The sequence below is a fragment of the Thunnus maccoyii genome, chromosome 4, assembly GCF_910596095.1.
Source record: "Thunnus maccoyii chromosome 4, fThuMac1.1, whole genome shotgun sequence".
Classification (NCBI taxonomy): domain Eukaryota; kingdom Metazoa; phylum Chordata; class Actinopteri; order Scombriformes; family Scombridae; genus Thunnus; species Thunnus maccoyii.
The window spans coordinates 20,829,445-20,973,623 of record NC_056536.1 but is presented as its reverse complement, the minus strand read 5'-3'; the positions used below and the strand labels follow the sequence as shown (position 1 = coordinate 20,973,623).

At 40.6% G+C, this 144,179-nt stretch overlaps 7 protein-coding genes across 16 annotated transcripts; 3 read left to right on the top strand and 4 right to left on the bottom strand.

Moving 5' to 3' along the window:
• The first annotated feature begins 36,339 nt into the window (after nt 1–36,339).
• Nucleotides 36,340–38,582, top strand: LOC121896297 (amphoterin-induced protein 3). Its single transcript, XM_042410094.1, has 2 exons — nt 36,340–36,401; nt 36,765–38,582. Exon 2 carries the CDS (start codon nt 36,813–36,815, stop codon nt 38,193–38,195), a length of 1,383 nt encoding a protein of 460 aa, XP_042266028.1. The 5' UTR covers nt 36,340–36,401; nt 36,765–36,812; the 3' UTR covers nt 38,196–38,582.
• A 9,240-nt stretch (nt 38,583–47,822) lies between these two features.
• Nucleotides 47,823–67,485, bottom strand: tasorb (transcription activation suppressor b). Of its 3 annotated transcripts, none has more exons than XM_042409064.1 (23): nt 67,379–67,485; nt 59,689–59,834; nt 59,294–59,386; nt 59,101–59,173; nt 58,588–58,679; nt 58,363–58,497; nt 58,122–58,246; nt 57,963–57,994; nt 57,451–57,556; nt 57,102–57,205; nt 56,755–56,864; nt 56,149–56,221; nt 55,953–56,027; nt 54,813–55,667; nt 53,279–53,589; nt 53,082–53,184; nt 52,116–52,975; nt 51,030–51,152; nt 50,613–50,772; nt 50,411–50,519; nt 50,146–50,324; nt 49,875–50,009; nt 47,823–49,617 (listed from the first exon to the last, which is right to left on the bottom strand). In XM_042409064.1, the coding sequence occupies exons 1-23, from the start codon at nt 67,395–67,397 to the stop codon at nt 48,359–48,361; spliced, it is 5,277 nt and encodes a 1,758-aa protein (XP_042264998.1). In that variant the 5' UTR covers nt 67,398–67,485; the 3' UTR covers nt 47,823–48,358. The 3 variants fall into 3 exon arrangements, with proteins under 3 accessions (XP_042264998.1, XP_042264996.1, XP_042264997.1); XM_042409062.1 differs by lacking the exon at nt 67,379–67,485 and adding an exon at nt 61,450–61,908; XM_042409063.1 differs by lacking the exon at nt 67,379–67,485 and adding an exon at nt 61,450–61,907 and having other exon boundaries at nt 47,823–49,614.
• A 537-nt stretch (nt 67,486–68,022) lies between these two features.
• Nucleotides 68,023–73,003, bottom strand: asb14b (ankyrin repeat and SOCS box containing 14b). 6 transcript variants are annotated; one of them, XM_042408549.1, is made up of 10 exons: nt 71,985–73,003; nt 71,242–71,404; nt 71,090–71,142; nt 70,870–71,001; nt 70,609–70,767; nt 70,258–70,503; nt 69,822–69,990; nt 69,191–69,725; nt 68,922–69,075; nt 68,023–68,818 (listed from the first exon to the last, which is right to left on the bottom strand). In XM_042408549.1, the coding sequence occupies exons 2-10, from the start codon at nt 71,364–71,366 to the stop codon at nt 68,640–68,642; spliced, it is 1,752 nt and encodes a 583-aa protein (XP_042264483.1). In that variant the 5' UTR covers nt 71,367–71,404; nt 71,985–73,003; the 3' UTR covers nt 68,023–68,639. The 6 variants fall into 6 exon arrangements, 5 of the variants coding, with proteins under 5 accessions (XP_042264483.1, XP_042264482.1, XP_042264484.1 ...); XM_042408548.1 differs by having other exon boundaries at nt 71,242–73,003; XM_042408550.1 differs by having other exon boundaries at nt 68,922–69,027; nt 71,242–73,003.
• Nucleotides 73,004–73,105: 102 nt separating this feature from the next.
• dnah12 (dynein, axonemal, heavy chain 12) lies at nt 73,106–96,710 on the bottom strand. Its single transcript, XM_042408547.1, has 74 exons — nt 96,594–96,710; nt 96,204–96,428; nt 95,492–95,579; nt 95,333–95,359; nt 95,043–95,232; nt 94,880–94,949; nt 94,619–94,777; nt 94,298–94,493; nt 93,884–94,072; nt 93,389–93,542; nt 93,210–93,301; nt 92,921–93,099; nt 92,692–92,827; nt 92,455–92,580; nt 92,233–92,367; nt 91,155–91,348; nt 90,833–91,076; nt 90,543–90,728; nt 90,236–90,436; nt 89,934–90,128; nt 89,678–89,799; nt 89,448–89,583; nt 89,219–89,365; nt 88,980–89,099; nt 88,618–88,774; nt 88,358–88,530; nt 88,122–88,274; nt 87,785–88,024; nt 87,272–87,517; nt 87,018–87,137; nt 86,798–86,907; nt 86,485–86,668; nt 86,221–86,361; nt 86,036–86,119; nt 85,630–85,818; nt 85,376–85,495; nt 85,096–85,284; nt 84,867–85,018; nt 84,582–84,720; nt 84,263–84,429; nt 83,862–84,117; nt 83,431–83,727; nt 82,997–83,175; nt 82,565–82,757; nt 82,236–82,397; nt 81,930–82,124; nt 81,403–81,536; nt 81,156–81,318; nt 80,970–81,050; nt 80,699–80,875; nt 80,462–80,593; nt 80,266–80,355; nt 80,037–80,177; nt 79,689–79,930; nt 79,458–79,605; nt 79,205–79,350; nt 78,829–79,043; nt 78,542–78,734; nt 78,258–78,450; nt 77,997–78,169; nt 77,124–77,264; nt 76,824–76,982; nt 76,450–76,745; nt 76,107–76,360; nt 75,854–75,994; nt 75,595–75,732; nt 75,276–75,509; nt 74,994–75,182; nt 74,551–74,654; nt 74,253–74,457; nt 74,006–74,143; nt 73,822–73,913; nt 73,646–73,713; nt 73,106–73,435 (listed from the first exon to the last, which is right to left on the bottom strand). Exons 2-74 carry the CDS (start codon nt 96,410–96,412, stop codon nt 73,242–73,244), a joined length of 11,922 nt encoding a protein of 3,973 aa, XP_042264481.1. The 5' UTR covers nt 96,413–96,428; nt 96,594–96,710; the 3' UTR covers nt 73,106–73,241.
• Nucleotides 96,711–97,715: 1,005 nt separating this feature from the next.
• On the top strand, nt 97,716–100,361 carry LOC121895824 (glucose-induced degradation protein 8-B homolog). The gene is made up of 5 exons (XM_042409300.1): nt 97,716–97,822; nt 98,195–98,324; nt 98,419–98,615; nt 98,750–98,947; nt 99,220–100,361. The coding sequence occupies exons 2-5, from the start codon at nt 98,207–98,209 to the stop codon at nt 99,391–99,393; spliced, it is 687 nt and encodes a 228-aa protein (XP_042265234.1). The 5' UTR covers nt 97,716–97,822; nt 98,195–98,206; the 3' UTR covers nt 99,394–100,361.
• Nucleotides 100,362–101,874: 1,513 nt separating this feature from the next.
• On the top strand, nt 101,875–113,321 carry slc17a9b (solute carrier family 17 member 9b). Of its 3 annotated transcripts, none has more exons than XM_042410391.1 (14): nt 101,875–102,534; nt 102,672–102,868; nt 103,781–103,978; nt 104,577–104,716; nt 105,920–106,019; nt 106,141–106,271; nt 106,391–106,487; nt 107,346–107,442; nt 108,327–108,414; nt 108,553–108,587; nt 108,711–108,826; nt 109,956–110,011; nt 110,161–110,190; nt 110,604–113,321. In XM_042410391.1, the coding sequence occupies exons 2-14, from the start codon at nt 102,735–102,737 to the stop codon at nt 110,780–110,782; spliced, it is 1,401 nt and encodes a 466-aa protein (XP_042266325.1). In that variant the 5' UTR covers nt 101,875–102,534; nt 102,672–102,734; the 3' UTR covers nt 110,783–113,321. The 3 variants fall into 3 exon arrangements, with proteins under 3 accessions (XP_042266325.1, XP_042266324.1, XP_042266323.1); XM_042410390.1 differs by having other exon boundaries at nt 101,875–102,552; XM_042410389.1 differs by having other exon boundaries at nt 101,876–102,868.
• A 28,099-nt stretch (nt 113,322–141,420) lies between these two features.
• On the bottom strand, nt 141,421–143,179 carry bhlhe23 (basic helix-loop-helix family, member e23). Its single transcript, XM_042409727.1, has one exon. The coding sequence runs from the start codon at nt 142,760–142,762 to the stop codon at nt 142,079–142,081; it is 684 nt and encodes a 227-aa protein (XP_042265661.1). The 5' UTR covers nt 142,763–143,179; the 3' UTR covers nt 141,421–142,078.
• Between the last annotated feature and the right edge of the window lie 1,000 nt (nt 143,180–144,179).

Genomic DNA, 144,179 nt, shown 5'->3' with positions numbered 1-144,179 from the left:
CAGTCTAAACAGAGCCTCGTGCCACCAGCCTCAAGGGACGCCAAGACAGCCATGTGAGCAGTGCACCTCCTGTCCCTTTTAAGTTGGTAGCACACTACAGAAAGTTTCTTGTATTTTCAGTGTATCATTGCATTAGTCTTTTTTGCATACATGGCTATTCCTTAACCGTGGGAACCTGATTTTTGATGGGGAACAAAATGTGTGTATCCATGTGCATAACTTGAATATGATGGCAATGTCGGTCGATTTACCCCTTCAGTCCAGACTGAAATATCTCCAAAACTATTGGATGGATTGCCATGAAAGTTTGATAACACATTTATGGTCCCTGGAGGATGAATTCTCTTGACTTTGGTGTTTTTAGTGACACGTCTTAACAAATATTGGATGGATTGCCATGAAATTTGGTAAATATGTTAATGTTCCTCTCAGGATGAATTTGTTAATCCCTAAACATTTAATCTAGTACCATCATCAGGTCAAAATTTGTCAGGTACTTTAGTTTATGTCAAAATAGCTGCACATTGTGTTTAGTGCTAATTAGCAAATGTCATCATGCTAACATGCTAAACTAAGATGGTGAACATAGTCAGCATTATACCATCTTAACATCAGCATGTTAGCCTTGTGAGCATGTTAGCATGCTGACATTAGCATTTAGCCAAAGCACCACTGTGTCTAAATACAGCCTCAAAGAGCTGCTAGCTTGCCTTTAGTTTTACTTCCTCTCTCCTTAAAATGCAACATCTTTTATGTGTTGAGAAGGGATTCTCCCTGACAAGTAGATCCACAGGATTAGTCTTAAGTACAATATAATTTCTAAGGTGCCATGTGATTTCAGAGCTGGTTGGGGAGAGGGATGAGAAAGAGATAAAACAGAGAACAAAGCACAGAACCCAGGTCTAAAAGGAACCACAACACATGCCTCCTTTTGAAGCAGCAGACACTCTCACAGGCAACACTAAAAGCAGCCAGTGAAGACAATGGAGTAATAGCACTGCTGGGTCTTTGTGGTGGTCACATATAGATGCTCTTTGGATACTTCAGGTGTACTGTGCTTACATCAGGGACAATGATGAGGACCTCTGTGGGTCAGAACATGGTAATTTGAAATACATATTGCCATGTGAAATTTTAATTTTTATACAAACCCTTCAGTGTTCCTTGGATCGTTTTTGAAAGAGACATTTAAAATTTTTGATTTAGACCATATTCCACCCATGCAATGAGCCCTTCACAAGATGGAATAAATTAAAAGCAGCCATTTAAAAAAATCATTTAACTCATTTGCTAAGATTTGAGGAACTGTGAGAAGAGTGCCTGTTAAAAACAGATAATATTTAAAAGGCTCATTGATCACAGACATTGTGTGCCAATATGAGGTTTTCTACAGCAAAAACAGACTAAGATATTACTTAGTCATACAGCACAGAAGTCTACTATGGTTGAGTTACTTTGTAATTCAGGCTCCGTCCAGAATGTTGCACGGATCACAGATCACTGCGTTGAAACAAACTACAATGAGCCCTGTGATAATGCCTTTCAGCCCACACTGGATCGTTTTCTGCTGAAGCAATGGGGACTTTTTTTTTTCTTTTGGAAGGATGAGTGAGAGGCATACCAGCAGCCAGCAGAGACCTCCTCATGCCTCTCCACTCATCCCCGTAAGAGGATCGGACATAATGGGGTTTCCTCTTCTCTGGCTCCTTCTGCTCACCAGATAAACTACAGAAAACTTCCAGCAAAGTCTTAAGAGTGCTATTCTTGTCACATTTTACAGTCATACGGACAATACGTTTTGAAGGAACACCGGTATGACCTCAATGTGAGCAGAGCTAAGCTTTTAAGCAGGTGCCTTCTCCCCCCTCCGCTGCCCTAATGCAGTGGGAAAAAACCGAAGGTAATAACCCGACTGGGAACGTCAAGCTGCTGCAGTCATCAAGCAAAGAACCCGAATAAATGAGGGATGGCACCTCATTAGTGATATGGACCAATGTTCAGCTATAAGTGGAGTCATAACACAGAAACAAAATAGAATATGTGTGAAAATAAATGAAGTTTGAACTAAGAATGCTCTGGCTGTGTTTTCATTGAGAAACATTTATTCATATGGCAAGCTATTATGTCGCTGAATAATAAAGTGCACCATCCCCCCAGGCCTGTGAAATAGCCGAGACCTTAATATCAGGCGTGCTTGGTTTCTCATATTCTCCCCGTAGCAGGCAGCTGACCTAATGACCTCATGTCAGCAGCAATGACAACTTGTCTGACACAGGGATATTTTATTCATTTTATTAATATTGCATCAGTTGCTCACACTGCATCATGTTTGTGTGTGTGAATATATATACACCTGCTTCACTGAACATGAGCACCACCGCACTCCTTCACAACAGTGATTCCACGAAAAGGCTTTCAGGCAGGCTTGGTTTGGTTATCAGTTTAATTATTGCCTTTGCAGGTCTAAAACCAGTTTTTTCTCAAACTATTTAACTATTTTTTTTCCTGGAGTACAGTTCATGCTCTGAAAACAGTTGGCAGTCATAGACTCACCCCAACTTAAATGCAAAAATAATGGCTTTTTTCATTGTTTTCCATCCAATTCTGACATTAATTCTATACTTGCTTATCAAGATCAGGGTTGCATTATTATCTGTCCAATCAGATAATTTAAGGTAAATTTATTCACATGCATCCCAGATCTAACACTGTGTTCACACCAAAATTTCCTTCCCATCATTTCAGTTGCAGAAGTGAGATGCATTCACCTCTTGTCATGAATTGATCTTGCCTTGTTCACTTCTCACAGTCTTCAGTCTAATTGAACTCTGACCTACAAAATGGCGAGACTCAAGTCCGGCCAATTTGAAAGAGCGGGTTGGACTGACCTCTTCTTAAGTAAGTATTGATTGTTTGTATCCTTGTTTGTATAGCTGAAAGCTTAAAGAATACAAGCAGCAGAACTGGGTTTACACTGTGTCGCTAGCAATGAATGCAAGGACAGGGACACAGGGAAAAAGACTATAAAGTATTTGATAATAAACCTGTTAGCCATGCTAGCACTAGCAACTTATTCTTGTAACCCTGCCCACATTATACCCTGCTCCACCTGCTTTGTGCCCCAGTGTGAATACGTTTCACCTTGCCAGTTCTGGTCAGATCGAGCCATAAGTCAGCCTCTGATTAAATAGCTTGAATGAAAACCAGCCAGGCTCTTGGTCCCAAGGACCCCGATTGAGAGTCACTGGACTAGATAATGTACTCAGTATATCCACACAGGAATAATAAAAGTACAACATATTCATTTAAAGTTCCATAATCCTCTCTACTTAAGTTTATTCCATTATTATTTATCTTACAGTCATTTTTCATTCCAACTCTGGAAGCAGTGAAACATTTAATAGTGCTATAAAACTTTAAAAGAGGGATGCCCCGTGGGGTAGGGGTTAAGACGCTGACCATGAACCGCAACATCCCTGGTTTGAGTCTGATTGGGGACCTTGTTGCATCTGTCTCTCCCCTGTCATCTCTCCACTGTCTGTAATAAAGGCACAAAAATACACTTTGACAATAAAATGTTTCAGTGTTTCTTCATACTTCAATTTCACATGAAATACTGTAGTTTTTTGGGTTTTTGGTCATTATTTTTGACTTTTTATGTTTGTATGTGTGTCTTGCAAAAGGTAAACATTTTGATGAACATGTTAGTCAGGGTGAACAGGGTTTTATTAGACTGTGAAATTAAAAAGTAATTCAATTTGTTACCTAGTTTGAGAGTGAATCTTTGGAGAGTTTTGTGTTTAATGTTCAAGAGACAGTTAATAAATAACCACACTAACATATTTCCTAATTTGCTTTTTTTCGACATGGATTTGTGTGAATGGATGTGGTAATTGAATCATTGGGCATTTTGACGTCACACGTAAATCATTAATTACCAAATTTACAATTGATGTGTGACGTGTCATCACAGCTGTAAAAATAAAGATATGCTCACACTCTCATTTTAACTTGAGAAAGACCACTTGCGATTGAAATGTTGTCATGTCCACGCAGAAAAAGAAGAATAGGGAACAAGAAAGCAGTGTGCAGGTATTTTTTTTAGACTTTTTATGCAGATAATTGCTGCTCAGGACCAGCAAAGATTTTTGGGTTGTGCCTGTGCCTGCATGAAAACAAGAATGAAATTGTACGGTTTGTTTTCCATTTGAGTATAAGAGCAAAATCAAACCTAAATCCAAACCCCTTGGAAAGACAGACAGGCAGAACATTTTGACTTATATTTAAATATTCAGTAACTCTCTTGTTCTACTCCACATCAAAGAACGGTGGAGATCTGATCGCTGACTTTGACGATGAATTAACATAGTCTGTATCCCGTCTAGTTTTCAATTTCCACCCATCCTGTTCCCACTGACATTTTTTTCAAAAGAGAACATTTGGAAATATCCAACAAGTCCTTCACTGGTCTTGTATGCTACTGTATATTTGTCCCATTTTTAGCATGGCTGACTTTCTTCTTAGCTACATGCATTAGTCACATTTATTTTACTACCTGCACATGTGCAGGTAGTATTAATAAACACAAGTTTCAAAATATTAGTATTAATAAGTATTAATAAACACAAGTTTCAAAATATGAACATTACATCCAAAATCAAAATAAATAATTCCCACTAGTAAGATACTGAACCTTAGTTGAGAGAAATGTGTCAATTTCATTATGAAAATGAAATGATACTTTCTTTGTTATCCATATTTCAGATTTCATTATAAAGTACAAAGCAGAGAGTGGGCTCCTTGTGTCATTATCAGAATAAAGGCTAAAGCTAGCAAGTGATGGAGAGAAAATACAAGAGCTAGAACCACTGGTGGGGATCATGAAAAATCCATGAGACGATTGTGTTTTCATTCCTTCAGCCGTAGTAATGGAGCTCTTTGTGTGCGTATCCGCGTGTGTATCTACTCGTACGCCACACTGACATGCCAACCGTGTCTCTTACAGTAGGGCAAAACACAGCAGTAGAGATGTGACTAATTGACCCGTGCCGCTGCATGCATCAATGTACAAATGGCAACCTTGTTTATAAAAACAGACATATTTAACCCCTGACATTTGGTGTCCATTTCAGAGCTTGTTACATAACCCACGCAGCCTTCATATTCCTTTGGTGTCAGTCTTTACCACTGTCAGCTGAATAGATCACACTGCAAGGCTTCAATCTCCTTCAAATCAATCACGGTGATGATTCTGTGAAAAAGGAGAGATAAAAAGCCGACCGGAGCCTGTCAGGGGTATGAGAGCAGAGGACGTCAATGCCTCACTTAGACAGCTAGTCTTAAGGGGCCGCTTCCCCAGACAGGAGGACAAGACGGAGTTCACCTGTATTCAATACAAAGTTTTGCCTCAGTCTCTGGGAGAAGAGATTCGACAAAGAAGAGCGAGCTGCACTCCCTGATGTAAATGTCACCTGGATAAAAATCAATTTCATGTTTCATTCAAGAGACCAGGACTTGCAAATGGACAAAGTTGCATAATCTTTTCAACTACAGTGCCATCTTCCCTGAAAATGCACATGAGAAGAGTGTAAGGATGGGATGATTTTTTCAAAAGTGCCCAACATCATAGCTCTTTGTAACGATTTGAAAATTTGGCTGATTGATTTTTTTTTTCCCACTTGTGGCATTGTTGCTTCTCATTTCCAACACAGCATGAAAGGCAGTGAAATAAAAACATCTTAGCAGCAAATCGGCCTCACCATGGAAACAGTATTGATCAACCCTCCTGGGTCCTCAGAAAAATCTATCCCTCATGTCAATTTCCCAGCATTAACAGTTCAGCAGCTACTCATGTCCTGAATAGACAACCATGATATTTAGCGTCTGGCAATAACATCTACAATCACTATTTAGCTTCCTTGATGATTCATTTATCACAGGGGTGAGACATAAAATGACCTGATGACATTCACTGAGAACAAAACTGGAAGTAGGCTAGGAGGACAGCTCAGGGAACTGTCATTGTCCGCAGGCTCAAACTGCAAAGAAAGAGACTTAACTTCAAAGTCAAATAGACTGCTTAGTTAGGGGTTTATCCAATAATCAAATATAATTTAAATCAACTAAGGCAGAAATTGAATGCCTTGTGAAGAGCCCATTTGATGTCTCCGCTTTGCTTCTTTAATTATATCTGAACAGGTGTCCTCTCAAGCTTTTGACTGGAATGATTTGATTCTTGATGGATTAGTGTTGAAAACATTCTCAGAAGCTTGTAATCGCTAAAAGATGATAATCAAACACTGTAAGATTAATGAGGGTACATTGGCTGGGAGCTCTCACTTCTGGTATTGATTATACAGTATCATGTAGCCTCACATTTAATTTATCATCATTATTATCAATAATATCATCACCACTGGTACCAGAGAAAAATAGGTTTGCTTAAGGGCGAACAAGGTTCAGAGGATGACTGAATTTATCGTCTCTCAGGTTTGCAGATTGAACTGCGGTGATTAAATCCACCTCTCTGGCAACACTTTGGGGAAATGAGACGAAATGCAGAGTGACTGGCTGTGCAAATGCAAGACTGAGCTGCATGACGACTGCTGTCAATCCACAAATTCCCCGAGCTTCATTACAACGTCTGAGCTCCAGCGCAACATCACACATGGGCTACACCTACACTCCCACAGCTTGACACCCACAGACACCTGGGGCGAGGAGTAAGGAATAGAGGGAATTAAGAAATCATCTCTCTTTCCTTACACCCTCTAAGTTTCACAAACGCATACATGTTATTGTTGCACAGCTTACCTGAAGAAAAAAAAAGAGGAAAGTCTTATTAACCTCACCTTCTGCAACAAATAATGAATGTAGTGAGGATGCTTCAAAGCATAACTGGAGGGTTTTACCAACTTGGAATAACAAAATTTTGTTAACTCAGCCGACAAATAATGAATAGGAACCAAAGCCAGGCTGAAGTTTGCGGTGGAGACCATGAGTCTAATTGTCTGGCCAGTGGAGCCACAAAACCCCAGAGGATGACTGCTGTAAAAAAAAAAAAAAAATCAGTTTGAATGATGAATGAGTGTTGCATGTGTAAGTGTGTGTGTGTGTGTGTGTGTGTGCGCGTGAAAACTAAAGAGGCGGGGGCTGAAAGCATGTTTGATGGTCAGTTGCAGTTAAAGAGCTACTTACAGCCAAGCCCATGGTTTATCTAATTGAACTCAAACAAAACAGGAGATGACAAAACTGTGAGTTACAATCTGCAACCACAGATCATTAGCACCAACACTGCATGATCCACCCTGGTTGTAACACTACTCTCCTCACACGAGAAAAATCGTAAAGAGGTCTGCACATTTTGCAGAAACATCCACATGGTATAAAGTAATTAGATATTTTGCTATGGAGATGTGTTTTAAATAATTAATCTGCTGTATTGGTGCCCTGCTGCGTTTCTCATTCCACTGCAGCACCAGCAGTGGGCCAACACCATCAGTTGACACTCAGCCAACAGGAATAGATAGAGATGTGCTCCCATAAAGCCAAGCTAACTCATTTTGGAAATTAGTGGTGCAAATTCATCTCATTTACTTGCCAACATCGAGCTCAATTAGGGTGCAAACAGTTTAAAGCAAGGTAATTTCCAAGAGGGGCCCCCTGTAGATAAAAAAGAAGCCAACTTAACCTTAAACCGAGGCTTACAGGTTCAAAACCATTCATAAAAAAAAAACGCCTGCAGTCTTTCCCGTACGAGAGGCTCATATAATCATGTGCAATCACATGAAGCGAGCCTGTTATTCTCAGGAGGGGGTTGTTGAGTTTGGGTGTGATTGTGTCAGGCTGTCAGTGCCCACTCATCCAGACTCCGAAGTGAAACTGGAACAGACGGGAGCTGTTCTTTCAGCACCACCGGGGACAAGCAACAGCACAGCTGTCTCATCCACACAGTGTAGTGGAGGGAAAACGCACCCAAACTCACTTCACCATCTTTTTATTACAAAGAAAGAGAAAAGTCTACATAACATACATCAAATTATAAAGAGAGAAAAAGCTGATCATCTTTTTTTTTCCTTATCAGATCCGGGTTTTTTGTTGTTAACCACTTACAGCATCCCTTTCTCATCTACTGGGTGAGTAGCAATGAGGAGGCGCATCACTGTCACGCTCCCCTAAAGAGCGTATAACCAGAAGCTTGTACATTAGTGCAAACACTATTTTAAAACCTACAAAACTATTGCACTCGCTCAAAGACTTGCCTGAAAGAGGCGTAGGATGTTGGCAACCATAATCGATACTGAACTCGCCGAGGCTCCGATGACTCCCACCACTTTTTCAGGCTTGACAAACACCGGTGGCTCCCCATTAGTGCACCTCACGTCGGAGGTGTCCTTCGTGATCAGGGCTTGAACGAATGTTAAAGATTGCTCCAGCGCGTAGGTATCCCTCGAACAAGTGTCCAGCACCCGGGCGCCTAAGGTGATGTTGGGTAAGAGTTGTTCGTCCTGGTTAATTTGGTCCAAAGCGTACATCATGGCCTCAAGCCGCTGGATGCCGTTCTCCTTTTTCAGGTCCCCGCACGGCGTGCCGTCGGCCCCTCTGGCGTGCACCGGGAAGAGTCCGCCGAGGGTCAAATGCCCTTCAGTCCGTATTGAATGGGGCGCATAAGTCTCCTGAGGCAGCGCGAAATCCACCACAGTCCTCATGAGCCAAACCACTCTCCATATAGAGCTCAGCTTCACGCACACACCGGGACGAGCCATAATCAACTTTTAGAGAGGATGGAGTCTGCAATCCGCCGATGATAGAACCAGAAAGGCAAAGAAGTTTGTTAATACGAACCCATCCTTGTCACCAGGGAGGAGATTCAACAAGCTGGACTGAAGAACCAAGACGCAGGAGATGGCTCAGACAAACTGCGCCCATCGCTTTACTGCCAGGAGTGAGCGGTACAGCTTGTTGAATGGTGAAGCCTCTAACGCTAATTCAGTTCCCTCGGAAAGGGAGGCTACATCCATTAGACAGAAAAATATCAGTACAAGAAGATGAGCACCCGCCGCACATGAACTGGCCTAATTTTGTCCATTTATGCTAAATCCAGAGCGCGAATGGAAACACAATGAAGCCGCTGCTGAGATATGACATGTCTTCACAATTTAAAGAGGAAATTCTACCAAATAGCAAGTAGTGAATATCTAAAATGATCTCTTAAAATCAACACTTGTTAAATGTTATCACCAGCAGAAGTGGGTGACATTCTTCTTGCTCAGACCAACTCCACGGGAGCGCAGGGACGGCTCTGTCGGCTGTGTTGTCTGTCTCCCAGGGGTGCATATCATCTCCAGAGTCTCCAAAAAAAGAAAGAAAGAAAAGAAGCGACTAGTATGCGCTGAAATGTGCGTTGACTGAGCAGAGGAATAAGAAAATCCAGCTAATTAGAGCCCCGGCTCTTCCTCTGTCTCCGCAACCGGTCGCATTTATAGCTACAAAATGAATGAGTCACAGCGAGGGATTCACTGTGTGAGCCGAGTTTTCAGCCCCCTTTCCTCGCGAAACGTCATTCAGCTGGCTGAAAAAAAAAAAAAAAAAAAGACAGTAGCATCACTTCGTGGCAAGGTTTTCAGGAAGTTGGCGCTCAGTGTCTTCAGACATCAGTTCAACAAGAAGGTAAACAAGACGAACAAATGCACTTAAAGACTTGAATAGTGAGACAGTTGTTCCTCTGAGTGCCTCTCAGCGCTGCATCTCCGCATTCATAATCTCTCTCTCTCTCTCTCTTTTTACTTCCCCTCCCATTTTTATCCCCCTCACACACATACACACACACACACACACACACACACACACACACACACACACACACACACACACACACACACACAGCACACACATAAAAAGTCTCAGAGTCTTTTCTTTTTGATGTTGACGGTGGCGGGCATAAAAACAGAGATCTGTGGCATTATGAAAAGCAGCAGAGCTGCAGGTATGAAGAGTTTCACTCGTCGACTGAAAAAGTGCCTTTCCTGAAATAGTTTTGGATTCATTACTGATGCACCTTTAAAACAGAGGACAGATAGATAGAGAGAGACAGAGAGAGAGAGAGAGAGAGAGAGAGAGAGAGAGAGAAACAGACACGTTTAGAGGGGCCCAGGCTGGTCTCCCAGGCAACACTCCTGATTCATCCTGTGCACCATACACACAAACACACACAATCACACATACACACAAACACACACAAACACACACACACATACATACACACACACACACACACACACACACACACACACACACACACACACACACACACACACACACCATGCTGGCATGCACACTGGCACACAGACAGAGAATTAACCACACCTATATAGGAAGATGTGAGGGCTCCTTTTGCTCCTCGTCAACAATATCATCATCAAACTATTTAATTGCACAGATGGTGCTTTTACAAACAAGCAGATTATAATAATTTGCTTTTGTGGGCCAGTATTAGTCAGGGACTTACTTGGCAATTTGTGGCATTAATTAAAAAAGGTAGTTTTTGTGTGTGATTCAAAGTAAATCTCATATTCAATGAATTCATTGTTAGGCTCAACTAATGACTACTGTATTATTACAGTGTTGGAAAAGGTGCCCACTGAGCACTCTGTAGATATATATAATTCATGTATAAGCCTTCATTTTCAAGTAACCTTAGAAACTGACTACCTCTAAACCAGCCGCTACACATCCAACAATAGCATCCACATGACGGCTGTTGTTGAAAAATTACAGCAGCACTCTGGGAACCAGTAAGGAAACAGTAAACGGATTACAGGATAAGTCAGTTGAGTTGCTTGATCAGTGAGTAATAAACAGCTTGTGAGAGTTGCTTTATCATGAAAATGATTTTGTAGCATAGAATCCCATTTTATGAACATGTTGGTTCCATTCGTTTCTCAATTAAAAGATTAGAAAAGGCGATGTAGCTCTAATTGAAACATGTCCTATTGACATTACAGGCTTGGGTGGACAAATTTCTAATTAATTAAGTTGAATAGAGATTAATTCAAGTCTAATCCTGCCATGTAGTGTATTTATCTCTATTAGCTGCACTGATTACATGAATATCTTTCAACAGGCAGATCGTGCATGTCCAACTCCAAGCATGTTAATGTGGTTTTGGGTGAACACTCTGCACGCTGGGGCCAAGATTCATGAAATTCACCAAGAACACATTGAAAGAAACTGTGAGGGAATGAGGGATGTGAGAGGGGAGGGAGGCAGATGGCCTTCTCTGCTGTGAGCACACTGAGACAGGCAGGCAGGCCTGGAAAAAATGCAGCAACAGCCTCTACAAATGACACCCTGAGAGACTGGTGTCGCAAAGCACGACACTAATTTCACTGCTCGGACTCTGCGGTGAGAGCCTGACTCCCACTTACACTGTCAACGGAAAGGTTACTTTTGAAAAATGGGGCCCTCACCGTGATTTAATTCACTGACTAACCCCTGGAAGAGGGGCCTCTCCCCCGGGGAGGCTGTGTGATTTAGACTGAGATTACACTTCAGTTTGGATCTTCTCTCCTTCTCCTTCCTCACATTCACACAGACACACAGTCACGTGCGAACGCACTCCGACAAATTCCATTTCAATTTCATCATGGAATGAAGTACCAAGGATTGAGAATGTGTCCTGGAAGAGGTTTATGTTCAGTACACACCTGACCAAACAAACAAACACAGCCTTGGTTTCCATATGCCAGAGGTGCACCACGTTTCAGTGCATCCCACTGGATAAATTATGGGTTCCTATGAGAGATCAGAGCTTTTGTTTCAAGCATTCAATAACATGTCTGTTCGATACAGTCTTCTTCAAGTCAATTACAGGGCTGGCACTGTGTGGTCCTTTAAAGAACGACGAATCAAAGAACAATAAAAAGTCAACCTTGAGGACAAGAGGCAATAAGGTTTCCTTTTGGGCTGACACTAGGCACAATGGGGTCTGTCTGTCAAATTAATTAACCTGGAAACCTGTTTAATTCCCAGCCTCAAATGAAAGGGCCATCGTATCCACAGGAAAGAAATAACTCTAGAGCAGGAGGTAATTGCATGTCGAGGTGATTTGTTCGAAAGCACGTGGACCACCAGCCTGTAAGGAGTCATGCATATTCTGTGAGGGGTGAGGTGTTAATGTTAGATCAATGTAGGGGCAATGTTAGATTAGCAACATGAAGGTCACTGAGCTGCTGGGCCCCCATGTCTCATTTTTGTACCATCTGCTTTAGAATAATAAAATCAGGCTATCTACACTTTTCTTTATCACTGTAAGCAGAATCAGCGCCGGTGAGGAGAGGAGAGGTAGGAGGGGGAAAAAAGCGTATTGTAATTCTACAGGCACGCTGTATGAGAAGACAAATTCTTACCTCTTCAGCTGTTTATGCCAAAGACAAAGCAGGTGCACTGCAGCTAGGACGATAGACTCTCCATGCTCTCAATTATGATTGTAATCCATCTGTCATACCTGCTCCCTTCTAATTATGTCTCTGTAAAGCTGCTGCTGTGAGCTCAGTACCCATTCACACACTGAAATGTGAAAGATAGACAGATAATGCACAAGTGACCACTGGAATACATAAACTGCAGAGGTTTTACTCCCTAGGCTATCTTTGTGACTGCTCAAACCTCTTGGGTTATATGACAACGAGTCTGCTTGGATGCTTTAACAGAGATGTGGCCTTTGAGACAAGCAAAAAGTAAGAGAAAAGAAAGCCAAAACATTATTAAGCCACATCCGCTGGTGTTTTTCTCTCTTACAGATGTGACAAGTTTGATTGGGAGTTTGCCTGGTAGCGATAATGATCAGAGGTATTATATGTGGTGGTAATGGGCCCAAAGGTGCTGACCTCCTACCCACACAGCCCCGGAGTCTTCCAGAGGCCCTATTAGTGGGTGACTGGGACTTTGTTTTGATGGCTAACCTCATGGTCCACTGGACTTACATGATAAGTGGGTGCAGCTGTGTTAGTTAGCCAGGAGGACTTTAGCCACAAATTTAATTGTGATAGTAAATGCCTCTCGCCTTGTGTCTGTTAATTAGCCGGCCTTCTGAGCAGCAGTAGACCTCTGTGAATTATTTTATCACGATGATTTTCATGGTATCATTGTGACGGTGGAGATTTCATCTACAGTCTTTGTGAATGACTCATAACAATCCCTCTTCATCTGTGTGTGTGTGTTTGTGTGTGGGTGTGGTTGCTGGTGTATGTGCATGTACATTAAGTGACAAGAGAGACAGATACAGATGACCAGATTGTCTTTGATGACTATTTCTCGACCAAAAAAAGGAAACAAATAAAAAATAGTGTATTTACTCTGATAAATAAATATTTCGAATGCAAATCATTCATAAAGAAATAATTACTGTACTTCTGAGGTGATTTCAAGATACCATGTTGAAGGATTGGTGCAACATTTTGGGAAGTACGCATATTCGCTTTCTTGATGATATTTTGGTGAGAAGAGAAATGCCACTCTCATGTTTGCTAAATATTAAGCTTGGGCCATCAGCTGGTTAGCTTAGCTTAGCACAAACACTGGAAACAAGGAGAAACAGTTAGCCTGGTTTTGCCCAAAGACTAAAAAAATCTGTCTACCAGCACCTTTAAAGTGCACAAATTAAAATGTTCTAACTTGTGTCTTCAAAGTTTCATAGAGGGTTGTATGCTGGAGAATATTTTGCAGTTATTTCCTGAAGTCTTTTCATCACCGTGAGGTTGCCAGGCAACCAGCAAAGCCTCCAGTACGCTCACTGAGAGTAGTATGAATATTTTCATCTAGGACACGGCGTAACTCTCAGCAAGAAAGCTGAGTGACAACTAATAACTACTCATTATTGTAATTACTTTAGGTAAGAGTTCCTATTTTTTTGCATCCTCAAGTAAAGTGGTGAACTATATTGTGTAGTTACACGTTTCTCTACGTCATGATAACATTGCCATTACTTAAGTGTTCCCTCAAGTAAAGTGAAGCATCATCCTACCAAACTAACAAGTATCTGAGTTGTTCCTTCGCAACAAACCAGAGACCGAATTCTCCAAAAGATAAAAACCTCCACTGTGATAAACATCAGGACATTTCCTTCGTACAATGTGTGCAGCTGAACTGTTTTGATCTATGGTTGCCATTTATATTCAACAATGTTCTTATGTTGAATTGATTTATGTTCCCATGGTAAGTATTGCCCAGCAATATAAGCATTTTGTAAAGTACAGACTGTGGTTCTAAATATATTGTAGCTCTGCACCCTTGTTGCCACACGAAAGAGAGCTGCATTTCCAACCACAAACAACTACAAACCTTTTCTCTCCTCTTCTGTCAGCGGAGACTTTTCTGAACAAGTGCCAAATGTCAGTGTGTTTAAATGGAGCAATTCGGACAGATTAAAACAATCTTCATATTAATGAAGATGTTAACACTGAGACACTGCACTTACTGCAGATGGACATCATAACCTCATCATCCCTCTCACTTTGGCAGGCAAGCCTCCTAGTTTGTTATTCACTTCAATTTATGTTCTGGCAGCTGGTCACGTACCACCACAGTGAGTGAGTGTGTGAAGTATTTGCATTTCACAAGCCTTATTTCAAACTATTTTATTTTTCCAATGCGCTCATTGTATTATTGCAACACAAATGAGCTCATTCTCCCATTTTTTCAGATGAACTTTACACTTAGAGAAATGTTGTTGTCGTTGAAACCGCATGAGTGGATTATGCTCATGCTTTTTGAATTAACTGCAGTGCTGTATGTGTTGCAAATAACATATTTTCTTCATCTTACACAGCTCATTACCATATGGAGCTGCTAGCGAGGACTGCGGTGGAGGGCAGGCCTACTTATTTCAGATAAGTGCCCCTGCAGTCTTTACCAGAGTTTGAAAAGCACACACCAAAGGTACACACATACACATACACATGCAAACACACACATTTTGAGCAAGAATTTGCTTAGCTTGACTGCTTTCCGCTGCGCAATTCATCATGCACATCAATCTCTCTCACTCATTAGGTGGAAATTAACTCTGTTACAAATTACTGCACATAGCTATCGCATAAGGTGGAACAATAAATCACTACCTTTATGTATAAAAGCCATCCACTTGAAGTGACATTTATGGTCTCATACACTACATCACCTCCTTTAGCTTGAGGCTGTACACAATTAAGAGACCCAAGTTAAATCACTTCCCATTTTGACCGTGTGTGTGCAGTCTAACAGTAATCTCCTGGGTTTATCTGTTCAGTGAGCTCAGTGCTTCAGCCGTCCCAGTATCCCTCCTGTCTCTCAGCCTCAGTCTGTCTGTCTGGACTCCCAGTGGGTCCAGTGGTCCCACAGGAGCACTGTGGGAACTATGGGTCACAAAAGCTGCCTTTTCCCCAGGGCAGCTCCACTGTCGGCACATCGGGTGCCTTTTGGAGCCATCCCAGCTGATCTCTTGCATATAGAAGGAGAGTCAGTGTGAGTAAAATGCATTTATTCATACAAAGCTATCTACTGTGTTTCATGGCTTGTTTTGGATGCACTATGAAGACGAGGGGAGTCACAGTCAAGTCAGGTTGCCTGTCCCCATGTGACATCTCCTGCCGAAGAATCGTGGCTCAAAGTGAAAGAGAGTAACAGGGTGCACACTGTGTTTACAGAGTTTGGAGGGAGGAATGATTGTGTATTGTAGAATTTAATGGGTGCCCGACAGTGTCGAGTGAAAGTGAGTCCTGTCGACACAGGGCACAGCACAATACAGTCAGAGCAGACTGAGACTTCTTATGGTTGCTCAGGGATTGAATAAAGCCCAGTTCATTTGCTACATATCACGTTTTGTTACATGGTTTTCGACAATTCCTCATATTTCATCCGCTGAGCTGGCAATGGGCGTTTTATATCCTTCCTATTTCCTCCACCTTTCAGCTCGCTTTAAGCCCCTCCATGTCACGATGGTGTTTTTCCCCTTTTGGAATTTCTCCCTTCTTGGTTTCAAGCTGAAAATCAAATCTATAAATCAAAGGCAATGGGAGAAAGACACGGGGACTGAAGGGCATTTAAATCCTTTCAGAGTTCCCAAAGCTTCAGAGAGCGAAATAAACAGGAAATTAAAATGGAACTGGAAATGGTAGCAATCCTTCTTTTCAGGGGATTGAAACCAGGTGCATTTCTAAATGCTTCCTCCTGCTTTATATTCTATTCTGTTGGGAATTGATCCTCTTCTCCCTTATTAATTTCCTTGAAAAAGGAAAGGAATTATAGTCTTTGAGAAATACTAGAAATGCCAAAAATTCATAACCGATTCTTCTCGTCAAATTGTTTTTGTGATATTTTGTATCCTGAGACACCAATAGAAGTTGAAATACTTAATATGCATAAAACCCTCCAGTGCCAGGGTACACTGTATTCCTGTAAGTGTCTCAGTCTCTGTCGACAGGTTGAACAACTGTGTATGTTTACCTGCCTGTGTGTTTTCCTAAAATATTGCCGTTGAACAAAGTTGTTGGCTGACCTTCAGGCTGAACTTGATTTGCATGAAAGCATATGATTAGACAAGGTGCCGCCACCACTAAGAAAACAAATTTGCACACACTTAAGAAGCACTGACCACATCCATAAGTGAGTGAGAGACCACAATTTATCACTGACAGCCCAAGCCTGCGGTAACAAGAGTCTACACATCAACACTAGCAGCCCTTTGGAGGATTGTTTTGAGTTAAATTATGGCTGCAATTAACAGGTATTTTCATTAGTGATTAATCTGTTGATTATTTGCTTGATTAATCTATTAGTCGTTTGGTCTATAATATGTCAGAAAATGGTGAGAAATGTCACTGACCATTTCCCAAAGCCCAAAATGCAACCTCAAATGTCTTGTTTTGTCCTGACCAACAGTCCACAACCCAAATATATTCAATTGAGTTACTATCATAGAGGACTAAAGAAGAGAAGCTGGTACCATAGAATTAGGGTATTTTTCTTAAAAATGACAAAATAAATGCTAACATCAGTGTACTAACAATCTTAAAGTTCAGCATGTTTGCATGCTAACTCATACAAAGTACAGCTGGGGATGAAGGGAATGTCATTCGTTTTGCAGGTATTTGATAAACCAAAGTATTGGAAATAATGAAAAGTCAGTGGATCACCAGAGTCATTTGGATACTTCCTCTGGGCACAGTGGAGATCTGGACTAACATTTCATTGCAATCCATCCAATAGTTGTTGAGACATCTTGCTAAAAAACCTAAATGTCAACCTCATGGTGCCACTAGAGGAAAAGTCAAGGGGTCACCAAAATAAGTAGTCTTCCACCTCTGGGGAAGGTGGCTGTCTGTATGAAATTTAATGGCAATCCATCCAATAGTTGTTGAGATATATTACAGTGTAGACCAAAGCAGTGGACTGACTGACCGACCAACACTGCCATCCATACAGCCACTAAAAGAGGAACATCCCTTCAAGCACATAAACAGTGAAGAAATATGGAGCCCAATCAAAGAGAAGAAAACCGTGAGAGTAGTTGCCTTTAAACTTTGTACTTCTATCCTAGGATCTGGATCCTATAAGTCTTCGTAGACACCTCAGAAAAAAAGGCAAATTACATTTTTCCTCTCAGAATGGCCTTAAAACAGAAAACACAGAGACATTTAGTAGAAAGCTGCCAAGAGAAGCAGGGGCTATCACAGGCAAACATTATGAGTCATGCAGCCTCTTTGCAGAATTTTAATTAAAGCTAAGCCTAATGCCCACACATGCATCACACCCTCTATGATCACCAAAGTAATACTATTGATTAACATCCTATAGATCTTTTCACATAATGTCAAAACTGGTGTTGATATTGAACATTAATTTCAGGCAACATTTCTTAATCAAAGCGGGGCCAAGGGCTCAGCGCTGTACAAACACAAATAGATTTACTGTGAGTGGTGCATAGATCAATATTTTTTTCTTTCATTGTCTTGAGATGATGTGTGAATGAGAAATCTGAAACCCAAACATAATCACATCAAAATGACTTTTGTATGAAAAATGATATGTCTGCTTCTTTTCTTCAAAGGAGTCCTACACAATAAATTGTGCACCATCAAACTGAAGTTATAAATCATAGCACTCTAAAGCAAAGGCAGGAATGAGAGGCATGCTTTCCTTTTAAGTGGAGGCTTACAATTGAACCTCAGGCACTAGAGTCCATAAATCGCAGCATCAATTATTAACCCAAATCTTTTTTAATGTGCCAAAAGAAACCCCAACGGACAAGCTAATGCAACTAGCAGGAAACGAGGAGAACAGATAAAATGACCAGTGTGGCCAGAGTCGGCCCCTTTTTATGTCAGTGCTCTAGAGTGCAGGAAAGCATCAAACAGTAGCCCATCCTGTCAGACTTTAGGGACCATCTGGAGCCATATTAGCAGCTAAATAATAGAAAATTTCCATTCATTTGAGAGTGGAAATATGCTAGTAGATTGAGCCTTGAGGACATAATTGATGAATGCCTTAGAGACATGGCAGTGCACAAGGGAGAGACTGGGTCCAGTAAAGCAACAACATCTCCTGTTCACTGCCAGGATGCTTTTAGAAAGCATGTGTGTCAAAGTTCACAAGGTGATATAAGTGATTTAAAAGTGCACTGAAAGCAAACAGCAAACCATTAGGAGACGGCCTCAGCAATCACGCCGTACGTAGAAGTAGCTGCAGGGATGTGGGTATATCATGATCACAGGCTGAGACCAAAAGCAAACAGAAATTCATTCCCTTCAGGGTCAGTAATTTTCTGCACAGTTCATTTTGCAGTAAATGTTTTTCAGCATTTTATTAACCAGTTTGAGAAGTACACATACGTATTAGAGTGAATGCAAACATCTTAAGGACACTCTTGGCATGAAGGCAGTTGGTGAGGAGAATCCAGGTAAACACCATTATCTCTTATCGATTTCTCCTATAAAATCCAATCACAAACAGGGGAGACGTAGATAAAAAGAAACAGGTTAGTGAGGGATGTTTAAGCTCTGAAAAGAACTAATTGTACAAGCTCAACACTGTAAGATATTTTTCTCCCTTTTAACTTCAGGGAAAATATATAAATCAAGTTGAGGCACTGATGACATTTTCCTTGCTTCCATGATTTATTATTTAATTATGCATCATGTTTTCTGTAGAAAAAAAAAAAAGCATGCTGATACAGGAGCAAGTCCTAATTTTGAAAAGCGGGTGCTTGCCAGCATACAGCAGTAACCCAATTGCCTCTACTCTCTGTACATGATGCAAAACCTGTAACTGTTTTTGATTTTCACACATTAAAACACTGCTTGGAGCAAAATACACCGTTGCAACATATATCATTAGTCAGCCGGTCATGGTTGTTCTTACTTATTTAAGCAATCGGCTTTATTTCCACCCAGTGATCACTGGGGAGGCTCTTCCCAGTGCTCAGATCTCTTCCTTCATCTGACAGAGGAGAGGAGGGTAGTGTGAGAGATGAACACTGAAGCTGTCTTATTAGTGCTTAACTCTCCTGCTTAGGCTTCCAGATTGACAGAAAAAAAAAGAAAAAGTGCTCATGCAGGCTGCGCCATAAACAGTGGCAGTGATAAATATCTCCTGTCACTTTCAACATGACTCACTTGTCTGAGTCTCAGCTTTACTGCACACAAAGGAGGCTGGAGCAGAGCAACCATACACTGCTGCAAAATCTTTATCAGATTACAGATAATAGATGCACTCTATAAAATAGCTTATATTACCAGAGAGTGAGTTGAAGCGGAACACGGTTCAGGATCAAATAGTGAATAATGAGCATAATTTTATAAAAGCATACACAAGCACTGAAACAGGTAAAAGGCCATACAAGCCCTCATTACTCATAGAATGGATGGCCCATTCATGTTGTTTTATGTAGGCTTCAGTTGCTTACCCCTGTCCTTGTCTTGAAAGTGGTCACCACGGATCTAAGTGTGAGTCAGATTTTAAAAAGTTTGTCTTGACCTTGGTTTTCAGAGGAGGAGGTGGAGGGTGATTAGTAGAGGATAAAAGTATTAGAGTATGGGGCCTGAAATTAATCGACAGAAACCCATATTCACACAGACATTGTATTTTCTGTGAGGCAACTGCCACGGCTTTCAAAACCACTGAGCCAAGATAAGATCAATTGAAATTTTGCAGGCTATTAGGTTAATAGTCTAAAAGGATCATTTTTGTTTGATAAGCATTCATAGCAGTCAACATAATTGGTTTATAATTTCAAAAAGGTGTTTTTAAATATGTGCATCTGTGACTTTAAATGAGGTTTCCACCTGTTGCTGGTGATATCTGTTTCAGTTTTAAATGTACATTTGTCCTGAGCATGCCCATGAAGCTTTCCTCCCACAGTCTAAACACATGCAAATCAGGGGGATTAATGATTCTAAATTACCCATAGGTGTTAGTGCGACTTATTATGTGTATCTGTGATCATTGATAAACTAGCAGTCTGTCCAGGTTGTTTTCCTGCCTTTATCCCAGGGTATGTTTTGAAAGACTCTTCAGGCTCCTGAATAAAAATGAGAAGTTGAAGACAATAAATGATTTTTTGCCATTAGCTTACTATTAATGCAAATAAATTACTGCCAGGCTAAGATCAGTACAATAAGTACAAAGTCTTTGAGCATTTGTATTACATTAGATTCATTTGGCAGATAGTTTTGTCCTAAGCGACTTAAAAGATGTACACTCAAACTCAAGGAACAAGAGCTAGATATTATTGGAATGATCCTGCACTTTTAAAAGAATTTGGACAAACTGAACTACTAGTGATAAATACTGGTACTTTCTAATAAGGCATAATTTATGAGGGGGTGACGAGTTAAGACTAATGGCTTTATTAATAATGTATTAACCCGTTTAATCCCAAATTTTTCCTTGCAATTTGAGTACACATATTTTACTCCTTAGACCTAACTAGCGCACAACCTTTATTCCCTTTTTGATTTTATAAAAGTGAACCATGCTTTTCTTTGAATCCATCTGTTGGATAAGTCATAGCTTATAAAATATCAGAACATTACATAACAGATAGAGTCACTGAATTGTCAATAGGTTGACATTTAACTATGTCTTCCTTTTAAAATAAAAAGTGCCGAGTCATTTACAAAAACATCAACTGGGAGAAGTAACTGAGTTAGATTGACATAACTGTGACTAACATCATTGCCAGAAGCTGAGTCAGCTATATCATCCAGCAAGTTTGGGCAAAAAAACATTACAAAACACATTTTCATTTCAAAATGATACAGCGTCAGAGCAGGCAGACTTAAACTGTGCCTTAAAATATAGTGCAAAACGTACTAGGGCAATGTACTTATTTCACAGTCTCATAAAACAGTTTCAACAAATTTGAGTAAACAGCTTATCGGTTAGACTTCACTCTCCATGAAAACGCTTGCAGCACTCAATGTGGAGAGGTGCATCACACATCTCACATGCATAAACAGTGTGCTTCTTACCCCATCTGCATCTGCGGAAACGGTTCCCTGGGTTCACAGGCCAGTGAGATTTTTCATCACCTTTTGCAGAATCCTGAGTGACAGTTGTTGCAATTGAAGATCTTCTGCCATGGCCGAGAGGTAGTTTTCCATATCTTTTAAGGAGACCCAGGGATACAGATTGCTGAAAGGCCAGGAGGTCATATTCACTGCCAACACCATCTTGACACCTGAAGATCATGCAGATCCACACCCCCCATTTTTTAGTTGTATGGGAGGATACATATGGGCTTTGGAATTTTGTCATGACCTTTTTCTATTTGTTCCACCTGTTTACAGGCACGTCAGAATACTTCTCAGCAGCATTAGTTGCCATGGTTACAATACTGTTATCCTTCCACCATACCAGTACCGTTTCCCCCGAAGGACTTCAGAGCTTCCGCGAGGCGTTTTTTTTTAAATTCTTCACATCTGTGAAAGGGAAGTCATGCAGGAGTCACTGTCTCAGAGTGCCATGACACTCATAACCTTGTTTTGTCATTCCATCAAGGAGGCTAAGTGAGGTGAAAAGGTTGTCATATACAAAGTTACACCCTGGGGGAACTACCGCTTGTTCGGCTAGAACAACAGGACTCCATACGATACATGTACCTTGTAGGTGATGCAATCCAACCCAAACTGTGTGCCCCTGATGAATTGCTTGCAACCATGCCTGCCATAACAGGACTCATTCAGTGCACTGAAGATGGACCGTACTTTGGAGAAAGGGTCATTTGTGGCCTTTTAGTTATCCACCAGATGGATTGAGGCCATTATCTCATCAAAGGGATTCCTTCTTATTGCATTTGGGATGGCTTCATTGTAGACATCAGAGTCATATTACCAAAACATGTGCCGCCGCAGCACAGAACCGTATCCAGATGTGAGAAGAACCCCATAGAAAGTCAGCAACTCATCCATGTTCAGATCAAGTATCTTCCCTTTGGTTTGCATTGAATAGGTGTTTGACATCTCAACAGTGAACACCCTCAGAGTAGGAGGGTACATCAACAGGAACAAATGAACTGGATGAGGTTTAGTTTGCTTTATGAACTCTGCCGCAGTTGGGCCATAGCTCACGAAATCTGGAATCTTGGACATGGCTGGTTGTTTTGATCTTTTAAAACCCTGTCCCTATTTTGCATATTTTGAAGAGATGTTTTCTGTTTTTTGTGGTATCGTGGGGTCTTGTTTTTCCTCAGGGCATCTCCTTTTTTTGGCTGAGAGACTCGCCAAGATATGGCATTGGTGGTGAGTTTGCTTCAACACCAACTGCTGCAAGAGTGGGAGGTGTGTGTGTGTTTGGGAGGGGGGGGGCACACCAATTGGTTCTCATGAACATCTGCCTCATCCTCTAGATAGTTCACCTGTGCATCACCATTCAACCTGGCAAATGGCCCGTTTCACCCTGGTGCTCCCTATCCGAGCCATCACTATCACAGTCACTTTCAATTGCCTCTTTTTCAAGAGCCGTAATGACGTTGATGCTGCACACAGCACTTGGGAGGTAACATACGTCTAGGAGGTCCAACACATCTGATAGTTTTAAACTATGTACAAAAAACAAATGATAACTAGGATTAGCAGCCAAAACCTGTTATCAATTGAAACATTGCGTTATACTGTCAGTCACAATTGTGACTGTTAACAAATTTACACCTCTTATGAGCAAAATATATATGAAGGAGTATAATTCCCAAAATATATCAGTAGTAGATCCTTTAAAGATTGTATGTACAAAATATGATAGTCCCGTTAATCTGTTAATCCATGTGTTAATTAAGGTGTTTTACTTCTTCCAGAGGTGCAAACAGGAAGTAAACTAATCTGGTCATGTGACCTGATCAAAACAATCTACTTTTTTATTTTAAAGGTGAATTTCTTTCTCAAAGCCAACAACGCTTTTAGAGCTACCAGAAAAAGAAAAAAAAAAAAAAAACACGGTCATAATTGTGACTGATGGGATTAAAAAAGCCTTATAGATTAGTAATAAGACATTTGTAAAAACACCTTTTAAGTTACTAGGCTGTAAAGAAAAAAAAACCTTTGCCTACTCACTTTTTAATTTTTTAAAAATCAAGGACCCTTTCAATGGACCATTCGACCACTTACCTTCTAGAAAAGAGCCGCATGGTTCAAGATCCAGTTATTATATACCAATTTACTAACATTTACAACTTCAGATGTGATAGCTAATAGTAGTGGACATTTATAAATGCAGACATCAGATGACTAATAAAGAGAGAAACACATGACCAAGTACAATGTTAGTGACTCATTCCCTTTCCCAGAAGCCATCAAGCCTGCAGAAATATGGATTCATACAAGAAAAGATGATTAGAGATAAAAACAAAACAAAAACAAAACTGCCGAGAGTCCAGTCATGAATATTTTTCTTGGAAACTCGGCTGTATTGAGGATTAGATGGTGCTCTTTGGCAATGTAGGAAATAATCACTGTAACTCAATGAAATCTTGTTTACTCAGAGCTATGAGCATGATTAATTTAAATTTAGTTTCAAAGAAGATGAAGTATGTCTTCTTTTCCACGGGATATGCCTGCTAAAGTTTACCTCCGAGTAATTTAGATTGACTACCTCTCATAAATGCCAGACACACTGGGATTAAAGTGGGATTGGCAGCCCTTTAGAATTCCTCCATTTTTATTTCTCCGTACGGCGACAACATGCAGAGCACATATGCTGCCAAACAGCCTTTGCAACAACAAAAAAATCCAAAGAATCCACCACATCTGCATTCTTCAAACACTTCCTCTGTTTGAATGCATCAAGCAGCAGTAGAAGCAGCATAATAGTCCTATAATCTAACAGCTTTAAAAAGCTAATGTGAGCATGCTCTCCCGAATGCAATAAGTCACTTTGTTTGTTGAAAACTCGCCAAGTGGCAAAAAAGCAGCTGCTATCTCTGCAGTCTCAAGGGGCTAGTTAATTTTAGAAAGATAATCTCCTACAATATGCTGAGGGATTAAGACGTTAAAAGTCCCCGCATGGGAAGACGATAAGGCTGTATAGTCATGGATTGCAAGACGAATCCAGTGCATTTCAGGAATAGAGATCCGTGTTACTTATCATGCTAATCAGCATGCAGATCAGGAAAAACAAACATCAGTTGTTCAATGACATGTCTAAGCAATTTGCCACTACCCCTCTTTCTGTGAGCCACAAATGATGATCGTGATGACAGCAGTTCATCTTTGGCTATTAGCATTGTCTCCCAGGGCTGTATTGCAGTACTCTCTCAAGAGATTACCTGCAGGAGAGGAATGCCACACTGAAGCAGGGGTAGTACTGTCTATTGCTTAATCAATGTCATTTGCATATGAAGGATAAAACTAATCCTCATCAGAGGGAGGTTCTCCACCTGAGGCCCTTTCTTGTCCTTTCCAAGCAATCCTTCTCTTATTAAATGATCCCTTGACGATTTTCACCTTGCCAGAAAGAACAAAGCATGCTATCATACTGTGTGCAGAGGGAGGGAAATCTTGTGGGATGTTTTCATTCCCTGTGAAAGTGTGATGTGATGCAGAGAATAAAGACCTGGTCTAGGCTGAGCATAATGTTGGAGAGTGTGCAGAGCAGGCCCGTTATAATGCTGTTTGGGTCTGGAAGTCAACCAAAAAGCAAGTTCCAGGTGAATAACAATGTGTGGATTTGGAGGAATCAGGTTCAAAGTCTGCAGGAGCACAGTGAGCTTGGCCTGGCCACCCGCTTGCTTCTTGGGCTGCGGCCAAGGTTTTCAAACACCCAGCCAGGAGAAACAGCCGGGGTTCCCCTACTGTTTCTCAGCTACGCTTGAACGCAACACATAACATAAGGCAGAAAAATACAACTAATGTACCTCAAGCAAACCTGAGGATGGTGAAGCCATTTCTCCGTCAGAGGGATTTGTGTCACATTAGAGCTGAGCAGAAAAGAACTGGGTTTCAAAAGATCCCTTAAGGCCCTGTATTGTGGAGACAACCTCTTCCCTCTCACAGGCTCCTTTCTGTATAAGATAAGTAAATTTACACTGGCAGACAAACGTGACATTTTCCTGGTGCCGGAGCAGCTTAAGAAGAGGCTTCATAGGTGGGCAAGGCTGATAAGACGACAGCTGGGATTGGGGGTACTGGAAACCCAGCGTGAAAAGAAGATGACAGAAATCAGCAAGAGTGGGATTTCTACCTCCCTTTCCTTTTCAAATATATATGATGCAAAGATCCACCAACAGTGTGGGTTCAAGTTGTGGTGACCCGCCTGTACTAGACTAGTGCTCCTCTTCATGCTTATTCTTTTATGGGAATGTCTACCCCAGGGTGTTGTTTGGCTGCCTTTCCTGGCCGAGGCTCATAGGAGTCTCACCCTGTTTATAGGCTATCAAATGGATTACAGACTCATTATCAACAGTGCTGTGTGGCCAGAGCCCTGTCGTTTACCCCACATTTCTACTGTGTCAGCCACAACACCAAATTCCACGGCAGGAGAGTGTGTGTTTGTGTGTGTATGCGAGTGTGTGCAAAACACAGTGTAGAGAGAAAGTGGCTGCACTAAAAGCATGGCTGATCCGGTTTTACACGGTGTCTCATTTCTGAAGTTGGAGCGAAGTGATTGGTCATTGAGTTTACCAACAGACTTAAACTTCATGACCAAGGCAGAGAATTACCCTCAAATACATAGCAGCAATATATTCAGCAGTAAACAGAAATAAAAAGCTATTACTACTATATTTTTCTGCTCTATTTTTCTCTTTACTGCCCTGACTGCAGTATTGCACTAAACCATAGTGTCCATGGCGGCTGCAGAGTGCCACGGTGTGGCATATCGGTGTGATGTAATGCGATGTGAAGCTCTCTGAAGGTCTGGGCTCAGCGACGCCATACATGAGACAGTTTAACATCACTAGCCATTATGAATTTACCTGCGAAAGGTGACAGGAGAAGAAACTTGTGTTATTCTGCTTGGAAATGACAGCATTGGCCAGAGTCTCTCTAAATCAGATTGATGATCCATTTTCCTTGCCCTGGGGGGCCACAGTAATGTAAGGGCCTGGGATTCACCGAGGCTGCAGAGACAGATGGGACCTTGTCTGTTTTGACCTTGCTGAGCTAATATTTCTCCCAGGCCTTGTCTGTTGCCTCATCATTAAAGGTGCCATGGCTATTAACATTGGGGGAATACTTCAAAGACACTGTTTACTTGGACAGGACACAATCCGGACGAAGAAAAATCACAGCACTGGAGTAACAAGGCAAAGAGAGATTATTTGGTAAATGGTGAGACTGTCATGTGTGTGCAGTGTGTTTTAGAGACGCCTGTACAATTTTTGAAAGTCATGCAGTACTATGCACATGCAATATAATGTACAATGTATAATGTACCAAACAAACTGCTTGCTGAAAAAAACAAAGCTAGGAGGTTTAATTTTTATTTCCAGTGACACCATGTAGAACTCATACATGTTATAATTAATAGTAGAGCTGAAATACAAATTAATACTTGATCAAATTAAACTATTCTGATAATTGATTAATGGTCTGATAACAACAAGCAATATGAATATGTTATCATGGTAATTAAAATGAACATTTTTCACAATTTTTTGAGGACAAAAAAGTTATCTGCAGATTAATTGAAAATGAAAATAATTGTTAGCTGCAGCCACAATTGATAGGTTTCGAATGATCGTCATGGCATTATTTTTTGTTTGCAGAAAAAATAAGTTCTCTGTCATAGTGTCTTTTTTGATATCGCCACTGAAAGGCGCCAGAGTCAGAAATTTCTAAGTGACATTTGTTTTTAACCTTTCTATCAAAAGGCACTCCATGAGAGAAACAAATGTTTTTGTGCTTTTAATTATTTCCATTTCAGTTTTGGTAGTTGAGTTCCTCTTTGGTTTACAAGTAATTAAAGACTGGATATTTGATGTTTTGCCTCCCATTAAGCTTTACACCCATTGACACTCAGCCCTCTCATAGCTGCATGTTAGTTGTTCAACATGGCAGTTTATTTGATGTCATTTTCTTTATTGTGAAATCATTCTTTTGCTGCTTTGTGGGATTTTAAGCCTAAGAATAAATCTAGTGACATAAGGAATGGATAGCGATGCCAGAGTCAGAGCAGGAAATATGGTCTAGGAAGCAATCCAGCGGGTCACTGTTACTCACCACCAGCCAGTAAGAGAGAGATAAGGAAATAATCAAAACAGAGAGACGAAGGCCAACTTCAACCAGACTGCACTGACAGATGGGTTCCCACTTTTCTTCTTTGGTACCTATCTTCTCTTATTTTATACAATCCAAGCAATGCTCTCTCTGTTGGTATGTTTTGACTTATGGAGAATATTTAGTCTTGTATATCCTCCCTGCTACTTTAGCGCTTAGTATACAATGAAGAAAAAGAAAACCCCGCAAGCCCAAACTCCTTTATCTCCCCTTCCTTATCTCTCATTAGCTGTGGTCTGTGATGAGTGTTGGGGCTTTGCAGGGGGGAAATAATCTATTGAAATATGGTTTCATTTTGGATAGACTTTATCAGCAAAGCTATTTAAATTTTGATAATGAAGAACACTGTAAATCCCCCAAGTGCCCTTGTACTGCAGCATCCACACAGCATAACAGTACACAGCGGGTGGTAATCATTGTGTGATCACTCAAACCACAGTGCACATTCAAGCCCCCGATCCTCCAGCCGCTCCCCAGGCAGCCCAGCCCCTGTTATTTGCTGGGCTTATGATTTGTTCTGGGATCTAAGCAATAAGTAAAGCCTCCTCGTGGCCTTGTCACCAGATTGGATTGCAAAAACATGTTGCACCTGGTGCAGCTTGAGCGGGAAGTGGAAGCAGCAACACTGTCTGCATTCACTATCTGATGGCTCCAACCTTATTGAAAATCTGATAATGATATTTGGTGAGCTTAATGGTTGCCCTCTGCAGACTCTCTTTTTCATCTTCTGCCTCACTTTCACAGCGTGCAGCTGACAGAGAGGCATGATGTACGGCTGCTTTGTTCAGATTTATAACTCGAGGCACCACACAATTTTCCTTTGCATTTAGTTTTCAAATAGAATTAGTGTCTCCATAGTGTCTACGTTAGTGAATAATCAATGAGAATCACTGTAGGTGATCAACATGAGCCTGTACACTTGTTGTGTTTATTTTATGGCTGCATGGTCTTCAGATTCAGCTGGGGGTGTAGGGTTCAGTGTCTTGCTCAAGGACACTTTAGTAGAAATGATGCAGCTATGACTGAGGCTTGAACCTGAACGTTATCATTAAAGGAAAGTCTTCTTCCTCATTACACTCCCCTGATCCTTTATAGTAAATGTAGGATACAAAAACATGTTTTATGCTCAGAGAATCTCTCTGACATGAAGGTGTAATGACCCAATTTGTCCAAAGGGAACATTAAAATTTCATCTAATGTGTTCTAATGGAGTCATACAGTCTTCACTGAAAGACAGTATACTACATCTAAAGCCACATCTACCTGCTATTGTGGATTACTTTAACAGAAGACATTTTATTAGGAGTTCCTCCAGAAGCAAGAACAATACATCACTTCCTCTGAAATACCTAGAGGCTTTCAAGCCACATTGGCATTTTCATTGTAACACATTTGCAATAATTAACAGAGCTAACTTTTTATTGTGATTAATAATGGAGTAGAAGATAGCATTATTGAGCCACACATTAAATTGCATTCATTAAATTGACTTTGCTGAATGCACCAACTCAGACTACTAAGCAGGATCGTGGAAAGGTCAATGTGATCGTTATATAATTTAGCTGGAGAGCAATTATGAAATGCTTTAATAAGAGTGATTTCTAATGAGCAGCTCGAGAGTGACACCTTCTCTCTCTGAGTTAATCGATCTAATTGTCAAAATGTGAAGATCCATTTCAGAGCTTTTAATGCAATCCAACCTGTTTTTGGTTCCAAAAATTTTAGGCTGCTGAAGGCTTAAAGTAAAACTGTCAGACTAGAGTCACATAAGGCGCTCTTCTTTTAGACATCCATTCATTTCCATGTGTGGAGTACAAAGTAAAATTGAGGAATATATTTTGAAAGATTTGGCACCTCATTGGTTTCTCTACACATTCAGTCCAAATACACTATTCTCCCTCCTGCGCAAGAAAATGCCTTTGAAGCAGGGGGCAAAGTTGGGAATGGTTCCAGAAGACCAACTCTCCATTTTGCTAGCTTCAGCACTCAATAGCTCCATGATTAAAGCCAGTCTATTTTATTGATTGAAAAGGAAGGAGAGAAAACCCAGCACCTTGCTCTTCAGTCTCCGCTTCTCCATCTGTAAAAGTGGTGGAAAAGCCTCCCTTGACCATGTCCAGGCAATTTGGGAGGAGCGGGCCTCTCCTGTTGCACTCAGTGACTCTGGCCATGCTCTGTTACCTCATCTCATCAGCTGGGAAAGTATTTGTGCTTGTAGCTTCAGAGAAGGCGGCCACGAGTTAAATTGAGTTACCTGTTCAGAGATGGTTTCATTTTCCACGGATGGCCCCGGAGATCCTTGATGGAACTGCTAACTGCTCATCACCCTTCATGTCCCCCAGTGTCTGTCTGAGCAGAGAGCAGCCGACACAACAGCGGCGGCGTGGCTCAGGTGGCGCAGACAGCTGGCTGCAGGATCCATCACACTATCTCAACTGTGGAGTGCGGTCAGATAAACCTGCTCAGTATTTGGCATGGCTGTTTCTATCTTTCACTTATGTGAAACACAAGATTCTTGCTTTTTTTCCCCTTTTTTTTTTACACGTATAGATCATAAACTATTCACTGTTTTTCTCAACTTCACTCTTCAGAACAGCACCACAGAGATAAAAGCCAATTATCTGCATTCATGCCCATGCTCAAGGACACTTACACACATGCAATAAGACATTGTAGGTGATATATGGGCAATATATTCCCTGAGTAATAAGATAATGATTAATCGTAAGGATGTGATTCATATAAAATACCTTTATTATGTACGTTAATCCTTATTGATTAGGACATAATGGATTTTCTAAGATATGTCAATCTACCATAAGTGATATGGCAGGGGAAGAGGCTAGATTGTTGGATCATGTCCTGTCTGTCTCTGTTGATAACCACAGGGTGGGAGATGAAAGACGGAGAGGAGTGGTGTAAAGAAAGGATGCAGGGAGATAAGAGTTGAGAGGATAAACGAAAGGAGAGGAATAGAGGATGAGAGGACCAAGAAGAAGAGGAAAGGAGCAAGAGGAAGGTTTAGTGGATGAGCCAAGGGGAGAAGAGAGAAGATATGAGAGAAGAGGAGAGAAACAAGAGATGACAAAAATGGGAAAAGGAAGAGGAAGGAGATGAGAGGATAACAGATAAAAGAGTAGAGGAAGAGCAGACAGCCTGCCACCCCACAGTCACATCACACAATTTACTATGTTCTGGCCCATAATGTTTTATAGCACAATCACTGATAGCACAGTAGTCAGTAGTGATCTCATTTCACAACCCATATCCTTCAGTAATGTGAACACAAAGGGAGAAGCAGAGCCATTAGCAGCGTCCAGTGCTCATCTACTGCTACTCATGCATAATTGGCTTCCATGGAAGGAAGCAAGAAAGGGTAAACAACAGCAAGCAATCATATTAACTCCTGTGAGTCCTAATTGAAATCCGTTAACAATCAGCGCAGATGATAGAGGCTGAGGAAACGTGGGGCTGTTCATACCCTGAGCCTTCTTTCCTGCACGCTGCTCTCCGTGTATTGACATGCATGAAGACGTGGGCTTGCATTATAATCAAGAGTTATGCTTGATTTCTGTGCTCATGGGTAGGGTAAGAAAAGCAGCCAAACATCTGCACATGTGAGCATATGGGTGAGATTTTACCTCAGTCAGAGGTTTTCTTTCAAATAAAATCAGTTCTGGTTTCTGCTCACCTTCAAGATTGTAAATTAGGCGGATTTGAAATGGAAAAATTGTCCAGAACCGTCAATGTTATCACAAACGCAATCAAAGAACTTATCTTAAAGTAATAGTGGAACATTTTAGGAAATATTCTTATTCGCCGAGATTAGATGAGAAAATTGATACCACTCTTATATCTGTCCCTTAAATAAGAACGTACAGCCAGCAGCAGTTTAGCTTAGCTTAGCTTAAAGACTGGAAATGGGGAAACAGCTAGCCTGGCTCTGTGTAAAGGTTAAAAAAATCTGCTTACTAGCTCTAAAGCTCACTAATTAATACATTATGTCACCTTTGTTTGTTTGGTTAAAAAAGATCAAGTGCAAAATTATCACTTGTGGTGAGATCACTGCTTCTGGCCAAGAAATAATTCAACACACAGCTCCCCGGCAATAACACAACTTGTCATTTTTACATTTTGGTTTTTGTACAGATCAAACAAATGAGACACAAATTTAAATTTGTAAGCTTTAGTGGTACTTACCTTAAGCAAGAGTCAGGCTAACTGTTTTTTCCTTTATCCTTAGACAAGCTAATCGGCTCCTGGCTGTAACTTCATATTTACGTACAGACATGAGAGTGGCATCAACCTCCTCATCCAACTCTTGGCAAGAAAGTAAATAAGCCTATTTTCCAAAATGTCAAACTATTCCATCAAGAGTGTGTAGTGAGAAGAGGGTTCACTTCTGTCTATGTAATGATTAAAGTACTGTGTCTCTACTGTTTTTTTTTTTATTCAATTTATCTACTTGTTGTAGTACTGTGTTTGTCTTTTGTTTATTTGCATGCTAATTATTTTTATTCCTTTGTGTGGCACAGTGATAGTGATAATGGGGAAGTGTAGTGCATTGGATGCTTCACCATTTTAGTTGAGTATTAAACCACTAGATGGTGTGCTTGTCTCTTCACTCTTTACATCCACCAGATGGGTTGAGTAGAGAAAAGCTCTAGCTGAAGAGGATAGAGTCATATTGTCTTTGAGCATATTGTGTGTGTCACTCGCATAATGCAACATATAAAACCACTATCTCACCAGGTTTTGGGGTTTTGGGTAAGACATTCTCAAATAATGCACAGTGATCACTATGAATAAAGAGCGTATGGAGCAGCTGAGCTGCTCCTTGTGACAAGCAAACAATCTTTCAATGTCTGAAACTTCTTTTCAACAGAGAGCTCATCCAGACTGCAGATTCACCCAGGGAGAGAAAAGAAATAAAACTCAATCCTCTGAATCTTTATCTAGGCACTGAGTCATTCATATCTGAAAGTCTGGCTGCCAGCCATGCTAACAAAAAGCTGTTGAAATGCAGAATAAATACTGAACAAGGGTGCGTATGTTCAGATTCAAAGGTTCATAAATGGCAGACAGAGGCTATAGAAACCCTTCAGCTGCAGGGTTTACTTTGTTGCTCTGAGTAATGTTGGATGTTTAGCGTGGCAGTCAGGGCAACTCGTATGCCTCATCTTGCCCTGTCACTTTGTCAAATATCTATTCAATAATTAAGATAGAGATTGGCATTTTTTTTCTCTCTGTCTTCAATTTCAATTTATCTTCCAAATCAAATTACCAAGCTATTATGGATATTGTCAACACAATTTCAACACTTCTTCATGAGTCTAAAATGATTTTTTAGGTATAGAGGAGGAATAATAATAGATGAAGTCTTTAATACATTTATGCATTCCTACTGTCCAGTGCTTTAATGTTCAACTAAAATATTCTTTTTGCATCTGAGAATAATAAAGCTTTATATTATCGACTCTTAGTGAGCTTCACTGCTTCTCAAGGGCAAGATAAGAGCAGACATTTCCCTGTGCTGCTGTGTGTTTCTTTTTTCCTTTTTTTTTTCTCCGCGTCTGCAGCAGATGGTAAAGAGAAAATCACTTTCTGCTGGGGGCAGGATGCATCAGGGTCAGGGTTTAAGCTTTGAGGTCCACTCTGAACCTGACTGATTTGACAGGACTGTTTTGCATACACTGAGTCTAATCAAATATATGCAGAAGAAGAGGGCAGGATTTGCAAAGCAGCTTGATACAAAGATACTGATTAGTTTAGGGATTTTGCAGAACAGCAGGTTGAAGCAACATGGTCCAGTCAGACAACAGTCATACAGGAACCTGGAAAAACAACGAAAGACTCACAAAAAGATTAGCAGACCACATTGAGGGGAGCAAGGGAGGCTGAGATTGAGAGGGTGTTAATATTGATATTCCAGACTACAGACTATTACTGAATAATTAGAGGCAATCAGCAGAATAAAGCAAAAATAATCATCTTACAATTTAAGTGAATAGGTTTGTGCAGAAACTCGACTATTGCTTTGTGTTGTTTACCTGTTCATGCTTTGATTGAATTGATCTCCAAGGACAATGACAAATGATTGCACTCGAAAATGACGGAGTCAATACTGAAAATAATGAGGCACTGAAATGTTCAAGTTGTGTCAACAGCAGCAAAACAATATGTGCCTGAGAAAGGGAACATGTTCCCAACTCAATTAAGATTGTAGCTAAAAACAAATGCAGCCGCTGACATTATACTGACATGATGATACACCTTATTTAAAAGCCTCACATGCTCATATTCTTCTGGGGGCATCAAACTTTGAATCTTCCCCAGTTTATGCAGATGAACATACTGGTTTATAGGTCTTATGTGATCTATTTACAATTATGGACTTAGAAATACACCACATTACATGGTTGCAGCAGTCCATTTAACAAATGGGAATGTTACATAATACCTTAAAACAATCAATGAAACATGAATATTTAAAAAGCTGTATGGATAAAGGTTCTCTGTACAGTAGGACAAAGTTCAATTTACAGGGAAACAGACAAATTACTTCGAGGCCATTTCAGTCATGATATAAAAACCCACACAAACATAACACCTACAAGGAGGGCCTGTTTAGAATCCCTTTTGAACATATCTCAAATGTACACGTGTGGGCGTATATATTTCTTACATGCTCTAGCCAAGCCGATGACTAGCCTTGGGACAAGATTGTGTGAAATGCCACAATGCCAAAGATGATAGCTTGTTCATTTCAACAATAAATACATCCAAATGAACACTGAAGAAAGGATATTCTAAACTGATCTCAGACTTATAACACCATCACTTCACATTCCCCTTAAGTTCCTTGAATCCACCTTCCTGTGGACTCCGCATCTGCTCTCCATCAGCCCACCTTTTAAGAAGTGTACCCCATTCTGTGAGCCTGAATCCACGGGGAACTGGCTATGTGCCTCTGCAGAGTGAGTGAGTGGGAGTCAGTCAAAGCCCCAAGCACTTATAGGGAGGGGGTGGAGGGATGGGGGTAGCAATGAGGAGGTGGCTGCTGGGAGGCAAAGCTAATTCACTGTGACAGAAATCAGAGCTGTCAGGACCACCATGACCAAGCATCATGGACAGCATATATCCAGTCAAACCCACAGCTGAGGGGAAGGAGGGATGTCGGGGGCTCAGAAAGAAAGGAAGGGATGTACTGCATAAGACACTTAGAGAGAAAGGGAAAGAGCAAGTGTGTGTGTGTGTGTTTGTGTGTGTGTGTGTGTGTGTGTAGTCCAGGTATTCCTCATGTTGTGGGGACGCAAATCTGTTTACACAGTCATGTTATGGGGACTCGCCTCCTTTAAAGGGACAAAAAGCAAGTCCCCTTAGTGTAAATCATTAATTTTAGGGTGAAATTGTTCATTTTAGAATTATGTTGAGGTTAGGGTAAGGGTTAGGGTTAGGCAAGTAGTAGTTGTGGTTAAGGTTAGGATAAGTCTCCAGGAAATGAATGTAAGTCAATGTAATGTCCTCTGAAGTAATGGAAACATGTCTGTGTGTGTGTGAGTGTGTATGTGTGCGTGTGCATGTGCGTGTGCGTGTGTGTGCAGGGCAGGTGGCAGGTAAAATCTAGCCACTCAAAACCACTAAAATAGAAACGACAAGGTACGTAGGTAAGAAGAGACCTTCAGAGTCAGAAAGACTTTCAACACAGCAGCTGACAAAATACACAGAGAGATCAAGAGGGATGGACAGGATTTGCAAAATTCGAGAACTCACAGAAACAGGTGTATTTACAACGATAAGTAAACCAACATCCAGACAGAGTCACAAAAAAAGAAAAAAAAGTCCACCAGGCATAGCTAAATTTCAGTCCTCTGGGATTATTCGCAAAAGGTTACCGGATAACACATGTAATATTCATGAGGAAATCTCCAAGGGTCTGCTAATCTGTTAGTACGCAAAATGCTGAAAGTTTAATGAAATGGAATATTAATAGAATATTGTGAGAAAACTGATATTGTTGAGATAGAGAGAGGAAGAAAGAGAGATAGTGAGAGGGAAGGGCAGCCACCAGCATCAATACTTAATGATGAGAGAGGGAGACACAAGGCTGGTCTCTAAATGACACAGAGGAGGAGGAGGAGGGGATTGTTGGAGATTAAGAGAGCTCTGTGCTGTTTGTTATACACTGCAAAGCACTGCAGGATGTTTGTAGAGAGGCAGTCTCATTTGGGACGAAGAGAGAGCCAGTGGGGGGACCTTTAACTTGGCTGAGGAGAAAGGCGAGAACAGTGCATTGTTCCTCAAGCGCATTGGGACGAGGATCTGAGAGGCAGATAGGGATTAGAGAGCAATGTTTTGGGTATTCATTGATTGGATACAACTTCGAAAGAGAGAAAAAGCAAAGTAAAGTTGGAGTCTCATGTCGCTAAGCAGTTTACTTTGGATTTGTGGTTCGAGAGTGGTTTTTAATTTTTTCGGAGGGGGGGAATGGGATTAACTGAGTGAGCAAAAATTGCTCACTTGTCTGGAAGTGGTATGAACTTTTCCCCTTTGTTGCCTTTAAATTCATACAGCAGCAGGAAAACTGTTTGAACTGATCTTCGATAATGTTCGACTTTAAGTCATCTGATACCAACTGAGAAGAAACTTCTTTTTAAGGTAAAGTATTGCTCTCTGTGCATATGACTTTTAGATTGTTGCATCACCCTAGATTATCACAATGTGTTTAAAAATTCTCTACTGAGTGGACAATGATTACTTCTTAGAAATGTTCCAAGATAGTCTGAGGAGTCTTTGTAATACAGAAGCTGAATTATAAGGTTTTTCTAGGGCAAAATAAATTTGTAGCTACTCCATTTGAACCATTTTTTATCTTCTGCCATTGATACTAAGGGCTACTGTATAATATTAACCTTGTAGTAGTCAAATTATACTTTTGAACAGCAAAGCAGCAGATGGGTCAGAAAAGAATAGCTTTTTTTAATGTATCGTGCTGTTTCTCATTTGACTTTCTCTATCCAGGGAGTGCCGGAGGGATTAGAAACCTTGAAGGATCCGACTTCCAGAAACATGACTAGTGGATTGTATCCAGGCCCTCTCCTGGCACTGCTCTGTCTCCTCCACAGCTCTGAGGAGTCCTGCCCGTCCATGTGCCTCTGTACATCTGACACAGTGAGCTGTAGCTCCAGTGGTCTGTCCAAGATACCTCTATCACTGCCCTCCTTCTCTGCCACCCTCGACCTCAGTCACAACCATCTGTCCTGGCTGGGTCCCGGCAGCTTCAACACGATGCCCAGACTGGAAAACCTCCAGATGTCCCACAATCAGCTCAACGCCTTGGGCCAGGGGGTGTTTCACAATGCCTCTGGGCTCAGGTACCTTGACCTGTCTTCCAACAAGCTGCAAGTGGTGGAGCAGCACTATTTCCACGGGCTGTGGAGGCTGGAGGAACTCCTCCTTTTCAACAATAAGATCACACAGGTGGAGGCCGGAACGCTGGGCGGTCTGAGCAGCTTAAAAAAGGCATATTTCAGCCTCAACCAGATCACACACTTCCCGTTCTTCTCCATCCAAGACCACAGTCATCCTTTTCTGACCATGCTGGACCTCTCATCCAATCGTATGAGTCGTTTGCCCTGGGAGGATGTGAAAGCCTTGCCTGGGTTGGTGCAGCGGGGGCTTTATCTCCATAACAACTCTCTGATCTGCGACTGCTCCATGTACAGTGTATTCTGGCACTGGGATCTAAGGGGTTATGACTCACTGAAGGATTTCACGGATGAGCACACTTGCAGCCTCTATGGGGACCCACGAGCCTCAATCCGGTTCCTGCGACACACCCGCTTTTTCCAAAACTGCACTGTGGAGAAAGCCGTCTCGCTGCCCGTGACCGTGCTCCTCTCCAGGGTGTTAGTTTCAGAGGGAGAGACAGTGCGTCTAGACTGCCAAACATCCCTGAGCAGCACAGACCTCTCATTTACATGGCTCTCCCCTAGCAAGGGATACATCACACAGGCCAGCATAAATGACACTCTAATTAGTCTGTTTCCTAATGGTACCTTGGAGATCCAAGAAGTTAAGGTCAATGACTCAGGTCTGTACGTGTGCACAGCTGTGGATTTTAAACAGGGGTTGAATGCAACCAGAGAAGTGAACGTGACAGTCCTGCAGCCTGTAGCAGAGTCTTTCAACACGGGCTACACAACATTGCTCGGATGTGTGGTGACCATGGTCCTCATCCTCATGTACCTCTACCTGACTCCATGTCGCTGCAGCTGCTGTAAACAGCCCAAACCTCCAGTCATCCCCATTGCAACTTATGACCCCAACACCCTATCCTCTGTTTTTTCCCCCTCCTTAAGAGACCATCCCAAAATCCAAACTAATAGGCATGTAGCATTCATGGAGCCGATGGTAGGTGAAGTAGGAACAGAATGGACACCTGAGAGTTGATGCTAAACAGAGATTTTTCTTTTTTCTTTTTTTGGGGGGTGCGCAAACAGGAGACCGCTGGACTAACCAAAAACTGCTTTCTCAGGAATTAGCAGTGAGATGCCGTGAAGGAAAAAAAGAACATCATTTCTCTTTCCTGACTGCCGGCTGTAGTTAAAAGGCCTTGTGAACTAAAAAAGCAATATCTTCTGCTCCAGTTCTGCTCTTCTCTGTCATCTGACCCAATAGTCCAAATGAAAGTTTCAACTTTGGTTTATTACCCTTGGTGTACTGACATTGCTAAATCACAGTAGGGCCATTATCAGCCCTAAAAATCAGCTAATAACGTCTGTGTGTACTCAGGTAGAGCACTAGGGGTGAAAATGTCTTGCAGGATCAAAGAATGAATCTGGCTCACTTTTCACAGAAAGTGTTTAACAAGGATTAAAAACCCTGGAAAAACCCTGAGTTTATGACTGTAATGGAGTGCAGGAAGTAAGTCAGCCTTGGTATCTTGGTTGAGTTGAGGTGCTCCATAATTAGTGTGGTAAAAATAGGTACTAGCTGAAGGTAATTTCAAGTATATAGACTATATCTCTTAATATGTAACTTGTTCATGAGGAACCTAAAACTCTATCCAGCTCCTGAAAACTTCTGTTCCCCATGTTCCTAATAAATGATGCAGCCCCTCTAGATCAGTTGCCTTCCCTGCTGATAGAACTGTAAACAAATCCATTGCTATATTAAAAAAAGATGAATTAAGGTACAGTGAGAAAAGCAATGAATGTTTATGTGGAGAAGCCATCGCTTTCAGCAAGCATTTAAAAATCTTATCTCACAGAGAACAGTGGTGCATGCTGCAGTGATCTATCATACATATACATATCTCATATAAACCTGTTGCATTAATCTGGCTGCAGAAAACAATGACTCTCCATCTGCGCTCTGGTTATCAGGCAAATAGTGAAGTACAGAAATCAGGAGTGTCAGCAAACCAAAAACAAACAGCAATTGGACTGTTCTTCAAAGAAAGCACCTCTTTGATCAAACACAGCAGAGCACTTTGAACGCTGCTGAAGAAACACAACCCCAAAATTTGAACTGAAGTGACAAATACTTCAAGCAGCTCAGATGCAAAACCCCGAGGGGGGCATTACTTTGTGTAGCTTTGTGTTTTTTTTTAATTCAGTGGAACACGCTTCAAATGACAGAATTACACACTGCAACAACAGAGATGAATGATGTTGTAGAAGGACGTGAATGCACTGCTGTGAAAGAAAATAAGTGTGTGATGAGAACATTAAGTCGATGACATGAAAGACCAAAGAGAGCACATGGGTGGTTTGGGAGGAAAGGAACAAACAGCAGTGTCAAAAGAAACAAATCAGTTTCTTTAAGTCCGAGCATCCACAATATTTTTAGATTGTAGTTTAATCTTAAAGCAAATACTGGGTGGAACGAAGGATTGCATCGAGATTGAATAGGATTAGATGTAATCCTTCATATAATGTGAAAGAGAAGTTGTCAGTAACCGCATATCTCACAAAGGAGAGCATGTCTTTAGGGGAGGGGAGTTTGATTATTTCCAAATCCTTAATTAAAACTTGACTCCTCGCAAGTCTGAGGAGACTAATATTGTTGTGAATGTGGATCCACAGATAGAAAAGGTGGAAATCTGAAATCAAATGGGCAACCGTGCAGGAAACTGGGACAGAACGCTGAGTTTCATCACTGTTAATACACTCAGGGATTAAGCAAAAATCCGTAAGACTAAAAGAGCACTGTATTGTAATGCATTACTCCATTTAATCACACTACAATGGACTAGTTATATTTAGGTAGGCTTAAATTTAAAATGTTTTCATGATGGTAAGAAACATTTAAATTCCTGAGCATTATGTAACAAGCGGCTATGTGCCCGTGTGATGTAACAGCTCGTATCCGAGTCTGTCATGACCCGTTGTTTTTCAGAGAAGTACGAGAGACATTACATGGTGTGATGAGTTAGGGTTAGGTTTTAGGAGATTACCACAAGGATAAAAACCAGGTGCTTTGTCAATTTCAGTAGTTTTAAATCCCTCTAATCTGGTCCTGCTCTCTGACACAGCATACACACAGCTGAGTTGGGATTTATTGTTTCTGATATTATTAGCAGACGGGTTAAACATAGGCCTAGAGGACATGATGTGAGCATTTCATGGCTTTATCACAGAGAGTCCGTAGCTGACTGGTTATGTAAGCGAGCTGCTGATTTAGGAATCAACCTCAGTGTAGGCAACGTGTCAGTGTAAGGATGAGTCTATCCCGCTATTTATTTTAACCTCGTGACAGCAAGTACTTAACTGACAATGAAAGGCCTCATTTAAAAAAAAAAATAGAGATATGAAAAGCACATCACCATAAACAATAATTTAAATTGTTATTGTGCTCAGTTGATACACTAAGAGCTACAGACAGATTTAGTTTTCTGAAATCAGGATAATATACCCTTTCATTTTTAATATACCGTTTCATTTAACATTTACAAATTAATACATAGTCCTGATGATAAAAACTGATTTTATCAATAAGCGTTTTTCTATCAGCAATGAGATCCTACATGAACATGAAATTTTCTGCCAAAGTTAGAACAGTTTTGATTATTTTGCATGAGAATTTTTTTTGCATTTGTGTTTTTGTCTGTGCTCTTCTCACTGGTTTTAGGTTTTATTAGCTTATTGCAGATATACTGGTATCTATGTATATGACGGCTAATAAGTAACATAATAATGTAAAATATTTCAGCTGTAAAATGTCTTGCTAAATATGTAATCTTGGTCACAGTTCTTAAAAAAAATCTAGGTGATCAAGATTTTTTGTTAGTGTTATGTGTTTATATAAACAAAAATTACCTAATTATTACCCAGTATACAATTATCTGATTTTCTTAACTCCCATATATCTCTATCAGTATCAGCCTTTAAAAATCCACTATCAGTATTGATTGTTACCTTATGTCCCCATGAAGCAAATAAGCAGTACTCAATTAGTTTAGACTATGGAATTTCTAAAAATAATAGTGAAAAAATGGCATTCATAATTTCTCGGAGGCCACTATGATGTCTTCAAATTGCTTGTTTCGTCTGACTAACAGTCCAAAATGTTTTCAATTTACTGTGTGGGGGGAAAAAAACAGCAAATCTTCACATTTAATAAATTGGAACCAAATATTTGACCTTTTTTGCTTGAAAAATGACAAATGATTAATAGATTATCAAACTAGTTAGTATTTACTATCATTAGATTTTTTATTATTAATCATGAATGTTCAAGGTTATAGAGAAATACCTATAATCTGAAACCAAGTTTTCAAGGGCTTTAAGATTACAGTAGAATTTCTAATCAACACTGAAAGGTATAAGTCTGTATGGCTCAGTCTGTCTGCTCTCTATAAATTATCCTGAACAGCTCTAACAAATGACCCAGATGTAAAGGAAAGATGCTTGAAAAGATGCCCTCCTCCAAAGCAAAACACTCCATCAGGCTTCAATTAAAGCATGCACTTCCCTTTCCAGATTAATTGTTTTCTCTAGTTCGCCTAGGCTCCAAGGGATTTGAAATCATCTTATTCAAGAATCTAATTACTTTGGAAGGGGAGTTTTTTTCTGAATAGTACAAGTTGAATTGCCTTCACTCGTGGAGCGCTGTATTGACTGTCTACGGGGGCTATTACTGAACCGTCAAAACAGTCATCAGGCAGAAGTGGAGGCATCCAGCTGTGGCAGATACATGCGCATCTCTTAGACACTGCGACACCCACATACACAGGCGCAGCGGAGGCCAAATATCAACAAGCCGAATACAACTCTTATTTCATTCTAATTGGACACTTTACTTGGAGTATGCGCTCAAGAAACACACACAGCATTCGTTCCAACTGGCTGTACTGTACATCTTTTTTAGGAGGTAGGTGGTTGTTTCCCAAAAAAGACTAAAATAAATGTGGACTGCTGCATTTTAGACAACAGACTGTTTATCATACCTCTGCACTGAATATGAGTGTTTGCCCTGTTCTGGGTTTAAACAGCAGCTCTGTGTTTGCAAAGCAGTAAAAAGCAGCTGGATGTCCAACATGTCACACAGGATTCTGGTCTCAGTCAGAGCACTGCAGGGATATTGAATGCCTCATTAATCAAATATATGGATCTATCACATTTCACTGCAAACAGGCAAATTGTACACTGTGGTCTAAACCATTCAGCCGGTTGGCTCACAGTCTCTTTGGTTTCATTCTGTGCTTCAGTGACTAGAATGTAGTTGGATATTATAAGATTTGACAAGCACAATGACTCAAAGTATTTTAGGTTTTATATTGTTGCTCATAACCGTTTTTCTACAACATCCTCTTGTCTTTTTATCTTCCTCAGTGTTCACTTTGTGTCGTTTCTTCCACTGGCTTTATTGTATCATGTGATAATAGTGTTTCCCTTGTTATTTTCTGTCACACTTGTCCACTAAAAGACAATAGTGAACTTTGATGAAATATAGATTTATTATTTCTATTAAAAAAATACCTTTGCTGTCACAGACGGTATGGGTTCCCAATCTGCAATGTCTTACAGTGTCTACAATACTCAGTAGTGTACTTTATGGTACTACTTTTATGAAGTTACTTGTATTTCTAATATTCATAGTGATAAAGGTGGCTGACTACGCCTCATAAAACATTATTGGACTTGGTTCTTTTCCTGTAGGAATACCAGCACTTTCACTGTTTGTGTGTCTAAACACACCACAAAGTTTTGCCCCTATAGGGTCTTTAAGCGAGCTATCTTTAAGCTAGATTACATTTTACTGGTTTGGCCCCATTCAGAGGCAATTTTGCTCATTGGCTGCAAACTAAAAATAAGAAAAACAACAGTGGAAACTGAAGGGTTTCCATAATCTGAGGTGCTGAGGCTCGAAACAAGAGAAGTGGTACTCAATTACACTCGTTCAAGAGCAAAGCTACTTTTCATTCTGGCCGAAAGCCCTAATTCCTGCATAGACACCTCTGCAGGTAACACCCATTTGACCAACTCTAGATATGTCCACAAAGGGAATATGTTTTTTTACTTTTACTTCCTGTATGCCCTAACCCAACCCAATGAATTTGATTAGATTTTTTAGAGAAGGGAAACAAATGTGAAAGAGGCTGCTCATAATCAGTGATGGATGAAATTCTCAGATTCTTTACTTAAGTAAAGGTATCAATATAACAAAGTAGTAGTAGTAGAGTACTGGTTCTGCAGAAAAATAACCCGTATGAATGATGTATTAATTATGACATTATTAGATTGTTAATACAGATGCATGAATGAATAAGCAGCATTTTGCTGTTGTAGCTGGCTGAGGTGTGTCCAGTTTTAACTATTTTATACAGTTCAGTACTTTAGTCTGGGGTGTGGTGAGATGATTAATTGGGCAGAAAGAAGTAAAAACTGTGAAGTATTTGAAAATTTTACCTTTTGAGGCTTATTTAAACAGTTATTTAAATGAAACCATCGAAGACATTTAGAAAGGGAAATGTCTCTTTGATGGAAATAACAACTCATAGATGGAGCTGCAATAATTAGTTTTTCAACAGACAATTAACCAGAAACTATATTTATATTTTATTTACTTGTTGCAGCTTCTCAGATGTGAGGATTTAAAGCTTCTGTGTGTCATATATGGTAGTAAAGTGAATATGTTTGTATTTTGGACAGTAGATGAGACAAAACAAGACATCTGAGAAATTATAACAAGCATTTTTCTTTATTTTCTGACATTTCAAAGACAGATTGATTTATTGAGAAAATAATAAGCAGACTAATCAAACATGAAAATTATTGTTATTTGCAGCCCTAGTCATAGACATCTAAAACATGACAAAGGGCCCCAACCAGACACTGTTCTTTAAGTAGTGTATTTTATAAGCTTATCATATAATTTTTTCATGTAAAATATACCACTGTCAAATAAATATATCAGAGTAAAAATACAATATGAAATGTTGTGGAGTTGAAGTATAAAGCAGCATTAAATGGTAATGCTAACATTAAGTATGTTATAAATCAAGAACTTCAACATTGTACCTGAGTACAATACTATAGTAAATGTACTTGGTTTCCATTTTATCACCCTACCCTACCACCCACCAGCTTCTTTCAAGTAATTGTTTTGGTTTTATGGCTTGAAACTTTACCATTTGGTTTACTCCTACTGTTCTTATCAACCTCAATTCCAGTTTTCAGGTAAAATATCAGTTAATTCAGGTTTAATTCAAGCTATGACTTTAAGCAATAAATTATACAGTATATTCATTTTCTTGATGGAAAGGCCCTAGATGTTTATTCCTTGATTGCATTTTTACACAATATAGAAATAAAATACACTATATGCACTGATACATATGATAATTAGACTACTTCCTTATCATTATAGACATTTTTGTCCCCATATGTTATGTATATTCAGTTAATTAGTATTTTTGGATATTTTTCATGGTATTTGTTATTTTGATATTTTGAGTTCTGTCAGTTATATACAGTAATTAAATAAATTGTACTTTCCCCTCCATTATTAACATCTCTGAGGTGCCCTAAACTCCTCCAGTAACCAAGTTAAGGTGTAAATGTAACTGTGTGGGGTTTGATGGGTCTTGGCTGCAAAATGATTTAATTGGAGTGGGGGGATACTTCCAAACTTACCATGGTGTGTTTATTATTGCACAACTGGAATATGGGGCTCTAGGGATGAAGTGTAAACCTATTTTCCACATTAAAAGGAAACAGCGCCCTCTGGTGTTTTTCTTCACCAGATACTCCACTGAGTTGATGAAACAACATAGTAAACCCACACAGCGAGGACATCAACCCTCCTAATGATCGCTTCACTGGTGAGGGTTAAAAGGCCACAGGCACTGCATGGAGTCTCAAAGGATTTCAAGTGCTGCTTTTCCTCCAAACTGCTTTCTACACTGCTGGAGAGTATAGATTTAACTGATCACTGTCATGCTCAGAAAACCAAGGGTGTCATAATAGGGGGGGAGTGGGACTGTCTACCCAGGGTCCCCCATGAAGGGAGGGCCCTTGAAAAGCCTGGAATGAAAAGTTTGCAATTAGTGTCATAACTAACTTGAAACTGGCTGAACAAATCAGTCTAGAGATTGAACTTTGTATCAAAAAAAATTATATATATATAGTGGAGGCTCTCTGAGGGCCCTCTCACTCTTTACAAAAGGCACAAAGTGGTTTAGTCCACTCCTGCTCCTCTATAAATCATGGATGTATTATAAGAGCTCTTATAATACATGCATGCTATAAAAGCAGCTAATCCTGCTGATACTGGAGCACCGAACTGCATTGTGATTGTCATGTCTTTCCCCAAGACATGACAAGTGTACCAAAAAAGAAAAGTAAGAAAGGAAAGAGAAAGAAGGTAAACTGAGGGAAAACAACTGCTGACTAACACAGTTTAAGAATGATTTAAGCTAATATCAGCAGCTGTTTAGATTGAAGGCAGTCAGCCATGATTCTAGCTTGGAGCATATTTGCATTGTATAACATAAATTAATCTGTATCATAAATTAATCAGCAGCATCATAGCTTCAATTTCATATGACATTAGCATTTATCAACATAACCTAGCAGAGCTTAACATCATAAAACAGTTTCAGAAACAGCCACCGAGAGTGGAGCAGCAGCAGCAGGTCCCTCATCTGTTACCGAGGACGTGAGACAAGGTGAGCTCATCAAGTGGCTACTAAAAGTTATTACAAGCAATCATTTGACATTGAGAAGACAGTTCAGCTTTGGAACGATATTAAGCCCCTTTCCTAGTAAGCTAGCACGACATGTGACATGAGCCTGCAACGGCCTTCAAAAGACAGTAATGTTAATTCCAGATGATGCACCATCATTCTCAGAGCATTGAAAGTAGGCCAAGCAAACCAAGAACTGAGGAGGAGACTAATTCCAATTTTAAGATAATGGTGATTAATCAGACAGAGTCGAATTAAAACATAACCTATGGTTCTATTTTTCACTTTTAGATGGTTAAATTATGGTAGAAATAGCCCTATCAGTATGCTACAGTTATTAAAACTAAAGTTTTAATAATTTTTCTTACAGGCCTACATGCTTTTGAACTACTACACTGTGGGCTTGGATTCTAAAATAGATTAAATGTACGGATATTGTACAGACTGCAGCGTACAGGCTAGCATTTATTGGAAAACTGATTCTTTTTGTTTCTGCAAATAAAACATGACTGGGGAATAAACTCCAACATCATGTGTGTCAGCATCAGTACCCAGTGGTCCTTGAGGGGGCTCCAGCAGAAAGGGGAATAATTCATTTTCACTATAATTTGTAACCCAAAAGAAAAGTAACACAATGACAGAATGTATGACTGTTTTGGTCACAGGTTTGATACACTTTCTGTAATAAAACATCTAATGGCAAAAATCTAGGGGTCCTTGACATAAATAAGTTTGAGAACCACTGCCCTAAGATACATCAAAGTTTGAAGTGAGACTAACTTTACATTTTTTCAATCACTGTAAGACTGATATTATCCTAAGCATACCTGACTAGTTAATTTTTTCTCAGCTTTCCAAGGTTTTAATTATCATGCCTTTAGGCCTACATGCCTTTGAACCACTATTCTGTGGACTTGGGTACCATGATAGATTAAATGAATGAATTAATACTGAAATTATACATACTGCGATGTATAGGCTGACTGATTAAACTGATAAACTGATTTTTTTTTTGTCCTCCTTTTCTGCGAATAAAACAACTCTAGTGAAGTCTTGTTCAGTTGTATTTTATTATGCAGTATACTAAGCATTTGCTTAATGGAGGGGTTAGAAAACTAAGTTGGTATTTATTTGCTTTGTCTTATACCTTGGTAATAATAAATACTTAAATAAAAATGAAGAAAATGATTACAGCTTGGTGCAAAAAACGATTTTGGTCTCTATCAGTGATTTCCTGTTCATGACAACTGTACAAGGTTGAATTTTATATAACTCACCTGTGTACATTCTTATTAAGGTTCAAAGTTTGCATAATTAAGGGTGTGACCACTTTGATTGACAGGTGGGTGCTGTCACAGGCAGGTCACTACTACTAACCAACGTTGGTTAGTCAACATAACTATGGCATAACCCCAGATTCAGAGTATAGGTGTAGCTGTAGCTGTCACTATTTCAGTGTGTTTTTGGCTCAATTATTTGTAAAACATTGTCAAAAGATGCAGAGACATGGATCAATAGAGGAAGGGGGCCCACAGAGACCACTTATGTATAGAGGCCAGAATTTTGTCCTACACCCCTGCTGAAAACCATCTTTTCCACAGTATTAAAAGGCTTGTTTTTATTTAAAAGGAGGATAGTTTTTACATCAAGCACCAACTACACCTGGACATTCTCATTGAAATATGACCTTTCATACTTATACAGGGATATTTTGCCAGTCGTGTTTATATCAATTTTTACCAAAAACTTGTTATTGCACATTTTTGCACTATTTTGGTCGACAGCTACTTGAAGTTTTAAAAAATTATCCATCTTCATATCACACATACAAATTGTAGATACCTGAAAAAAATGTGGTGTTTGAGTGAAAAGGACAGTAAGACAACTGTGATTTATATTTTTAATGGTTTGCTTGACACTGTCATCAAACCCATCACACAAACAAGATTTGAAATGTTTTATTTTAATAGAATTTAGGACAACCAAATATGTAAAATAAAAAAGAAAACCAACAGCAAAAGTGAAATTTCATTCACTCGTTTTTTTTTTTTTGTTGTTTTTTTTCCTTAAAAAAATATCAGCCTTTCCCCTTGTTCACAAACAGGTTTCAAAACCGGGACAAACAGAAATTACATGATAAATTCCGAGAAGCTGGAAGGCCATTTACATTTGTTGGCAAATATAAATATAGTGGTTTGAACAGGGTCTCAAACAGCTCACATGGAAAGAGTGTACATACAGTTTACACGACAGTAGGACACTCGGCACTGCCTGTATCAATTTTTATTAATGTAGAAAATCAGGATCTTTATTTACTGATTTAAATCAATGTGTTTATGACATGGAAATATATACATTCAGCCAGCTCTAATAGTCTCTGGAGTATGGCGTTCGTGTTGCCCCTTCGATCAAGTTTGATTGTCTATTCAGGGGCATAATTGTGAGTGTATGTGTAGTCCGAGTAGTAATCCTGTGACCCACCCCTGCCTGCTGGGTAACCCCAAGAGCAGGGTCCACCTCCAGTCCTGTCCCCCCGTTCATGTCCTCGTCCTGGCCGAGGCCAAAGTCCTACTGGTGGGACTCCTCTCCCTCGGTAACTCCCTGAAGAACCAGGACCCATAGCACCCCGCATAGGCCCATGATCCATCTGTCCAGGTATGCCACCTATACTGCCATAACCCATACCACACATTGGATGTGGAGGCAGCTTAGGTCTGACTACCGAGCCCCCCCTGGTGGCCACTGTGGGAATACCCACAGAAGCTCCGAGGTTGTCAGCGCAGTTCACCTGAGTCCTGCCCCCCTGACTACCGGGGGTGCTGCCTCTTAGGGTTTCCCCACTCTTAGGGAGCCCACTGGGGTCTAATGAGCCAGAGGGGACCATACCCTGGCTGTTGGCAGTCTTACAAGTGCTGGTCCCTGTTGACCCCCACACACCCTCCCCAGGTCCACTGAGTGTTCTATCAGTATGTTGCGTGGGGGTCCCGCTAGCATTTTTAGGAATGCCAGCCATGTAACCTGGCTGGACTGTGTCACTGTGGTCTGTGTAGGGGAGGGGGGTGGTGAGCGGAGACGTCCCAGCAGCCCCAGCTCCTCCAGTATCTGAACCGTATGTGTGACCCAGCATCATGAGGTGAGGTGGAGGGGGAGGTTTGACCTCCAAAGGGAGGGAAGCCAAGTTGGCTAGAGGTCCTGCTGTGGCCTTGAGAGGGGGCGTAGGGACTGTGGCAGAAGCTGTGGCTGCGGGGCGATACTCCTGCTCCTGAGTGCTGCTGCAGGGCGAGGCGGGATAGGCCGGGGAGGCCGCATAGCTAGAAGAACCGGTGTAGGATGACCACGAGGCTGAAGGACACAGGAAGCTCTGGTGGGGATTCACAGGAAAACCTCCTGGTGACAAGCTGCCAATGTCTGAAGGGCCCATCCCTATCTGGTTGGAGGCTTTGAACTGAGAGATGGCCGTTTTAAGAGCACTATAGTCAGACAGCGTTGGAGTTCTCTCAGGGGTGGCCTGCTGGTCTGGGAGCGGAGGACGAAACTCCTCCATCTCCGGCGGGGGCGGCTGTGGAGGCTTTTCCTTCTCAACATCCGGATTCTGTTCTGAGGTATCTGATATGGTGGGTGGCTCACCATCATCAGAGTCTAATGACATGTCCTCCTCTCCCACACACTCATCATTCACTACTGGGAGAGCAGGAGAGGGCACAGAGAGAGAAATGGAAAAGTAGAGAGGAAGATATTATCAACAAATGTGTTACACATGCATTCACAAAATCAAATGTGTGGAAAGCGACTCTGCTGAGTAGTACAGCCATCTTTAACTGGCAAGATAACAGCATGGAACTCAAGAAGGCAATTTAGCAAAGCAATTTTACTGCAGCAAAATGAAATGAAATCCCCGGCGTGTCTGGATGTTAAGTGCTGCTGATGACACTACCCACCAGTAGAGGGCGGCGTTGGAAGCTCATTTTGATTGATGGAGCCAATCAGGCTGTGAAAACCGCTCATAATGTCATCAATGCTCGCTATCACTATTCCATTTCTGGAGTATTGTAGGAACATCTCAAACGGCCTCTCTGTAAAAAACAAACACCATAAAACATTCAGTTTAACTTTTTAAATAAGTCAAATACAAGGATATTATTTATCTAAATAGAAGTCATTAACTGACAAAAATGTCATGTTAGTTAACAGTGATGAGAATGAAGATACCTGTGAGGAAGATAAGGTGCCGCTGCTGCGTGTGCTGAGCTTGGAGCTTGATCAGGCAGTCCAGATCTGGAGCCTGACGTGACTGGGTGTCACACTCGTGATAAGGGAGGAACTCTACGAGGTGCTTCTTCTGATAGGCTGTGAGAAGGTTTAGCAGGCCCATGGCGTTGGTGTTTAACCTGTGACAAAACAGCAATAATTAACCTATACAACCATACTACCCCTGAAATATGATTGCTACTATTCTGGGTACTGAGATACTGACCTCCCCAGTTCTTTAAGCTTCTTCTGGGACTTGCAGTGCACCTTCCACTGCCAGGGGTGTTCAGGGGTGCTCTGCTCCTCCAAGAACTTCAGCAACCCCTGCAAACGATCTGAAGAAAACAAGCAGTACAAGCTCTCATCAGCATCGTCAGACTGATATTTCTGAAACTCACATAGCTACCACAAAGAACAGAGAAACTTACCCTGTGTGATAAGGTCAGGGTTAAGGACAAACTCATCAGACACCATGAAGCCTCCGGACACAAACAGCTCATTATAAGTGTGGTTCTTGACATCGTCCAGAGTGTCGACTCCAGCGAAGCTCACTGAAGGCAGTTTCTTCAAAGACACCAGTGCCGGGATCTGCCGGGTGAGGAGATTTTTACAAATAGAGTTCTTCAATCACTTTTTGTTTTAAAACTCAGATCACATCAGAAAAAAAGAACCCTGTCTGTAAAAATAATTCAAATCATTCAACTTCAATACTCTGCAGCAGATGTAAAAATTCCATGCGGATGCCATTATTCATTGCCTGAATCAGTTGGTTCTGAATCATCTGAACTACATATTGGAAGGTGAGACAGCGACAGTGATAAGGAGGAGACAGGTGGTGATTGTACCTTGTGCACGTGCGCAGCGATGTCCTCGTTCTGAATGATGATGAGGAGCTTATCTAAACTCCCACTGTTTTCTAGAAATGTCTGTGGGCTGCACTCGCTGTTGCCAAGACTCTTCAAGTACTCCTTTGTGACAGACGGGAGAGACATAATTGTAAGAGATAGATAGATGAATGTGTGCTTCTCTCTTACACACTAACACAAGTACTGACTGACACAAAGAGCCGAGCACTGACACATGGAACACATAGTGAAAAAACAGGAGATAGTGTAGCCTGTCACATTCCCACCGTCGATGTCTGTTTTCATTTGTGTTTGTCTCTGCATATATATTTTCCTACTGCAGAAAGTTTCTCCAATAAAAAGGTGACCCAGAACAAGCATGACTATGTAACATGGGCAGTAACATTAACACTTTGTAGAAGTACTGAAACAAAGTTGATTAAATGATATAGTAATTTTGACAATACAGTAAATTTGTCATTTAGAGCTGCAACAATTAGTCGATTAGTCAATCTACAGATAACAAAAAAAATCAGCAACTATTTTGATAATCTTTTGTTCACCATTATTTAAGCAAAAATGCTGAACATTTGCTGGTTCCAGCTCCTTAAATGCAAAGATTTGTTGCTTTTCTGCATTTTTATAAACATGAAAACTTTTGGTTGGAACTGTTGGTTGGACAAAACAAGATATGAAGAAGTCAATTTAGGCTGTGTAAAATTACAATTATTTTTCACTTTTTGACACGTTATAGGCTGAACGCTTAATCGAAACAATATGCAGATTAATTGATCATGAAAATAATGATTAGTTGCAGCCTTTATGTCGTTTATCAATTTTAAATACAGTGGAAGAGCCGATTTCAGATTCCTGAATGTAATGTCAAAATAATATTGTAAATAAATATCTTTGGGTTTTTGGGCAGTTGACTGGGTAAAGCAAACAATGTGAATAGGTAATCTTAGCTTCTGAAAACTTGTGAGGCACATTTTCTGACATTTTATAGGCTGAACGATTCATTTAAAAAAAAAAAAAAGTCTGCAGAAGCTTAAATTTCATGACCACGCTGCAAACTTCGTATTGTACCTTAATCTCTTTGCAGACAGTGCTCTCTTCCCCCTCGTCCGCAGAGTAGATGTAGAATTTCACCGTATTCTTTGTGACGTCCTTAAAGATCTCCACAAGGCTGCTGAAAACCTCAGGCTTCAGCTGACCAATGAGGCTGCCAGCCAGCAATCCAGTCCCAGTGCCAGAAGCAGTGCCTGGGTTTTGGGAGTTGTTCTCTGGAGAGTCTGCTGTGACTTGAGAGGGAGAATACATCTCTCCACTCAACTCTGCTGACGCGGCTTCTGTTTTAGTCTTAGTGGATGCCGCTTCTTTGACAGTGCCTAGTTTGCCACTCTGAGAGGAGTTGCTGCTCTTTGACAGGGAGGGCTCGACTTTAGTTTTTGGATTCTGGATGGGGGTGGGGGATGGTGTTGTAAGATTAGATGTTGTCACTGGGGGAGGTGGAGAAGTGACCTTGGAGGGAGCAGGTGGGGCTGGGATCAACTTGTCCATCTTCTCACACAGTGCTTTAACATCCGCTTGAACGGGGACAGGGGACACGTAGGGTACAACAAAGTCTGAGAAGCAACTGTTGGGCAGCCAGCAGTGGCGGGGGGGCAACCGCGGGGGTAGCTGCGAGGTATAGCAGATGCGGTTTGTCTGCATGATGTTTTTAATGTCAGATGTGAGGCTGTGAATTTCCTGGTTGAGTATGGTGTCCAGGCTGATGGAGGGCCTGAAAGGAACCTCCTCCACCACTGGTAACGTAGGTGGTGCAGTCGCCTTTTTAACTTCCACGATTGTAGGCGTCTTCGGCTCTGGGTGGCTGTCTGCCGCTGTCACAGCCTCTGGCTCTGGCTCAGGCTGGGGCTTCTGCTCAGGAAGAGGCTGTGCTTTGTCTGGAGGAAAGCAGACAGGAAACTTGTCACAGTGATGCCTTGTGAACTAGATCTAAATATGCCTATAAAAGGGAGAGGCATGCGTGTACTAACTGCTTTGAGTTACCTTCATTGGTGGGGATAACCCAGGTCGGGTTGTCTGAGGTGTGAGCTTGGTCTGGTGGGGATCCTGCGCTGAATGGACTTCCAGGGCTACAGTCCATGTCCTCCTAAACAGAGCATCAGTAGTTATTTTTAGGTCTATGAACTCAGTTAATGCATGGTAAATTATTCCAGAATAAACCTAAAATCAGCTGTTCTCACCTCCATGTAGTTTGTTTGTGATGCTGGCTCATTTTGTTTCCTAAGATCTGGGTCAGAGAAAGCAGGTTCCCCTGCCCCTGGACCCGTCGAGGGTTCACCGTGGTTTGACTGCGCAGGCATTGAACCCTGAGCTACGGCTTTGTTTAGAGTGGCCAACAGGATCTTGAGAAGGCGCTGGGTCTCGTTGACTGCTGAGGAATGGGTGTTGCCACAGGCCCTCAGGTCAGTGTCATAGATGCCCATGCTTTCCATCACTGCTGTCAGATTGTCGCTCTGTCCGCCCTCATCTCCAATCTCATCTGCTTGTGCTCCTAGTGGGATACACACAATTAGAGGCAAATGCTAAACTGGGTATATTAGTCTTCTAGAATAGCTTGAGCTCTCAAACAGCTAAAGCTAGGTTTCATGAGTACAATACAGGAAATATTAAGGATGTGTATTATTGCAAAAATTTTAAACTTTTACAAGTTAAAATATTATTTAGACAAACGTAATGCTGTCACCATAACAAAAAAAATTCTGTTCTGTTTTCTGTTTCTCGATATAAGAAAGAATTGTAATGAAAAGGTTTTCATGTTATAATGAGAGAGTTTACTTGTTATAACAAGATTCTTCTTTACTTTAACGAGGAAAACTCAAAACAGACAAAATGCTTATTCACATTAAAACAAGTACATTTTATTTTTATGTGAGATTTAATGTCAGTATAACGAGAAAGGTGTTGTATCAGGTGACTGTATCTGTATCTCATAAAAATAGCAATGTTGCTGCTGCTGAAATTAATGCACAGGGACGTTTGAATGACCTGATGAAGTCTTATTTCCTTTTAGAGCAAACACATAATGAAATTCTCCTCTAACTAAGCAGCCTAGACAGAGTTGTTATCAGCATGCAGACTCTTGGAAGGATATTGTGCACTCTGCGTCTCTATCTGAGAAAGAACCAAAGTGACATCCTGGATGGGTTTCTGAAAGCCAATGGGATATTTGTCACGATAAAAGTACCTACTATTCCCAGTTTACCTTAAAATTATTAAGAGAAGAGAAAGGTATTTATAACAAGAACATTTTCTCGTTAAAAGATATTTTCTTACTATAATGATAAAATGTGAGGAATATTTTTTACTATGGGTGGCTGTTATTTAAGTTACAGATTCAAACAACATTAACTGCAGAGGCAGGGTTTTTTCTGGTTACAGTACACACAGGAATATGAACAGCTACCTGGAGTAGTAAAAAAAAAAGGCATGCATCTTGATATAAATATGTATGCAATGTAAACAATCAGATTTATTTTATTTTGGTGTACACTGAGACACCAGCTGCTTGTTAATAAAGTGCCCAATAGGCAGAAATGTTTTTATTCGCAAAGCAGTTACTGAGAACTAATCAGACTGTGTTGTGAAACTAATATAATAATCATTATTTCAGAAGAATTAACTTTGAAGGTAGGTGGTGGAAATCCGTCCTCAAAAAACTTAAATTTTATTACATGATTTAAATCAATTTACACACACAGCTGCAGCTCTCCTCACCTCTACTGGGCTCCCCGTTGCTCAGCGGATCTGTGCGTTGGTGTTTGTTCACGCCTCCCCTCTCATCTCCCTCAAATTTCCTCTTCAGACTGTTGGAGTCCCACGCCCCGTCCTCGCCCCTTTCCTTCCCAGGATCCTTCACTAGTGCTTTTTTATGGAGTTGAATCAGCTTGAGCAACTGTTTCATCTTGTCTTTATCGTACTCATTCTGGGAAAGCCGCAACCTCTGGGGCTGAGGCTGGGGCTCAATGTGTGGTTTGTGCTGTATCTGGGCCCCGTTTGAATGGGCCAACCCCGGCCTCCGTCTGCTGCTGTCTGAAGGCGGCTTCTCCTGGGCTGGCCTTTCTGAAGGTGGCCTCTCCTGGGGTAGCCTTTCTTGGGGTTTCTCTGACCTGTCTGAGCCCCTGTCTGAGCCGCCCCAGTCAGAAACAGGGCTGTATTCCACTGGGGCCGGGGCAGGTGTGGGGATGGGAACGGGGATGGGTACGGGGTTCCGTATTCTTTCAATGATGTCCTTCGCCTTGTTCAAAGGTAAAATATAGTTGGCAGGGTTGTGAACATAAGAACGTAGCACAGCATCCATGTTAAATTTGGGTCTGGGCACCGGGAGCGGGTTGGTCCGATCGTCCACATTATATTTGTAGTCAGGCAGGATGAATGGTCGAACCGTTCCTGAATCCATGCGAGTTAAGTAATCGGTGGCCTGTCGCTCCACCCCAGAGCTCAAGTCCTTGCCTGGGTTGGGGCGCAACTTGAAAAGGGCGTAGTGCAGAGCAGGGATGAAGGGCTCCATGGAAGACAGGGTAGCAGGCTGTGGCTCCGCCGTCAACGGCTCAGGCTCGAATAGTCTGGATGCTGAGATGGAGGACACAAATGTCAGTGTTACAGTGTCACATGAATGCACATCTGCTCTATGGAAGTTTTCAGAGACAGGTGCCTAATAAAAGCCACATATTTTACTCAACTCTATTACGCTGTTGCTGCTTATTCATCAAATATGGCCTTTTTTTTTTAAAGAGCAGGAGCTATTTTTTCAATAGGTAGAAGTGGGGAAGATCTTTGTTATATGTAAACATTTGCTTACTAATTAAATGGTCTAGTTGTCAGACAAGGTATGGATAGATAGTGAGTAATACTTACAATACTTGACAACCACCCTTGACTCCTGAAAGATGAATAATGCTTGCAGGTTCTTCTCAGTCCGCCCCCGCCGCTCTATAAAACAAACAGAAACTTTTTTTTAGAAGCTGAATCTTCACCGGAGGCAACAAGTAGGTGTTCAACCGACACAAGAGGGAAATATGAGAAGAAAGTAAAAGAACAAGCTTTTTGGCACCTTTGGACTCAACCATCTGAGCCGAGGACAGCAGGAAGAGAAAACCCCTGTCAAACAAGGACTTCACCAGCACCTAAATAAGCAGAGCAGACACTGCAGTCAGAAACACCAGGATGCATCTCCATCAGACCATGTGAGCAATCGTGTTACACATGTGTGTTGCTGGACACTTTTTCACCTCTCCCTTGTATACACCTGTACAACAGCAGTTATTACTGACAAGTTTATTGTATTTGACTATAGTTACTGAGGAAAACCCCAAAAGCATGACACATTTTCTCTTCACCATTTTCTTGTTAAAGAGGCATACAAACAGTTAATGCTACAAAATTACACAAGCTGATGATGCATAAATGAATATTGTGTAAGAAAAGCTATTTTTATTCTTGTTCTTCTCTATGTGCTTTCTCAGAATTTGAACAAAGAGGGATCCGAAGGAAAAGCTGTTCGAATGATTCTGGACATCCTGAATCTTTCGATTAAATTCAGCAATCATTTTGTTGACAAACTATGATTCAGTGCAATGATTCTGTGCCTTTTGGGGAATTTCGTGTATGAGAACCTCTTGCATGATTCCTGGTGGGTAAAAGCTACAGGGTGACTCACCATCCTGTCCCTCTCCAGTTTGTTGATCAGTGCTGCCAAGCTGCCGCTGGTCGGTTTGCCTTTTCCATCCACCACCTCAAACAGGCTGCAGGACATCCCACACTTCATTACTGCGGACGAAGAGAAGCAAGTTGGAATACAAAGCAGGCAAATAACTTATCTAGGTCGCCATTTATTTTTCTGTATGCTCAGTTTTATCTGATATAATGCAAAACTTCTGTTTATAACTGAGACAGTTGTGCAGCATATGCATTCATAATAGTTTTAGAAACTGAACTTGCCCTGGGCATTTTTTTTTTTTTTTACCAGTCCATTATAAGATATTCAAATGTGTGGTGCTGACTGACCTTCCCGTGATGCGCTGTAGGTGTCCCAACAAAAGAGCACAGAGGGAATCTTTCGCTTCACCTGGTCGAGCTGCATACCCCGATCCACCTCCAGCTTCTCAGGCCTGTTTCATCAGAAGGCAAATCATGACCAATTCCAGAAAAAAACGAACCATGATGTCCGCATATTGCCAAATGAAATCTAACTTCCTCTTGATAGCTACAAGTTATATGCAATGTTATAGTTCAGCTCATAAAATTCTCATAGTAGCAGAACACTTTTAATGATTAACAGAGGAAATTCCAGTAGCACTGAAGATGTGTTCCTAGAGATAAAAAGAAGAACGTGCAAGACTAAAGGTTTACTCACAGTTTGAAAGGTAGATATGGGCGCGAGGAGGATCGTAAACTGATTGGGAATAACTCCTGGCCCTTGTTCACCAGTGGACCACTCCACACGGTGTAGCAGCTTTTCCCTGCAATGGCATCAACAGCAGCACAGGGCAAAGGTCAGACATGATACAGCCAGAGAGAAGAGCTCATAACTTTTTTTCTCCTTTAGAAATTTTAGCTCTGATTGTTTTATATAATTTGGGTCATTTTATGGTGTGTAACTGATGACTAAGAGTGAGAATGCCAATCAAAATGCTGAAGTTAGATAGTAGGAAGTTAGTTAAAGACGTAATACTGTGATACTGACTAACAAAGTGACTCTGTTGCAGACTGGCCGCAGAGTGCTTTCCGCTCCTGGTGTGAAGTGGCCTTTACAAAAATCCCCATTTACACAGACATGACACTAATTCAAGACAACAGATAGAGCCTTAGTTGTTCCATTATATATTCATCAAAAGTAATCAGCGAAGATTAAAAAAATGTTTTTACCTCTACTTCCTTCAGGGGAAATAGTGTTAAACCTGTTAAGGAGAGAAACAAACAAACAAACAAACAAAAAGCGGGGGAGATGTTAAATGTTTCATGCAAACTTCCTCAACTGCCTGAAAATACTTGCTAAGTTTCACCATTTCCTGCAGGAATACGTACCTGTGTGCAGTCATTGGAGTCGCTGCAGCCTCCTTGCCTTTGTACTGAAAGGAAACCACAGCGTAGGGGCACACATGCCTGGGCCGTGCCTTGATCTCATCGAATGCAAACTCGAAAAAATATTGCTGAAAGATGAAAAGAAAGTCAAATTAAAACACAGACATACTCACCAAGAACTTAAAGCATTACTTTGCTAAAATAAACACGATATAAGTGAATGAAAAAAAACAAACATGTTTACCTGCGTGAGCTCAAAAGCCCTGTAAGACAGCAAAGACGTAACCCTATTGGCACTTTTCGACAAATGACAGTCAAACTTGGGTGTAGGTTCTATAGCGTTCTTAGGCGTGTTCTCGTGGATGTGCTTTATTCGGCCCTGAGAGACAAAATACATTAGTTGGCTTGAAGTCCCACAAGAATTAGAAATCTGTCAACATTACAAAATGAAACAGAATGGTAGGCATACCCTCATAACTTTAAAAACGATCATGTCTCCAAATGAGCCCACTTCAAATGGATTGATTTGTAACAAATCGGAATATTTCGAGAGATAAACACCTACAATGACAAAAGAACTAAATTAGTAAAAAGAGCATCATAATCAAAATGCATTTGAGTATCATGTTCACACGCTAGAAATCTAACAATGAGAATAATGTAATTACTTGTTCACAACGATCCAGACAAAGCTTTCATTCCTTGAGTGGGTACTCAGTCGTGAATCAACATTTAACTGACATATTGTTCTGTATCTGAGCCAAGCTTTTAATAAGCCACATATTAGTCGTCCTCAGTTGAAACTTTTCTAACCAAACATCCTTAGATGCCGATCAATAACAAAGATGTTAAGTTCCGAAATGAAATCAATTTAAATAAGGAAACTAGTTTGGCTGACAACCCTCAAAACTATCATAAGCAGTCATTCAAAAACTATAGTTTCATCTACTTATATACAGCGACATGCAAAAGACCAACTTACCCACTGATGGATTTCCTAGTGTAGTTATCCTGGAGTGCCCGACCGACAAACCCTTCTCACAGATCCACTGAAGCTAGACATACAAGAGAACATATAAAGCTCTGAATCACATAAAAAAATCATTCCTTATAACTTCTCCATTATCTTTTATATGGTTTTATATAGATGAGTGAGGCTTTGCAGGCAGGCCAACCTTGGATTTGTCGGGATAAAGGAAGCAGTACGACTCAGTCAGTTCTTGTTCGGTCCGCCCCTCCTGCTTCATCTCTCTCCGCTTCTCGATGAACTGGCACACAAAGGGAGTGGAAAGTAAATGAGATACAGCAGTCTGAACCTCATAAACTCTTAGCACTTTAATAATACATGGCTCTGGTAGAATGTGTAACTTGGAAGATCGCATGCTGAAAACATTTATTGCAGCTTTGTCACATGAGCTACAAGAACATTTTTGGAATTACAGCACTGCAGAGTTAAGAGAAGACTTCTTTAAAACGAATGATTTTGTTGCAACCAACAAGCAGGTGTCATTATCAAAAAGGGAGAAATGCCCATGTTAACATTGTGGGGTACAGGAAGACAGTGACCAACCTCTTTCTCCAGCAGCTCATTGTGAATGAGCCGGGCCTTGCAGTAGGAGAAGGTTCCTCGTGATGATGAGTCTAAGTAAAATGAGGAGACAATCTTCACAAGGTCCTCAAACTCCCGGCTGTCAGGGGGCAGAAACTGGTACAAGCCTGCACACACAAGGGTGAATCAGTGCATTAGCATATCGCATCAGCAGAATAGACCTGTGTGCATGTGCAGAGGAGGATCAGAGCAAAAAGTAGCATTTCAAACCAAAACTTTAAGTCGACCTGCAGGTCAGCCACATCAAACTGGTTGTCTGGCATGAAGATGTCAAGTCTAAAATACATGGCTCTTTCTGACACATAACAAGGATACACATGCACACACTGTGTCTGGACTTTAGCTCAATATGTAAGTCACATATTCTCATATAAAAAGACATGAGGTGCAAGAGGAAATGATGCAAGTGAATGCTTGCAGGCTGGTATTCTCTGTGTGTTTAGTTAAGCTCAGTCGGATTGCAATGAACCAGCAGCATCCTATGCTGAACTGCTAAAGCCAGCTCATCACAACAGGTTACTGAAATGTGCACTGGGAAAGAAAGACTCACTATGATTGGGGAAAACACTGAACAACAACAGTAACTAGAAATCCTTTACATCAACAAACCACTGTGCAGGTGCCTCATCTGTCTGTATTTACATAAGGTTTATCCTGTCAATCCAAACACAGGCAAAGAAGTGAAACGACCACTAGCTGACTACAGACTACCTAAACGGAGCACTATCAGCTAACAAATAGTAAACATCTCTGATGTGAGGCAACACGATGAAGACTGGAGACAGTCCAATGGAGTGTACACACACACACAGCCAAGTTTGTCTCACAGCTCTTATGTTTCCAACTTGGCCAATAAAGCATTTTACACATCACATATGCAACCTGCTAGGGGAAAAGTTGACCCCAAACACTGCAAGCAGGGCTGCTGCCTATGAGAGGCTGAATATGATAAGTCCTGCCACTTCTGCTCAGCTTTGCATACATGCAAATACCTGATGCAAGCTTTGTAACAAACACTGTCTATCTGCCAACCTTTTCTGAAGTATGATGGGGCCGGTGTAGGGCTGCATAGAGGAATGCTCTGAGGAGTATTGGGGGTGAGGTGTAAAACTGATGCTTTGAAATACTGCAAGACCTCAAGTGGGAACACGTGCACTTATAACTATTCAGACTTCATTTAAAGAGTCATGGCACTGTGGAAACACTTGAGATAGATGGCTTGGGGTGTATGTATCCATGCCCTTCACTGAGGTCAATGACACCCACATGTTGTCAGGTGATGGCTGCAACACTATCATGACACCAGCAGCGTTACAGTCAATCAGACTTATGGTCTGTGGTCATAGTGAAAAGGTGAAGAAACCAAACAAGGTGGGCTTTCAAATGAGCAGTCCTCAAGTGCCGCTTTCACAGCAACGTAGCTGCCTTGCTGCTCACTGGTAACTTGGATACCTGAGCCCGACTACCACAGCTATGTCTGTTAAAACAGCTCACACTGCACCTATCTAGCAGGAGTTAAAACGGCTCACACTACACCTATCTGTCAGGAGAATGACAGAGATATACTTTAAACCTAAAACGACGTGGGAACATTTTGACAAACTCGTTATACCAACAGCTAGCGCGAGGCCAGTCAGCTAACTAGCAGGCTAGCAACATGCAGCACCAGAATTATGAAAGACAGGACAGGCTCTGTTCAAAATAGCAGCGATATGGCACCACCTCTCCGCTCTCTAGTCTTCCTCGGGATTTGGAAATTTCTCCGTGGCAGCTCCTCCGTCGGTTTCTGGCCTGGCAAGGGAGAGCTGCTAAAGCTCCGGGCGTCCGCCTGCACGCTCCTCTGCCGCTCAGGGGCTTTTTGTTCGGGCATTACACTGTCTCCACATCCAGGCTGATCGCCATTTTGGTTGGCTGTGGCCGAGGTGGCGGCTGACTTCTTGTGGGGTTCGCCTCCCTCCGGTTGCAGATCGCCCGTGTCGGTACATTCTGAGTCCTTTTTCCCCACCGCGTTGGGGTTCAGGGCCATTTTCGGCACCGTGCACGTATTACGGGCAATGGAGCTGTAATGATTACGGCGCCGCTTCACACACACACACACACACACTCTCTCCTCCTCACCCAGCCTCCGCCATTGTGAAAATGACGTACACGTTCTTCTCCACCACTGCAAAACGCTACCGTCACTGTGTTTACATACGAGAGAATCCGCGCAACCCAGCGGCAGAAAGGTGTACTGCAATGTGTGAGTGATCACGGAGGTGACAGAGTAAATATTGCTTACTGTCATCTTCAAACAAATAGTTACTGAACTGAAAAGACAAAGGACAATGGACATCACGCAAAAGAGACTCAGACCTTGGCACTTTCTAACATTGTTATTTATGCTCTGTATTTTTGTTCTCACTGTTATTTAATGATGTATGATTGCTGATTATGTATTATTATATTGATTAACATTGATTGATTGTATTATTACTTATTGTTAATTATGTATTTTATTGAAACTGTTCTCTTTACTACTACTATTTATGTATATATGATTTTTTCCTGTGCAAAAACTCAATAAAGTATATTTAAAAAGTAAATAGTGCATAGAATACAATCAATATGTAGGATGCAGCCAAATTGAGCAATGAAGCCCTGACTGAACATGACCACTCTACATTTTAACTTTTATTTTCCTTATACCTTTTAAATGCTATATTTTTATTAGTATTATTAGTATTATTATTTTGAATGCTTTTTTCCCCACACAGTTTCACCTCACACACTGTTGACTAGTAGATGGCTACTGATATACACACTTAAAACCATGTAGGTTGATTAAAGGTCCAGTGAGTAGAATTTAGTGGCATCCATAGATGTATATAGACAACTAAATACAGGAACAGCGCCAGTCTTTGAAGCAAATTTGACATAGTGGCCAAACTGTGTAATTACAACGTCACGTGATGCACACTGACCCAAAAAGACTTTTTCCCATAGACCTACATCTGTAAATCAGCAGATAATTTTTTTTGAGCCTTACAACCCCCATGAAATGACTCATTTCATTATCAGAATTTGATCCATTCGAAAATGACCAAATTTTGAAAATCTAGAAGAGCTGCATGATTGATTTGTTTTATCCCTATTCAAGTTAGCTGGAGGGCTAAACCAGAAGTTACCCATTTCAGCCAGTAGAGGTCTCTAGTGAGCATGCTCAATGGGTGCGTGTGGCCCATGGAGCATGCGCAGTATGTTTTCACCCAGGTAATTTCTTTACCGCGGGAAGTGGCTTTTTTGCTTCATGCGCCACTGAGCAACTTTCATAAGAATGAACAGAGTCCCACCTCTGACGCTGTATCCAATTCTCTTTATACATCCATGATGGCATATAGCAGAATAGATTTGGCAGATATGGAATGTAATATTCATAAGTATGTTTTCATTAGTGTATAATCACCTGAAAATAAGAATTGTTATACTTTCGTCACAGTAGAATGAGGTCTCTATATGTATATAGGGCAAGGAAACTTGACATAGGGAGTGGGTCCCCCTCCAGAGAGGCTGCCATGTTGCACCGCCACGTTTCTACAGTAGCCCAGAGCAGACAAACCAAACACTAGCTCTAGAGAGGGCCTTTCACTTTTTTGAGTTTCACAGCCACCACAGAGGCAGGAATTCTTCTAAACTAAAGTTTATTTTTGGCTGGACCACAATAGCGGAGCCAGCCCTGTCCATCCGGCTGTCTGTCAGTGACGTACTCACACAGTGTGATGAAGTTACATCATTGGTCAGCCGGCCAAGTGTTGGAGTTTCCCCATTGGCCATTGCTCTTTCAAAATGAATTGTCTTGAACAATTTTCTATTACGTCCCCACCTCCACTGACTGCAGCACATTCCACACTGATACCAAGTATGAGTCGTACTCAACTTCTGACTCAGAGAGAGAACAAGAATTCTGGTTTCCGGGAGCTTTGTCCTTTGTACTTTGGCTCAGATTATACATGGATTTCTTACATCTGCACGGATTTATACCAGGATATTCAGTGAGGAATTGAACAATTTGACACAGAAAGCACACACCATACACAGCACCTGTCTGCACCGCAGCCTTGTGAAGCCTATCCCAGCCATGGCTTAAAGAGCTTCTTTGGTTTCCTCCATGGGCACAGCAGATGCAATTGAGATATAAGCAAATGTGGTGACCAAGGCACTTTTGTATTGTTAAGTCTCAGCGGCTCACTAAGCACTTATACACAACTAAACTGCCTATTTAGTTTTTTTTTTCTTTCTCACAAATTGCTTAATTCAACACTCCACTTAATACAGCCCCTGCTTAACCCCAGCTACTTGGACATTGTAAATGCAAACATGCATAAATACCAAATGTTTAATACAGCTCCCAGGAATAGAGCAAGATGGGAGTCAACAGAAAACCAACACCTCACACCTGTTGTAGAAGAGAATGTCAAAACCCCTGACAACTCTCTCTCAACCAACCAACCCATCCTAAAGGAATTCCAAAGACTCAAGCCACAAGCCCAATTTCAAAAACTGGTCCATATGAGAAATGGCAGCATTCTCATCTTCCCCAAGGATATTTCCTCCCTGAACTCTTTACTCTCACCATGGCCCGAGAAATCACTTAATGGAGTGCAGTTCTCCTGCAGATTAGCACACAAACACAACTCTATGCCCCCATCTGAAACCCCTACAAAACTGCTGGTCATCAAAAGCATTCACACAAATATCACAGCGCAAAAACAACGCATCAACAGCTAATCCTCCCAGCAGTCAACCACCTTCTCAACCCAACAACAACCTCTCAACCCAGACCAAGCTGCTGGCCTTCTCCATGAAGGCTTCCACATGGACCTTTTCCAGTACAGAGTGGGGAAGGCACGGCCCCCTCCCATTATCAAACAATCATATATCCATTTACTGCACCGACCAAGTCGTATGCCTGAGATGCAGAGAAAATCACCACCACAAAACCTGCACAAAGGAAAAGAGAGAAGTGAAGTGTGCCAACTCTGCAGGTGAATACTGCCTCCAAGACCTGTCCAGCATATCTTCCATACATGACCCCAAAAAGCCACCACCTGCCAGACTCTCAGCCGGAAAGCCCTCCATTCTCACGAAAAGCAATTTTTTCTTTTTCTTTCTCACACCCTCTGCAATGGTGCTCACCATCTACACATAATAAGGGGATAATAAGGGGAGGCAAAGGGGAATTAATTCAACTGCTCAACGAGAAGAACATTTCTGTGGCTTGCATAAATCAAACACTGTTATCAAACAAATCATGAATTCAGATCCCTGGCTACAACATCATAAGAAAAGAACAGCAGACAGGAGATGGAGGAGGAGTAGCAATCCTGATAAGAAATTGATTTCAGTCTCTCATCAGAGGAACTGAAAGGAAATGAATATATTGCAACCTAAATGAAAATACACTCATATCACCCTATCCGAGTCACCAGCGTCTACTGTCCCCTGGAACAAAACCCTCAGCGGCCCTGTTTAAAGCTATTTCCAACCCCAGTCATTCCCTCATGATGGGAGATCTTAATGCAAAGCATGTAGACTTCCACTGTAAAAAAAACAAAACAAAGTGGCATAGCACTCAAACAGATTCTAAATAACACAAATCTGTCAATCATAAACACAAACAAAACCCACCCCCCAAACAGGCAACACAGACATTCCAGACTTGATTCTGTTGCACCCCTGATCTGGCTTCAAAACTTCATAAGTTCTTCACCACAAACCATCTCTGCAGTGACCACTTACCTGTTCTCACCACATTCTCCTTTCATCCCCAAGTGACCCCAAGGAAGTATAACTACAAAACAGCAGAATGGGAAATATACAAATCAAACAAAGAAGAAAAACTAAAGAACACCACTCTGATTAGCACCCCCGAAGGTCTAGACCAACAAGCAACATTACCCCCTCACCTCCTCCAACTCATAAGACATAAAAGGAAGCTGCAAAACGAATTCATAAGGTTCAGGTTCACACCCAAACGGAAATAAACAGACTGCAAAGCACTATTAAAATACGATATACCCTTCACCAACAGAAAACCTGGAACACATTCTACAGAAAACTCAACCTCACAAAGCCAGTCACCATTCAAGAAATACAACTGCACCTGAAAAAAATGAAAAACAAAGCACCAGGAGAAGACAATGTTGACACTATACTGATAAAACAAGCCCCAGCCTATTACCTTCAGCACCTTGGACAGTTCTTCTGCACCTGCCTCATGGCTGGTCATTTCCCCTCAACCATGGAAGATTGCAGTTGTTACTGTGATCCACAAATCAGGAAAAGACTCGGACAATGCCACAAGCTACCATCCCATTAGCTCTCTCAGTCACATAGGAAAACTGTTTGAAAAAGTACTCACCTCACGCTTCAACAACCACATAGAATCAATGGGCGTCCTAGGAATTCACCAAGCCAGTTTCAGGAAAGGGAGAGCCACCACAGGCAACATCCCTTGATTATCAAAAGACATTCATTGAAACTTAAACAAAAAAGAAATAACCCTGGCAATATTCTTTGACATTGAAAAGCTTTCCACAAAGTATGGCACAGTGGACTCAAATACAGATTACTGGACACCAATCTCAAACTCCCAAACCCACCCAATCCATCATCTCAAGTTTTCTCAACAACCGCCAAATCAAAGTTAAAGTTGCCTCCACCATCTCAACACCTTTCACTCCCCAAGCAGGAGTTCCTCAGGGTGCAGTTTTGAGCCCCCTTCTCTTTCTTTTATACGTTTCTGACCCCCAGCCACTACAGGCAAAGTCTCGCAGTTCACAGACGACCTCTGCTACTGGTCTAGCTCCAAATGTCCAGAACTAGCAGCTAAAAAACTTCACAAATGCATAAATGAAACAGAAAACTGGTCAAATATGTGGACAATCTTCACTAAAAACCCACACCTGCAGCCCAACAACAGTGTCAACTTGACACTATAAAATAAGAAAACCAGTATCAGCAAAGAAGCGATGTTCCTCGGTGTAACATCCCAAAACAACACAACTTGGACAAGACACATCAATAACCTGGAACAAAAGGCAAACAATCAACTCAGTCATCTCAAAACCCTCTGTGAAAAGCATGGTGCATCACCCTCTACAATCAATGTCTACCTGTCATATATCCGACCACTCTTTGAATACTCTGTCCCCACCTGGATCACTATTTCTCACAACCAGCTGCAACGCCTGCAAACAATGCAGAACAAAACACTGAAAGTGACACACAGACTCCCATTCTACATCAGTAATCATAACATATGCACCATAACATGTATCTACACTGTAAGACAAAGACATCAAGCAATAGCACTGAAATACTTGAGGACAGCAACAAACAATCTTACCCTCCAGAAAACTATAATGGAAGCAAAACTAACAGTTGACACCCCCCTGTCATTCATTCTACAGCTGTCCAAAAAAAACCCAGCCACCCAACCCCCCATAACTGAGTAACCAAACCTATATACACACCTACATGCACACACATAAATCAATGTAAGAGACACACACCAAACACAAGGTTTCTCCTTTTTCAACCTCAAGAGTCTCCGGCTCCTTCGGTCTCTACTGCCGCCAAGCAAGACAAAATAAGACATAAGACCACCTACAATGGAAAGAAAAGGGCATAAGCCCTGAGCTATCCCTCCAGGCTCATGATCTTATCGTTGTAGTTCATTCCAGATTTATCGCGTTCTGCAGCCGAGCAAGCAGATGCCCTATCTCAGTCTGCACCTGGACTCCCACGCCATGATTGCACGACTGTCGGAGGAGTGTGCTGACCCGGCGCGTGAGGTCCGCGGCCTCGGTGCCGGCGGGGAGCGTCACGTCACTCCTCGGGATGATGTCGGCAGCTCACCCGGTGATGCGCCTGGGGCTGCTGCACGTGAGAAACCTCCACCGTTGGTTCGCGCGGCTTCGGCTGCATCCGGGCCGGGACAAACAGTGCGAACCCGCAGAGTAGGAGAGAAAACAGCTTTCCATGCGCCGGGAGGCACGAGGGGAGAGCGCACAGTTAAAGCACCCCAAATAACTATCACTCTGACAAAACACTCAATACAGAGTGAGTGTTAGAAAAACGGGAGACATCCGCAGATAAAACAAATGAAAGAGCAGGGAGAGTTAACAGATAATTAGAATAGTTATAATTAGAAGTACGTTCTTTTTCAAATCAAACATCCCAAGATATGAGTGGAAAGTATTGTTCTTGCAACTGCATTTATAATCGTTAATAGCTTAACCATGTCATGTGATATTCTACTTCAGTACACTTCAACAATAAATATTACTGGGACCACTACAGAAAATTGCAGACCAACATTTAATATCCGGGAATTCACACATTGGCCACAATTTCACACATTGACCACACACGGTCCAGTCTTGTTTCTGCATTGCTTCTTTAGGACTCATTTATCCAGAGGAGTCACAACTGTATAACAAAGAGTACATTTACAGAGGGTATTTATATGTTACTGTATTAAGTAGGAAACATGCACACTGCACTTTACATACATACACTCATGGTTTACACTCTTCTTGTTTTTTATACTCTTATTATTATTTCTATTACTATCACTACTTTAAATATTTCATTTTATTCCTTACTACATTGTTGAGGAGCTGAAACCTAAGATTTTTACTCTGTTATGCTTGTGTAATGAGATTTAACACTAAAGAACTTGAACTTGAACTAGCTATTAAAAAACTTAAAAGTACAGAGTTTTTGTACAAATAATATTGCAAGGAATAAAACACATAAAATATGTTGGAACACAACAAGATTTCCAAAACACACAGTAACAGATACAAGATACTTATTGTCTTTGTGCCTCTATCACAGTGCTATCTGTGACAACTATAAATGTGTTTTTACTGTGGGTTAACCATGCTGCCCCTGCTGTAAACATCAAACTCCTTGTAGCGTATGTAATCTTTCAGCCTTGGAGGAAGAGGAAGGAAGTTGATGAAAACTGGGGCTCTCAAGCGCAGGCGTCTGAAATGCTCCCTTATCCGCAACCGACACAGGTGTTTCAGGCTGCGTGCATTTCCTGAAAAAAAGTCAGTAAAGTCAATAAATAAAACATAAAGTCATTGATACACTTTTTCCAACAGGTCAAAAAATAACAAATGAGGGATCACAGCAGTTCTTACTTTGAATGTGACAGATCTCTGGCCACTGTTTCTGCTCCTTCAATGTGTCCTTGAGTTTGGTGCAGAAGGTGACATGGTCGGTGTAGTCCAGCATGATGCGCACCACCTGACCAGATAAGTGCATAAGCCAGGACACTGTTATCACCTCACAGAACTAGAAACAAACAAAAAAGACATAATGTAGGACTCAAAGAGAAACCTTGAAAGGAAGTGTTATTCCACTGGTTCCACTATTTATACCCTTTTCTCTCAGACACGCTTCATCTCACCACCATGTCTTTGATGACCGAGGTCGTCCAAGGAGCGTAGCCATGGGAACTATCACCATAGGGACAGTCAAAGCAACGCTTAACATCATAACCGTGGTTCAGAATCATTCTTAACATGACTTCGTCTTTCAAGGCATACTGCAGTGCTGAGGGAAAGTGAGTGGTGTTGACACGGGAGTAGTAGTTTACATTTGCCCCAAACTTCAGCAACGTGTTGATCAGCTCATAGTTGCCCTGTCTGAGAGCCACCTGCAAACAGTTGATAGGATCCTGGTTCACCATTGCTCCAGCCTCTAACAGCAAGCGGGTGCACTGAAGATCATTGTTGGACACAGCAAAATAGAGGGCAGATCTGCGCTCATCATCATAGCTGCGGCGCACTCTTGGGTGCAGCATGAAGTTTGGATCATAGCCAGTGTTGAGCAGCAACTCGACACAGCGAACATGCCCCCCAGCAGCTGCAGAATGGAGAGGACTCATCCCACTTTCCTTTACAGCGTCTAGCTCAGTCACTGGGATGAGGTGCTCCAGTGCCCTGTCAGAGAGGAGTCCTTATTTAACAATATAGCAGTGGTTCAAACTCTGTTTGAGAAGTGTGAAAGCTAGATGTTGTAACATAGACATTACTCACAGTATGTGACCATGGTATGCTGCACGGTGAATTGGCAGGTGTCCACTGTAAAGAGGTCGGTTGGGATCTGCTCCATGGTCCAGCAGCAAGGAGATTATGTCAGGGTTTCCTGATGCCGCAGCATCGAACAAGATAGTGCCTGACTCTGATTCATACCACACGTGGGCTCCTACAAAAATACAGATACGATAAGAAAATGTATTTTTGGCAATTTTCAAACAGTATGGATGGATTAATCTGTCCCAGAGCCAAGACATTTATCAACTCAGTCTTGTATGAATTCTTTTTTCCAACTGTTCTGAAAAGCCAAAATGCAAATCGATTTTTTTAATTCACTGCTATTACACCATGAAGTCAGATCAACTGAGTGAGTGAAGCCATATGGAACCCAGATACTTTTGAAATCTGTGCACTCAAATCACCTTAGCTCACATACCTTTCTGTAACAGGACCTCCACCACATTTAGATGTCCATTCTGTGCAGCCAGAGCCAGTGGAGTTTTCATTTTGATGTCACATGCATTTGGGTTAGCACCAGACTCTAGGAGCAGATGGACGAAGTTCTCCAAGCCTAAAAATGCGGACTCGTGTAGAGCTGTCCTGTTTAGTGGTCCTGTTTGATCTACTTTAGCATTGTGGCGAAGCAATAGTGTTGCCAAGTCATACTGGTCATTCAGAATAGCTACAGAGTAGGAGAAAGAAAAAAATATTTAAAAATTTGCAAATATCTTTAGATTTTTGGTAAGAGGGGTGCATCTTGCATTCAGATGAACTTAGTGTCCTATACCTGCCACTAATGGAGAATCCTGCTCATCGTTCTGGAGATCCGGGCTACAACCATTCTGTAACAGGAATGTGGCGTTCTCTCTGAGTCCATGAACCACAGCTAGAAACAGTGGCGTCTCACCCTGAAGAGTACGACACTGGGCTGCCCCAGGAGATGATCCTGGAACCCAAATACCAAACAACCGATCAACATACCAGAATTTTTTCCTTTTTTAATCTGTATGGCCAAACATTACAGTCATACTTTTAATATCCTTACTACCTGAGAATATAAACTCCAGTATCTTTTTGCTCTCCTGGACTGCGGCCTCATGCAGGGGGATCCATCCTCGCTCATCAACTCTGGACAGAGTCTCTGGTTGCTCTGCCAGTCTGTTCAATGCATCATGATCACCTGCATATGAAGTATATATCAGAACTTCTGGAAAGATTAATGAAAATTTGCTTCAGCTTCAACAGCTCAAAGAATATCATCATCTTACCCTCCTTGATTGCTTTGAAAATCTCATCAGGGTCTTCGCTGACTTTCAGGTCACTAGTGAAAGAAATTGCACAGAAAAGCGATTCAAACAATAAACAAAGATACACAACCTACAGAGAGAAGTATTTTACTTCAACATGGACAGACATTAACCTTGGATTCAATCCTTTGAGCTTTCTGTATTGAATCAGACTTTGTTCAATTATATATTGGGTTGCCTCATCTTCATCCCAGTCATCCTCCGATTGATAAAAGACATCTTCTGTTTCCCTGTTCATCTGTTAGTCCAGAAAGAGTCAATGCTCGAGGTGTTGCTCTGGGGAGACACAGCCATAAGGCAAACAAGACCATTAAATCTGGTACCTGAGACCTCGCACGCCACTCGCTTGCACCCAACAGGGAAAAGTGAACAACAGCAGAGTGCAGCTAAGCAGGGAATAGCTGCAGACAGTCTTATTCTTGTTGTTGAGTTTATTGACACTAAAATACATGTTAAATAATGAATATAAGGATTCTAATGAGCAGATCTAATTTGACCTAGTTTTTTGTCCACTATCTCTTAACTTTACAGGCCCCATGAGATCATTTTTCCCGCAGAGAATTGGTAGTATTTCTCTCTCAGTGTAGCCAAAAAAAAGCATGGAGAGTCCTACTACAAGGACAAGTGCTGGTATCATTTACCAGTATTGCTCAAACACTAACTGAAGGTAGCAAAGGAAATGTCACAAAGAAAACAAGACATGTTTACAGCATTACAAGTGCTCTTAAATGATCTGGAACATGAACATTTAACAGCAACAAATAATAAAGTTCAACAGGTTAATTTATACAACAGCAATGGCCTAATCAGTTAGGGTTTTTTCTACATGCATTACTAATTATTGTCTGGTGTTTACCGTCAGTCAAATGGCTGTGCTCCTCTCGTGGCTTTTACAACAGTCGAGCCAATGGACTCCTCAGTAACCACACACATACTACAGCTATTTATAACTCTCCTAACCATAAATATCAGATCACGGGGCCATCCCAGCCTGCACCTAGCTTTGACCTACTGAGCTCTGCAACAACTGACCCCATTCAGCTCAGATGTACATTCAGACATGACACAGACAAGAACATATTAAAAAAAAAACAGCTGGATCACTTTTCCAGTTACAAAATAGGTGAAATATAAATCTTTGAGATTTGATTTCAAACAACAAATTTAATTTTAGCCTTTCATCAATTTGTTTGGTTGAACACTGCATAATACCATATAAAGAAATAACAATGCAGCAGATGCAGAATACACATCAATATATTATGAGATTTTCACGAGTGTATAGACAACATTAGCTCACAGTGAGGCAACAACAGCCATGCAGCTGACAAACGGAGGCAAGTGGGCAATGAGAAAATAAACAAAGGCACCAACAGACAGGAAAGGAAAAGAATGCACCAAATATTTACACTGATGTGCAGCAGTCTACACAAGCAAGATCATCAAGATTTCCTAGCAGCACTAGTTTGTTGGCATCAGTAATAACTGGGTTCTTCTAGTTCTTGTTACGATGTGCTCATGTGTTTTTGATTTTAGAAAGGTTTTTTTCACATTTGGCTTATTGCTGCATTACTGTTAAAAAGACTCTAATTGTGTTCCAAAAGCAACGTTGCCTGGAAAGGACACAAGAACTTGTGCAAAAACTCAAAAGGCATACATGCAGTGCTGCTTTTATTGCTTGAGTGTAAGGGAAGTGTGTAAGTGTAAGGCAGAGTTATCCTTTTGAATGAGTAATTGAAGAACAATTACTGTACACTAGGCCGATTATTATGTACTGTAGGACTGCATGGGTGATAAACATGTGAGTTGTGTGTAGAGACAATATAAGAGTCTGCATGCAAAATGTTTCTACAGTTTGTTAAATTTGTTAAAACCAGTGCAGTTTTTATTTTAATTTTTCTTGTTTTTGTTCTGGAATCGAAATAATCAGAAACAGCTGTTCACATCCATGCTCTATGTACAGTTTTGAAACACATATTCCCTTGTTGGTCACAAGCAGATGTGATTATGTTTAATTTTGCATTGTTAAGGAACAGATAATCAGAAAAGAACATCAAAGTGTTTTATGTGTCACAGTAAAATGCTTGAGTCTTCAACAGTGTGCTGTCTGATCTCAGTCATCAAGCTGGCAGAGCATGGCTACGCCACGCTTGATCCAGTGTTGAGGGCGCCTGCCAGTGGGCAACATCATGGAAATGACAAAATTGGTGGAGTGGCCTGTAGTAGAGAGGGTGCCCTTCCTCTCAGTGGTCTTGTAGAGAGGGCAAATATAGAGTTTCTGAGGCTGATCGATGCTCTTCTTTTGAGCTGTATGGCAAAGAAGCAGGAGAATAAACAAAGAAAATAGGAATGAGTTAAGAAAATGGAGACATAATAATAAGAGAATAACAGCATCATGTTTATAATCATGGGGATGCAAAAAACACCTGATAATATGAATGGCAGTTAGTTTGTCTTGTGTATCTACAGAGAAATGGTTACTGTGGTGGCTGTTATGCAAAATAAGGTAATACTTACTGGGTTTTATCCAGATGATGGGCACCAAGTCAAAAAGGACTTTGGGGTTCTGCTCAGCCAGAACTCCACTGATGACAGAGAGACAAGCAATAGTTAAGTTTTATCAAGTCTCCCTGCACTTCACTATTATATTGACATAAACATTATTCAAAAATAACTCTCATATGAACCTCTACCTTCCTTTGTCCCATCGAGCTCCATCAAGAAACAATCCACTAATGTAAACGCCATCTTCAGGCGCTGTGTCTGACTCATCAATAGGAAGAACCTGTGAGATAAAATCATGAAAAAAAAAATCACAGATAAGTGATCAGAAGTTCTTTCAGGTGGAGAAAGAGGGATTACAGAGTGTCTCTTGACCTCAAAATCAAAGCCTAGCAGATCAATGGGGACATGATATTTCCTGGCGTAGTTCTGCATAGCCCCAGTTAGGAAGGCCTGGGTGAAGAAGAAGCCAGGCAGCCAGAACACATTGGGCTTACTGGTGTCATACCAGTCCTACAAGCAAAAGCAAAATATAAGTGGAGTAAAAAACCCAACAAAGCTCCTACATACAGTAATTAAATTTAAGCATACAAGACATTTCTTTTACATTAACAAGTCTCACTTGCAAAAACTTGAGCCTTGAGAGAAAGTCAGTAATGTAGCTGCCCAAGGGCTTGAGGCTGGGGTAAGAGCGCTTGGCCCATTTCTCTGGGACCTTGCCCACTATCAAACTGCCCGCAACTGCCTCCAGCTCTGCATCCATCACCACTAAACCCTTGATGGCCTTCAGCAGGTTCTGTAGACTCAAACGGATCGTACTACACAGCCTAAGAGAAAGGAAAAACAGCAGTACAGTCATATAGGATAGGTTATGATGTGTTGCACTTTTTCAAGTTCTGCACTGAGCTGTTTGTCCATACGTGTTGTAGCGCTCCATCTCTTGGACGAGCACAGTGTTCATGCTCTCCTCGTAGAGCACCGGGAACTTCGAGAGAGCTGCTTCTGTGTCAAAATTAGATGGAAGCTGGGGGGAAAGTGCATACAGGTTACAATCAAGGTAAACGAAACATCAACACAAATTTCCACTTTTCGGGAGAGATACACTTTTACTGATGCTATATTTGCATCAGTAATGAAACTCAATCTTTTAAAAATGGGTTCTAAAATCTAATAACACAACTAATGCTAATACTACTACTGCTAATAATACTAATCTAATACTTTATAATACTACAGCTTAAAATTATGTTTTACCTCAGAGCTATAATAACACGTTCTTTATATATTTTACAAGATAAACAAAAGCATTTCTGTTTCAGTCTTAAAAATTGCTAAATGATGAGGAGGTTTGATCAATTTCTACCTTAGTAAGGATGTCATTCGCTATGTCATACAGGGTATTGTCACTCCCGGAGCTAGCTCCTCCCTTAGCTCCTCCTCCCTGGGTAAGTAGCAGTGAATCAAACATCAGCTTGGTCTGCTGCAGATCCTTAGAAATGTCTACATTTTCATGCATCCCAAACACCTCCGGGTGCTGGCTGAATGGAAGTTCCTAGAATATGATAAAAGGTGGGAGTCATTATATAGAAAAAAGAAACAAATACATATTAATCTTCTTGATATGTGTTATCTCAAGTGGCTTTACCTTGATAAATTCAATGTAGTCCTCATAGATAGATTTAGGTGGGGCAAAGTATTCGCCGCTAGGTGAGAAAGGGTAGCGAGGTTTCTCGATGACGTCCTTGTTATAGAAGTCAGCTAAGATGGTCATCAGGAGCCGCCTATCCCAGTCATCTGTCACACGACCACCATAGTTGCACTCCCCGGTCAGATACGTTATGGCCTCAAAGGGAACGTCATCATATTCATTCACAAACAGCTAAAGAGGAAAAGAAATTAAATTAAATGCATTTTAGATTCTTGGTGATGGTAGGAGCTTGGCTGCTGAAACCCTGAATGAATACCTGTAGCTGTCTGATGCTTATACGTAGGTCAGACTCATTGAAGCCATAGGGAATATTCCAGCCCAGTGGACCAAACTTCTTCCTCTCCTGAACAAGAGCATGGAAGAAGCACAGTCCGTACAGGAGTTTCTCCCAAATCTAGTGGAGAAATCCAAGAGTCAGAATTAGCTAGAGAGAATTTGTGACATTTGATACATCATTTAAATAGATAAATGCAAATTCCTGTGACATACAAAATGTAAGTTTCTCCCCAACTCACCAGCTCCTTATCGGGGCAGTTATTGAAGAAGTTTGGGTCAGAAACAGGATCTGACAAGTAAGACTGTAGTAGGTTGAGTCGAAGTCCTGTAGGAGGCTCATTTGTCATTTTCACCCCATTCTGCAGGATGGTCACTGGAAACTGATATCAGAAAGGAAGTAGTTTTAAGACTATCATTAGATGAAAGCTCAATCTTGGTGCTTAAAGTTGTTAATTTATGCACATGTTCAGAATCAAATGCACTATGCTTTACCTTGGATGAGGGGTAGCTTGTGAGCCAAAGGCGGAAGTCTGGGTGGCATGTTGCAGGACTTAAGTCCTCACAGATTTTCTCTAGGGTGGACATCCAGGAAACAGCCAAGTGACAGTTCTGCAAACACACCCATGTCCCATCCTGCATGGCTGTGGATATCATTTTGGCAGCAATGGGACCCTGGCCCTGCCCCAGAGAGATGGACTGGAACTTTGTACCACTCATGTTCTTGTCACTGGCAAATTTCAGTAAGCCTGTGGAGAGATATTGTTATTTCTAATGATTTTCAGGGTTAGCATTACATGGAACTTTGACGTTGAATCATTGGTACTGAAGAACTTACTAGCCATCGGATCTGCTCCTGGAGACAGAACAAACACCAGGGGGGTGGTGGAGTTGGAGTCCAGGTAGCTCTTACTCAGGTCAAAGGGAGGGGGCTGTACAAATTTCTTCCCCAGTTTGCCAGTTACATATTTAGTCACAGCTGGCACCATCTTATCAGGCCTGAGAGCACGGACAACGATCATCTTCTGCAGTTCATTGAGCTGTTCGCACCATGGTGCAGGCAGAGGAATGTTGCACGGCTCTTTGCTGTCATAAATAGGCTTGAAGTCTCCTGGGCTCTTGATGAAAGCTTCTCTGTGGAATAAATAATACTTTGATGAACTCAATTGACCAACATTAAATTATAATGATCGGGTGAATAATGCTCGTTACTTTAATCCCTGTAAGCCAGGCAGTTCACTGGCTCGACAGATCTCATCCCAGCTCTTGTCCTGCAGCCAGCTGGGGTCGGGGTTAGCGATGGTGTTCTGCAGGCCCACTCCTCCAGTCATCAAGAACATGAAGTCAGAGTATTCAATCTCCTCTTTTGCCCTGAATGGAATATCAATAGAAAATATCACAATACCAAATTCATCCATCATATTTTCATATGAGAACTTGGTTAAAAGCTTAAATCTGATCTTACTAGCTTAAGTCAGTCAATGAAAATCCCCAAGCTGCTTTAACACTTACAGGAGTAGATTGCAGCAGAGGAGGAAGGAGAAGAGGAGTTTGTCCTTCTCAAACAGAGAGCGACAAACGTTGCAGTACAGGTTAAAGGTGAAGTGATCAATCAGGTATCGAAGCCTCCTCTCCAGGATCTTGGACTTGTTACTGAATAAAAGACAAAACATAGGAAGTTTCAGATAAACAGTTAGGAAGGCCTGGGTGAAGAAGTTAGTTTCACTATGGATTTCAAAGTCTAGCTGAATTTTGAGTAAAGGCTGAGTAAAGGGTTCACCCTCCACTCACCACTAGATAGTTCCACATTAGTCAAATATGCACTTGTGATGTTATAGTACAAAAAATGCATATCTGTGTGTACAGGGCACATCTCTGGCTCCACATGACAAAAAAAGGTTACATTTGATCTCCTCCACTAGAAGCTGCTGTATAGGAATAAGTTGGTTCTCACTCCACTGTTAATCATGTGCATGTATGCTGTGTAGCTTGCTGAATGTGCTTGATTTTTCAGAAAATAACTTAAGTTAAATTAGGGATTATTTGGAAAAAATGACACCAATTTAAGCTTGTGTACCATAACCCTGGTGTAAGATGAACAATGGCACACATCTCTTCTAGATCTGACAGCAATTCTGAAAATAATTGAGCCTGACACGAAAAAAAAACAAATAAGCAAAGTGAGTTGCTGTCTGTCTATATTTGTTGTACTAATATGTCTGCAGGGTTCTGTCAGTGAAGATATTTTACGTAATCCTCCTCTTTGAAAAAATGTGTGATCCCTGTGTGATCGGGCACAGTCATAAAATCCAGGCAGTTTGCATTTGTCTCAATGCATTACCTCCTCTGGGACATTGCAGATTAAACTTCATGTGCGTCACTCACCTGTCGTGGATAGAGTTTATGTAGAGGTTGACAAACCAGCTGAGGGAGTACTGGTACATAGGGTCTATGTTAGTCAGGTCGGCAATACTGAAGAACAGGATGGAGGAGTGCTTGGCAATGGCTCTGTAACCCTCTCTAGACTCTGCTATTTTGATCTCTGTCTTCTCTGCAATCTGGAAATATGGAAACAGTTGAACGTTAGATGATCAAATATCAGACTCATTCACAATCCAAATTTCATTTTTAGTGCTTATTGCACACCTGTTGTTTCTTAGTAATCTCATTGGACATGATCTTTGCAGAGTCTAGAATCTGAATGGCACTCTCATCCTCCAGGATATTTCCCTCAGATGACTGGAGTGTCTCCAAGATCTTGTCCTCAATTTCCTTTAGCTGCCTCTTGTTTGCAGCTGACTGCAAAATTAGTGCATTTCTCTCCTCTTCCAGCTCTGGCCTGTAGAGCAGATGAAGCAGAAACAATGCTCTACCAAAATGACAAGTAGTATTTCAGTGAGATACCAACATGACGATTATATGAGCCCTACCTCTCTTTGGCAACCACAATTCCGAGCAGCTGGTCCTCTAAGCCCTCTGGGGTAATCATAAAATTGAGCAGGGACACTTTGGTGGCCAGTTCCGGTAGATAATGTGGGTTCCTCAGCTTAGTGGTGATGGAGAAACGAAAATCACAGGAGTACTCAATCACACTCTCCCCCAGCCTGATGCAATCCACACCACCTAGGTGAAACAAAAGTTCAGAATTCTGAATTTTCACAAGTTTTGAATTCAAATCTCAGATGGTCCTTTGGCAGCCATCTCACATTCCCAGCACCTTGTTTGAAGGTTTGTTTGAGCAGCAGTGGTTCCAGGGAGGGGTCCAGCTCCTCACCCACATTTTCCAGCAGCAACGGTGTTCCAAACTGAATACAGTTTTCCAACGTTCTCATGTAGTCCCCATCTGTCAGCTTGATTACACTCAAGTTGTTGTCTTTCTCTGAATTCTTCACCCATTTGTTGGCCTGGCCCTGAGGGTCAATCATCAAGGGCCTACAAAAACACAAGAACACATGAGATTCATTTTAGACTGAACTGTGCAACTTTGCTGCCAGTTTTATTCAAATTTAACCAAAACATGAATATTTCTGAGAAATGTGTTACTAATAAGACATTTAACTTTAAACCAATATATTTAAGCAATACAGACTCACCATCTACGTGAATTACTGACAATGACACCATTGTCGATAGAGAAAGAGTCACTGGGAAGGCCTGCGATGTTCCAGGCCCTAATCTTAATGGGATCTCCCAGGGTCTTACTGAGGGAGAAGTCATCTGATGATGGAATGTTCTTTGACTAGAGATATTGGAGTAGATGAAAAGAAAGATAAGAAGCAATTAAATATGTCTGAATTCAAAGAGAGTGACCATAAAATTTTAAATAAAGAACCAAAGGACTGTTACTTGGCAGAGTTTGGTCCATAACTTGGTGCAGTCCTGTCTGAAGCCAGCAGTGAAGGCACCCAGGTAGGCAATGACACCAGCGGAGATAAGAACATCTCCAGTTAGGTTGTCATACGTGTTCTGCAGATCATCTGCTGCCTTTGACCATCTAAGGACAGACACTTTTTCAGTTAGTGGTACATTGCAATTCTTTTAATTGCAGAAAATCATGAACCACATAATATTTATCACCTGGTCTTCTCTCCACCCAGACCACCAATGAGTTTCTCAGCCCTCTCCAACTTCCTGGCACACAGATCCACCTGGAACTCCAGCTGGGCTTTCTCCTCTGTCTTCTCCTCAAAGGTTTTTTGAAGGGCAGCTAAACGATCCTCGACCTCCTTTAGCTCACCTCTCTTCTGGTCCAGCAGGGCCATGGTAGCAGCCAGGGACTCCTGGGCCTCTGCAAGATTGGCCTTCTTAGGAGCCACAACCTAAAAGCACAGAGTGGTTGAGAGCAAAGAAGTGGATGCCAGCATGCATATATCAACAGGGCAAGTCAAGAGATAAAAAGTCTACGCAAAGCTAGATACACTGCACCTTTGCCACCCTGTCATACACCTCCATCGCTTTGATCCACTTGCACAGGCCCTCTGCTGCAGAGGAGGCCTTTGCCACTATGCTGGGGTCAAAGTCAGGATTATTCATGTATTCACCACGGATTTTTTGCATCACAGGGACCTGCAATTAAAAGACAGAGGAGTTAGTGGGAGCAAAGTGGAAGTGTTTTTAAAATAATACATAAAAAAAAATGTTTCCTGACACTCACAGGAATATTGTCCTTGTCATATTCTTTAAGATCTCGTAAGAAGTTCATATCACCCAGTAGCTTCTTGCTTGGACCCCAGTAGTCAAAAACCTACACGATAAAATAAATTATTCATCAGGATATTACTATAATTTGTAATGTTAAAATATTTTAGTATGATAAGCTTTGGCAGTGTTATATTTTTCCACAGTCCAACCTTTTTCCCAGTCCCAGCAGGGTCGGCTATCTTATCTGGCTTTATGTCCTTCATCACACACACAGCTGCCATCACCAGCTTCACCCCTGAAGGGGGATTTTTCATCGACTTCACAATTGTGACATCAGAAGGCTGCAACGAAACAGACAGCTCAACTTACTCAACTGTCAAAACTGCAAACTGATCTGTGTGGCAAAACATGGTACAATGGAGCGGTGCAGTTTAAAGGGTGCTCACCTTCAAAGTGTTCAAGGCTGAGAGAGCAGCCTCCAGGGCAGGGATGGCCTCAGCCAAATCACTCTCACACTCATTCTTCAGAGCCTGAGCCTCATTAGCTTTTATAGTTGCTGCCTCCTCATCAACACGCACAACTTTACTTTTGGCCTCAACCTCCACAGACTCCACTTCTATCACCTGAAAGTCATTACATTAAATAATATATATTTAATGTATGTATTTATATTCTAGGTTGATGTTAAGGCTGAATGAAGATGTGAAATTTATTCACCTTCATCATTTTGGTGTTATCTATCTTTGCTTGTTCCAGTTTGGGCTGTAAGTCTACTAGTTCCTTTTTCATCTCACCAACCTACGAGGGAGATTGTTGCAATAAGTTATGTAAAGGTATACTGATCATTTAATAAAAAACTAGTGAAATACAAAACAACTCAGGTAAAAATCGTATTGCATATACCTGAGATTCAGCGAAGGCTAGTTTATCCAGACCATTTGTATACCTCTGTTTTGCCTTCATGACAGTGTCTCTTTTCTGAGTGAGGAGCAGACGAAACGCTGCAATCAGCTCCAGATAGGATGTGGGTGTCACATAATTATGCCGACCTAGCTCAGAGAGGAATCTGCAAAGACAACAACAGTGTAATTAAGGGATTATAAATTCACTGTACCTTTGAATATAGAAGTTATAAATAATCACATCATACTTCTGTGAGAGCTGTTTGGCAGAGGTATGGAATGTTTTGCAGATGGGTATGACCTCCTGCCTCTCATTTTCACTCATCTCCAACGTCTCCAGGAAGGAGTTGGCTACCCGCTCAAGAGCCTCCTCTGGCCATGGCTGTCAGGGCAGAGAGATGAAAAGGATAGTGAGGATAGGGACAAAGACAAGAGCCTGCAAAGAGAGACTGGTGACACTGTTAAGAATAGTGTCTATTAGCTAATCTACAGTATCAGTCGACAGTTTGGACACACTTTCCTATTCCCTTAAATGAGAAAGTGTGTCCAAATTTTTGACTGGTACTGTATATGTCATATCTTCTCTCTTTTATTTCTTTTGATGTTATCTCTCGCCCAGACAGCACAGATGACTAACTGTTACTGACAGACATGCAGATACATACATGCACAGACAGAATTTAGTATTTTCCTTGTCTGGCATATGTGGTATATTTGACTTTAGATAAAAAACAAACTACAAGTGCTCATGCCAGTCTTAATGCCTGTTTAGTACCTGGAACCAGTCAATGGTACAACAGTTGATAAGAGATGGAAACTGGCGCAGGCGATTTCGAAAGGCGTCTCCAATGGGACTGAAGGCCACAACAATGTGCAGGTTCTCCCTACAGCGTGCCACAAAGAAGGCAAACAGAGTCAAAGGGCTCAACTCCAAATTCTTATTACCAGCCTGGGCGACAGGACGTACTGCCTGCAGAAAGAAAGATGAAGTAAGAGTACTATTAAGTATAAATGGATATGGCCTTTTATATAAGGTATACATTGCTCTATAAGGGTATACATGTAGTTTGTAATAACCTACCTCCATGATCTCTTGTTTTTCATCTATGGCAAACAGATTGGGCACTTCCCCTGTGTTTAGTACACTGTCCACGTCTTCTAAAAAAGCCTCATCTTTGATCTGAGCGTCAGTTAGCAAGAACACTGTCTTCTGACCTTTCACCCCGGCATTTTTCAACAGCATCTGTAGTATAAGGAGAAGCATGAAGACAAGGTATTGTGACTATGTTAAAATTTTTCACAACAGTTTAAAAATCAAAGGGATTACAGACAGAGAGCAAAATGGTGTGAGGAAAAATACATGTAATGCTTCAGAATTACAAGAAGTCTGTTCTAAACCGTAAAGCTGACCTTAAGGTCATCTCTCCACTCAATCATGCCGTAGCTCTTAGAGATCTCAGGCTGGAACATGGTCATGTGAGCCATGGATGTGGCCAGACGAGTGATGGACTGGCGTCCGCTGCCTCCCACTCCCACTAGCAGGGCATTGCCTCCTGGCTGCTTCAACACACGGCTGATACGGGACAGGTGCTCCAGGACATACCTACATAATGCATACATTTTCTTATCAGGTGATCAAGTTTCCATGCAAAGACTGAATTGAACATAAAAACCACGTTTCATTTCAACTTACCACATGAAAGTTAAAGTCATTTAGTTGTACATTAAGTCTAAAATCTTATTTTTCTTATGACAACAAAAAGTCTACTAATTAATAAAGTGCAATAACTCCACATTTTATGCATGTAGTTGAATTGCCTTTATAATATAAAAGTCATTTACCGGAAGATGACGAGATTCATGCGATTCTTGTGCATCTGGTTATATTCATCAAGACACAACTCCACCACCTGAGCAAAGCTTTCCATTGAGGGCACCTCAGCATACAAGCGCTCATCATCCTCCAGGTCAGGATTCATGTAGTCACCAAACAGTAGATTCCGCATGTCTTCTTCAACCAGCTGAGAAAGGACGAACAAAACAAATAAATATAGAACATATATATATATATATATATAGATTTTCCTTGATAATTTTATATGTATTTTGTATCAGTGAGATGTAAAAACTTCAACTGTTTGGAAGTTTCATATGCTAACAGAAAATTAATCAAAAAAAAAAAAATCAAATCGTAAAAGGGAAGACAGGCCAAAACAGCTTTTCCTGCATTCTCAAACACATGACACCACAGCAAATATAACTGAATCTCTGCTTACTTTACTGCCTTTTATCAGGTGATCAAACACCTGGTCGAAGGACTCTTTGAAATGATCTTTGAGGATGCGGTTCATCAGCTGGAAGATCCATGCTCGATCTTTGTCGTCCACCAGACGGTCATAGTAGACGCGGAAGACCTCATGGACAAACAAGCGTATCATAGTGCGTTTGTTCTCCAGAGACTGCTTCTTCAGCAGCAGGCAGCCTTGGATTACACGTGAGAAGTCCCGCAGGTTGAAGGTGTAGTGAGATTTGGCTGGAGTAGGAAGCAAGTTATCCATTGCTTTCTTATACACCTACAAATTAAAAGCATAAGATCAGAAAGCAATGGAGAAGACAACACATGATTGATAAAAAGCATTTGACACACCAAAGAATGTATTTATTCTGATTATATTCTGACATCACTGTGGGTCTTTAGGGGACTCACTTCCATTGTAGCTGTCACTATTTGGTTGCCAATAGTGAAATATTCTGGTGGGAATTCATTGTTTTTGAGATAGAAGGCCACCACACTGGAGAAGATGCGAACCATGGTGTCATCACTGAAGGCATTGATACTAAAAATGTTGAAGTGCCGCAGGAAGCGAGAAGTCACAGCGTTTCTCCCACCACCAGGGGGACCCATAGCTGAAATGAGCTGGAGGTCGACCAGGGTGATCTTGGATGTATCCTTCAGATCGTACCTGCCAGAGCATAACAGATAAGGTCTGATTGTTTAATGGACAATGCTTAAGTCTCTTTAATGCAGTAAATTCACTGCTCTTCCTTTATTATATCTCTCTTGTTTTGTTTTGTTTTGTTTTGGCATCTATAGTGGATGGTTCATACCAGTTTCCATGGTCTATATACTGCCGCAGAAGCTCCACAGGAGGCTGTGCTCCAAACTGTTCCAGTGCAGGCATGTTCATATCATCTACAAAGATGACACACTTCTTTCCCACAGGCGGCCCAAACACTCCCTTCCTTCTCTTATCTAACCTGGACATGATGATATTCTGGAAGATGCAAAAAATACAGAATAAAGAAAGGAAAATTAATTTTATTATCTTTTCTTGTTTGTTTAGATCATCACATCATATAATGTTTTACTAGTAATACAAAAATTCCTGCAAGGACACTCTTTCATCCATGAATCCTATATGCTGACCTGGGTTTGGTTGGCACTAGTGCGGGCTGAAAAATTGATGAAGAAGGGTAGATAGCGGTCTTTGTCCAGATTGTTCATCAACTTCTCCTTCACATACACTGACTTCCCAGTGCCAGTAGGACCAACAAATAGTAGAGGCCTGAACAGAGAAACAGAAAAATCAATGTCTAGCAAAAAATTGAATTTGTTAAAATACATTAGAAATTTATTTACAATAATTTATGGCAATCAGCACTTTTTATATTTGTGTTTATCAATGCCACTGTGACCCCTTAGAATACTAACACTCCGTAGTTGATGCAGAGGTCCATGAGGTAGGTGTAGCGAACAGTGTCTATGGTGGGAACAATGATGTCTTGCACTTTGGTGTTCTTGTCCCCCAGGTTGACATTTTTGATGCCATCATTCCAGTGAACCCATCTGCCTTTTCCTTTAAACTGTACAAGAGATTACAGTGTGATTTACTAATTTAAACACAAGAGAAATACCTCTTAGTGACATAATCGCACAGTACCTCATAGAAATAGTCATACACCAGCCCTTTCTCATCCATTGGACACTCCCATTTCCCCACAGTGTCAGGGATTGGATATTCTTCTGTCTTTCCTGACACAGTCACTCTGAAGAAGTCACTAAACTTCTCTCTGCTGTCTGCATCACAGCTGCCACCCACAGACCACACCAGGGAGAAGGCAAAGGCTGCCTGCAATCATAAAGAAAGAGAAGGGGTGGCATCATACAAAAAAAATGAATATTATATTATTCAAAAGTATATAATGATTAAGTCTTTTTACCATGATCCACGTGCGAATATTTTTATTCCCAGACTCCATCTTAACAGGTTCAGTGAGCAGCATCTCAAACAATCGACATAAGGACATCACTGTATTACTGTTGCTAGTGGAAACAACTTCCTGTAAACAAAACCATAACCCAGCATTACAAAAACTCTATACTTAACATGTAAATGAGTGTAAACTTCTACCTCTACATTTTCTACAGATATTTGTGTCTGGATTGTTCTGGGGCCTTACCCCAGAACACTTACTCTGCAGTTTTTACGTAGCATCCTGAGGGCAGGCGGCAGCAGCCAGTGGAAGAGGTCCAGCAGCAGTGAGTGGTTGTCCGGGCTTTGCAGAGCATCAGCAAGATTATTCATCCAGGAGATAACTAGGGGCTCCCAGCCCAACTGAGACGGTTCCATGTAGATCATACCACATCGACTGACTGTTGCAGGCTGCATTGGGAGAAAATAACCAAACACGATGTTTTTATAACATCCAATTACATCCCGTCAGTCAAGCCTGGCATGTGTTGTTAATTCTCATTGGCTAGTTGAATGTTTATCAACATCTATTCGACCACGTTGGTGATTTATTAAAATTTGCAATTGTTAAATTTAAAGACGGGATAATCAAATAAATCATTTATTTCACTCCAAAAACCTAACTTACTGAGGCCTGTGATAGATCCATTGCTTCAAAAATCAGACTCATCTGATTGGACATCTGGATAATCTCACCACTCATCAGGCACAACTGTACAGAAAGAGCAAAGCAATAAAGATCTTTCTCAAGTATGTGAGCACCAATTAAATATTGCAATGAAATATCAATTGCTTTTACTGTGTATTACATACCTTTTTGTTGTCATCCAGCACAGTGTTCATGCTCTCAATCCACAGTGTATCTATGGGACCATCAAACACCACCCATTTACGGTCCGGTGTCTCAGCTGATGCAAACTCACGAAATGTGTTGGCCACAATCCCATCTGTCCACTAATAATGAGGAAAACATGAGAAGAACGTGAAAGGAGAAAGAAATTGCCACCTGTTGTCCCAGGTCTAACAGAGGATCTGTGATACAGTACTCATACATAAGGATCCAAAGCACAGGCCTACCTCATGGGAAACTAAATCAAACTGTCCAAAGAGCTGCCCCATGGTGATGGACTTTGGGTTCAGTGTCCTGAAGATGACCTTCTCCACCTCACTGTACCCTCTCTCATTCATGACAGTCAGAGTGTCAGCTAGAACGTGAAGCACTTTGGTTTTCCCTGCAAAAGGCTCTCCCACCATCATGAACCTGATATAAAAAAAAGAGTATCTTGATCCACTTCAAGCCAAGTCCCAATAATGTGATATACTGTATAACTGAATAAAAGGCATGTAAGATTTCAAAATATGGTAACATGGAAATTGAAACATAAAATACCCATGTCTGACTATCATCATCTCATATGTCTGGATCATCTTCTGTAAGAAGACCTGTGTTGGTTGTACATTGTGATTTTTACAGCACTCTGTAGCAGCCTCCAAGAACAGCTGCCAAAGATATGAAAAAAACACAGATTGTAATATACAGAACAATATTAAAATGCAGGCATTGTTAGATTAAGGACAAAAGAATAAGTAATGGAATCAGCATATCTGACCTGATAGTCAGCTTCAGGAAGGGAGATGCCTGGGAACAAATCACTGGTGATTCCATTGAACAGCGGAATATCATGGGAGAGAAACTTGGGCTCATTCACATCCTTTATGGACCTCAGGAGCTCGATGTTACAACATGTGGAAAAAGTGGTAACAGACAAATACTGCAAATCAACTGACAAACCAGAGAAGTTCACAATTAAGACATACTCTTTAGACTAATGTTGAGCAAATGCATTAATTTCAGCACAAATACCAGTATGTCCTCATTCTCATCAGGATACTTGAGCTTGAGGTTTCCTGCAGCCACAAGTACAGCTTTGACAGCCCTCATGCCGTAATCATAATGGGACTGGGAGGAGAGCTGCTCTGAACAGAGTCTGTAGGTCATCACAATCTTTACTGACAGTGGTTTGGCATTGAGGAATCCATATGAATACAGAGAGATCTCTGCTATCAGTGCATAGTTGGGGACCATCATGGCCACTGTTCGGAATAACACCTGAGGAACAGAGAAAAACAAGAAAATTAAATGAATGTGTTACAGCCAATGCTTCCCTCTATTCCCTCTATTATGTTACATTATATACAGTGTATAATTTGATGTTGGAATGCCAATTGGAATGATTAATGTCATCATTAATATCACATTAAGATGTTTACAGTTGCATTGTATAATAATATTAATCTACAGCCAATATTTTTCATAACTGACAATCTCAACCCACAATGTCAGATAATATACAGTATGTGTTCACTGGTAAAAGACCTTAAGGTTATCAGGGAGTTCTGAGCGTCCTGCATAGCCTGGGTTCATTGTGATGGACACAAAACAGTTGGGGTTGAGTTTGAGCATGGTCCCTTCGAAGTCAAAGTACTCCAGATTCAATTCAATGGCCCTCTGGATGCAGAGAACCTGCTGGGCCACTACAGACAGCACTTCCAGCTCAATTCGGTTGAACTCATCAAAGCATGCCCACGCACCAGATGAAGCCAGACCTTTGAAAAACTGAGAGATTGCACCAGAATATATGTCAATATTTGTGCATTTATTACTACAGCATTAGAATTAATGATATAAATGTGACATTTCATGCTGGTGTTACTTTGCCCATGGCGAGGTAATCCAGTCCGTCAGAACAGTTGAAGACCACGCACTGCACAGCTAGAGCTTTGGCTAGATCTTTGGTGGTTTCGGTCTTTCCTGTTCCAGCTGGACCCTCAGGTGCACCACCCAAATTCAGGTAGAAAGCCCCGATCTATAACAAAGAGAATATCTGATCAATCAGCAGTATTCCAATAAAAAAGTAACATGTTTAGAGGTTTTTTGTCAGTTTTTTACCAGGGTTCTGTAGCATCTGTCAGTCAGTGGGGTGATGACCAGACGTGGCGAGTTCCCCAAGTACTCATAGGCGTACTTAACATCACAGTTAATTATGCGAACACGAACGTTGTCATTGCTCCAGTAGTAACGAAGCTGGGCTAGCCATTGGAAGTCTGTTTCATTTGATACTCCTGTTATAAATGGAGACATATTATTTTATTTTTGACATTTTTAACTTTTTTTGGGGGTGCTGTTTCTGAAGCAAAGCTATGACGTACCTTTCTCAATTAGCTCCATGACCACATCCCTGGCATGGACATCAATTGTGACGAGCGCTCCCAAAGTGGTCCGTGTTTGTTTGGGCAGTTTCCCCCTCACCAGCTCCACAATGTCATTCAGCTGTTTCTGGAGCTGCTGATAGTAGTTCTTTAAACCCTACAGAGAACAAAAGCACAATTACTATTTTCCTTTTTCCCAAGGTGATTTTGTTAAGGTGTCATGTCCATCAAAAGAAGAAATTAGGTCAGTCAATCAGGAGAAAGACACATCACTGCACTGTGCATCTATACTATAAAAATCCATCACTGTGTACAGCACATGTCAAAATCTTTATTAGGTCATAAAATAGTTAAAAACCTACATCGGCTCCTGATCTGATGGCTTCATGCACCTCCAAGGTCCAGAAAATCTGAGAGGTGCAGAGCACCACCTGCCCAGGCCACTCCTTGACCCACTGGCTCCGCAGGGTCTCAGCATAGGCCTGTCAGTACAACCACACTCAACCACTCAGCTTTCACCAACTCACATTTATATTCACACATAAGAGGAACCTCAAATTGTTCAGATGCAGTGTATGATCCATGAGAACAGTGAACTCACCACCCTGGAACGGGCTACTACATCTCTGACACTGCGGAGCATCACATCCTCCACCTGCACCAGCCACTTCTCCACAGCTCCTTTGGCTTCAGATGTGGAGATGTGCTGGATTAGCTGAACACGCTCCCCTTCACTACTGTACATGGCCTGAGCAAGAACAGTATGCAGTTTAGTAAAAGCCATAAACCATTCTGTCATGTAACAATAACAATACATGTAACTGAGTTACCTGGATATCCAGATTGGGTAGGAAGTCTAGTTTGGAAATACCCTCAAAGCACTTCTTCAGATGGGGCTGTACTCGCAGTGGATCCTTGGTCTCAGACAGAATCTCCAACATTTCATCATTGGACAAAAAGAAGAACCTGGCAGCAACAAGCGGCAGCACAGCAGGTATCAAAATATATGATATTAACAAAGAACTGGATACAAGAAACACTGCTAAATTGTTTTGTTTACCTTGGAAAAAAGAGACGCTTCTTTTCCAGATAGGCATTCAGTCCTTTCATGATGCTATCAAGGAGTATGTTGGAATCTTTCAGTTTCTCTAGCAAACCAGGCAGTGAGGTTGCTGGCAAAATCTACAGTTACAGATCCATCAGTTAACTCAAACAGTCTATCTTTTAGAATTTCTTATTTCAGAATAATTTGCAAACACATTTTCACCAGTGGACCAGAAGCCATGTGGTCACCATAAACCTTTGCTGACAACTACCTTAGGGTCCTTGACGCAGTGCCTCATGACCTCTTTCCAGTTTTTGTCTACAGTTTGGAAGAGTCGTCCCTCCTCTGGAATCTGCTGCATGATGTCTTGAGAAGAGAAGATAGGCTCCAGGTAAAGCCACTGTGCCTGCACCTTCAACCACTCATCTATTGTTTCCTGGATACGAAGCAGACGCTCCTCCCATAGCTGAGATCAAAGAACAAACTGTTAAATTTCTGCAGGACTTGCTATAAGTACAAGTGCATTTAATAAGTATCATTTGGTAAATAAACTCTCCAAAACTTGAAACTAACTCTGATCTCATTTTCAAAGGGTTTGATGAATGGCGAGCCCCTCATAGTCTGAGTCTTCACAATTTGGTCATCTAGCATTGTCTGAATCTCATCCAAAGCAGTCAGGATGGACACTCCAGTCTCCCTGTAAGGTTGATGGTGGAAATAAACACTGTCCCAAATATTCACCATGGTTTGCATAGCCTTCTCCAGGGAAAACTCCTGTAAAGACACACAGTGGGGATATGTAGCATTCAACAAGTAGACTTAGTATTTAAGTTTTTCTTAAATGCTGTAAAGACAAACACAACATATTAAGACTTCTCACTTTACTAGCAGCAGCGCTGATAGACTCAAACTCTTCCAGGTAAGGAGCCAGGTTTTGTTTAAGAACTTTGCGTAGTGTAGTACCAGAGTCAGGAGTGAGATCATATCCCACTATCTCTGACATCTGGTTCCAGTGGCGAGCTCTGATACCTGGATTACACAAGATGGACACTACAGGGATATGGTCCTGTTGACACAAGCACATTCCACATAATGTTTTAGCATCAGCAACAACAAGACTATGATTCTTCATTCTTGAGCCCATTTTAAAATAATATTTACATACAATACCTTGAACTCTTTGATCTGCTCCATTACAGTGGAGCACAAAAGTACTGTGGGACTCCCCCTCTTGCTTGGATCATCCTCACCAGGTCGTTGCCTAGTCTTGCCAGCAATCTTTTCCATCTCTTGCTCAGCCTTGTTCTGTTTCTGTTGGAAAAGCTTCAGCATCTTAAAGATCTCCCTAAAGAACTCATCCACTTTTACCTCCATGCTCTCGCCATTTAGGTCCTGGAAGGAACCATCCATCCATCTATACACATAGAAGATAAAAGGTCATCAGGGCAAATTTTGTAATTAAAACACAACACTCATCAAAGTGAAGTCAGACCTGTTCTCTGTACGCTGCCAATTCAATACAAGTCCAAACAGCTTCTGGTACGGCTCAATGCTCTCTTTGATGACCTCAACTTCTGGGTAAAATGTTGGGTCCCAATTGTAAAAGGCCTCTTCTTTGTTTATGTAGTCGATTGTCTCCTCAGCCTCTTGGAGAAGTTTCTGAACTGTTCTGACATCCGCCACATACTGCCCAAAAAGTGACAACAAGACAGTTATATCTCCTGAATAGTGCTCTTGTTCTGATCCAAAAAACAAAGCTTTCCATCTCCATTGAAGTGGCAAAATTTAAAATCTCCTAACTGCAACGTGGACTATATTTACTGAATGTTTCTCTTGTCTCTTTGTCTAAATTTTAAACTTGTTATGCCAATGATCCAAATCAGTGGCTATTTAACAGAAAATTAGATAATGCAGTCTTTTTATTGAAGTATAATAAACATGTCAGATTGAATTACATGGAAATCATGCTCTGGAGAGCTAAAATATTTCCATTTGATGTAATAGCCTCACTAGAATACCACAAAGTAAAACTAAACCAAACTAAAATTACACTTTATGATGCTCTTGTACAATTCAGATTTTTACTTACATTGAACTGGCACTGCCAAGCATTTTAAAAGCATATTTTAATATGACTATATGGCCCTAATACTTTATAAGTTATTTAAGTCAAAGCTATTTTTGACATTTTGGGAAATATGCTTATTTATTTTCTTGCCGAGAGTTAGATGAGACGATTAATATCATTTTCAAATTTATTCGTTCAATATGAAGCTAGAGCCAGCAGCCAGTTAGCTTAGCTTAGCATAAAGACTGGAACCAGAGGTAAACAGCTAGCCTGGCTCTGTCTGAAGTGAACAAAATCCACCTACAAGTACCTCTAAATCGCACTAATTAACTAACTAATTTAATCCGTACAAAAATCACATTTAAAATTAACAATTTGTGGTTTTATGATGGGTTATATGAGATGATACGATCTTCTCATCTAACTCCAGACAAAAGAGTGTATTTCCCAAAATGTTGAACTGTTCCTTTATGGTAATCTGAAAGCACAAATGACACTGTACCTGCTGCATCATATCCATCTCAGAGCAATGTGGGAACTCCTCTATCCTGCGTCCCAACTTTTCAAGCTGTACCATCAATCTTTCTCTTTTAGCAAGGAGGTCCTGCTCTCCTTTCTTCTTGGCACTCTGCATCACCTGGAAAATGACATAACTATCCAGAATCAGGTCATCCTTAAAAACACAACCATGATATACAGTTGTAGGAAGACACTGGAGCATTACCTCATCATTGAGTTCAAAAACATCAAGAATTTTCTGTGGCCAGAGAAAGACAGTCGAATTAAGCTCTAGATCCTCTGGCTCAATAATGTGGACATCCAGGAGGTAGATCAGTCTGCAATACGCTTCCTGTCAGAACACAATATGGTTGTAAATTATGTTAAATTTTAAGATAACTGAAATCAATATAAATGCCTTTGTGTAAGGTACAACAGGTAAACCATTAATCGGGTCAGTCACCTTTATTTTTTCATTAAGTTGTGCAGTACCCTTTGTCTTAATGAAAGTTATGTAATCTCTCATCTGGGTCATGTCCTCTGTATTCTCTGGTACTTGCAGAGCTTTCTCTCTGATGGTTTCAAATTCAGAGCAGATCCTTTGAACAGAGACAAAAAGGGTTACACATACATAAAAATGTGAGCCTTTTAAATAGGGAGGGACACTTGTTAAAAAGGAAGTATTAACTCACTGTAGATTTTGCACACGGTGGCTGGTTATCAGTTTCTTCAGAAGTATTTCAGCATAGCTTTTGGCTTTGTTGGCCAGCCCCTGTTTCAGCTCTTCACAGTCCAGATGGACCATTGTGAAGTGAGCTTTTGCTGGGAGGCTGATAATCTTCTTTGACAGAGCACGAAACTCCTCCACTTGCTTTAAAAAGCAGCCAGATTACACATTGACAGTCATGTGAAACACTGATAACAAGGAAAGAATAGGTCTATAACATATGCAGCATAAATTAAACTTTTTTGATTTCTCACCTCAGTATATTCATCAAAAGAGTGCTCCTCTTCCATGAACTTCTCCAATCGAGCTTGTGCAGTTCCATTGACTAACCAGTCGTAGTTGTCAACTACAATATAAAGCAGAAAAGTCAGCAATAATATAAATTAAAATCATTGGGTTGGTGATAGGAAATGAGTGGATTATGCAACATCACCATAACTCTGGAAATGTTTGTCAGGTTCCTCTAGATTCTTGTGCACAGCGGTCTTTACAGTGATCTGAGCCCAAGCAAGGATGTGATCAGCCACCTTGGCATCCACAAACGAAGATGTGGCCTGTGTCAACCATGACTGGACTGTCTGTACTTTCTGTGGATCAATACCATAGACATTAATACTAGCTCAAAATACATTTACATGAAAAATGTGTGAGAGCCAAAAAATTCTGCACATTGTCAATCACTTGTACTCACATTTACAATGTTTCGGTCTTCAGACCTTCATCAGGAAAAAATGATATTTGTGCAAATTTCAAAGTTTATAATTATGCCTGATGATGGTCTGAAGTGTTGTAGATAAAGTGAGCACAAGTGATCGACAGTGTGCATATAAGACTTTCTGGTGTGGAAGAACTTTGTAGTAATTGTTACATGAAAAATGTGACATAAGGTTGCCATTTTCTGTGAAATGGCTATTATACATAACCTCACCTGCAGTGCATTTGTGATGGCATTAAGAATTTCAAAAACAGCTGCCTCCAGATCTTGTAAGGTGGGGTAAATTTCCATCTTTTCATCATCAAATGTTAAGGCCATACGAAAGAGGGGCAAGCGGTGGTGATTGCTTGGCTCAAAAAGACTGACAAACTCCTCTACGCTTGTCTGAAGCAGGGACTTCAACTATGTATTTAGAAAAGAAAAAAATGTCCATAAGTCTACATTGGTAATGCAGGAACATGCAAACAATGTTAAAGTATATAAAAAACATTCTATAATGAATTAAGTACCTAAAAATTGTCAATTACAATGTGGAAATGTATCACATATTTTTATATATCAATCAAATAACTCTAAATCCTTCATTCTGACTCTTGTCAAGTCAAAATGAAGTCAAAATAATCCCACCTGATTGGAGATGAGGGTGGACGCACAGTCATAGAAGGAGTCCAATTTCTCCTCTTTAACTCCCTTCAGTGTTTCTTTACTTGTTAGTAAGTGTATGACTTTGGGAAGCCAGGTATTCATGATGCGCTCTTCTGTCCTCTTACACTCCACCGCCATTTTGTTCTGTAGGCTCTTACAGTCCATGGGTCCTGAAGCCCTGAACCAACAGGAACCAAAATAAATCAAAAGGCAACCTCAGCAAATCCACACATGACATATCTTCACTGCAGGTACAGTATATGCTCATTTTAGCAGTGCTGTGATGCATTCATGGTGTCTTACCTGCATGCTGAAAGATCTACCAGGACCAGTGGAGAAAATGTCATGTAGCCAATATCCAAGACAGTCTGCATTACCGGATGAAGAATATGCAGATTTGTTTTTATCATCTTCCGGCTTCTGATAAAGGTATCATGCCAAGGTTGGGAGAAATCAAGAACTCTACAAAAGACAAGAAATGTTTTTTACAAAAGGGCATGAAAAACTAGACTAACAACTACTTGGTTATTGTGTGTTAATCATTTATGTACATTAGACACTCACTTTGGTTGAGTCGCTGTCTGTTTTTCTGAGGTAGTTCCTTCATTTTGTGGATTCCTTAGTACTGTGTCCACTGATGAGTAGATATGGCATAATGAGACATGGTTCATCTGTAGTCTACATCTACTCTGCAAGCATAGACATGTACACAAATAACTGGTAATACCTGTGTGCTTGACAATCACACTGCGGAAGTTTTCACTGACTTCCATGCAGAGCTCCTGCAGTAGTTTATTTGTCTCAGGGCTCTCTTTAAGTTTAGCCGGGACTCGGGTAACTATGGAGTCCAACCACTGCTGCTGGATTGGAGTGAATGGTCGGCTCTCTACACACTGCTTCAAGAACATGTAGTTCATCTGCAAAGGTGGCCAAAATAAAATATGAAAGGTTTTACACACAGATAAATATGGTTTAGTCTCTTAATAACTCAAATTTAATACTAAAAAGTAAACTTACACTTCGCCTCCGCTCCGCACTAAGCATCTGTAAAGCAGAAACATACATTATATTGTGCACTATTTCTATATTAATATTTAAAATGTGTGTATGGATAGATAGATAGATAGATAGATAGATAGATAGATAGATAGATTGATTGATTGATTGATGTCTTACAGAAGATGGTAACTGTGGCTCTGGTGACTCGCAGTGCACAGCTCTCCTCTCTTTGCTTTGTCTGTAGGCCTCCATTGCTCTCGACACCCTGTAATAGTTCAGTCAGCAAACTGTCACATTGCAGGAAACCAAATGACCTACAAAATGATTAACTGCCTAACTTAGTTAAAGGTCCCCTCCAGACACGTTTTAAGATAAATACTCTACTTTGAATAATAATTTGTGTTTGATGTTTGAAAAAATGTATAATTACCTCATTAAATTACTTAAAATGACATCTACTCCTTCTCCCTCATTAAAAAATATATATGAATATGCAAATATTTTTCATTTGAAAAGTTTAACTGCAGGACACAAGATGTTTCCTACTTCCCTGTAAAGTAAATTTTCAGTGTGCACTGTTTTAAGTTGAATATTGGACAAAGATTGGCTTCCAAACTATTTCTGATGTCATAAATCATGCTTGTAGGCCCACCCCTTAAAATTGGATTTTCAATTAGCACAGAGAAACTTCTCACTATCAGTACATGAATATGAAAACAGCCTTCCAGTGTCAAACTCTGCACATACATCATTCTGCACAGTGAAGCTCAAACATTGAACTGTAGGAACAAGAGGAGGGGGGGGACTTTCAGTTAGACCATTCTCAGATAGATGTAGCTATCATTGAAGTACTGACAAAAGAGCTGTCATAGCTGAGCTGAAAACATACAATATTCTGTGGAGTTGCTCTTGCTGCACTTTACTCCTCCTGTGCCTCAGCAGCTTCTTGTGAACCGTTAACGTTATCGTGTGCTCCTTTGCTGCTGCGGCCTGTCCAACCTCTCCCTGCTGCTGCGCGCCTTCAATCGGGGGCAGGGCTGGATACTTTGACATGCCCTTCACCGTAGAGGCTTTGAAAATGTCGGGAGAGGTCGCCATCTCTGGCAACAAGCCGCTGAAAAGAAAAACAAAAACAGTTACAGCTGTTGTAATTTAACACTAGGCTAGCTTCCAGTTGTTAAGCTTGCTACATTTTTCAAGCGGACTGACGTTAATGTCACTGTAATAATTATCTCAAAAGATGATTGCAATAAATACGAATTGGATAGCTGTCGTTTACCTGTTCGTTCATATAATATCCTCCGGTTTCGTTAGTTTCCTAACAGCTAACGTCAATTTACTCAGTTTCACCTCTTAAGGGACTTCGGAGACAAGTAAAGTTAAAAGCGTCGTTTCCATAGAAACAGTAAACAGGGACGCTATGGGGAGGGAGGCGGGGCTTGTCATTTTTACTTTTCCTAGGATGGCGAAGTCAAAACACGCCCTACTCTGCCTCTGATTGGCCAGTACTCGTTACCTTCGTTGGTTGGATTGGTTAGATTTAAGCATGAGGAGTGAGATTGGTCAGAGTTAGGGTAAGAATATCAGGATAAGCCAATCAGATGCGGAGAAGGGCGGGTCATGACTTCTCCGTCCTGGAAAAAAAAATCGCCTCCTGTATCTGCAAGATGATGAAAGCTGGTTTACTGTCTGAAATATAAAAACTTGAAAAGACTTAAAATAGACAATAAATACAGTTACTATAATTTGTATGTATTATTTTGTGTATTTCATGTCTATTCCATGTCTCATAATATACATAAAAATATTATAGGTTACCACTAGATACTAAAATCTGCATTATGTGTTATGTGTGGTATGCCTTTTGCATTAACTTAGAGAATTCAATTTTGATATTTATAGTTTTTAGCAAACTGGAAAAGATGTGCAAGACGTCTAGCCAAGGGGTACCAACACTCTTTTTCTTACAATAGAAACAAACTGCTTGGAGCAGATCAAAACTCAAAAATTCAAAAATCACTATTCAAAAATGTTGTTGCATTCTTCACATTCAATAACTAAAATAATTGAAATCATTGTGGATGTTATGTTCTCCTGTTTAAGCCAATTTAGTACCATAATATAGTATGTTTGTGAATGTTTTTTCTCCATAAACAAACGGAGTAAAACCTAAAGAATGCACTCTCTCTCTGCTCTCTGAAAGCTTCATTAATCACCCATTTATTAATGACTGATGGGGTGTTTATGAATACAAAAATAGATTTGAGAGGTTACTGTGAAGGGTCAGAATATGAGCAGTGTGTAAGAGTTAAAAAAGCTGTGTGGAGTATTATGAATGTGTAGGTAAGGTAAATTTACTGTAGGGGACAGCAGCACCACGTAACGTGTAGTTGGCGGTACCGGAAATAAGGAAACGAAAGGAGAAGAAGAAGAAGAAGACGAAGAAGAAGAGCCTCCCCCGTCGCTAGCTAGCTAGCTACTGCTGGGAAGTAGCGACAACATTTTCAGGTATTGTGAATAAAGTAACCATTATATTTACATAAGACTGTAGATGTATATTGATGTAAGACAATCAAATAAAAAAGCTCTCGTTCCGGATGTCTGTGTGCGATATAAATGCGCCAAAAGGGGGAAGTTGTCTTTGTTTTGGTCCGTGTTGACGAAAGTCAGGCTTTAATGTTGTGTTTTCATGAAAGGCCCAAACTGTTGTGACTCTGGATTTCCGGTGCCTTCTTGCTGTCAAACTGAAGAGCTAATTACCAAAACAGTTATAACGTTATATTATTATTCACCGTACCACGAGTTCAATATTGTCCGTGTCTGAGATGTTATTCTGTCATCACACAACACTCACAACATAAACATTCCCTTTATCTTCAGGATATCATCATAATGAGTTATGCAGAGAAGCCGGACGACATAACGAGGGAAGAGTGGATGGATAAACTCAACAATGTCCACATTCAGAGAGCTGATATGAACAGGCTCATCATGAACTACTTGGTAACAGGTAAAGTGTTTTTTTGGTGTTCAAAGTTTGTTTTCAATTCTCTATAAAGATCAACTGTGTGTGCAGGGTTTTCACCACGGTTTCTGCTCAACAGAGGGCTTCAAGGAAGCAGCAGAGAAGTTCAGGATGGAGTCTGGTATAGAGCCTAGTGTGGACTTGGATTCCCTTGATGAAAGGATTAAGATCAGAGAGATGATCCTGAAGGGACAGATCCAGGATGCTATTGCACTGATCAACAGTCTGCATCCAGAACTGCTGGATACCAACCGTTACCTCTACTTTCACCTACAGGTAAAATAAAATACAGCGCTTATCATTTACCACTTATAGTTTTTCTAGTGTGTACCATGTGCGTTTGTACTGCATGTCTTACAACATTCTGTTGTTTTCACTCCCCATTGCACCCGTGGCATTTGTGTTTGTAGCAGCAGCATCTGATTGAGCTGATTCGTTTGAGGGAGACCGAAGCTGCCCTTGAATTTGCCCAGTCACAGTTGGCAGAGCAGGGGGAGGAGAGCCGAGAATGTCTGACCGAGATGGAGAGGACACTGGCCCTGCTGGCATTTGATAACCCAGAAGAGTCACCTTTTGGAGATCTGCTCAATATGATGCAGAGACAAAAGGTAGGGTCAAACTATAAAAGTAAAGCTTGTACCTGGAGATGATCATCCTACACCAAACTATAAAAGTAGTTTTTGGCAGCATGAGTACACTGTTAGTGCTGCAGTTTTTCACCCACATTGTGGCAACTGATTTTCACTTTTTAATAGTCAAATTAATTACACATGAATTCCCTGATTTGTTTGGGGGTGGGAGCTACATGTCATTACTGAAGGTATAGAAAATTAATTGGTATACAAAGCAATAACATTACAACTATTTCTTTGTCTTTCAGATATGGAGTGAAGTGAACCAGTCTGTGCTAGACTATGAAAACAGGGAGTCAACACCCAAGCTGGCCAAGCTCCTGAAGCTACTGCTGTGGGCCCAAAACGAACTCGACCAAAAGAAAGTGAAGTATCCCAAAATGACAGACCTCAGCAAGGGAACAATTGAAGACCCAAAATAAGGACCCTAAGTGAAAACATACCAGAGCATTACAAAATGGACACATTTCCTTTATCTATTTATACCCCAAGAAACTGACTCATATATAGTACAACCTTTTCTTTTTTGTAAGGGTTGCTTTTTGATACTTTAATAACTTAGAATGTGCAAACTGGATTGATGGCATTTCAAAATGACCACTCACACGCAATTAACATGCAGACCATTATTTTACTTGGTATTATAATTTACATATTTGTTTATGTAAAATTAGTATAGATTTTTTTTCTTTTTGCATATTTCAGTTACACTAGTTTTTCTGTCTGTTGGCAGGGAAAGTTGGCAGAGGAGGGTGTGAATAAAGCCTAAATTAGGCTGTCACTTTCTGTGTGTGACCACTTAGAAGGGGCTAAGTTTGATGTTCAGGGAAAATGATTGGCTCAGTGTGCACTGCCTCATACAAACATATACTTTTCCTTACAAAAAACATACACATTTCATGTAGTAGTCTTTCAGTTAGTAGTCTATGTGATGGCAATAGCCAGAACAAGATACTTGGGATGTTTAAGACTACTGTGACTGTAAATTCAACTTTAGATTCTTACTGCATTATGGCTTGAAACATTACAAAAAGATGCTTACAGTGAGATTAACAAAGACAAGATACATACATACAAGCTATACATGATGGTAGTAATTAACAAGTGGGACAAGGCAAGATTCCTGGGAAGCTAAAAACTTTGCAGCAGACTGTGACTGTGCAAGCTTAAAGGCAGCCTCAGTTTCATACTGTTATAAAATATCAAAAGATATTAAAAGATGTGAATGGATAAATCTATGTCCACAGACATGGAGATACTTTTACGGATGGATTATTTATGGAATGAGTAGCTCTTTTGCGAAATTTGATGTGCTTTTTTTGCTGGAATATTATTTTGCAATAAAAGTGAATTTTAAAACTGGGCAAGTAATAAAGGACATTTAAGCTTGGAGTGTTTTCAATTCTGGATATTCCAAAGTGATACTGACAGCAGCAGAGGTGGAAAGTAATTGGTTACATTTACTTGAATACCGTACTTAAGTACAGATGTATGGTACTTGTACTTAAGTGTTTCTATTTTGTGGTATTTAATACTTCTACTTCACTACATTTGAGAGAGAAATATTGTACTTTTGACTCCATGACATCTGTCTGACAGCTAGTTCCTACAGCTTATTTAATTTTAATATTTACAATTTACAATACAATATAATTAACTTATATGAAGCATTGTTATAGATTAAACTGACCAATTACCTTAGTGGCTCAAATTAGCTCTACAACAACCAGATACAAGATTACATGCTAATGCATCAGTAACAGTAATCCAATGACATATACATGATACACACTATGACAGAAGCCATTCTATTTAATGAGCAGTGGTGGAGGAAGTATTTAGATCCTTCACTTAATTTAAAGTAGTAATGCTGCAATATAAAAATATTTCATTACAAGTAGAAGTCCTGCATTGATAATGTCACTTAAGTATAAGTACATATAAGTTTTATTAGCTAAATGTACTTTGAGTGTCAAAAGTAAAAGTACTCATAAGGCAGAAAATGTCCCCTGTAAATTATTGGATTAATATTACTGATACAAGTAGTTGGTCAAAGTTGGTCGGTGTGGAGCTAATTTTAACAATTTTATATATTGTTTGGTAGTTTAATGTATAACTGCAGAATATTTCATAAGATCATGACATGTTTCGTGTGTAAAATTTAGATCTGTTAACTAAAGGTGTTAAATATAGTAAAGTATAGTATTTACTCTGAATTATAATGTCAGAATCAGAATCATCTTTACTGGTCAAGTATATTTATGCATGCAAGGAATTTGACTGAGTTTAGTGGCTCTCAGTGTATTCACACACAACACAACAATCTTCAGAAAGATATACAAGGAATGACTCTATGCAGGTGAAACTGTTTCTGTGAACGATACAAATAGTTCAAAGAAGTGAAGAGTGCACAGAGTGCTGAGATAAATATTGAATGGTAAAAAAAAAAGTGACATGTTACTTTATATACATATAATAGGTAGTTATGTACAGTATACAGCCTGTTCAAATATACAGTAATGAATGACATGTATTGCACATTTTGTATTTTAGACTAAAATAAGTATATATAAGTCGCAGGTGCAGTGGGTACTATAGTAATGTAGCCTACTTAAGCAGTACTTGAGTAAATGTACTTATTACATTGCATCACTATTTATTTCTCTTTAGCATCAAAAAGTACATTTTGCTCATAATATGTACTATACTTGAATAAAATTTTGAATGACTTTTGTGATGGAGTTTTTTTTTTAAATTTAGATTGAGGTATTTTAACTTTAGTAAAGGATGTTATTCTTCATTATTCTATTTTATTGTGTTATTTGTTACTTATCTGTATATGTAGCTATATTTTTTAACAGCAACATCAAGTCTGTTTATGTACATTTTTTGTTTTTATTTCACACTTGCTTCGGCAATGTAAACCAGTGGTTCTCAAACTTTTTCACGTCAAGAACCCCTAAACTGACATAAATTATACCACAGATCCCCATTTGATAAGATGTCCCAGGGGTCCCCCATCTGATAAGATTTCTGAGTACTTCTTCCATCAGCAGCTGCTAAAAGTTGTGCTGAATGCAGACTCTTACATAACGACTGCCTGCTAACTCATGTATCCAGGGGCAGAGGGACCACTCAAAACAACCTTGCAGGCACTGCGCATATCTCTGCCCCGCAGCCTGACAGCCACAGCAGCTTCTCAGCACTGACACCATCGCGTCTTCATCAAGAGGCAAGGACAGGTCAGGGAGGAGAGTACATCCTGGTGCTCTAATGATGCTCCCACAGTTACATTTCTAAATTGCACCGTCATGACTGAAGAGGGACCGGAGCCAGAGGCGCCTCTCGGGTGGTTTGGATGATGCTGTAATGGATGAATCAGCTGACTAGACAGTTGAAGCCGGTTTAGAAACATACTAAATCACTTCCTGATTAACCCTACCGATCACAAGAAGAACTGCGTGGCTGTGCGGGAGCAGGAGGAGGAGGCTGGGGAGAAAAACTGACACGTGGATTACTCCTCCTCGGGCACCAGGAAAAACAAGACTCCCTCCTCCAGCTCAGTTCCGTCACCATCGCTTGTTAGTCCAGGATATGGATTTAAATCTCGAGATATAACACTTTATGAAAAGGTTTGTTTGTTTGTTTGTTTGTTTTGCCAGCCCCCCTTCAACGTTTACTTTTCTGTCTGATCGACCAGGAAAGAGATCGAAAGTAACATAGCAGAAGCGGTTGAAAGGAGGCTGCTGTTACCTCGCGTTGAATGGCAGTTATTCAAAAATATGGCAAGAACTATAGTCCAGATTTGGCCTGTCACAAGGAAAACCATCCGTCTGACAAGATCGGAGTACCTGGATGTCATAAGAAGTGGCCTGAACACAACACCAACTGGTCGAGGTAACATTTCACACCCTGATAGAAACAGTACATTCAACAGTGCTAATTGATTTTCGTGTTTACTCATATTTCAGCAACTGCCATCAATTATCCCCCAAAGCTCCCAAAGATAACCTATCTATATTTATGCTTTTTACTAACTCATGTCTTAAAAGCTGAAAGGCCCTGCATCAGGACTTTAAGCACATCTGAGCCTTTTTGTTATTAAAGTGCTTCTATGTGGCAGTTAGTGAAATGACACGTGTCATCTATTCGTTTGATGGCTCCATAACGTTTCTTTTTTATGTAGTTAGTTTTATTTCCACATATGTCAACTGGTTTGTAAAGAAGGAAGTAAGTCGTACTTCCTTAAAGAAACATGATTAAAAGATAAATAAATTATATAGTTGTGACAGTATACTCTTAAGGTAATTTTCCTTTCTTTGGGGCGGGTTTTCTCTAAACCAGTGGTTGTCAAGGTGAGGTCCCGGGACCCCGGGGGTCCTTGAGGGGGTCCCTAGCAAAAACAGGGAATCATTTCTTTTCACTCTAAGTAACACAATGACACAGTGTATGACTATTTTGGTTATGGGTTTCATACTCTTTCTGTAATAAACATTTAAAAGCAAAAATCTTATCAGATGGGGAACCATGGGACAAAATCTTATCAAATGGGGGTCTAATTTGTGTCAGTTTAGGGGTCCTTGACGTGAAAAAGTTTGAGAACCACTGCTCTGTACCATAACAATGTAATAACTCTCATCTTCACTTTAATGAAGCCATTTTAGCCCCTGCTCAATCTTGTTAAGAGTGCAACCAAAGTCAGGGCTGTAATTCCCTCCCCCCAGTTTGATGACTCTTTGTAAGTCCAAAGTTTGCACCCAAATGTTGTCTACGTGTAACTTCAATCCATTCTGCTTCCCTCCTGTGCAGACCAGTGGCGAGGGTATGGACGGTGGTGCTACTGCTTGGGACATGCCTCCTATACTGTGCCCGAGTGGCAATGCCCATTTGTGCCGTCAGTATGTCAGAGCAGTTCAGCTGGAGCAAGAGGGAGTCCGGCATGGTTCTGGGCAGCTTCTTCTGGGGCTACTGCTTCACCCAGGTGTTTGGAGGCTACGTCAGTGACCGGTGGGCAGCCCTTTGAGCTTAAACAGTAGTCATGCCGTGAGATAACAGTGGTGTGAGGATACAGAATTCAGCTGTGTCTACAGTACTGTGTTATCAGTAATGTGACGCTAGTCTTCGATTAACACCAGTTTTCCTTTCACGGCCTTTCAACTGTCATTTGCCAGTACATTACTGCCACTGATGCGAATAGCCAAGCTTTGTTTGCTCAGTCTGGACAGATAATGCAGCTGATAAAACTAGATGTCCTCTTTGTACTATCATGTTGTTAACTCTTGAAAGCTCATAATGTCATAAACTGATAGGCTGCTTATGTGTTTGAAGAGTTTTATTCAATCCACAATGTTCACCTCAAAGTTAATTGTCCAGAATTATTCCTCAAAATGCTCATTTTGTCTGTAGATATATTAAAATCATATAACTTTAACTTCCATAGTGTCTAACTTTAGTGATACTTTTACTAGATTTATTTTTCTAGCAGAATTGCACATCTCATTTTCAGGAGTTCACAAGTCATCCAAGAGATCACAACCTAAGTAATAAGCAGCTCTCTGATCAGTCAGAAGTTAAAGCCAGTACAATCTGTATTCTGTGTCCACAGGGTGGGTGGGGAGAAGGTCCTCCTGCTGTCTGCAGCAGCCTGGGGGTCGATGACAGCCTTCACCCCCATCTTGGCTCATTTCTGCTCCCAGCCAATCCTCTCCATGACTCTGGCCCGCTTCCTCATGGGTCTGTTGCAAGGTGAGATGAGTGGCTTTTTAAAAAGTGTGCAAGATGAATTTCAACTTGAGAATAAGTCACAGAGGTCAAACATAATTCTCTTAAAACTTTTTTTCTCTTACCAGACATTGAGAAAACTAGTCTTTACTTTTTTCAAGGACATCATTGTTCAACATATTTAAAATGTCTGCTACTTAGTGTCTGGCTTTGATTTGATAACAAAATCACACTTGTCACTATTAATGCATAAAATGATGCGGTCCCTAAATATACAGTATCTCAGATCTATTTGCTCCATACAAACCACCCTGCACCCTTTGCTTAAAGGGAGCAGAACGTCTTGTTATACTACGTATTCACACAAAATAATTTGGATGCAGTGTCATTTCACATACCGCTTTGTGTCCTATGCACCAGCTTGCTGTCTGTGTCAGGGCATTAGATACAGCACACACATATTAAAGTCTGAGTCAATTTTGCTGTTTGTCTTTTCTGTTATGATTAAAATGTGTCACTTTGTATTGCATTCTCATCTAAAACCAGTGAAAAGCCCTTTAAGAATTAAAACTGATCTGATTTGAAAGTATTCCACTGCCAAGATAACAATGTAGCATTGAAACCACTGTCACATTACATTTTCATATTTTAAGTTTGATCACAGCAGGAGATTCCACATCTTTGTTACTTCAATCTGAACCCTGCAGCTGTGTCTGCTTTGGTAAAAGTACAGATTCTATGTAGTACCACAGGCCTCTTTTACAAGACGAGCATTTGTATTTTCATTTGTATTTCATCTAAAAGGGGAAATGGATGACTTATTGAGTATAACTATATAACTATATATATATATAAAACTACAACTATATGACATATGAATAACAGCATCATTTATTTGTCATTTGGTTATTTGGCTTGAGAACAGGAATTAATATTCTTCACAGGCAGGGTGATTTAGGACTGTCATAAAATGACTTTTGGCTGCATGCTCATGTTCCAAAACACAGGTGCTCCTGTTTCTGGATTTTAAATCATTCAGCTGCTGCCAAATTATTTGCCACGTTATTCACATTGCTAAAAAAAATCTCACTGTTTTCCGTCAACTTTTGTATATGTTTGTTTTGTGCAATGAAATAGTGAAGTGTATAGATTGCTTGCCTCTTTTAATTCTTTTTGGCATTTTCTTTCTAAACACTGATCAATTGTATTTCTCTGTCTTGATTTTAGGAGTTCATTACCCTTCCTTGGCGAGTCTGTGCTCTCAAAAGGTGGTGGAGAGTGAGAGAGGCTTTCTCATGAGCACCGTGGGTAGTGGCTCCTACCTGGGGTGAGTCAAGTCTTACGCAATAAATGGGGAATGCTGGGAACGTGTCGGGTGTTTTCTCTGTACTTTCTTATAATGTTGAAATATCTGACTTGTCATGTCTTGTTGTGACTTTTTTTTACAGCACCCTGGTGATTGGAGGGGCTGGCTCCCTCATGCTGGACCTGTACGGTTGGGAGAGTGTTTTCTATGTGTCTGGTCTGCTCTCAGTCCTGTGGGCCTACTGCATGTGGAAATATCTACTCAAAGGAGAAGGCAAGTGAATCTTTAACTGTAGTGTCGCTGCATGCTCCTATCTTGTGGCTGCTTATTTGTATAGCTGGAGTCAGTGTCCTCTTGTATACCCATGTGTCTGTGTTCATTTGTGTTTGCAGGGCCTATCATCACCCTAGAGTCCCTAGGAAGTGGTGGGCCCCAGTCCAAACTGACCAAAAGACATTGGTTACGGCTCTTCAAACAACCTGCAGTCTGGTGAGACAAAGATAAAGGGAGTGTGTGTGTGTGTGGGTGTGAGAGTATGGGCAAATTGGTGTGTCTGTGCATGCATTTTGTATTTGTGTGGCTCATTTGCCCATGTTCTGTCGTCATATTCAAATGTAGGAGCAGCTATAATTATGGTTAGACTATAATCCCAATTCTGTCATTTTATGTATTTTGCAACTATGGGAAGATGAGCTGGGTGATGAGCTGAAAATGAGAAATTCAGAAGAAGAGTTTAACTGAAAGATTTTAGAAATGTATTAAACATATCTCAAACTTGACAGATCTTAACTTATTTAGGAGATCTCTGTAATACAACCCCTTTCTGTAGACTCTAATGTTATATGTACCAGATTTAAGAATAGCAGGTCTCTGGTTGCCTCAGCTGTCTGTTAATGTCTCTGATATTGAGTTCTTCCATGTCCCTCCAGTCGCTCCCTGTGGCCTAGATATTTATATACTGTACGGCAACTGATACGCTCCATTTACAGTGACAGGGAGAACCTCTGTGCTTTTATTTGATGTATGTGATCTACCTTGAAGGTAACAGATTAGAAGATAGTTTGGTGGCTGTGGGCTTAAAATATACACAAACTCACAAAGCTTTCAACCACATGCTACTCGCCTTAACACTGATATGATTTAGAGAGGAAAATAACAGTCATCACACAGGTAGGAAGGAGGTGAACTTTTACTCCTGTCAAATTAACAGACATAGCTCAAAGAAATGGGACATTGTCTTTCTCAACAACAGTGAGCAACCTTTTGTATTCCTACACAGTATGTGTAAATATACTTATAATGTATTTATGCTGTCTATTTGTCTCTCTCTTTTAATTCCCCAACAAGTGCTGTGATCGTTACACACCTTTGCACAGCAAGCACCTTCTTCACTCTGTTGTCGTGGCTGCCAACATTCTTTAAAGACACTTTCCCTGACGCCAAGGTAACCACACCACCTTTTTATCGTCCTATTGATCACACATTTGACCTCTGGATCACAGGAAAAAGGGTTAAAAGCAAGAATGACTGGCCTTCACCAAGACTAAGAGTCTAACATCAGCATGCTAATGTGCTCATAGCAACAATGCTAACAGCTGATATTTAGCAGGTATAATGTTTTATCATATTCACCATCTAAGTTCTGCGTGTTTGCATTCTAACATTTGCCAATTGGCACTAAACACAAAGTACAGCTAAGGCCAGTGGGAATGTCGTTTGTTTTTCAGGTATTTGGTCACAAACATGGGCGTAGATTTGTGTATGGACGGTAGGGACATGTCCCTACTAATATCAAGGTGTTGCTGGATTGTCCCTACCAAAAGTAAAAATCAGAGAAAAAATCATGATACAGGTCCAGTTTCAGGCAAGTCAGCAAATGCATATTCAGTAAAGTAAACATTTTGCAGAGTCAGGCTCTTTATGTGTGTATGTGTGTGTGCACATGTGCCTATGAAAGAGAAGAATGACAGAGAGCAAGTGCACATACACAATTATTTTGGCCGTCTGACAAAAAATGTCCTTACCGAAGCTAAAACCAAACCTACGCCCTTGGTCACAAACCAAAGTACTGGACAAATTGAAATTGCTAGAGAAAAACCAAAGTCAGTAGGATTCATCCATTGGAGTGTCTGTACAAATTTCCATGGCAATCCATCCACTAGTTGTTGAGATAGACTGTATATTTCAGTCTAGACCAAAGCGATGGACCGACTGACATTGTCATAAACAACAGCTGAACACCAACTTTCTATAAACGAACTATGAAACACTTGATGTTCCCTGCTGTTCCTGGTTAAGTTCATTCACTGAAAATACGTTTCCCTCCAGGGTTGGGTGTTCAATGTCATTCCCTGGTTGGTGGCCATTCCCTCATCCCTCTTCAGTGGCTGCCTATCTGACCACCTCATCAGTCAAGGTAGAGCAAACAAACCTCTCTTCACAACTTCCTAAGGGCACCTCAAGAGCACATTTCCAAATCTACTCTAAATGCAGTTTGTTTTTGAAAAAGCAGCAGTGTAATTGCCCGTCCTACTTTGTCTCTTCACCCCACCAGGCTTTGATACAGCCTCAGTGAGGAAGTTGATGCAGGTATAGTACTCAGTCCACAATTTCCACAATGGTCCTCTTTCATTTTCTTTCATGAACTTGTACATAATACCTTCTGTAACATTTTGATTTATGCGTTTTTGTGTGCATTCATCCCTCTCTTAGTTTTTTTCAATGGGTGTTTCCAGTGTGTTTACCCTTCTTCTATGTGGCAACACCACCTTTCCCTGGGCTGTAGCATTTGTGTCTGCCACCATGGGCCTCACCACCTTCAGTCACAGGTACTGGCACCCAAAATCTCCTCACACTCTATCTCTGGCCTTGAAACAACACCTTTTTTTGAGATTTGAATGTGGTATTCTGTGAGGTTCAGTTTGTCAGTTTTGTGTTCATATTGCTGTTTTGTTTTGTATTCTCCCTTTTGCTGATACCATTCAAAACTACTCTGTTTGAGCCTGTTTTCGACTGACTCATATTATGCTGTTTTGCCCACTGAGCTTTTCGAGAGCATCTTGGCAGTGTCCCAACTTATATTAGGCCTGCTGCCAGAAAATTTAGTCAGCTGTTTGACACTCCCTTTATTCATTCTGGAAAAGGACATGTCTGCTAAAAACAAGTAATAAATATGTACTTTAACTCTCAAAAAAGGCAAAATAATCTCCTAAAACAGATGAGCACTGTAGTTTTTAGCAAACACTACTCAAACAAGAGTAAATAGTACATTTGTTGGGTACATTTTCAACAGCAGATTAATACACATTTGGTGCTGTAGTGAGTATTTATGGCAGCAGGAACATGTATGTGGGATTGACTCAAAATATACTACAGTGGCCCTGTTCGTGCTAATGAAGGAACGTATCACCCAGTGCAACAGTGTGGCTCATTTATGTGTATTTGATAGTTTTTGGACAACAATGGAGCTTTATGACAGAGGCAAATGCTTTGGCTTTATGAACAATAATTGTCAGCAGGATCAATTCATATTTGGTTTTGGTCTTTACATGGTATTTGTTGATGATAAAAAATAAATATACCAGAAGTATTCTTTAACCTGTGAGTATGTTTGCTTTACTTAATGCCTAAACAAATGATTGCATACAAAAGACAGGTGGTTGAACATTGTAGGGTGAGCCGTTACTGAGGCAGAACCAAACGATGTGGTAATGTGACCACAAGTATGAGGAAGCCTCAACTCTGCAGTGTGATAAGCTAACGTCCTGTTTCATACTGTATGACCTTATAATGTGTTTTTCTGATAAGTTGTTTGTGAATTTATATTTATATTTTGTTCCTCTAATAATTGATAATAAATAGATTTGTCAAGCTAATTATTAGTCCTTGGGAATGCATATAGAGTCAGTTTTGCACCTTATAAGATGAAATAGCTAATGACACGTATTTCTTCTACAGTGGTGTATCTGTGAATGTTCAAGATCTTGCTCCATCCTGTGCTGGAGCTTTATTTGGTAAGTTTAAAGAATATTACCAAAATTTCGGACAACTTTTTAATACAAAACCCTTTTCTCACTGTCATAACAGATGATTATTTAATCCACAGATGGAATTTTAATAAAGTCTTACATTTTACATGTTTGTGTCCACATTTCTTTTACAGGTGTTATGAATACATGTGGTGCTTTCTCAGGTGAGTTCCTGTGATTTCAGCAGACAGCAACACTAAAAAACAAAACTCTGTGATGAATCTTTCACCAGCAGTTGCTAATTTTTTTTTCTCTATTAAGTGAAATAATTAATCCACTTCTCTAAATTCAGACTTTGAGCTGATGTGTCTGCTGTCAGTCATGTTTCATGGCTCCGAGGTGCCATGCATATTTCATCAAGGAAGCATAATGGAGTTTGTGTCAGATGAATAAAACAGGGAATACAGGATGACAGACACTCGGTGGTCCAGTGAGGGAGGTCGAATGGACTGTGACATTTTCTCTGTGGAAAACTGAACTGAACTATCACACTGAAGATACTGTGTCCTTTGTTTATACCTTTTAGATAATATACTATTTATGTTGACATGGTGTGTGTATGTGTGTTCCTGTGCAGGGGTCCTAATGGTGTATTTCTCGGGGTATCTCATCGAGACCACAGGCTCATGGGCGTCTGTGTTTGCCCTCATCACCACAGTCAATCTGCTGGGTCTCTGCACCTTCCTGGCCTTTGCTGAGGCCCGACGGGTCGACATTGACTCTAGTAAGATCCGCCATCACAACATCCACATCTAAATCATTAGTCAACAGAGGGACCAGAGTGCTATTACCCAATGGACGTGCGACCTTGGGCGACCAGCAGCTGCGACATTATCAACATTGGAGAACTAGCTGATGGATATCAAGTGATCAAATGATAAAACCTGCATACATACAAGATCTGAGAAACTTTGATTGGCGCCGTGTCTGGTTGAGGAAATACTGCAACAGTAACTGTAAAGCACACAGCAGAGTCTGCACAATGTTACTGAAAAATCTTGTGGAACTAAAGCCTTGAATCCTAAAAGAACACAGCTGTGTTAGAGGATGCTCTGTCAGTTCAGGGAGGATGTGGACCAGTAAAGATTTCAGGAACTACCTCCAGGTCCCAGCTTGTGCAGTACATGATGTTTAAACAGTTCCTGAGTTCCTGTTATGCTTGTTATTTGTTACAGAATGTGTTACTAAGGACTAGCAAAGTCACAGAGATTGTTATCCGAAAGCGGCAGCTCACTGTTTTGGTGTGTTTTTGTGTGTGTAAGAGGAGCTGTGAGGGTGATGGATGTGTCTCAGGAGCTCCCTGACAGCTGTGACAGACCAAGGTGGTGTGTTCTTACCCTGCGGGGATGGGGGAGGCGATGGGGGCACTTGTAGGTGACGCAGGGAGAGGCCAGCCTCTCTTACTTATGTCTTTTATTAGTACGCCCCATTCACCCATCACTGAGAGAACTGTCTGAGTGACACCTCATTACCCAGCCACTAATTACTTGGCAGGCGCTCTAATGTCCTGTACAATTTACCTTCAGTAGTCTCCGTCTCCATGGTTACAAGCTCATCTTATCATTACAGTTCAGAGGGGGCGGGAGGGGTCATGGAAAGCTTTATGTAACAAAGCTTTGACTGAATGCGTTCTCCCTGTTTGTCGTCTTGAAGAATATGTTTCAAGTGAGAAGACCAAAGGTTATAACATATTTTTACTTTCCTTTTTTGTGATTGCATGTAATAGAAATACCTCAATTATTTTGAGTACTTATATATTTATATGGTTTAATTTTTTTTGTCAATTTTAAAAGTTTTTTTTTTTTTAGAGAAAATAAATATATTAAGTTGACAGAAAAATAAATATATTAGGTAAGATGAAACAAAATCATAGCAGGTTATCAAAAATGTGACGCAGTATGAAAAACCTAGTCTAGTTTACTCATTTTTTCTTCTTTCCTGACATGCACTTTCATGTCTTAGGAGACAGGAGTGGTGGAAAGAAACTTGTCCATATTATTATCTTGGTGACTTAACATTATTATTGAATAGGTGCCAGACAGGGAATGATGTCAATAGTTGAGAAGGAGATGGTTAGCCAGGAGAAGGCTCATTCACTTGATGGTGTCTGAGCAAGTATCTCTTTACTCTGAGTCATCAAGGAAATTTTAAATACCATGTTTTCCTTTGCTACATACTTAACATTTTACACACATGACATGATGAATGTTGCAGGACAGGTAAGAGGGTTAAAAATAACCTCGGGTTCAGCTCAGTTGAGGAAGTGAAGACCATTTGGTGTGATGTAATTACTACAAATGTAGCAGCATAAAGCTAAGAGCAGAGTTCCGGCCGAATGTTGAAATGATTGTTTGTAGCATTTAGCTTTGGCGTTCACAGCACAGTTTTACTGTTTCCATTTTACATTTAGATGCTTACTTTACATCTGTTTTTTAAATCTATGCATTTTATTATTTTTGTACCTGATTGAAGAAATGAGAGAACTGCTAGACGCGCATAGCATGGTCACACAGTGTCATTTATTTATCATTGCGTGTGTCAGTTCTTCTTGTGATTCACATACAAAGGCACATAGGTATGTTTCCTTAGACATTGACTGTAGACACTTTGAAGTGTATCCATTTTGTCTGTGCAGACTTGATTTCTGAAATGCCCAATACATTCCTTACATTGTCATGGTCAGTTACAAAAATGTGAAAATAAGAGGTTAATCAAAACTTTGAGTCAAGATATTTTTTCTGTACATCAAACATATTTAGATTATTTGTGTCTATGTGTTGCAAAGACACATAAATCTATAATATATAGAATACTTTATTTTGATATTTTATCTGAAGTCTGACACCAAATGTCACTTTAAATCTGTACATACACTATGTTTTTTAGTGATCATACACAAATTATATGCCCTTTGACCTTTTGGATACACAAATTAAGTCTATTTACTGTACATAAGAGCAATGTACAACCTTTAACATTATGTTCAACACTTTTCGTCAAACCAATGCCCCACATTCCTCAGATGTTTGAGCTGCCTTAGCAGATGTGCATTATTTACCGCTGCCTTCATTGCTTGTTCCTTTTTTTTTTATCTGTTCTTGTGTGTTGACATCCTGCAAAATGTAAAACATTTCCATGATAAATAGCTGGAGTTCTGATCGCCAACATATCTCACTGTAGGTTCCTGGAAGCCTTCTGACAAAGAGTTTTTGATAATATGTAAGATATCTATTATAAAACTATAACTGCAGAAAAAGCAGTATTCTAATGCTTTTAAGATATGTTGTATTTAAAAATGTACATTAACTTTGAATAAAAATATATTTTGTCAACATTGGTGAGCTGTTTCAGTATGATGCGCTATCTATGCTTGCATCTGCATGTATTTTCTCTGTAGAGCCACAGAGAGGCAGCACAGTGTTAATAATGAGGAGAGCACATGGGGCCAACTAGCCTTCAGAGTCAAGTACTTTACAAACATGTTCTGTGATGTAGAATCTCTATATTCTCTTATGAAATAATTACTAATCTGACTTCAAATTACATCAAATATTACTCATGATTACATGAAAGAGCATTTTCACACACCTATGGACTACATACAGGTCATACAAGGTTTTCCACTCTGAAACTGAGAACCTTTTGCCTGTTCATCTGGAGCCAGTTCTGCCTTTGGATCAGCTGCTGAACAGGTTCTGTCCCATTCACACTGGCGACTCACTACAGGCCCAGATCCCGAGTCCGGGCCAGCAGGACGTATGTGGTGGCACCATATGGCAGGATGCTGTGTGCCATGTTGGCTAGCTGGCACTGCCCACGTGTGAATGGCCAGACGCTAGTCAACCCAACCCACTCCATCTCATGGGACCGAAAGGCTCAGGTTGCCATGGAGATGGGGGGCTTGTGGCTGCCGCGTGGCAATGAAAAGAAAGGGAGGGGTCACAAGTGACTAAAAGTAACAAGTCAGATAGAAGTCAGTGGTGGAGTGATTTTGGCTTTTGATGTACAGTACGTAGAAAAACAGCCATGGTGTTAAAGAGGTGGCCAGTCACTTATTGGAGTGCTCTCACTGACAGAAAATGGTGTTGTAAAAGCAGACATAATCATGATGAGTGGCCCACTATTTAATTAGCAGAGATGAAACACTGTAAGGGTAGTGTAGAGGAGAGGGGAGATAAACCCTCCCCCAACTTGTCGGCTGGTTAGAGTAACCCAGTAAAGGCAGGCCTCATCAGAGAGCCACAGATACATGTAAATGAAATAGCCCCATTAATTAGTAATTAACATCAAGTTAATGACATTTCACTGTGTCGCCATCTCATCCTATGTCCTTCCTCTGTGGTGGAGGGGCTGTCTCTCCGGTCCCTGATCTGAATGCTAATTAGTGCAAAGCTAAACTGCCATTATAGGGCTACCTAATAATATAGAGGCCCAGTTTAAGAGTGGTCATTGTGTGGGGAGGATTAATCACTTTGTAGTAATAGATCAGGAGGCTTTATAAGTCTGCCACTCCTTAGAGGGCTGTGATATTGAGGGCCATTTGACAGGTTTTATGTGCTAATTGCGCTGCGCCTGTTAACTTAATGTTTGGTTATCCCTTGTGACTTAGAACTACTTTTAACAATTCTCCTACACATTTTTCTAAATGTATCCAAGCACTATTTCTATTAAGTGAACATGAAATAGTTTGGTGTGTTAAATCTCATTATTTCACTGTCCTGCTTGGTTTGATTGAGTTTGAGGGCCCAGCAGTGGATACACTCTCATTTGTTTTGGGTCCCCTCCTGAGCCTAAATCAGCTCTGTGACAGAGGTAATTTTACATGATTTGACTGCAGTCAGGCACAGCATCTCTGTGAAGCTAGATGAAACATGAAGTTAACACTCTGTACACAGCGGTGTTCCTGGAATGGACAAGAATGTCAGCCACAAAATGAAGGAAATACAGTATATTCACACATTGATAAAGCTTGCACGTCCTGCAATGCTAAGAGATGAATCTCCACTGTGATTTCTTTTTCTTTCCTAGCTATCAACATCTCTCTCTGGATCTTCTCTGTTGCCTGTTTTCTTTTTTCTTTTCAAACTCTATTCTGATACATAATTGACCCTTTAAAGGGACCCCCTGATGCCCAAGCACATCCACCATTAGCACACCAGCACACACACACACACACAAACACACAACCAAATATGTTGATTTCTGTCAATTAAACCCCATCAGCTGTTTGCCTCCTGCTAGACATATGGCCTGAGTTAAATCTAAAGAGCAAATGGAGCCGCCATTGAGAGGGGCATCGTTTTAATGGAACCCTGAGGGACAAGACCCACACCTGCGCAATAATAACATTAAACCATGCTCAACCCACTGGCCAGATGAGGACAACATTGGTTTGTGTGTGTACGTGTGTGTGTGTGTGTGTACATACACATGGCATTTGTTCTTTATTAATTCAGCCCACCAGGAACAGGAATATTTGCCTTAACAGCACAAAGTAATATCCAACACTGACAGTTTTTTGTGACTAACATTGTAGTCACGCCTGCTCCTGTAGGCTCCACAGGTATATTTGTTTGAATATTTATTTACAGTGTTCTGTTTTCAGAGCCATAACAGTAGAGGTGCAGCTCAGGCTGTCTTCAGCCTCTCATATTTATTATATAAGCTAGAAAAACGCAAATGCACTTCATCATTGCAGACCAACTCTCCCCTGCAGTCAGAATGAGAGTACAGAGAGTTTTTTCCCTCGTTTTGCCAAATGAATGGTTTTGCAGTTCAGAGGTCCCTAGTCAGACACGGAGACAAATGAAAAAATGTTTAGAAATATAATTTTAGAAAACAATATGGTGCTATGCCTTTGGCAGGGAGCATCAGATGGATAGTTTTATAACAGGAAGAGACAAATGAAATTCTCTCATAACTGTGTAAATATTTACACAGTTGCGAAAGGCCCCCCAATAATTTAATGTTTTTTGGTTAAATGTGAACACTTTTACATTGCCTTTTATCATAGAGAGTGACTTTATTCCACCTAAATATTTTAGTAAACCATTTAAAATGCATACAATCCCTTGCTGTTTTAAATCCATTGTTGTTGATTATTTATTAATAAAAACACTTGATGTAATGAGGCTAAATCAGGTAAAGAATCCGTTTGGGAATCATACAAAGACATTTTCACTTGCTATATATGGCAAGTGTGCAGATTTCTCCTAATTTATGCATATGGGAAATATAAAATGATCTTCCTGTGCAAACAGAACAAGTATACTGCATGTTAACCACTACGGTAAGAGGGAGAATGTTTTTTTACAGAGGAGAAAACCTAAAATGATGAAACAATTTAAAATAACTGCGTATTGCTCATTATGTTAGCCCATGGTTCCTAATAATCAGCAGCATTCTGTTTGTGCATGCATGTGAGGAGGTTAAATACCCCACCCCCCGTCGCCCCCCTTCAACCAACCCCCCCACCCCAGTACCCCTCCACTCATCTGTTCCAGCTCTCCCCAGCTTCACACCGCTCACATCTCCAACACCACCAGATCTCCCCTTTTTTCCTGCTTGCTCTTTACTAAAGTTTGGCTGTCAATCAGCAGTGGCCTCAGGCAACAGGCACTGATGAAAAGACCCCTGAGACAAGGAGACCCAAATTAGATTTCAATAAGGATGTTGAATATTCATATCGGGGAAACATCTAAAGGTAAATGCTTTTTGATCTCAGCGCACAAATATCACTTGTGTGCATTCCCAGGTCCTGGCGCTCTGGTTCTACAGTGTTTTCTCCCCCAGCCTGGTCCGGCCCCGGCCCCGGCCTCGGCTCTGTCTTGCTCCTCGGGGGATGCGGTTGAATAATGATGATGGAGCTACAAAGGAGAAAAAGAGCTATAATGAATGTTTATACTAAAGGGACCCAATAGAAAGGGCATCCGTACTAAGTATTCAGTAATTAGTATTTAGCAGAAGTTGATCGCTGAGTGCACACATTCAAACGCACGCACACGCAGACACACACACACACACACGTCCAGTGCAGAATCACTGAAGCATAATCATTTGCTGTGTAAACTTTAGAGAGGGAACCTCCCTTGACAGCAGCAGTCAAAACACAGTTTCATTCCTCCTGTCAACATGTTTACTTCATTTCTATAATTGAATCCACTTTGGTGGGGTCTTTCTCCCCCAAAATGTCAGAACAGAATTCACAATGTGGCTGTTTGTTTTTCTTAACATACCTGATTTACTCACTACAAAATCATAATTGTCAACTTGAATATTGCATATTGTGAACAATTATGTATCCTAACCCCAGTGTTCATTTTTGTCTTACCTTTATGTGCGTTTTGTATGTAAACTGCACTTATTATGAGATATCTAAAAAAGGCCAACAATCCCTGAATAGCCTGAAGAAATTGCCATCACTTCCATCTTCATGGAGATGGAAATGGTTGGAGATGGTGGAGGAAGTGGGTTGGAGGGGGGTGGGTGGGGGGGGGGGGGGGGGGGGGGGGGGGGACTGCCTGAGGCTCTTCTCCCCACAGAGAGTCCACTCAGCTCGGGAACACACTATGAAGTGAGTCCCGAAATGAGACCAAAGGATGGGAGCACCATCTCTTCTTGACGAAGGATGGGACCATCCAGCTAATAGTCCACGTCAAGTTCCATCATCAATAATGTGTCAGGAGCGGCCATGATAGTCCCGATCGAGCAACTGTGGCTCATGATGCGGGGAGACAAGCCAACTCGCAAGAAAGCCATTCTCATCTTACATTATACTTTTCTCTTGTTATTTCTCTCTTCACTCTGTGTTCCTCTCAACCTCCCCCCACCCCTTCCTTACAACATGATGGTCAATCCATTGCCAGGCAATCTGGTCTGTGATGTTGTTCACACCTCTATGGAGCCAAAACGAAAAAAAAGAAAATCTTTGACAAGATATAATGACTTGCCCAGGTGGTGTGTTTCACTGGTCTCTTGGTCTTATGGGTGAGGGCAACCAACCAAGGTGTGTCTCTCTGTGTGTGTGTGTGTGTGTGTGTGTGTGTGTGTGTGTGTGTGTGTGTGTGTGTAAGAGTGAGTGTGTACGTCATCCTACAGTATATGATGGTGTGTTTACCCCGGGCCCTGTGCTGTGGTGCTGTGATGCTGAGTGTCACCCAGCTCCGGCCTGAGCCCTGCAGCCAGAGAAACCAGCTGTGAAACTGACAGGTTTGTCTTCTGCACTCACCTACACTTCTTTCTTCCCCTGCACACATACACACACACACACGCACACACTGATACATACACATGCAAACACGTACACATAATAAGGCACACATACAGACACACACACTTTCATGGCCTGAGGTTTAAGTACACATGCACACACAAGACCGCCCCCCACCCCTCCCCTCCACATCCACACATATCCACAGACCATCACACAAGCTGCAGGCAGTCTCTCTCATGCCAGCTACAAACACAGTGCAAAAGGAATATGCTTACAGAGCTCCGATATATAGTGGCTACTCATAACCTGAACACATTTTTACAATTTGAGCAAACAATGAGCAAACAAGGACGTTTAAAATAAAAGTATGAATCAGTATTCATTATTCAGTCACTAGACCATGCTGTCCTTTTTATCTACATTGTTTTATTAAGCTGTAAATAGCAAAATGCAGGTAGTCATTATCTTCCAAGACCTCAGTTACAAGACAAATTAGATGTCAATACCTCTTACTGAAGAAAACAAAAGGCAATTAAATTATGATCAAAGCAGTTTAAGGTGGTATATGTGAAAATATAGTTCAATATCTATTTATGTAAGTAAGTTTCTAACCTGTTTTATCGACAAAAAAATTAACAGTGTGAGAAAAAAACAGATAGTGTTGTAACATCTTTACATACATGTTGATTTTTTTAATGTCTTTTGATTATGTGCAATTGTTGTAAATTAATTGTTCATATCAAATCTAGTTCAAATAAACTGGAAAGCATTTAAAACACAAAGAAGACAGGTAATAATTGTATCTCTTTGTGTGATATATACTATATACAGGTTTTAGTAACCTTTCCGATTAGAAACCATTTGTCTTTTACACACTTTATTTTCCCTGACAGCCTTCATTCCCTAAGAGTTCAGGTAACATTTAATTTGAAATTAATCTGCATAAGCGTTGACAAGGATTTGCATGATCGAATATGACTTCATTCTCCCACGTGAATCCATGAATCTTGCAGTGTGCACATGTAGTTTTGCATGGAGGTATGTAGCACATACATGTACATGAGTATTCTGTATCATGTAGGTCAATGAGGACATGCAACATTGCCACAAGCATCTGAACTTGTGGTCCATCCAGGAAAAGCCGATGAGTTACCCTCAGGAGATGCTGCCTTACATGGCACCTTCCCCCACACCTAACGCACACCTAACGTGCACACAAACCCTCACACACACACAAACACACACACACACACACATACTTTGACACACAGTAGTGAATGATGCCATGTGTATCCAGGTGTCTGGCTGTGCTGTAGCACCCTTCAGATGTCACAACGACAGAAATCAGTGTTCTGACCAGAACGTCTGCAGGCAGCATGCATGCGTTACCGTGCCACATTTGTATACGTGAATGCGTGTGTGTTAGTGCATCTGTGCACGCACAGGTTTGTGTGTGTGCGTGTACTTCTATGTGTACTTGTGGTTTGCTTATTCCTAGAGGGTGGGGGTGAGAAAAACAAGTGAGAAAACAGCAAAACAAGTTAAGAGACAATGAAGAAAGCAACACTGGCACCTGTTTCCCCTGGTGTGGAGGGCGAAGAATCCACCTCAGAAAACTACATTGCTCCTGGTCCTTCGATGTACTCTGCCACTAATAATGCCACTGATAATTTTATCTCTAGATATTTCAGTCCAACAGCATGCACTGTATCACCTTTATCTCTCCTTCTAACCCTCCATAAACATGCGCCCTTCCTCACACACATGCACACGTTTTTTGGTTCAGTTATGTGGCCAGATGTCCAAGTTGACATAGCGCTTAAGGCGTTTGACTGGATGAAACAGTGCATTGGCTGCGGGTAAAGAGGGATTAAAACAGGGCCTGAGGCACTTGTGTTATATTGAAAACATCCTGGGCTGCTTTGTATGGAGATTTGCATACATTGGGGTCTGTGCAGTGATGGCCCATCTGCTGATGTGCATTGTCCCCAAACAACAAAGTGTGTTTAAATATTTCACATCTCCATCTATTGGGACAGAGGTACACAGAAATGAGTGGAGACTGAATGAGAGAAATAGAGGGAGATGGAGGGGTGGGGGTGAAAAAAGAAAAAAGACAAAAAAAAAAAGGAACGAGTAGATTGGCACAGCTTTGAATTTGAACTGCTCCCAAATGTGCCTCAGTCAGAGCCACAGTAAATAACACTATTGCCGGCCAGGATCCTGGAAAATGAGGAGAATCTAAATATAATATGTTGTAAATCTGAATTCTGGTGGAAAACATAGTTGTCTGAATACAGAAATGAAGACGCGAAGTGAATGTTTTGTCTGTGTTTGTCATGTAGAACAAAGATTATGCTCAAAATATTCAGCTAAATATAAAACAGGTTTTAATAGCACCCATACAATTTTACAAACTTCGCTTTTGAGTTTTGAAACTTTGAAAAGATTCTAGTCTGTATCATATTAACCAAATAGACATTTTAACCTAATATAAATAGATTTATTTTATCATGCATGCAGTGTCAAATTAACTATGGAAGACACTGACGATGTTGGTAGAATAAAACTGGCAAAGATCCACAGTAGACTGGTCCAGTATTAAGTTATCATCCCTCTGGCCCAAACCCTCTTTATTGTATTAATGCCATAACTCTGGGTTTCTGTGACATTTAATGGCACTGTAAAATTAGATAATTACTGTAATATATCTGTGTACTCATGCCCGTTTCTGAGGTCAGAAACATAAAAATTAATAAGGAACAAGTGGGAGAAAGGGGACAGAGGAGAGATTAAATGAGAGAGTGAGTGTGTGTGAGTGTGCAAAAGAGTTTGAAGTGACAAAGATAGCAAAAGTAAGTTTTATTAATGCAAAGAGAACACAGTCAGAAGTTACTTTGTCATCCAATGTTTATGCATCCTCTCTCAATACCCCTGCATTTTTTATTTTCATTCTCCTCTCCCCGTGTGTCTTTCATTTCTACCAAAACACACATCAAATGAAAAACATGCTCAGGGCAGTGGATGGTGGATGGAACAGTAAGGTGATTTAACGACGGGATGGTTTGTGTGTAGGCTGGACAGCCTGGTGCAGCCTCCGTCTTCACAACCTGCACACACAAACCCATGCGCACATTTACACATACACACACACAAACACACAGACAGACACAGACACACACACACTGACACCAAATATCTGAAAAAACAGCCAAGATGGACGTGAGGAACATGTTGCCTGCACGGGGGAGGATTTTGGAAAGAAGAGCGTGGTCAATCTGTTTGTTTCTCTGCCACATCCAAGAAGAGTGATAATTTCATTTTCTTTCATTATTTTCTCTCTTTTATTATACTCCTAATGTCAGATTTTGAAAGCTGCTGAGGTTTATGTTCATGAAAAGAGCACATCAGATGATGGTTTTTATTTATTTTTGCAACAAAATGTCATTCATTCCGTCTTTCTTGTTCCCACGAAGTGAGACATCAAGACAGCAATACAGACAGACCTACTAGTGCTACCTGAAGCTTGCATTTCCCTCTGTCTAATCATGTCTCATAAGCCAGTTCATTTATGCAAACTCTTTAGTTGTAGAAGGTCACGGTTGGAGAGTCTGTGAAAAAGTATAACAGACACACACTAACCCCCATTTAATCAGGATTACAGAGAACAACCAAGCATTCACAGAGCATGACAGCAGTGGGGAAATATGGGACACACACATACATACACACACACACAGACGCACAAACACACACACACACGCACACACACAAACACACGCATACTTACAGGCATGCACACAAACAGAGTGCAAACACAAATCCAGCACAATCAATCTAATGGTGCGCATTAGTTAACTGCCAAATGTTGGGCTTTTTATGGCAGGATCACCCGTCCCTTGAAAAGATAAATACGGTGCACAGATCCCAGTAATTACAGCAATCCCCTTACAGCACACAGAGACCGTCCTCACTCACCAGCCTCTCTGGAGGACTGTCGCCCTGTAGATTAAGTCATTTAGGACAGTTTTAGGGCACTGGGGTGACTGACAGAAGAGGAGCTGGATGGAGAGGAGACAAAGGGAGGGAGAGGGGTGGTGTTAATGTGTTTTGTCTTTACAGTATTTTGAGGGAGGGGGTTGCAAAAAAATGTAGGCACATCACGCAAAATTAATAGATACGGACATGGTCAAATGCATGTTGATACACCTGGGAACTAAGTAGTCCAAAGGCAAACTAGAGGCAATACTGCAAACTGGTGAAAACGTCTCTGTGGTGAGCAGTAAACTTCCTGTAAACTAATCATAATTTTCCAACTAATGAATGAATGAAAAGGAACTTGTCATCAGCCAACACATAAATTAATGTTCAGTGAAGGTCTTTTATTTATTTATTTATTTACAGATTTAAACTTAGTTTATTGATCTTATATTGTTATTTCACCAAAAAAAGCAAATATTTAAGGCTACTACTCTGTCTTATGATAAAAAGGGAACAATATGATTATGTACATTGGATGGACACAAAAATATGAATATATGCAAAAATATGAATATGTGCACAATATAATACAACATAATACAATAAATTTAGCTACTTATAAATCGCACAACAACAAATACATCCATCTCCTTAAAGCAGCCAAGAAAAAGTTCTTCAGCGACCAGTTTACAAAATCTGAAAGCAATATCAAGGCTACATGGAAAACTATTAATCAGCTACTTCAAAGACAAAAGGCCTCCCCACAGTTTCCTTCAACGTTCACAGATGGAAGTTCTACTTTCAGTGATCCCACGGCTTGTAGTTTCAATGATTTCTTTTCAAGTGCTGATGTATTTCTTGCAAAAAAGATAGTTGATACAAAAATTAATTAATTAGATTATATAAAGGGTTCTTCTCCATCTTTTAGTAATTTTGATCTGCCTGACTTTAAGGAGGTGAATGATAATATATCACAGTTTGAAAAATCAGCTCCAGGTCATGATGGAATTTGCACCTCCCTAATCAAAAAAGTCATGACTCCTATGGTTGAGCATTTATCAATCATTATGGCATTATCCATCATAACCTTCTGACTTAAATGGCTGAAGTTATTCCACTATTTAAAACTTTACAAACTATCGTCAATTTCAATATTGCCATGTTTTTCAAAGATTTTGGAAAAATGAATGTATAAAAGAATCCTGGAACGCTTGAACTCATACAATATTCTGTATAATCATCAGTATGGTTTCCAAAAAAATCATTCAACTTATACGGCACTTTTAGAACATACTAATAGGTAGATTTATACAGATTTAGATAATAGTGAGTATGCAATAGGTATATTTTTAGAATTTTTGAAAGCATTTGATATTGTTAACCATGCTATCTTGCTTTCAAAAATGTACAGATGTAAAATAATGGCTCAGTAATTATGACCTTAATAGAAAACAATATGTTTTTTTTAATGGTAAAAAGTCAAAAATAAATATAATGCAATATGGTGTACCACAAGAATCCATATTAGGACCTTTATTTCTTATGTATATAAATGATCTTGCTGCAGTAACTAACACGAAATTGCCATTGCTTTTTGCAGATGACACCAACTTTTTTTGCCTCAGATAGAGATTTAACAACTCTCATTAGAGAGCTGAATCATTTGTTTTAAACAAATACATTGTCATCAAATGTCAAAAAGTCTAATTTCATATTATGTGCAGGAAATAAGAAACATGACAGTGAACAAATTAAACTTCATATGTCATATATTATACTTCTATTATAATTATATACTATACTACTATTATATACTATTATATTTCATATATTAAGTTTCATGCTTTTAGGTATATATATATATATATATATATATATATATATATATATATACACACACACACCACACACACACACACACACACACACACACACACATATATACATATATATATATATATATATATTATTATAAATAAGAGGTACACAATACATTTCTTAACATCATATTATGATTTAATTTGTCCATATTTAACATACTGTAATATTGTATGGGCAAGTAGGCTACTTTTCCAACTTATCTGTACAAAATATTGCTGCTGCAGAAACAGCTTATTAGATTAGCAACTTTTTCCAAAGCTGTATCAAGTGCACCTCTTTTGTTAAATTGCAGTTGCTGACTATTTTTGACATTAACATTATTCAAATCTGTGCGTTTGTCTTTAAAGTGAGATAAATTAATGCAGATTTACCTTACAGTTTCGGATATTTTGTTAATAGTTCACAATTTCATAATTATCCAACTAGTTAGGGTAAGAATTTCCATCTTCCTTTGTATAAAACATCACATGGTCAGTTTACTATCAAATATCATGAAGTTATCTTGTGGAATGAAAATGTACATTTAAAGGATTCCTTTGTCTATATACAAAAAGAGACTTCAAAATGCCCTGCTGTCATAAACATTTGATTTGGAACAATAATGATCACACTTAGTAACTGTTGTTCACACTTACACTTCTCCTACAACTATTTTATAGTGCAATTTTTGAAAACTAATGTTTAAAATGTATTGATGATTCTGTTTTTATTTTACTTTTTTTACTGTATTTCCTCAAAAAAAAGACAGTAGTTAATTAAAAGCCGATATAGCCGGGGACATGATCGACACAAACAAATAAAGGCTGGCCCCAAAAACAGGAAAAAAGGATGGATAAACTGCTGTTACATAATGTGCACACCAGTTAAGCATAATATAGCTACACGTCCACCACTTCAATTTAACAAATTCAATATAATCATACTATTTTCAACACTTTGTTGTTCTGGATTACTCATCTTAAGTATTATTGTCCTATTTCAGTCACTGTGTGTTATGTTTCTCATGATCCTCGGCTTCCGGAAGTGCTGTCACTTTGACAAACTTGCCAAACTCTTTTTATAATTCTTGATATTTTAAAAATTTCCTTGCTGAATATTGGAGATGAACATTGACTTTTAAGTCATTTTAGCTGATCTACAGTTCAGCTTTACTTTTGGACTTGCTGGGCCTAAATTCAGACAGCCTCCGTGTGGACACCATAACACAGCTAGTGGAGCTAATGGCTAACGGAGCTAATGGCTAATAGAGCTAAGAGCTAACCTCCACTTTAGAAAAGCCTCCCCTAAACCTACATTGTATGGTAAAGGAAAATGTCAAAAGTCCCATAATGTACAATAATTTGATCATTTTGTGACACTTTGTATTAGTAGTTGTAATTAGTCTAGGCTATTTTTTATTTCTCATTTTTAAAAAACGTGTCTAGATTTGTAGACATGTTAAAAAATTGTTTGTCTCAATAAATATGTGTTCTCTGAAAATTACACATTTACGCCTATGTGTTCTCTTGGTTATGACTCGCGTATGATAATTTTCCTCAAAATATGATAATTTTAAGCCTCTGGTATGATATTTCAATTAATTTATTTCCCATCTGGCAATGCTGTCCACAACACAGTAGAGAGCGAACAGAAACAGATCAGAAAAACAAGGAGGCTTCATACTTAAATATGAGCTACTATACTTTAAACAGAGGGAATTAGAAATAAAGGCCTGTCTCTAATATAAGCCTGCTTCCAATAAAGGCCTGGTCCCTCTTCAGTTGAGGTAAATAAAGTGCCCACTATTTTGATATTTATGGTTTTCATATAAGCCATTACAGGTACATCCTCACACATACTTTTACATTTCCTACAAGTGTTTTATGTGTGTGAAACAAATAAAAAAATAATAATAATTTTAAAAAAAATAGCTGTACAATGAATTCTACCATTTTTAAGCTTATATATTTTCTGTGATTGTCAGTGAGGTGTTGCTGGTCTTCATGCTATAAAACACAATGTAAAAGGTACAGTGTTTCAGTCATCAAGGCCAAAATAAGGGATGTTACAAACACCTTACAAGATGATGCAAGTCAATGCTTCAATACAATACATGCTACATAATATTTGAAATTTAAATCAACACCTCACTGACAGTCTCAACAAAACGTGTAACATTTTGAGCTTTGGATTGTGTTGCATAAATTCAAGCCGTACATTTTTTGAGCTGTGTCCACTCCTTGTATGCTGTGCAATCACAATGTTATCACATAAGAGCTGTAATATGTTGATACATTTCCTTTTACCACAGAAAGTTTAGACTCCTCAGGATGCCTCGACTGTGTCTGTGCATGTAGATCTGTGCAAGTGTGTGTGTGTGTATGTGTGTGTGTGTTTCAAGGGCAGCAACGGGTGCAGTTTAGCAAAGGGAACTGAGTAAAGCCTTCAGGCCGCAGGGCGATTGATGTCTAGCGGGTGCCTGAGGAACACTAACTCACACTGCTCTCTGACTGCATCTAAAACTCTCATTAGTTTAAGTGTGGGAGAGTTCTCTGCCTCTGCACCCTTCAGACCACACAAAGAGGCAGAGGGCCAAAACCTCCTCAGATGGCTTTCACTACAGGGGAGACATGCAAGGAGGAGAAAGTGCATGTCTGCAAGCACACACACATTCACACAGGAGCACATTTCTACACACACATTAGTCTCTCTGCCTTTTCTCTTCCTTTATTTTTCTTGAAGCATGCATGTACATAACCATGAGCACGCAGCTTAACAGCAGGGCCTAATGAGGTCTGAAATATGAGCGGTAAACATTTGTATGGACAGATGTGGATTAATGTTCATCTTTTCTTCAAGCTAGAGATTAAACCTGATTTACTGCCTAACCGGTTTTCATTTTTTTCCTGCTTGATTACAGAGAGATAGAAATGAAGAGAGGAGGTAAATGAGACACAGAAGGAAAGAGAAACAAAGGAGGAAAACTGAGTGGTTGTGTCTCTTACTTATGGGGAAGTTGCCAGAGGGAGCCAGACAGTGAAAGTGGAAGGAACAAAGAAAAAAATAGCGGGATTGGATGGAAGAAGAGGCAGAGGGAGTCGTCAGATGCTCCTCATTCCTGTTGTGGGTTGCCGAAGTGAAGGAGGAGAAATTTGAGTCACAGGGACGGAATCAGAAATGTCAACAGATTGAGTCAGAGCAGAGCTGGGACCGTCTGGAAGGAGAGAGTATCAACACTGGCTGAGGGGCACGCAAGATTTCGGGACTGTCACTGGGCTAATGGCAAAATTATTGGACATTATGTGTGTGCGTGTGTGTGTGGATGTGTGTGTGTTGCATGGGGGCGGATGTGGGATTGGCTTAGTCTGCTGTCTATAATGAATGGTTAATGTTAGTCGGGGAAAAAATGAATACGGTCACCATCTGCTCGATCTAAGTCTGCGTTCTGTGCATGTGTGTTCTGCGTGTGTGTGCACATTTGTGTGTATGAGAATCATGAAGACACGCACACACACACTCACACACACACACACACACAATGTGCTCTTGGAGAGGGATTTGGAAATATGGAATGGAAGAAAAGGGGAGGGAGGAAAATAGAGAAGCGGAGGCATCAGAAGACAGATAAGCAACAAAAACCTGCACAAAACTGAGAGAAGAAGGCACAAGTCATGAATTCTGTCAGGTTTCTCATACACATGTAGCCCATGGCTGCAAACACACACACACACACACATACACACACACACACACACACACACACACACACACACACACACACACACACACACACACACACACAAACACACACACCAAAATATTCACAACAACAAAATAATACAATAAAGGAATAGAGCATTTTTTTATTACCAGTACTGTAAAAGAAGTTGACAATTAAACTATACATAGCTTTTTAAGATCATGCTACACATGCTTGGATTTATGTTAGCAACACACTACAGACACACAGCAGTGGAAGAAATATTCAAATCTTTTACTTGAGTGAAAGTAGCAATATCACAGTGAAAAAAATGCTCAAGTGAAAATGCATTAAAAACTGCACTTAAGTAGAAGTACAGCAGTACAGTATTATCAGTAAAATGCACTCACTGTAAGTATTAAAGTACTCTATATGCATAATAGTCCCTTTCAGAGAGCAAATTTTTAAATGTATATTTTAATATTGTATTATTGATGCATTAATGTCTAAGGAGCATTTTAAACCTGTAGCGGTTGCAGTAGAGCCAATTATAACAACAAATAAAATAGCTGTCAAATGAATATAGTGCAGAAAAATTATGGATTTTAATTCGATATGTAGTGAGGTAGAAGTATGAAGTAACATATAATGAGAATAAACTGTGAATATGACAGAGCTTTTGTTCACATTTTGTTCACATTTTTAGTTTTTGTAGCTCAAAATGTTCATCATATATGCCAAAGCCTTAAGTCGAGTTTCACACTCTGCATAATTGTCTGGAGTTCAGTGTGAAATAATAAAAAATTAGTGTTGAGTTATGTAAGATCCAGTTAATAGTTTTGACTGGATAGGCAGGCAAAAATTTAAAGACATTGTAGTTAGTAGTTTAAATGTTATGACTAAGAATTTAGGACCTCTGCACTGCTATCTATTACTAGATGACCATTTGAATACACAGTAACAGTATTTAAAGCTTTAGGGGGATTACAAGTGTTGAGGACACCGGAACAGTATCATCCCGGCTGTGTTCACACACTCTCTTGCGCCCACTCACACACCAACACAGAACAAATGCATGTCTGTTAGGTTTGTTTTGTTTTTTTCTGTGTGTGTGTGTGTGTGTGTCTGTGAGCACATCACATTTGTCTCCAAAGTTTAAAACACAGAAACCCTCACTTTTTATATATCATCACGCTCTTGGGTAACATTTACAGGGAGGAACTGCAGCACAGATAAAACATTTGTGATACATCTCAGAACACTGGGTTGATAAGTAAATACAGCCTACATCAATAATCCTCATGTCACTATGCACTCTGTATTATGCAGAGTTGCATACACACACACACACACACACACGCACACACACACACATAAACACACACTGCCAGGTTGTGATTAAATTCTCTGCGGCCTATGATCCGCCTCTAAATCTTTGCAATTTTCATTTTATGCAGCTTTAATATGGATCATAGTTGCTCTCAGAGTGCCCCATCTCCTAATCTGGAGCAATCTGAGTTGAGCCTGGCTGGGCCAACAGCTGACGCTAAGCCAACCAGTCACACTCAACCAGCCAGCAAGTCAGCCATGAAGTCTCTATGCAGTCGTTAGGCCCAAAATGCCACAGGATAGGAGAGGTTTGAGATATTTTTTGAGTCATTTTTTAGCAGATATGCAGCAACTTCACACTGTAGTAATGATCAATTTTGCCTAGAAACAACTCAACAAAGATGTGAGGTTGTTTAGGTGTCAATGAAGGGAACACAAATCATCTACTATGTTGACAATTTTGCAAAATAATATATTTCATAGTGAGACATTAGTGAATACTATAAATATCAAAGTATAAAGATGCCCCTCTAGTTGTGGCTGCTGATAATATATGTCATCTTGATATTATTATGATCTGATGGGCCTGGATTTCGCTGAGGTTGAAGGAGGTGGAGGGAGGGACTGAAGGCTAATGTTTGGTGAGGTCATGGAGCTGCGGTGTGTTTGGGAGGAGTATCGTGTCTGCATCAGAAGAAATCTCTGTTAGACACACACACGCACATGCAGTAGATTTGTACATGATATTCAGTACTGTACATGCACGCACACACAGTAAATACACACGCACACACACACACACACACACACACACACACACACACAAGATGACCCTGTTTTTCAGAGCGTTGGAGGGGACATAAGAGGATTAAGTAATTAAGGGTACACTGTTAAAAAATGTATATTAATATTGTAATGCTTACATCCAGGAAATCCAAACCCGCCGTAAAAACTCTCTTGAAATCATGTAACTGTTCGTGTCAAGATTTAAAATAAATATGCATGATATTTCTAGTAAGATGAAGTAGGAATTTGCATGTTGGTGTGTTGTTTCTCTCAATCTAGATTAAGCTGTCATGTCAAAATACCACGCAGAAGCCAGCTGAAGAGCAGGCCCCCCACTGGGACTCCTGTAAATAATACTGCTGCTGATGGAGGAAAGCCCACAAACTGAGCAAAGCTAACTCTCTCCCTCCCTCTCTGTCTGTCTCTCTCTCTCTCTTTCACACACACACATAGCACATACACACTGCCTTACATTACAAGTTTGCTCAATTCATCAGTTGCTGTAATACTGAAGTTACAGTAGGTGAGTGATGATTATTTTTAGGGGGGGGGGGGGGGGGGGGGGGGGGGGGACATATGATTATTGTTACTGATATTAATGAGGAGCAGAGAGTGAAAATGCAAGAGGGAGAGTGAACATCAGGGGAAAAGGGGGCTCACCTCATCACCTCAGCCTGGTTAATCCCCCCAGTGGCAGACGGCAAGACCAGTCAGATATCAGAAACCCCTTATGGACATATTTAGAGCTCTGCTTTTACACTTTTCACGCTTTTAAAATGGTGGTAGGTACAGTATGATGAACGACTGAAGCAAAAAAATACCTTAAAAAACCTTCTTGTCCTTGTGATTTGTCAGTAACTGTTTGCATTGATTTTATCTTTTGTGCATTGTTCATCCTCATGACATTTGCTTATCCATAATCTGTGTATTATCTGTCTAGGGATGTTCCTCTAACTAATCCAGTCTCACATTAAAATGTTTAGGGTCCCTCCCTGCCAACACCACCCACCCAGACATCCAACCCTCCAAATCCCTACACTTTCTCTTCAACCTGTGCATCTGTGTTCGCAAAACCTTCAAACCTTTTGTGTGTTCCTGTCACATAATCTTCTTACATCCCAACTCCAATTAGACACATTCAAGTGCACTATCCTAAAAAATATATATTACATTTCTCATTCCTCAAGAACAATAAGAAAAATGTCACAAATATGTTCCATCGTACACTATGGCCTTAAATACTTTGCAGCCAGCAGTACCAGCAGAATGGTTTTAGCACCAACAAACTTGTCCCTCTCTGTGCTTCAATATTAAGCCCTCTATTTGGCTGTCAGGAAGTGGACAAGTGCAGGTTCACCTCAGCGAACATGATTAAATCACACAATAACCTCCTTCCCCTTATCCAATCCTCTTAAGCAGACTGTATTACATATCTGCCAAACAAAGAAAACTCAATCAGAACAATCAACCAAGCCAGGCCAAGCCTGCCGCACCAGCTTGTCTGATCCCATTGCCGTGATTAAAATGAAAATGGAGCCGGGACATTACCAGAAATCCCATGTTCACCTTATAAGGAAGATCAGAAGTCTGTGTGTGTGTGTGTGTGTGTGTGTGTGTGTGTGTGTGTGTGTGTGTGTGTGTGCAAAGGGAGATAATATAAATGTGTCCTATGTAATTCCCTGGCTTGGATCACAAAACACTGTTTTTATTGTTTGCAATATTAATAGAGGAAAGATTACGATCGATGGGATTGGATTAGTCATATTTAGCATTTTCATTCTCAGAAAGTAATAAATTAATTTGTTTGTGGGCAGAGTTTTGAGGAAAACATGTTTGTGCACGACAACACAGAAGCACCTGTACGATGACATTTGAAACTCAAAACAGCACCACAAATGTGCTGCTACATTTTAGATTCTGCCTGTCACAAAAAACAACATATCTGGCAATAAATGACCATACCTGTTGTAAAACATGAAATACAAATCATGTATTACTATACAGCATTTTTAGATTTGAGTTGTTTCAGGTAGATACTTATTTCCATGAATTTTACAGAATATTTAACAGTGTGAAAATCAACTTGCAGACACTTAAAACTTGAGATTGATTGAGACAATCCACCACATTTTGTCACCTTTATTTTTAGCTACTAACCAGACAAAAACATAACTTTGCCAGGAAATATAAATCAAAAGCACATCATGTTAATATGTGATGCAAATAGAGGTTCAAAATGGAATTCATTGTCTCTCTATACACAAGACTCAGAAGAACAGATACAGTAATAACTGAAACAAGTATATGAATGTAAATGAATGCCAGTTCATTTTCATGCTGTGCTGAATTTTTTTTGAAACTATCAGGCTACTAACAGCATTTGCCGTGTTTGAATTACATGGGCAGTATTGCAGTGTATGTGTGATTTGTAGTTTACAGCACAAAACATGCAAAACCATGTAACATGCAAAATCACTATTATGGTCCTTTGATGAATTATGCATGTCTGTGTGTATATCTATTTGTGTGTGTGTGTGTGTGTGGGGACTGTCCCTTTCCAGAAAAGCGTGTGTGTGTGTATGTGTGTGTTACAGTCTCCTGAGCGGGCTTACAGTAAGAGGCCCGCTTCACATTACTGTTGCTCCAATTCACTTCCTGGGATAATCCTTAACACAACAGAGGGAACTGCAGGTGACCTGGACCAACAGAGATACAGTATGGGGCTCCATTACCAAACACACACACACACATACTCACACACACACACATAACCATCCATTCATAAATAATATCAATATGACCCTCCCTTCACCCTTCACTCTTTCCCTCCTGCTTCATCTCCACTCCTGTGTTGTATTTTCCTCTCTTTCCCTCCCCTCCACAACTCTTAGCGAAACATATTGTAGCCCCGCTGCCAGAGATGACAGAGTGTCATTCATCCAAGGCTCCAAAGTCATCTCCCCCATTAACAGCAATGTCTAATTAAACCTGTAAATGACAAACACGTAGACACAAACACAGGCTGTGCTCTAATGGCCGGAGCAGGAGACTGATGGGCAGCTGTCTCTTGTCCATCCTCTGTGCAGATCAACCTTGAGACAGCAGACCTGGGGGACATTAGCAGAGCATTGATAATGACTGATTTATATACACTAGCCTGGCAGTTAGATAAGGTAATTGAATTCATTAATTGAGAACAATATTGTCTTTTTTTTCATTGCATTGTGGTATGTCTCACATATGATTTAATCCCTTTACAGATATTTCGCAATAGCAAAACAAAAACAGCAGGGGATACCTCGCAAATAAACAAGAGGTGTTTTTCTGTTGTTTGACTTGTGACCAAAACAATTGGAGAACAATAACTGTCTCCAGGGATCATATCCAACGTTATTATCCTCTTATTTGCATTCTATGAAAAAGGAATAACAAGGTAGTGGTGCTGTGGCTTATCTAGAGCTCCTGTACTAACCACTGTGGTATTAGCATTAGCAGCCTCAAGCTAACTCCTTCATGTAGCCCATAATGAAGACAGAGGGTGACAAAAAATCAAAAGCCTTGAAAGTCGCTCTTGCTTCCTGAGAGAGAAAAAGAGTGGTGGCTTCGTTGCATAACGTTTTCACTGAAACTCCATCTCTCAGTGTCTGTTTTTTTCTGTCTCTCTCTTTCAATCACTAAAATTGTCCACTCTTCTACCACGGTGTCCTGAAGAAACCTCAGGATAAAGAAAAAGCTGAAATCCATTTCTATATTAGTACGAAAATGTTAGAATATTTCAGAGGAATTATCCCTTCCACAAAACAGAATAAAACCCCTCTTATTCCCACTAATCCTTCAAAGGCTGTGATATTACCTGATAGGATGTTGTACAGTGTGAATACTATCAACAAGACATGCCGAAAATAATGTAAGCAGGTCCCAATTGTAGAGATTAGAGTGAGCATGTCTCTATCCCAATTTATCTCTTCCCCGAAATGTAACGCCTCTTTTTTCTCTGTATTTCACCCTCTCCTCCTGTCTTATTTTCCGTCCTCTGATTCCACAGTGAATTATCAACCAACTGGAAGCTACACTTGTTTCTTTTCTTTTGTCCCACAGCTCAGGAAACAAAAGCTGTTTACAAGTTGTACAGGAAAGGGGTTAATGAGGAAAAAGAGGTGAATGATGAGAGTAATGGAATAGTTTGAAGAAAAATTTACTTATAGATGGGATTTTTACCCACATGAGATGATGACAAAACAAAGTGGCCTGAAGCCACCGTGAAGCCCTAAAATAAGCATTTTCCAAGCCTGGAGACACTGTGTCCTCTTTCATAGCTCCAAAAACATACATAACATTGTTTTATCACCTTGATACTTAATGAATTTTCCCATTTTTATTAGAATTGCTAATAAAGTTTGATTTTGAACTGAAGACATGTTTCAGAAATATGCTGAAAAGAATTATGCATTACTTCTGTTTCTGTTCTGTTCCCAAATCTCAAATTAGTGCATTTGGATTTCTGTTATTGGAGTTTTATATCAGTTAATGGGTAACTCTGGGGCATAATTGACTCCACACATACGCAATTAACGTCACTATGTAGGATAACACACTGTACATTTCAGTCTGTGAAAGACTTTCTGGCCAACAAAAGGAATGTACAGTACTAGTCAAAAGTTAGGGTTAGGGAATTAGGGAATGGGAAGATGTGTCCAATCTTTTGACTACTGTACTGTACTGTATATTTCTTCATGCAAAGCTCATATAATTTATAAAACCTGAAATATTTCCTTATTTGGTGTAATCATAAAGCTCTATCCTCATTTCTGTATTTTATCACCTTCATCAGATGTGCAAGCTCAGTTTGTGGCAAAGGGAAGCAGAAGCACTTCAATAGTTTTCTCTATGTGGGGTTTCAATAAAGTCAGAGGAAAACAAAAACATATATATACAAAGTAAAAAGAAATGGTTAATTCTGTGATGATTATTATTGTCATTTTTACACATAAAGCAGCACAATAAGGAAGACCAATGTCAACAAAACACAGTTATCTTGTTTCTTTATATCATTTATATCTTATTCATGAGCAATTGTTATGTTTTTTGTTTTCTTGTTGACAGACAAGTAAAATTTCTCCTCAGTAGATGATAAATCCTCATTCTGGCCTTGTTTGCCTTCAACTCACATATTAAGTTCATCTTTGAGCTATTATCTGAGCACTTTATTATAACCAAAACAGATTTTTTTACAAGGGGAAGTCAATGGATGGGAAATAATCACCTTCAGGGTGGCTGAGAACTTGATGGACTCATGTACACTAAACCTGTGCAACAAAGGAGCCTCATGTCATAGAGCAAAGTGCTCAGACTGTTTGTGTGTGTGGTAATTGGTCCTAGAGAGAGGAAAATCCCGGAGACTGAGCCGCAGGACACTCAAAGCCCCTCAAGTCCAGCTCTTTTCTGCTCTCTACATATTGAACAGTGGAGTCAGGGGGCTAAGAAGATTATCACAATGGGATGAAGAGGCCGTAAGAGCCTTTGTAACCTCAGTGTTGTGGGAGGGTTAACAGTGAAAGTTGCTGCAACGATCTGAAGCCCTTAAACTGCTTGACCTTAAAAGCTCTGTTTATGAAAGAAAAAGCTGTGAAATGAGAGGGGAATAAAAAATAGCAAACACAATACATGAAATAGAAAAACAAAGGGGTTGCAAAGAGAATGCAAAACAATGTCAGGTAGAGAAAAGGTGCCATCAAGATTGCCTGCAGCAAAAGTGTCATTGTCTAATTTTCACCTAAAATGGAAAAATCCTTGGTGCACCTTCTCCATTCAGCACAGGATTATTTTGTGTGTATGTGTGAGTGTGTGTGTGTGTGTGTGTGGTGAGAGCGACTGAAGCATTGAAATGACATGAAGAGTTATTTGGGCTGTAATGAAGCTGCTTAATGAAATCAGTGCCCTTGAAAGTTCTTCATCAATTTTAGCTCCCTTACTCACTTGCTCGCACTCCACCATTCCAGCCTGTCAGCTAATCCACGTGCACGGCACAATATTAATTAAACACAGCATTTCCTGAAGTACTTAAGTGAAGCGCTATCATTGATAATGAGCAGGTTTAAAGGAGTCACATCCCTCCAAAATTACTTTTTAAACCGGCCTTATTAAGCAGAAAATGAGGCCCAAATCAGCCTACAAGCTCCTCATTAAAAGCCACTGATCCTTGGCCACGCGCATGTTCCAATGGTTTTAATTAGGCTAGCGCAAGATAGTCGGCGACAGGAAGTGCCATTAATCTTGTCTTTTCATTCAGAGAGGGGGTACAGCATGTTGCAGCCCGGCGCTCCAGCCTGGGCCCAGTGGAGCCTCAAATGCCACAACAGGATGAGAATTATAAAGTCAAGTGACACACTTTCAATTGTTCTTCATTTGTGTAGATGCAGACTGAAATATACAGTGTTACACTTCCCTTCTGTTACAACCTCTAGTATCACTTTGTAATTACAAGCCAGTCTTGCTATTCAAGTGCATCATTAGCTGCAAACACACACACACACACACACAAACATACACAAACACACACAGGAAGAAATGTGTCTTCATTTTCTGTGTGTGTGTGTGTGTGTGTGTGTGTGTTTATGAGTTGCTCTCGCTGTACAGAATGGTCCCGGCCCTGCCTGTCACACCGTCTCCGCATGGAGGATTATGGATGGCCAATTACATCGCTTTTGTCATTAATTAATGAGGATAACGAGCTCCCCCTGCTCCCCACAAAATCACGGTGCTCCTCAGCTGGTACTGAACAGGGAGAGGGGTGCTGGGCCATGTGTGTGTGTGTGTGTGTGTGTGTGTGTGTGTGTGTGAGAGAGAGAGAGACAATGAGGGAGAAAAAGATACAGAGTCGTCTATGTGAGTGAAGGAGGTTATAGTGTGCACAGAGATGATAGTTGACCTCAGGGCTTTGCATGTAGGTTTGTCCGGCAAGTTGAGGTGTGTTTGCATGTATGTGTGTGTGTGTGTGTGTGTGTGTGTGTGTGTGTGTGTGTGTGTGACTGTTTGCTCACCACCAGTCCTGTATCTGTGGGGCCATTACAGAGATTAGGCATTGCTACAGTAACGGATGCCCCCGTTTGTCAGCTCATATCCTCTGTCAAGACAACAAGCTGAAAGAGAAGGAGTGATGAGCACAGTGATAGAAAAATGGGGGGAGGGACTGTTGAAGGAGGAGAAACATGAGGATGAAAAGGGGAGGAACTAGAGGCTTTAACAAAGTGGTGGAGAAGTCTTGCAACAAAACTGTGCACTTGAGAACAGAGACGTCATGAGATCTATGTCCACGCAAGCCTTATTTGCTCACAAAAGAGAACCTACGAGAGAGAAGCCACCGCAGTGCTGAGCAGGACATCATATTCAACAACGGCTTAGACTGTTGTCATCTAGTGCTGCGTATCCCTCCTCCACCTCCGCTCCCTCCCACCAGGCCCAATTTGGCCCCTGCTACACTGTCTGGGTCTACCATGCGTGGTGTCAGGTGCCTTGTGGCGATAGGCAAAACGCTTTGCCTGCCTGCCATGTTTCGAGGGTTTGCGGCCATATGAGCACAAAACACAGGCACACATACAACGCACAAACACACAGACACATACAAACAGACATCCCCTCTCCACCCCCCTTAGACATCTGATTAACGAATGGAAGGCCCTGGCCCATCCCGCTGCACTCGCAGCAACGTCGCCCCGAATCACATGGCTCCTCGGAACCAACTGACTCACCAGCTCATCGCTTCCGACAAGGCGGGGCTGGGAGGGACGATGGAGTGTGATGTCATAGAAGAGCAGAGAAGTTGGGGGGTCCATGGGTGATGGGTGGAGGATGGAGGGCGTCCTTACAGCACCCTGCCGGCACAAAAACACTAAGGCACCAGCACCTCTTCCTCCGTGTCCTACACTCTCTTTCCACCACCCCACACACACTTATGAACCTCCACACACACAAACACACACACACACACGTGTCTAGCTCTATTGTTTATCTCACCTCATCGACCCTTCCCCCCTCACGAACCTGCCCAAAAACAACCAAGTCTTCTGTGTCACTTGGCATCTAAAGCCACAACTATGCTTCTATGAGCAAATTTTATTCAAAAAAACCCCACTACACTACAATCTAATGTTTTATAAACCCCCTCGGTCTTTCACAGTAAGCATAATCAGAGCTGAAGCATGTTCATTTTCCTTCAAGGCCCCTGTTGTAAGTACAGTATGTGTGCATAGGGCTGTGTGTGTGAGACAGAGTGCTACAATGTGCATCAGACACATGAGCTTGCACATGGAGAGAACTTAATTAGAGAAAACAGCGCTGTCAGAAGCATTAGGCAGAGGTACGCACTTAAGGGCATATGGTTTCAGTACTATACCATCGGGTTGGAGAAAAGCACACAAACATACCTCAAAGCTCCGAGCCATGCTAATGAAATCACTCCCTTTCTATCCCGCTGAGAGCAAACACAAATGTTTACAGACATCACACAGTCTGTCCGTACTCCTGCACCACACTGGGCTGTCGTGAGAGTGTTGGTGCGCTGACTGTAGTGCTGTGTGTTTGTCTGCATAAAGACATTGTCAACAATAGGAAATAAGTAAGACTAGGTGGTAAATTATCAATCTGTGATGGTTCCTTGCAATGTCACCACAGCTGATTTATTTTATCCTATCCTATTTTGCAAGTATTCAAGCTCTAAATTAATATTATCTTGAAAGTGTTTGCAGAACATGGATCATTTAGTAATCTGTAAAACCTTTCATGGAGCAAATGACAGCAACAATGTGATTATAAAATGAGTTTATAATCTAAGTGGAAATTACTATGTGTTCATTTTAAATACTGTACACTACTTGGTTTGAAAATTGTTTTTTGGTGTGGAGTGGATAGTGATGATGCAGGTCAAAATGTGTATTTATTTTTATATTCTGCTAAAACACATCAATTAGAAGCCACTGGGATATTTTTGTTGGATATTTTAAGTGGGCATAATTGCCTTTCTCTGAAAATCGTACCCTGGTTTTAGTTTTTAATCATCATTTTCAAGAATTTTCAAATAATTACAGTCCTTTCGAGTTTTTCCTGAAAGGCTCAGTTAGTGTGTGCTTTGTTTATTATCTTGACACACGTGGCTGACTTTCTGCAGAGGCATGCCCAGGGCATATTCAAGCATTGATCTGTTTGCTGTGTGGCATCCAAAAAACAAATGTGTTTGTATAAGTCTAATTGTTTTGCTAAAAAATCATCCTCTTATATGTGTGTTTTAGCCCTTATTTTACTGTATGCTGTATTTTTGCTTGGTATAAACACAATGAATTGAGTTTCTGATCAGTTACACTTATAAAAACATAAAGTTTTACAAGAATAAAAATGCTACCAGTGACATAAATTGTGTATCCATTAAGATTCAAATTAAAACAATTAAAATAATAATATAATTTCTCATGTACTGCTCTCTACCATGAAATCGAATAAGCACTCAACACACACAGTAACATAAATACACAATAATAAAAAGTGTTGTCTCACTGCCTTACCACGTCTTTATCAATATTGTTTTCTGCAGGCCTTCGTCTAGGAAAAGACAAAATATACAAGGAAAATGTAGCTTACACATGCAGAAACTACAAAATGATCCTCATTACAGGGAAAGATTAAGATAATTGGTGCTTCTATGTACACTCCATCAATTACTGGTAGGCTAAAGGGCCAGAAAATACTACCATGTGACCAGCAAAAACACAAATCTGTCAGCCTACATGCCAAGTGACACACTGCCACCATGCACACTGATAGCCATTAAGATAATAAGGGGAAACAATAAAACATATATTTCAGCAGCTCGACGTTAGAGGCCTATAAGTGGGGGAAGTGACCACCCAGCCGTCCGTGCAAAAAGGCAACCATCTCATTTATGGCAATTAGGCTGTACGGAGACTGATGGAACGCATGGAGCCGGGTCCTCACATCATCGGCAGCATTTGTCACATTTCATCCCCGCTGCCCTGACTGTCTCGTGGGGCCTCAGACAAGACATGTGTCATCAGAGGGCCAATTTAAGATGCCATGGGTGGCCTGTTGTTGTGACATGCAGCTAAATTGTAAGAGAGAGACTGGGGTGGCTCACTTAGTCACTCTCTGACTAGCATAAATAGACTGGCCTGATTTAAATGTCTGCTCGAATGTATGTTAAACTATGGCTTAGTTTGTGTAGAACAAACACAGACGTCAAATGAATTTAGTTGATGTGTAGATATAAGAGGAGTAAAAGTAACAGTTTGTTTTGGTTTAGGAAAGTTTCAAAATGAATACGACAGATGGCTGCATGTTAATCACAAAATCATTCAACTTTGTGGACTGTCAGTTGTGAAAAAAGATTATTTACTAGCCTGTTAGAAAAAACAATGTGATAATAATTCAATACTACTATATGAATTATACTGGAAAATAATTGTCACATCTCCGGTGTTAATATACAAGCTACAAATACACTAAACATCTATTATTGTCATAAAGTTATAGGTGTTTTTATTTACACACAAAATATCTAAACAATATAATGATTATCTGAAAAAAGAGCCACAAAAGAGCAGCAACTTCAATGTTGCAGCCAAGTCAAATTCTGACCAAGAAAGTGTTCATTTCCAGGTAAAGGTGACTGCTGTCAGACAAATAAAGACAATCAGAGACAAAGGAAACACACACTTGTTTTCAGCGATATAAATATCACAACACCATTAATTTTCTGATGCTTCTCTAAATTCATCCACTCCATCAACCTGCAAATGAAAACTGGCCCTGTAACGTTCACTGAATTAAGTCAAGCAGGGAGACAGGAGTTGAAATCGTGTTAATAGCTGTCCAGGGTATAAGAGCCCGCCATGGAAGCCTGCAATCACCCAAATACCCAGAGACAGGTCCTGGGTGCCCCGGGCGGCTCTTGCACCCTTCCCCTCAGCACCACCGACCCCACTGCGTGCCAAACGGGCCCCACCAGCCCCACTGAGCTCATTTAGACCTATCTCTTCATGTCAGAGGCTTCTCATGCAAGAAAAGAAAGTTGCCAACTCATTTTTGGGAGGGCAACTCACAGGACGAGAGCTGGAAATCATTTTAGCAGCGTGAGATTTGTGTAATTCACAGATTTGTTAGGATTTGTCCATGAAGGGCTACGTTCTATTTCATTTATCATCTTCATATTTATTTTAAAAATCACATCTTTTAAGTTTTGTGTTAAAAGTAGATTTGTTTTCAGTCACATATAATGTCCACAACATGACAAGCAAAAAGAAATATGTTTGAAATAATAATTTTAGACAATGAACCTTATATAGGCCTATATATGCAATTATAGATGCTATTTTCAGAAGTGACTTATTTGTTTTTAAATGTGTGCTTAGTGTAAAAATGTAAAGCTGATAAATGGCCATTGAAAGGAAGCAAACCGAGTCCAAGCATAGATATGTGTTTTAATTATAAAGACATATAAACAATATATGAAATCCATGTTGCAACACAACCAAAACGCTTCTTCAGTGTATAGGCTGTAGTTATATAACCATGAGTATAGCCGGGTTTGGAGTTAAGTAATTTTCCACAGTTGTACAATACAATCATGTGAGATGTGCAATAACTTAAAAAAACAAAAAACAAACTCGTCAATACATCGTTTCAGAAAATATATCAGCCAACATCACATCATTTGATTTTTTTTCCCCCACATAGCATCAGTACAGAAAAAGGGAAGTCCTTTCATAATTGTTGTGTTAGATCTAAAAGTCGAGATTGGGTCGCATTTCTTGGCATTTACTTATGCGTGTTGTCGTTGTTGAATGTTGCATAGATTACAAATGAGAGTTTATAACAAAACGTTTCTAGAAATTTACCAAAACTCATAATTTGGACATGGCCTGTAGTCTCTGTTAAACGAGAAAGTGACAGGTGTGACTTCATCCTATAAGAAGGCCTAAACAGTTTATTTCCTATGTAGCGTCAGTTCAATCTGGATGAAACATTGCAGTATTATTACTTAACCATATTTTAAGATTATGCATTAGACTAAAACTGTTTTTTTTCTCCACAGAATGATTTAAAAATAACTAAAGTGGGAGGGAGACCGACGTGGGTGCAGTATAGGTAAAAGTTCAGGAAAGAGAATTAAACCAAATCAAGGCTTGTCGTTACAGTGTTTGAAGAGACTCGACGGTGTCCCGGAATAAGTAGTGCACTTTTCAGCACAGGTGGCGAGTGCAGAGCCCGAGAACGGGTAGACGGCAGCCTGTCCAAAGGGCGCCAGAGCGGTGGGGATTGGTGAAGTTATGGTCTGTCCCTGGTTCAGATACGCCACCAACCGCCTCATCTCCTCCAGAGCCTGAGCCTGCATGAGGATATAGTTCTTGGCCAGGAGGAGAGTGGCTATTTTGGAGAGTTTTCTCACCGAGGGGCTGTGGGCGTAGGGGATAACGGCGCGCAGGCCGTCCAGTGCGTCGTTCAGGTCGTGCATCCTCCTCCTCTCCCGGGCGTTGATGCTGAGCCGCAGGGACCGCTGCTCCTTGGACTTCTTAGCGAGGGGCCCCCCGGGCTTGTCGTCCCCAAACGACGAGCCCCTCTTCCGGGAGTCCAGCGAGTCGAAGCCATCCTCGTCGTCGCTCGTGTGCTCCCCGCCACTCTCGTTGGACTTCGCAGTCTGCCCGGAGAGGAAGTCGGTGGCCGGTGTGAGCTGGAACCGGCCGGGACTTCCAGCACCATGGCCAGCGCCAAACCCGAAGGCTGACTGTCCGTAGCGCTGCGTCAGGTCGAGGAGCGCGTCGTTGCTGATGGACTTGAGCAGATTCTCTTCGCTGACATTCATGTTTTCTCTTCCAGAGCAGATTCTGACCAGGAAAAGTCTACTCTTCCGTTTTTTCCCTCTATCCTATCTTTTTGTTTTGAAGACTGCAGGCTGTACTCACTAGTTCTCTCCAAGAGTTGCTGTTTTCTAGGAGTTCCCTCTCTTCCCTCACTCCTTTCCTCTGTCAGTGCTGTGACTCTTCAAGAAGGAGGCTGTGAATCTGAAGCTGAGCCTCTACATGCATTCACCTCCTCTGTACACTGCGCTCCCCCCTTGTTGCGCGCATAGCCCACGTTCAACAACACTTCTCTAATTGTGCTCGGTGAGACCGGAGCGCTCGTGTCCCCCCTGGTACAGTCGGTTTCCTCTCGCGCGTCTCCTTGCCCTCCCTTGCCTTGGGCAGATTGTGACTCGCGCTCTGCCCTGCTCGCAAGTTAGTAGGAGCACGAGGCCCGCCGGGATTATCTGCCCGTCCAATCAGGGGGGCGTTTTAATTAACTCGGGAAGAGCGCAGGTCTGCTCCCAATTTCAATCATAACGTGATAATAACAACGCAAACTGACACGCAGCCAAGCTGTGTCTGTACTGCATTATCTACCATATTATACTTGTTTGACTAAACATGGAGGTCTTGTGATACATTATAATAAACTTGAATAAACTAAAATATTTTTATTTATTACATCATTGTGGGTATTCTGCTATAGCTTTAAAATCCAATCCACAAACAAACATGAGCACAATGCAAACCTTAATTTAGCAATAACAGACAGATAGGTGGATAAAAAAAGTACTCACCAGTCTAGATCAGAGACACGTGGGGTGCAGGAGGGCACTGACAGGACATAAGGACTGTTGTGAGGTTTTTGAACATGTGATCTCCCGGTTCTGCTCTTTCTTATCCGGACTTTTTGGTCTGGATTTGTGCATTTTAACAACAGTGACAGACAAGACATGATGACACCCTGGTTGTTATAAGACTATAGTTTCAGTTGTGCTGCCTTCTGTGGACAGAAAGCTTATAAAGGAAACGCTCCTGACCGCCATTCACCTTGCACGCTAGCAGAGTCAGCATTAGCACCAAATGCTCAGGGACAGATTACACTCCATCACCAATGCAGGTAATGTAGCACTTTATACTGGCCAGTCAGTGATTAGTGAAAGACAAATAGCTTAATTCAGTTTTGTCTGTGTATTCAATTTAGTCCTGACCCCTTCAGTAATTTTATGACAATATTAAAGGCCTACATATAGGTTTTTGCACCAAAAAACTCCAAGTACTTATTGGGACGCTGCAACAAAATATAGTGATGCCATGGGATATAAAAAGTCTTATAAATTAAAACAATGTCACTGTGAACTCACTGCTGAATAAACCCCTAGGCTGTATCAATATCAGAGGGTAGAGAATCAGTAAACACTAACACTATCACAAACA

Excerpts from the sequence above, each read along its gene's own strand:
- slc17a9b (XM_042410391.1), top strand. The coding sequence starts at position 102,735 with ATGGCAGTTATTCAAAAATATGGCAAGAACTATAGTCCAGATTTGGCC. Across the intron at positions 104,717-105,919 it reads CCTCATGGGTCTGTTGCAAG|GAGTTCATTACCCTTCCTTG; the intron begins GTGAGATGAGTG and ends TCTTGATTTTAG. Across the intron at positions 110,012-110,160 it reads CTGTGCTGGAGCTTTATTTG|GTGTTATGAATACATGTGGT; the intron begins GTAAGTTTAAAG and ends TTTCTTTTACAG.
- LOC121895824 (XM_042409300.1), top strand. The coding sequence starts at position 98,207 with ATGAGTTATGCAGAGAAGCCGGACGACATAACGAGGGAAGAGTGGATG. Across the intron at positions 98,616-98,749 it reads ACCTCTACTTTCACCTACAG|CAGCAGCATCTGATTGAGCT; the intron begins GTAAAATAAAAT and ends TTGTGTTTGTAG. Across the intron at positions 98,948-99,219 it reads ATATGATGCAGAGACAAAAG|ATATGGAGTGAAGTGAACCA; the intron begins GTAGGGTCAAAC and ends TTTGTCTTTCAG.
- dnah12 (XM_042408547.1), bottom strand. The coding sequence starts at position 96,412 with ATGGCGACCTCTCCCGACATTTTCAAAGCCTCTACGGTGAAGGGCATG. Across the intron at positions 90,437-90,542 it reads TCAGCGCTGCTGCTAGTAAA|GAGTTTTCCCTGGAGAAGGC; the intron begins GTGAGAAGTCTT and ends GTGTCTTTACAG. Across the intron at positions 77,265-77,996 it reads ATAAACTCTATCCACGACAG|TAACAAGTCCAAGATCCTGG; the intron begins GTGAGTGACGCA and ends TCTTTTATTCAG.
- bhlhe23 (XM_042409727.1), bottom strand. The coding sequence starts at position 142,762 with ATGAATGTCAGCGAAGAGAATCTGCTCAAGTCCATCAGCAACGACGCG.
- LOC121896297 (XM_042410094.1), top strand. The coding sequence starts at position 36,813 with ATGACTAGTGGATTGTATCCAGGCCCTCTCCTGGCACTGCTCTGTCTC.
- asb14b (XM_042408548.1), bottom strand. The coding sequence starts at position 71,366 with ATGAACAGGGAAACAGAAGATGTCTTTTATCAATCGGAGGATGACTGG. Across the intron at positions 71,002-71,089 it reads TTTCAAAGCAATCAAGGAGG|GTGATCATGATGCATTGAAC; the intron begins GTAAGATGATGA and ends CTTCATATGCAG. Across the intron at positions 68,819-68,921 it reads AGAGATCTGTCACATTCAAA|GAAATGCACGCAGCCTGAAA; the intron begins GTAAGAACTGCT and ends ACTTTTTTTCAG.
- tasorb (XM_042409062.1), bottom strand. The coding sequence starts at position 61,753 with ATGGCCCTGAACCCCAACGCGGTGGGGAAAAAGGACTCAGAATGTACC. Across the intron at positions 56,028-56,148 it reads TCAGATGGTTGAGTCCAAAG|AGCGGCGGGGGCGGACTGAG; the intron begins GTGCCAAAAAGC and ends TTTGTTTTATAG. Across the intron at positions 49,618-49,874 it reads TCCAACGCCGCCCTCTACTG|TAGTGAATGATGAGTGTGTG; the intron begins GTGGGTAGTGTC and ends CTGCTCTCCCAG.